Source organism: Globicephala melas, chromosome 1 (genome assembly GCF_963455315.2).
Source record: "Globicephala melas chromosome 1, mGloMel1.2, whole genome shotgun sequence".
In the NCBI taxonomy this organism is placed as follows: Eukaryota; Metazoa; Chordata; class Mammalia; order Artiodactyla; family Delphinidae; genus Globicephala; species Globicephala melas.
In genome coordinates, this window is record NC_083314.1 from 177,630,328 (window position 1) to 177,774,506 (window position 144,179).

Sequence of the window (144,179 nt, forward strand, 5' to 3'; positions counted from 1 at the left end):
CAAAAACTTTTATAGGAATGTTCATGGCAGCATTCTTTTTAATATCCAAAAAGTGGAAAAAAACCAAAAATCCATCAACTGAAGAATGAATAAAATGTGGCATATGCAGTACAATGGGATATTTGGCCGTAAAAAGGAACGAAGTCCCGATACATGCCACAACCTGGATGAACCTTGAAAACATTATGCAAAGTGAGAGAAGCTAGTCACAAAAGACCACATTTTGTATGATTCTGTTTATATGAAATATCCAGAATAGGTCAATCTGCAGGGAGAGAAAGCAGATTTGTGGTTGCCAAGGGCTAAGGGCTTGGGCAGATATAAGAAGTGACTGCTAATGGGTTTGGAGTTTCTTTTGGGGGTGATTGAACATGTTCTAAAATTGACTGCTGCGGTGACGGTTGCACAACTCTGTGAATATACTAAAAACCAATGATTTGTACACTTAAATGGGTAAATGGTACGGTATGTGAATTCCATCTCCAATGAAGCTGTTTAAAGCAAAGAATATGTTTGCAATCACAGGAGGCCTTTCTCGTCTCAGCCAAAGGGCTTAACTCACGGGCTGGCGGGTGAGGGAGGGGATGTGAAGGAAGGGTAAGTAAGCTTGCTCACCGGGTGGGGTACTTCCACAGGGGGCTTCCTGGGAACCTTAGGTTTCCCTCATCGCTGGAATGGAGCCGCCAAGGACCCCCAGCCCGCAGACACAGAAGTCACCAAAACACAAGACACGAAACACAGGAGCCAAAATGATCACTCCCACGCCTGTTCCTCGCAATCGCGCTTTACACTTTTATTGTTAATTTTCTTTACATGTCCTCTTCTGCAATCCAGACCCACGCTCGGAGACCTTCACTGACCAGCAAACACAGCTTTTTTTTAAAACCCCCCCCCCATTTTCATGATTAGAACATTCGTGACAGTTTTCCTCACAGTCTGAGTGCTGGAGGCTGACCAGCACGTTCACACGTGCAAAACATGAATGTTCCCCAGGCCTCACAACGTCTTCCAGAACTCGCCACTGGCTGAAGGTGACTTTCCAAGCTTGGGGTTCGTGGACCTCCCTCGCTGCTGAAAGGAAAAACACCCTCAAGAACTGAGAGGCCGGGGTACGGTTCACGAGTGTCAACACTGAGGGGACAAAAATCGTCTTGTTAGGTGAAGGAACGGCCCCAGATTTTCATGCTTGTGGAGGGTTAGTTTTAGGAGTAGGCCAAAGGATTCCAGTTTGTGAGAATTTAAAACCAACCACGGTTTGTAGCTGGGTGGGAAACAGGAAAACTGTGACGTAGGGCAACGATCAGCGTTTTTCTGCCCGTGTGAGGCTCTCGTGAGACCTTCCTCCTGGACGGTTATCAAATCGCACACTGCAGCCAGTCGACCAATTCATTAAATAACACAAGTTATAAAACTTTAAAAATGGGGCATTTACAGTCAGGGACATAAATACATGCTTTTTAAAAGTGTCTACATACATATTTACAGAATTGCAAGATCAACCATAGTAGCCCTGAAAAAAAGTCCCTTTTTTTTTTTTTTTTTGCACGACCACTCTGAGGAGTTCCCTCCTTCCGCTTTGGGTTTGACGTATCACCATCCAAACTGGGGCTGAGAACACAGCGCCAAAGTGGTCTCAGACATCCTTGTCTGAGAGTCTGCCCCAAAGGCACAAAACCCAAGACCCTCACTGAACTGGGTCCAAACTCCTAGCTCAGCTCACCCGTTTCTCCGAGACATGGACTGTTCCATCAGAGATGGAGCCAGGTCCATCGTTCCCTGGCAGGCGATAGACGGCCTCCGGAAATCTCTTTTTCTCCCCCCTAGGCTTTTTAATCCTCCAGCTTACTTTTCATTTCCCAATTTCTGCTTGTTTGTTTCCCTTTTCAGCCAATTGGAGAAGCTCAGACCCTAAGGGTGTTGATGGTCCCACCAAGGGAGGCAAAGAAGAGCACACACGGGAGAGCTCCCCGCACCGCCCTCACAGCATCCTGTCCCCTGCCTCTCCCACGGGAGGAGCCGATCTATAAACGGAGATGAGGACTTTCTCCTGGACGCACAGGGCCTGACTGATGAGAAAGACAAATCTGGAAACGACTCGAGAGCCAGCGGCTCAGATTGCTCAGGCAAAGAAGGAAGTCTTCCAAGTGCAAGGGCCAAGGGGGATGATCACCAAGGCTCCGAAGTGTCTACACACCACGGATTCTCAGAGACACTGGGGGCGAGGGAAGGCAGGGGCGGGGCTGCCTGGAAGGGGAACTTGGCCTCTTCCTGAAGGCCTTCCCCGGACGGGGCTGGAGCTGACCCCTGGGCCAGACCCAAGTCCCCGCCGTGGCAAAAGACAACTGGAGAAGCAAAAAGCAGGATCAAGGAGCTCTTGGAAAATTGCATAGTAGGAGGGGCCCCAACCCAACAGGAAGGCTGAGCTGCAGAACATGGGCCAGGGGCTGCACCCAGGTGTCATCCACGGCGTGCAATCAGCTGCCTTCCTGCCTCCCTGGGGTTCGGGACCCTCATCTGAAGACCACAGGCGCACGCGCACGCGCGCGCGCGCGCACACACACGCACTCTCTCTCTCTTGCAGGCTCATGGATCTGGAATAGGTCGGTACTCCCTGGAGGCCAGAAGGCCAGTCCCTTTGGCTTCACTGATTCCAGGTCACTTCAGGTGCTGAGGAGAAAAAGAAAAGAAAAATAATAATGACGGCTACATATTCAGGGCCTACCCTGGGCTCTTCAACCATGATCCCTCTACTTCATTTTTCTAGTTAAACTATTTTTGGAAGTATACCACACGTATGGAAGAGTACGGCTTGACGAACTGTTAGTGAACACACCTGTGTAACCAACACCCAGATGGAGAAACAATTCGACCAATTGTCAGCCCCACCCAGGCCCCCTTCTAGGATACCCACCAACCCTCACCGCGCCCCCCCTGCCAGGACAACCACTCTGCCAACCTCTATCACCATAGATTGATTTTACCCATTTTTTGACTTAAATAAATGGAACCAATCAATACATATCCTTTTGTGTTTGGCTTCTTCTGCATAACGTGTTTGTGAGATGCACCCATTTCGAGCACGTGGTTGTACTTCCTTCCCTTTCTCTGTTTAGTGCAGGGTCAGGCCACTTCCATCTGCCTAGTCCCCTGCCCGTGCACAATTGGGTAGTTTCTAGTTTGGGGCCATCATGAGTAATGCCGCTAGAATGTTCTTATGTATGTCTAGAAGACGCATACAGTGCCCACGTGTACGTGTTTATGCCGAGTGGAAGGAAACTCTAGGCAGTAGGGTGTGCGTATATAATATAGGAACATGTGGTGCACACGTGTATGCATTTCTGCTGAGTGTACCCCTGGCACTGTAACTGTTGGGCCCTGGGGAATGCATAGGGGCAGCTTCAGTAGACACTGCCAGACAGTTTTCCAAAGTAATTACACTGTCACTTCATTTCATGCTAATACTCAAAATGACCCTTGTGGCAGGTGACACACATCCCCATTTCAAATGGAAGAGACAGAGGCCCAGAGAGGAGAAGTAACTTTTACAAGGTCAGGCTGATGACCAGCAGTAGAGGTGGGACTTGAACCCAGGTCAAGCCCCCTCCAGAGCCTGTGTGTGCTCTCTGTTCCGAGGGAGCGGCTTAGCTCACATGCTTCCAACAAGGAAACCCCAGTCACGGTAGCTGGCACACAGCCAGGCACATGAGTGACTGTTTCATGACATTTGCTGCACTGGGTTGAGTATGAGCCTGGAATTGCGCTGGGCCAAGTTCAGGGGCTCAGTTCTCTCACCCAGTGGACCTGGTCATCATTACTATTACTATTCTACTACTACTATCTACTATTATTATTACTACAACTACTACTAATATAATCATTCAGTGAGAACAATAATAATAGCAGAGCTGATCTATGGAAGAGTTATTCAATACTACATACCAGGCACTTTCCTATGTGCTTCTCATGTACACTAAGTCCCCTACATACAAACGAGTTCCATTCCAAGAGCGAGTTCGTAAGTCCAATTTGTTCCTAAGTCTGACAAAGTTAGCCTGGGTACCCAACTAACACAATCGGCTATATAGTACTGTACTGTAATGGGTTGATAATACTCTTCACACAAATAATACATAAAAAACAAACACACACAAAAACTAAAACATTTTTCATCTCACAGTACAGTACCTTGGAAAGTACAATAGTACAGTGTAACAGCTGGCATTGCAGGGGCTGGCATCAAGTGAACAGGCAAGAGTTACTGATTGGAGGAGGGAGAAGAGGTGGGAGATGGTAGAGCTGAAGGATGGTCAGCAATAGGGGTACTACTGTACTCTATACAGTCTGTACAGTAAAGTTCACAAAAGCACAGCCACTTGCAGAGGATGCACGCACGTGACAATGTACGCCAGACACGTGAACTAACTTATGTGATTGGACATGCGAACGCACGTTCCCATCTTTGAAAGTTCGAAACTTGAAGGTTCACATGTAGGGGACTTACTGCACTAACCTACGCAATCTTGACAATATTCCCGTGAGAGAGGTACAGTCATCCCTCACTATCCACAGGGGGATTGGTTTCAGGACCCCCATGGATACCAAAATCCACAGATGCTCAAGTCCTTTATATAAAATGGTATAGTGTGATATTATTATTATTAACCCACTTTACAGACGGACGAATTGAAACACAGAGAAGTGAAGTACCTGCCAGGATTACTGGAGCCGGGATTCAACTCTAGAAAGTGTGCTCTTAACCACTACACTATGTCAGTTCCAACTCCCCAAGACCTCTTGATGGGGCTGGAAAGAGCTGCTTGCAGCGGAGCAGGGTGCCTTTGAGAGAAGGAGCCTCATGCCCGGTGGAGGCCTGCATGTGCCCCGCGCATCGAAGCAGAAGCAGCAGCAGGAGAAGGACACAGAGACGGGCCAGCGTGGAGCGCTCTGCATTCCCCTGGTTTGGTGTGGCTAGTATATGTGAGTCCCCTGTGGGTCATGGGGTGAGATCCAAAAAAGAAGCCATCTTGCCAGCCACCCACCTGAGAGGCAGCCCTCCAGGAAGGAGACCCCAGCAGCAGGTGCTGTGGCTGGACCACTGGGACTGGAGCTGAGGGGAGGTCGGCAGAGGCTGAGCCAGAGGGGCGCTCTCCTATCTCGGAGACCCTCCACACACCCCACTCCTGCGACCCTGTGGGAGGGCCAGCACCGGGAAGTCTGCCCCAAGGCCGGCCAGTCTTAGCCAAAGGAACAGTGACAGCCAAGAGGAGGATCATGGCAGCAGCCAGACCAGTGAGAGGTGCCAGTCCCTGCCCTGGACCTCCCCTCCTAGACCCTAGGGCAGAAGTCCGGCTGGCCCCTTAGGATGGGAAAGAGACAGAGGCAAAATAGGATGTGCAATGGGAGTGTCAGGCTGGACGAGGCAACGTGGCACTTTGTTATACCTAAAAGTGAGCAGAGAGCTCTGGGCTTTGCCCGAGACGTCATGAGAGCGCAGAAAAGGGAGGCAGTGGAAGGCAGGTGCTGGAGAAAAGCCAAGCTCCTCTGTGTTGGTCCCCCCCTTGGGTCAGACTGTCCAGTAAGCTGGCCACAGAGCCTCTACCCCGGCAAGGGCAGCAGGATGAACGGCAGTCCTGGGTGCTTTGAGGATGTCATCCTTTCCTCAGAACAAACCCCAGAGCCTGTACAGTGGGCACAGACCACTTAAAATCCATCATCCATCTGGGCATCAGAAAGCTGATCCCAGGGCTGTCACTTGCCCCTCTGTGTCTCAGTTTCCTTCTCTGTAAAGTGAGGGTATCTGCCTACACATCCCTTCCGGTGCTAAAATCCTTTGCCGTGACATCTCAAAACATCATTTTGGAACTGTGTTAAACAGTGCTGTGGACTGAATTGTGTTCCCCACCACAATTGTACTCTAACCCCAAAAATGATAGTGTTTGGAGATGGGGCCTTTGGGAAGTGATTGGGCTTAAATGAGGTCATGTGGGTGGGGCCCTCATGAAGGGATTAGTGCCCTTATAAGAAAAGACACCAGAGCCTCCGCCCTTTGCCATGTGAGGACACAGCTAGAAGGCAGCATCTGCAAGCCAGAGAGCTCTCACCAGAACCCCACAATGCTGGCACCCCAATCTTGGCCTTCCAGCCTCCAGACCATAAGAAGTAAATGTCTGTTGCTTAAACCCCCCAGTCTGTGGTATTTTACTATGGCAGCCCAAGCAGACTAAGACAAATAGTATAAGGTGTTTAAAAAAAAAAAAGTCATTTTTTGAAATAATAAGTAGCACATACTTATTATACATACAAATTTAAAAATTAGGGAAAAAGTTAAATAAGATTTTAAGGAGCAATTTTCAGTCACTTTGAAAGTAAACTGTTGAGTTCTGAACATTCACTGTTGGTGAGTGAACAGAAGCTGTGAGCTGCAGATACAAATGAAATTGGACCTCTATTCATCCGAGCACCCAGCTTGGGAAGCTGCGCACATTTGAAACTAAGGGAAGAGAATTCATCTAGGGTTGAGCACGGGCCCCAGGGGAGGGCCTGAATCTGCAAGGCACGCTTACGGCTGAGACTGCAGTGGCCGACAGAAACACCCGGGTCTGGGCAGGAATCAGTCCAGCTGCACCCGCCTCTCCCTCAGGCTGCAAAGAACACCTGCTCTGAGCTGGAAGCCACACCCTGCCAGCCCATCATCATGAACGTCCACGCAGCTGCCAAAAGGATGATCCCAGGACACGCACGGGACCCAGAGTGGGGAACTGCACATCCTGGCTCTGCCTGCCGCTCTCCAGAAGACTCTAGCTGAGCCTCCTCTCCGGGGCCCAACCCTTCCAGCTGTAAAGTGGGGGGGGGGGGGATGGTCTCCTGGGCCGTCCAGTCCTGAGCACTGCAGCATCCACGCAACGTTGCTCCACTGCGCTCCGGACTTGGGCTCACCTCCCCTTTCAGGAGCTGGTGCCCAGGAGGTGGGCTCAGTGCCAGCTGCGCAGCACAAACTCTCTAGGGAAAGTGGGTTTTATTTCCACTCCCTTCCTGAGTGAACCCCCAGAGAAATAAGGCCAATCCCAGAAACTCCACCTGCTGTGGGAGAGAGGAGTGAGCGAGCTATCAAGGAGAGGAGAGGCGTGAGGGAGGAAGGCACGGCACAAAAGACCCCAGAGCTTCGGAATTCAGCCTATCTTGCCTTAAACAGCCGCGGTCTCATTCCAAGTGACCTTGGCCATGTTAAGCAGGGATCCATCCCCGAATCTGAGTGTGTCCCAGAGCCACGGGGCCACCTGCGAATGCAGATTCTCAGGCCCTGCTCACCAGCATGCTCGTTTAGTGAATTGGAGTGGGATCCTGGGGTCTGTATTTTTAACCGGTGCCCCAATCATGCTTGAGATGCTGGTCTCGGGGACACAACGAAAAAAGACATTCCATGTCACCAGCAGGGAAACCCAAGCCTGCTCAAGGTCACTGGCAAAGCCCGGCCCCCCAAGAGGAAAAGTCCAGCATCCACGAATGAATTCAGGTTTCACCATCAGAAAATCTGGAAGGAGACTTCTAGTCCCACATAAATCCAAGTTTTTATACTTTATGAATTAGTATTACTTCCACTTTCAAATACACTGTGGGAATAGGGACTCCATAGACCTTTTCTGGCCGTAAAGCCGCTGAAGGTCTCAATTAAGTGCTGAGTATTATTGTCATTATTATTATTACAATAACGATCGCTAATACTTAGGCTTACCCGGTGCTTATCTGTGTGAAGCACTGTTCTAAGTGCTTTCATACATTTGACACTTGTAATTCTCACAGTCCTATTAAGTAGATACTACTGTCATCCCCATTTTATAGATGGGAAAACTGAGACTCAGAGAGACAGAGTAACTTGCTGAGGTCCCCCAGCCCGTAAGAGGCAGAGGTGGGATTTGAACCAGATGGTCCAGGGTCTACACTCTCAGCCACTATATACCCTCCCTGCAGGAAGGCCCCCTGCCCCACCTAGCACACCCCCTTCTCTCCTGCACAGCCCACCCCCAAATCCAAGCCCTGCCCCTCGGCCCCCAGAGCCACCGGAAGCTGCTCCACCCTCCGCGTACCTGTCAAGGAGCAGGCGAAGCATCTACTCTTTGAAGAGGGATCCCTGGAACTGGGCTGCAGCTGTGGCCTTGACATTCCTACACTGCCTGGTGATGTACGGGGCAGCTGGCGGAGGACATCGAGATGCCAGGCGGAGACTGTAGCTGTGTGGGGAGAGGAATAACACACAGCATCACCAGGAGCCCAGCCCGGTGGGTACCCAGACAGCACCCGGGAGGTCTCGTGCTGGCACCGCCTCTCCAGGCACCTTGAACAACCGGAGTGAGCGCCACCATGCTCTGCCCACCCCCTTCCCTCCACTCGGAGGCGATGGGCCGGCAGAAGCGTCCACAAGCGGGGTTCTGAGACACTGCACCGGGCAGGCCCGCCCTCAGGACCCCCACTGGATGGGCAGGCGAGCCAGGAATGGACACTGCTGTGCAGAGGGCAGCTTCACCGTTTCCCCGCCTGCCTCCCCGGGCACTATGCTCCCCGCAAAAGCATCTGGGGGGGGGGGTTCTGGTACCAAGTTACCACCGTCACCTACAGAAGGAAGAGGAAGTAGGTCCGGCTCCCCTCCAGGCTGGAACTCTGCACCTGGCACCTGTTCCGGCCTCACTGTGCGGAGAACTTTTGTGTCAGGGATCTCAGAGGGGGTATAAACCTGGATCCCTTGACCTGGTTTGGTCCTATTTGCTACTACAGCCCATTAAACTGGATTTCTTTTTCAGGAAAGCATTAATTTTTTTTTAAAGATAGACAATCCAGACCATTATTCCTCCCCTTCCTGCATCCAGCTAAGTCGTACTCACCTTCCAGATCCTAGCTGGAATATCACCTCCTCCAGGAAGACTTCCTTCTCTAACTCCTGGATGAGGTGTCCCTCCTGTGGGCTCCCACAGCCCCCCATGCTTGCCCATCACAGCCCTTGTCATATTGAATCACAATCACAGAATCGTGCATCTGCGTCCCTCAGGAGCTGTGAGATCTCAAGGTCAGGGCCCTTGTCCTGTTCGCTGCTGCAGCCCCGGCTTAGCATCACAAAAATAAATATTTGTTGAATAAGAACAACACATGTGGTGCCCAGCACTGTGCTAAATATTTTATGTATATCAACTATCTTACTCTTCCTACGAGATGGGTTCTCTGTTAGCCCTAATTTACAGACGGGGAAACAGAGGCACAGAGTGGTCAAGTAACTTGTCCCGGGTCCCAAGTCGGCCTCTCCAGGTAGAAGAATGGAAGTGAGTGGGCGGGAAAGCAGGAAGGGCGACCCCTTCTGGGAACCTCGCCTGCTCCAGGGAGGGAGAAAGAGCTGGGAATGGGGTCCGTCTCAAAGCTGAAACATCAGGGTTTCAATTAGTGGTTCTCAACCAGGGCATGGATTTGGCAATATCTGGAGACATTTGGGGTTGTCACATCTGAGGGGAGGGATGCTGCTACCCGGCATCTGGTGGACAGGGCCAGGGATGCTACCAAACATCTTTAAATGCACACAGGACGCCCCCATGACGATTGATCCGCCCAGATGTTAACGGTGCCACAGCTGACAAGGTAGCTCTCACACATACCTACAAGAATAGACGAATGTATAAACAGAACAACAAGGAAGGTGCCAGAGGGAAGATTTCTGTTCTCTCCACAGATGAGATCCCCTCTGAGGTCCTGGCTCTCAGTCATGGCTCCGGACTGCCCCTGCTTGAATTCCTCCCCGACACTGTGCGATCAGTCCCGAGCGAGATTCAAGGCGGAAAACTGAGACCCAAGGCTCGGTGGCAAGCTTGCGCCCCGGATGGACCAGAAGACCCATGAGGTGTGGCCTGCAGGGGGCACCTCAGGGTGAGCACGACGACGACCCCTCGGCCAGCCCACCCAACGCTGGGAGGGGACAGTCAGCTAGCTGCCAGGCTGCCCGGAAACACGGACGACCTGCACACCTTGTCCGGCTGAGGAATAAGGGACAGTCCTGGCACGTGGCAGGTCCCCCTACACTGTCCCCTCTCTGGGGCAACGTCTCCAGCAGGATGTAGCAGCTTTGGGGACGAACGGGCTGGCACCCTCAATTTCCATTTCATTCGTCTCACCATCATCACACATCTATGAAACATTCAAAAACCTAATCAGTCAAACAAAGACAACACCGTGGACCTCCCAGCCCTCTGCAGCTGCCGGGCATCTCCGCTCCCCTCTGCTCCGTTCCACCCTCCAGCTCCTGTGGCCGCACAGTCATCTCTACTCGGGAGCAGGCTTTCTCCCCAGTCTTAGTCGTCCACCTGGGTAGAGCGCTAATGGTCAGGGGCAAGGCCCCCGAAGGCAGGTGCCTCTCGCCACCCCTCACACACTGCCTGGCCCCATGCTGGACAACACAACAGCCGCTGTGATTCCCAAGTGCTGTGCCTGCTGTTATCTCCGGAGTCTACCAGCAGTCCAGGAGGTAGGAGGAACAAGTGATTTTATACCCATTTCACGGATGAGGAAACGGGGGCTCAGATAGATGGAGACTTTCCTGGGGGAGCAGAGCCCAGGTCTTTCAGCTCTATGGGCCACAATTTTGGAGGAGACCCCAAGTCACCACCTGGGTGTTTCCTTTAGGGACTGGGGTGGTGACGCCCAGCAGGACAGTCTCCTTCCTGATTGTGAAACCCTTTCTGTGGTCGGAGGACTCTGAGAGCCCAGCAGCTGTCTGAGGCTGAGAGGTGAGGTGCTAAGAAACCAGATATTCTCCAATCCTCAGCACAGTTACGCTTAACCCACAAGCACCTTGTGGTTCGTGGTTCCCACTCACTGGCTGTGTGACCTTGGCAAGCCATGGACCCTCTCTGAGCTACAGTTTCACCATCCACAAAACGGGAAGAGCAATTTTATTTCATAGGGTTATTATGACAATCAAGTCCAACATCAACTCGCATGGGGTTTTGACTGTGGCCGCTGTGGGGGTGGGCAGCAGTCATAAGCCCCGAGGAGGCAGCACAGCCGTCGGAGACCTGAGTGCGACCTCCCATCCTCATACTCACTGGCTGTGTGACCCCGGGAAGGGCCTCCCTGCCTCCCGGCCTCCCAACCTCAGCTTCCTCATCTGTAAAATGGAGACAATCCCTGCAGCCTGCTGATGCAGAGCGGGGCTAGGAAGAGCCCCGGGGGACCAGGATACGGGGGCCCTTTGCCTTCTGAGAAGAATTCGGCACAAGGGGGATATTTCTGGAGGTGTGAGGGCAGGGGTCACCAGCACAGGGGATCCACCAGGGCCCTGCCAGCTCTGTCCGCCTTCCTCCCTCTCTTCTGCCACCCGGTCTGGTCTCCAGCAAGGCCCCCTCCCCACCCCCCCGCTGGCTCCCCTCCCATCTGTTCCCCCTCCCTAAGGTACAGCGGGGTGTGACATGTCCCTGCCGAAACTCAACCCCAGGCTCCTGGTGGGGACCGAGCTCTTCCACACACAGCCCGGCCCCGCCGACCTCCCATCCATCTTGCTCCTTCAGCTCCTGTCTCCCCGGCTCCGCAGGGCTTCCTTCGGCACATGCACGCGGAGCCCTCCTCCCCGTGGCCTCACTAGAGGCCCCGGCTACTCACTAGAGTCCGCTGGGGAGGCCTGGGCTGCTGCCGGACCTGTGACGTCAGAACCTCTGGGGTGGCATCGGGCATCAGCATCTTTAAGCTCCGCAGCGGTTCCAGTGTGGGACCAGGGCTGGGAACCAGTGCTCTGCAGATGCTCCCGGGCCCCGCCCCACTGACCTCTCAGCACACACCCCCGCCCCCTCCACGGGCCGTTCCACGTCATCTAAGTGATTGCACGGTGCATGTGAGGCCAAGGAACCGAGCTGGGTCTGCTCGTCACAGCAGCCTTAACACCTCATTTTGAAGGCGTGGACAGCAAACCCCCAAAATATAATGAATGAAGAGGTGATGATCCTAGATTCCAGACATCCCCGCTGCACAGGCTTCTCAGTCACGGAAATCTGAGCCCGTTCAGTGCGGGGGCCAGAACATGGGCTGAGTGGGGCCCCTTGAGCATCCTTCCTCACAGCCCGGTAAAATGGATAACACTCATGATCCTGAATCCAGGGCATCGAGAAAGGGCTGGACAGTCACTTCTTCACTGTCAGAAACCCTCCAGAGTCTGAAGGCACTGAAAGGCAGGGCTGTTCCATTCCTGACCCTCGAGGGTGTCATTTAGGCTTCCTCGGTCCATTCCTGCAGACCCTGCCCTGAAGGCTCCCCAACATAGTCACGCCCCCCCCACCCCCGCTCCAAGTCCTTGCTCAAGGGCCTCCTCCTCAGCAAGTCTCCCTCCCAGCTGCCCTATTTGAAATTGCAAACACCCTACCCTGCAACTCCAGCCTCGAGTCCATTTCTCTGTCTTTCTTGTATTTACTGCACCAACACACTCGGTGTCTACCTGGCTGTTCGTTTTCTGGCTCCACTGGAGGTGTTTTGTCCCACGTCCCCCGCACCTAGACCCGCGGCTGGCACACAGTAGGGAGCCTTTCATTATTTGCTGTATGGATGGCGTGTCCACTACCTGCCAGGTGCTTTGCCAAGGAAGCTTTGGTGAATGACACAGAGGTCGTTACCTTTCACAGTCTGCGTGTGACTCAGCGATGCCTAGAGGGAAAAACTCTCATTTTCAGATGCCGGTGCGAGGCTGAGACTGGGGCCTCTGGGCCTCCAGTTCTTGCTCAGCCCCCAGTGGTTTCTGGTAAAGGAGGCATCCGATACACTGGACTACACACGACAAACAAAACTGAAGCAGCAGGAGGAAAGGCCAGGGTCGGGGAGAAGATGGGGAAAAAGGGGATGTGGGGGAGGTCCCAGTGTGGGGCCCGAGCAGAGAGAGGGATGCAAGGACCTGGCGAGGATCTAACAGGGTTGGTTTGTCTGCGAGGGGTGTCTGCACGAGGTAATGAGTCACAGGGGAAGGAGGTCAGCACCTCAACGGGAGCTCGCCCTCACCGGGCCCTGGGGAGCTGGGGACAAGGTGACGTCACGGATCAGGGCCCACACCTGGCCTCTCATCTCGGGGTCGTCCCGGGGGCAGGGGATGCTGGGGCCAGGGAGATGAAGTAGTGACAACACAAACTAAGGAGTGCCTAAGAAAAATGAGCAAAGGCTGCCGATCACTGAATAGATCATTTAATGACACGAAAAGGCAATTCACAGAGAAACCCAAAGCTGAGGCATATGCAGAGACGCCTGGCCGCCCTGCGACTGTCCAAGAAGAGCAGTTAACACAAGAGGCCGCTTTCACAGGGCAGACGGGGGACAGGTGCCGTATGGGTGTTACCCGCAGGTGAGGGAACGTGAGTGGGATGAGGACACCCCCGGTTCCCCGACACTTGGGCAGGCCGTGCCCACCTGCCCCCACCTCCTGAGAGCATCTTCTCACTTGCCTGGAACGTCAGGGACGTAAGAGTGGGCAGAGGGGAGGGTCGCATCCTTCTGGGCAGCAAGGTGACGTGACCCGATGCGGCCGCTGTGCTGGGCACGGATTGCAGGATAGCAAAGAACGGAAATGGGGAGACCAGTTGGTCAAGCAAGAGATGATGGAGGCGGAGGATGTAGAGGAGTGAGAAGTGGAATCAGGACACATTTTGGAACTGGGTGTCAGGGTCAGGGCAGCACTGAGGCAGTCTAGATGGAGTCCAGGGTGGGATGGTTTGTTTGACCGAGAAGGGGACGATGGCAGGAGAAGACTTTGTGGGGAGAACCGTTTTGAAAAGATTACATTTGAAACGTTCATTACACACCCAAGGGAGAAATCAAGAGGGCGGGTTAAATGAAACTGATGAATTTGGGACGGGTCAGCATTTAGGGGGGCTGGACAGGCTCACCCAGGGGAGGGGAGATGGGGGCGGGTCCAGGGACTGAGGATGGGATGCAGAGGGGCAGGGGGTGATGTGAGAGCGGTGTCCACGGTGACACATATTTCAAGGAAGAGGGAGAATTAACAGTGTCTGACGCTGCCGACACGTTCAGGAAGACAGAGAGAACCAGCCACGGTATTTAGCTGCCTAGAGGCTGCTGGTAACCTTAGTAACAGCAGCTTCCAGGACATGGTGGAGACAAATGCCTGAGAGAAGTGAGTTCAAGAGAGACGGGGAGGAGAGGAACTGCAGCAGGGGCTCAGAGAACCCCACCGAGGAGTTTTTAGGTCAAGGGGAGGGGCTGCCAGCTCCGGGATACACTCTCCAGGGCGCGCGCTCCGGGGTGCCTCCCCACCATGCTCCCTGCCAGGCTGCCTGGGCGCTCTGAGCGGAGACCCTGCCTGCGTCCCCGCCTTCCACCTCTCCCCCTCGTGGAATGAGTCAGGAGGGGCCTCGTGGAATGCAACCCCCAGAGCTGGTTAGGCCACACGGCCGCCGCGGCGTCTTACATAACTCTCCACAAATTCTGAGAGAGCAAATCATTTGAAGTTGGCGTCTGAGGTTCAGCACTTTTGCAGGAGGCAAGGGAGAGGCAAAGGGCCTGTGAGCCGACGTCAAAGGCGAGACAAGCTGAGATGATACTGACGCTCCCTGGAGGTGGGTGAAGCCCCAGGTGGGAGCTCGCGGGAGCCACCTCCTGCTTCCTGGCACCTGCCACTGCCAGGAACGGTCGTCGGCATCCAAGCAGGCTCCACCCTCTGCTCCAGGAAGGCCCCTTGCACTCAAATGGGTCTCCCAGGCTGGGAGTCGGGGGTGGGAGTAGTGACACAGCCCTGGGATGCAGGAGCCCGAACTTCAGCCCTTGAACCACCGATAACGTGCTGTGTGGCCTCTGGAAAATGCCACCACCTCTCTGAGCCAGGGTAGTCTTGCTTGCAAAATGAGGATGTCAAACAAGGAAAAAAAGGTAATAGCGTCATTTACACAGGTGCCTACTGTACACCGGGAGTTACTGCAGGTGCTTCACTCCCGGAAGCAGGACAGTGATGACCTGCATCTCACAGAGGAGGAGACGGAAGCCCAGAGAGGTGAGGAGGCCCACGTCCACACCCTATCAGCCAACAGGGTGCGGCCAAGACCTGAATCCAAGACCACCTGACACCAAAGCCTGGGCCCCCTCCCAGACACAGTCCCTGTAGTGATGGGGATCAAAAAGCTCTTTTCAATATTCCAAAAAGCCTGATGGGGTGGCTGTCTGCCCACAGAAGAGTCACACAAGCCGCCCACGAAGCCAGGAAGCAGTTCTGGGTGGAACTGGGGGTCTGGGGGTCTCACTGGCATCACCTCGAGACATGAGAACAATCCCTGTGCCCGCTCCACTCCTCAGACTTGCCGGTTCTGATTTAGCTGGTTTGGAGTCCAGGCACTGGGAGTTTTAAAAGCCAACTCTGAGAGCAGCCACTGGTCTGGACCCATCTACTCAAAGTGTGGTCCGCGGACCAGCATCGGCAGTCCCTGGGGGCTGGTCAGCAATACACTACTCAGCCCCCACCTGACCTCCCGAGTCACAATCTGCATTTTAACAAGATCCCTGGAGAGGCACCTGTGCACTGAAACCGGGGGAGCGTGGGGCTGGGAGAAACCTTCAGCAGAGTCAGGTGCAGGCGGCGTGCTATAGGTGGTGGCCTGGTTCTGAAGTCTGGGGCAGGACCCCGTCCGTGCCTAGTGAAGTTTTATAGGGAAAGCCTTGGCAGTGTGCGGGCTGAGAAGAGGGAAATGAATGTGGTCCTTGAGGGATGGGGCAGAGGTTCGAAACCACTGGCCTGGGCAGTCGCCGTGGTCCCTCAGCTAACGCATGAAGGGTCGGCATCGCGGGCCCTCGTAGCTTAGGTGGTTTTTCCATTTAATGTTCCCTTAACCACGTGAGATGGCTTATTGTGCCCTCTTATGGCCGAGGGGACAGTTGCACAGGGAGGTGAAGTAACTCCTTTTAGGTCACAGAGAGCCGTGAATAGAAAGGAAAGAGAGAGAGGAAGAAAGGAAGGCAGGATTCACAGGAATCTGACCCCAGAGCTGAAGTTCGCTCCGCAGATAGTCTGCTCCTCTCATCAGCCCTGAGGGAGGCTGCTGGTTGGCCTCCGTGCATCCAAAAAACCAATCACATACCTTCCTCCTGGGGCTTTAACGCCAGGTTCCTAGGTCTTCATGAGTCCCCCAAACCTGTTTGGCTTGAACTCCAAACACCAAGCATGTGACAGCTCGTGACACAAGCCGGTCAACAGGAAGGCTGGCCTGGCCCGCGATGACCTTGGCCAAAGGAAGTTTCCCAGCAGGGAGATCCCAGCCGGGGCTGCTTCCAGCCCTGCCAGGACAAGCAAGGGGCAGGGGACCCCAGAGGCCAAGCAAGCAGCCCTTCACTCTCAGATGAGGCCAACGAACCAGAGCGAGGTGGTCACCTGCTCAAGGTCACACAGCAAGTTGTTCTTGGGAAGGAGTGGGGCGGGGGGGCGGGGGGACATGCCTGGTCGCACTGCTTTTTGGGGGACACTGATGATGGAGAGGAAGGGCAGTGAGGGGCCCCTGTGGACTTGGGCAAAAGCAATCCTGGGAGGCAGTTGCCCTTCTCAGCATGGCCCAGGCGAGGGTACTTCCAGCTCTGTCCCTGCCTCCCACTGGGGACTCGACCCTGGAGAGTACAGGGTGACTCTATTCACTTCTCACCCACCTGCCCACCTGCCACCAGGCCTGGCACCAGGAGGTGCTCAGAGAAGGTTCCCTGAACAATAAGTGGCAAACCAGGAGCCGGGCTCCCAATGAAGCCCAAGCCCAACTGTGCCCGGCTGTGTCTCTCCAAGACCAAATCATCCAAGGCAGCAGCTTCCCGGAAGGTTACTCTCACCACCAAGGCCCCACTCAAACCAGGGTCCCCAACAGACCCTCCCCGCTCCACTTGGTGCAGTGGGTCACGTCTGGAGGACGTCACACCTGCAGGAGAAGTCACACAGCCTGTGAGGTACAAACTGGGGGTGAGGAGTCCTGACTGGAGGGAGGAGTGAGCCCCTCGGGCAGACCCAGCTCTGCCCCTGGCTGTGTCTCTGCCCCTGACTGCCCTTCTCCCCGGGAACCACTTGGTTCTAGCCCAGATGCCGGCCCTTCTCTTTCCCTCCAACTGAGCCGAAACGGTCTGCTTTCTTCAAAAGGAAACTTCTAAGAACGGGGGGGAAGCCAAAAAGAAAACAGAAACAAATACAAGCGTGACAAGACCGATGGATGCAGAGCAAACAGATTCCAACTCGGGACAGAAGGGACTGATGGGTCTCCCACGAAGTCCAGACGGGAAAGCTCTTTTAAATAACAAGATTCTATAAGGACACTAAGATTTAATGATTACGAACACTTCATCTTTTAAAGCTGTCTTAGGCCAAAGAAGTTAAGCTCCAGGGACAAACCCTTGCACGGTTTGGAGCTGCTGGGACTGAGAGTCTCAGAAGCCCTATGAGGCATCTGCCCTGATCACAGGATTTCTAAAACTTGATGTCTGGTGCCCCTCCAAGGATGCCAGCGAGAAGAGGTGGCTGCCTTGATGGAAAGCCTTGTGGGAGCTCAGGGGGCTCTGTGCTACCCAAGGCGTCTAGACCGGTCTGTCCTGGGAGGCCTGGGCATGCTGGCTGGCAGGGCATCCCAGACGCAGGGCTGGCACAGCTACACGGAAGACACACTTGCTACGCGCCTGAACCAGATGTGAGTCAGCGGGTGACAAGGCTGACCAAAGGGCAGGGGCGCCGTGCGCTGTGGGCCTGGAGGCCTCTTCCTCGAGGGTGCAGGGGGTTGGATACAGAGGCTGCCCCTGCACCTTCTCCCCATCCCTGCCCCGAGAACCCCAAAGCCCTCACCCCGAATCCCAGCTGACCTCAAACAGGTTGTCAGGTAGTCATGGCTGGGACAGTTCACCCTTTTATTTTTTACAGAGCGGGAGACAGAGGCAGCCTGTAGATGCTAAATGACTTGGACCCGGGTCGCCTGATTCCACCCTGGGCTGCTCGGGCCTCGCCAGGATCTCGCAGTCCTTTAGGTTTGGAAACCGCTCAGTTGCAGGGGCCTCTCAAACAGGCTCCCTCCCTGCAGGGGACAGACACCGCCCAGCCAGACACTCCTGGGAAACCCACCAACTCACAGCCAGGCGGTGGCAGACGTGGAATGAAACCCCTCCTGATTTTCCTGCCTTGTTACCAGCATTTCCCAAGCCAGGTTTGGTGGAAGGTTTGCCCAGATGTTGCACAGGTCGTCCTCATTACCGTGCGCATCACAGCAGCTAGCGTTTCCGTGCTGCCTACATGTGGAGCACGGTGCCCACCGCCTGACATGGAATAACAAATGGAGTCTCCACGAGACCTCTATGAGATGGGTACTGCTGCAGTTGACACATGAGGAACAAAGGCACAGAGAGGTTCGGCAGCTTGTGCAACAACACACAGCTGGCAAGCAGCAGTGGGAGGACGGAAGCCAGAGCCATTTGTTTACTCCAGAGCACGGGCTCATGCAGTGAGACATGTCTCTGCAGGATTTCTGAGAGTTTCATGTGCCCACAGGCAGTGTAAATTCCCAGGAAGAGGACACAGGCTGTCATTTACCCCATGTATCTGATAACAGTGTATTGACCGACTGCTCTGTGCCAGGTACCGTGGGGTACAGCGGCGTGCCGACAGACGTGATCTCTGAAGGCACAATGACAATTCTGCAAGGGGATGGCGTGGGCTGTGCTGAGCCTCGGGGGGGCCCTTTAAGCACCCAGAAGCTTTTGTTTTTGTAATTTAGTCTTTTTGGACAGAAAAGTTCTAAGATCAGCCATATGAAGCAACGTGTCCTGAATCTGATTTAGCGAGAATGCTCATCAGATTGGGAGCCAGATTTCCAACTCTGTACACATACACGTGGCGTCATGTGCCGACAGGGAGAGGTGTCCTCCGGCCTATTAAGGTGAGTCAGCCTTCCTGTCCACATGCTAAACAAGACCGGGCATTCCCGTGATTATCAGTACACCAAGCACCTGTTATACACCTGACCCCGTGCTAGGCACTGGGGATATAGCAGTGAAGCAAACAGATCTGGTCTCTAGAACACTGGGGCGTGTGTTCTAGAAGGGGAAGGCAGCTACCTGCATAATACATAAATAAATACAAAATTACAAAGTGTGATTAGCAGGAAGGAAGAAAAACAGGCTACCAGAGCTCAGAATAAGGGACTTGACCGCAGAAACACCGTGTAAACAGTGTGTGTGTGTGTGTGTGTGTGTGTGTGTGCGCGCGCGCGTTCGTGTTCTGTGGAACATATGGAACACATTTTGGGATTGGCTTCACTTTACCATGTTGTCCTTTGCTTTACTTATTTGGGGGTGGGAGGGACGGGAAGGAAAAGAAAGCACAGAACGTGTAACTTACTTTACCCCCAGAAAGAAAAGAGACAGGATTTCTAGAAGGGGTCATTTCTGTCTCTGAAGGCCACTCCTCGGGGATGGAGAAGGCATTGTTACCACCTACCCTCACCCCCAAATCTCTCCCGCCCTCTTTGCTGTGCCTGAGTCTCAAGGCAAGTTATACACAAGGGGATTTGGGGAGTTTGCAAGTGGGAACAGGACTGGGGTAAGAGTTCATCGAGTCTCTGCCTCAGGCCTTTATCTGAACCGTGAACAACAGATCTGGTTACACGGGGTCTCTTACTTGTTCCAGGAAGCTGGTCTGAGAGTTTGGGAACAGCTGAGGAACAGCCTTGCATTTTCATGGGGTCTCCTTGGCTTGCCGCAGATGGTTTTTCAGGTGGAAACAGCCCACCACCTGGAGGAGTGGAAGCAAAGTCGGGGATGATTGTGATGTGTCTACCTGGACAAGTCAAGGGGGCCATTTCCAGCAGCGCTACAGACCCCAAAATGGTGAAGAGGAAAGCTACTTAGAACTGCAAAGCACAGAGTGCCTACTCAAGTCCAGGGGAGGAGCCTTCAGCCCACGAAGGTCTCCTCCATCCCATGTCACAGCTGTGCCATTCACACCTCAGCCCAGGACACTGCCAAGGCTCTTCCAAATCTCTCCAGCCTCTCACACTAGAGCTCCCCCAGCCTCAATTCTTGGGCTGCTTCTCTTCAGCTGTACTCACTCCCTTGGGGAGGCCAACCTCATGGTTTTCAGTATCATGTGTACTCTGAGGACTCCCAAATTTACATTTCCCCCTGGGTCCCTTCCTCTGAAACTCAAACCTGTGTATTCAACTACCCTCCCCATGAGTGTCTAATGGCAGCTCAAGCTTAACACGCCCCCAAACTGAATTCAGCACACACGTACCCCACAAACTGGTTCCATCACCTCATCACTGAATGGCAACTCCATCCATCTGGGTGAGGAGGCAGAAACATGTCATCATCCTCGATTTCTCTCTTTCATCCAATCCTCAGCAAATCTTGTGGCTCTGCCCTCAAAACACATCCAGAGTTCCACTGCTGCTCACCAGCCCCACTGCTACACTCCAGTCCAACTACCATCATTTCTCACCTGGTTTACTGTGTTCACCTCCTAGTCTGTATTTCTATTCTTGGGCCCGTTCAGCCTATTCTTAACACATCAGCCAGAGTGATTCTTTTAAAAGGCAAGTCATACCGTATTACTCCGCCCCTCAAAACCCTGCAATGAATCGCACTCACTCAGGATAAAAGCCAAGTCTTCCCAAGGGCTGCAAGTGCCAATATAAATTGGCCCCTCGTTACCTCCCTGACCTCATCTCCTAGTTCTCTCCCCGGCCTGGCTCCCCTGAGCACACCACGGATGTGTCGACCTCAGGACCTTTGCACTTGCCATTCCCTCTAAGTGTTTTCATCCCCTGTGTCCACAGGGTTGCTTCCCCTCTCCCTCCCCCACCACCCCCATTTCTCTCTCTCTCTCTATATATAGCCCCTTTACAGTCAGGCTACATTTACATGGTAGCCCCCATTTTCACGTTCGTAGTCTCTACTCCCCCTTCCCTGTTTTACTTCTCTCCACAGCATTCACCATCTGACATTCGATATAGTTACTTGCTTGTTCATTGTCAGTCTCCCCCCACTAGGATGTGAGGTCCATGAGGGTGGGGAATCGTGTCGGTTTTGCTCACTTGCTACATCCTCCCAGAACAGTGCCTGGCACGTGACGGCAGGCGCTGGTCCCACGTTGAGTGTACGGATGAATAAATGAAGGAAGGAAGGGTCAAGGTCTACAGTCTTTCTTGACTAAATCACACCCAGAATGCATCATCTAGTTATTGTTTTCCACTTATTGTTTCAAGTGGGGCAAGAACTTAAATTTTTAAGAGCGATGTAAATGCAAAATGCTCCTATGTCTTTATGTCAATTTTTCATTCTCACCCCCACCTAACTGGACAGCAGTTTTTAAGTAAATTACTGTAAGCCTTTCTACACATTCAACTTGTTCTTCGTAAACAACTCTGTTCACATTTCATCAGTTTGGATATTTAATGAACTCATACACGTACAATAATAAATACTGGCATATTTGTTATTATGTTTATTATAAACATGGTTACGTTAACATTATTATTCAACGTTATTAAAACAGTGTCATAAACAGGTTTGGGAACAAATACAGCTGACTTTTGGCTGCATTTCACTTTACTACAGGGCACCGAAGGGCACGGGTATTCCCTGTGTCACTGGGGGAGTGAGGGGCATCCATGAACATGGCAGGTTGGTTAAACGAAAATCAACTGAGCCTCGACTGTATTTCATTTTATCCACAGTTGGTATTCTAACAACAGTTCAGAAAGATTTCTGGTACCACCCCACCCTCCCAGGCCCCGTCCTCTGCAAAACGCTCTCACGCCAATTATTCCTTAGGCCATGGTGAACACGCGGACTTGATGGTTGGGTGAATGTGTAAATGGGAGACCTCTGTGTTTCCTTCATCAAATGCTTGCATGTGGCCCTTTGACTCCGTCGGCTGGATCCCATTACGCAGCGGCTCTGACTCATGGGCGCGATGGAGAAACCGCCCAGGTGAGTGAGATGCGCCATGAGTCCAGTTTGGGTAACAGCCTTGTTCGGCACAGCCCAGTCAAGTGCGTGTGGCATCGTGAAATCAATCAGCGTTTAGGCTCTAAGGGGGAGGCGTTCCTCATTTTGAGCAAAAATTAAAAAAACACGGAAGGGAAGCCATCCACGGCCATGTATATGGGAGGCTCTACGAGAGAGGACTCCTTAGTAGATGTCAGGAAGTAAAGCTAGAGACAGAGGATGATCCCTATTTTCAGAGCCAAAAACTGGGGGAAAGGGTTTAAAAATGTGAAGGAGTATCTGGATTGTCCTACCTCACGAAATTCAGGATGCTCGGTTATAATCACAGACAGGCTGTGTGTGCACCGGTGTAGACCGGGCAGGGGGCGGGAGGTGTGGGGATATAATTTCACCAATACCTTTGGTTAACGAGCTGTAGCGCACAATTCCCTTTGACGGGCTTTCACTACACATTCTTAACCTTGAGGACCGTGCCCCCAGGCAGCAACCCTTTAAGACCAATTGTAATTAACTATCCACCAAATAACCGAGTCTTTTCTTTCAACCTGATCTTAATTGATCATTTACTTATCCAAGTGATGCTCTCTATTCAGCTGCTAACAGTTAATTGCTCCCCAAATACACATTTTAAGCCCTAAAGTCATAAGGTGGGATCAGATGAGAGGTCACTGAAGTGGAGTGGTGGCTTTGGCTCCATTATTCCCAGAGGTTTCTTCCTTTCTTTTTATTCCACAGATACTAAGTACCTACTGTGTGCTAGGTGCTGGGGTAGAGTGAACACACACCAACAGGGCACTGTGCGATAACCAGGCTTGTCCTAGTGAATGACCTAAGGTCATATATTCCCCTCAAAAAGATACACAAAGAGCAACAATGCAAGGCAGGGAACCCTCAAGTCCACCTTGGCTCTGACACTCAGAAGTGACCCTAACTCTTGAGCGACCCTGGCTCATCTGTCACAGCATGGTGATATACAAGCGAAGTGTACTGAGAACTGAAAAAATGTTATGAGTATATGAAAGAGACTGTTAATAAGCAAAGGAAAATAATTTAAAATGAAGACTGGAAGCAAATAAAAATGATGGTATGTGGTGACACCATGTCATTTTTTTCCCCCCTTTATAAGAACCATAAGGGAACTCTGAAGTCTGGGTAAGACTCATTGGAGAAGCTAATAAAAATGAAGATTTCAGAGACCCACTCCCAGAGGTGATGGTTTAGTAGGTCTGAAATTCTTAAGAAGGCTCCCAGGTGGTTTTTTGATGTAGGTGGTCCACTAACATCCTGGGGAGATAATCCAAACTAGGGTCCCTTCACACACCTGGGAACACAGACAGGAAATGTACTTCCTTGGCCTGAAATTAACAATACCTACTGGACCCGCAAACTACTCTCCCCTCTAAGCACCTGCCCAACATGATTCAGGACATCACCTTAATACAACACCTGCTGCTGGCTGGCACCAATGGGCTGTATCTGTAATTTTTTAGTTTTAAGGACATAAGAACGTATCGGAGTCTACATGTCAATTATAGTATCTGACACCAATTTATTTAGGTGCATCCAAAGAGGCTCGTGCGTGAAGGCGAAGTTAACACAGACTTCTCACCAGACTCACTCGTAAAATTCATTCAAAGGAGCCTAAACGTGAATGAAGAAGATACGAGGATAAAACACCTATAAGCTATGCGTTGGCTGTCAGAGAAATTCTAAAAAAGTTCTGGAGGAATACTGTGAACGAAAGGGGAAAATCCAATCCACGAGCAGGTCCAGCAGCCTGGGAGGCAAGTACTGGGATGGAACAAACCTCCAGGCACATCCTTACAGATTTAACCACTTTTGAGCACTTAGCACCAAATAAAATATTCATCCCAAATACAGATTACAGGACAGAGGTATCTGGGAAAGCGAAGCAGGCTATTCTATTTCAGAATTAAGGTGCTTCCCCGGGCGACAAACCTTTGCTGAGGAAGTAACTGTGTGTATCATCACCCAAACTTTCCTTTTATTCTCTCCACACGTAGAACATTTGCTTTGGGAGCTTAAAGGCAAGCGAGCAGTCTATACATGTGTGTTACACTGAACTCGCCCCTCTCTGCAGTGCACTTTGCTTACAAGGGAGGTCCCCGGGTGTTCTCAGGCCCTAGCGCTTCTTTACTTATGTATCCCATCAATAGGACCCCTCCCTGGCTTCCTAGCTCACAGACGATTATCAGAAGCCTATCAGAAGGCTGCCAGGGAGTACAGACAGTATCCATAAATAATAGATGAAAAAGGAGATGGTGAGAAGTACATCCTTCTCCAAAAATACTTAAGCCACATCTCAAGCTTCTGGATCCTGTATGCCTGAACTCCGAGGGTGTCGCTTCGCCACAACAAAGTATGAACTGACGGTCACCTTGAGCCTTCCAGGAAAGGTGAAATTATGTCCCGTGTACTTTTTAAAAGCAAGGGAAGTAGCAGATACGTTAGACCTCAGACAGCAAACGCCTGTGCAACAGAGCCATTGCCCTTCCCGCGTCCAAGGCGGACCCCGGCACTCGGCCCGCCCTGTATTCCTGAAGGGGACCCCGCCTGGGAATCCAGCTCACAGCACCCCCAGGCAGCTGCTCCCCTTGCACAAATGGAAACCGACTTGCCAACCATGGCTTGGAAAGACTGCTATGAAAACAGAAAAAAAAAAAGAAAAAAGTTCACACCAGGGAACAAGGTTTAATGCTCTGGATGAGTCAGTACCTGGATCTGCTCCCTTCCTAACAAAGCTGGTACGTGAGCACACCGGCCTGGCTGAAACCATTCCCTGTGGTCTCCCAAGAACTTACAAACTGGACTCGACCAGGAAGGACCAAGACCTGTGTTCACCTCCAGCATGTTTTGATTCCTTCGGATTAGCTGGTGCTTCCCCGGGCAACTACGTACTAACAGGCCACGTCTCCCCGCTCCTTAAAGGTGGTGAACCAGGCATGAACTCACTCCCAGATCTGTGGGTGAGGGGCAGGAGAGACTCCCAATTCAGAAATGGAGCCAGACTGCTGGACTCATTTCCGGGCTCCCCTTTTCCTAGCTATGACCTCAAGCCAATTCCTTAACCTCTGTGCTGCACTTTCCCCATACGTAAAACGGGAGAACATAAAAGTATTTTATTTCATAGGGCTGCTGCAATGATTAAATGGGGCAGTATGTGTAAAGCCCTGAAAACTGTGGCTAGTAAGCGCTTTAAAACATCAGTGACCATTCTTATACGATTATTTCAATGAACCGGGGTCCCTTGTTTAAGTGGTCATGGTTTCATAGAGCTAAGGAAGTGTCTTCTTTTGAACCTAGCTTTGAAAATTTATATCTTGACTCTGAAATTCAAAACCAAGGGAAATAAAGTTATATGGAAAGACGGCAGAATAATCATCATCTCTTTTTCTCGTTGTGATTTGAAAAATGATCTCCTGTTCTATGGCTCATTCTCATCTGATGGGAGAAAGGGAGCGCTACGGTCGGCATATGAACAGCACAGGCCTGGCTGAAACACAGCAAAGGGCCCTGGGGTCACTGGCAGCAACACAGCAAAGGGCCCTGGGGTCACTGGCAGCAGAACCAGGACTTGGGGATGCTTGAGCCCCTCCTCTCTGGGCGGAGGCAAGAGACGATGAAGCAAGGTTCCGGCCACTGTTATCTGTGCGACCACGAAATCTCATACGTGGCAAAAGTCAGCTCTGAGCAGCAGACGTAACTGTCAGTCAGATTCACGCTGCGGCTCAGGAGGACGCCTCTCAATAGTAACAGCAGCACATCCTAGGGCAGGCGTATCTGCAGTCTTCACAACCGTCCTTCCTGGTCAGATAGACTGTTATTGCCATTTACAGAAAGGAAAGCCGTGGCTCGGAAAGGTTAAGTAACTTGCCCAACATTACAAAGCTAATAAGTGGTAGAGCCAGGATTCAAGTATTTTATTCAGCAAGTTATTTACTGAGCGGCTACTACATGGCAGGCACCGTGGGAGATGTTGGAAACGCAGCAGTGAACAAAACAAAGTTCCCGCCCAGGGAGAACTTTCATTCTAGGAGGGGGACATTTAATAAACCTCCGTAACAAGTCGAGAACAGAACGTACGGATGAGTGAAGTCCCTCCAGGAACAGGAGAGCAGAGTGAGGAGATGCAGAGGGACGAACAAGGGCAGTCCTTCCCATCGGATGGTCGGGATAGACAGGTAATCAGCGGCTCCGGGTGTAGGGCCCATCAGTGCCCTTACCTACATCCCAATGCCCGAAATGAAGTCACAGCAAAACCCTGAGGGGTTCCCGGGAGGCCAGGCACCCTCAGGTGCCCCAGGCTCATTCACTTTGCCTGGGCCCAGACGGAGGGCTAAGACCATCCTGGAAGCCTTTGGGAGTGTTTCTAAAATTCTGAAAAAAGCTCTATTCTCCCCAAAGACAGTAACCACCATTCTCTAGAACTAACATAAACCGAGGTTTGTCATTTTCCATGAAGGAACCTTTTTTTTCCTTCTGGGCCTCTGAACACATGAGCAGTTTCTTCTGCAGCCTCTTCCAGAAGTTCCTCAGCGATCACCACCATCCATGCTCTGGCTCTTTCCACCGGGGACGGTTACCACACCCTGTCGGTTTCCTCAGCGGGGCCTCCCCGGCGCTATCACTGTGAGACCCGAGCCCTGGTCACTAGACAGTGGTCACTGATCGTCACCACACCGCCACCACAGGCATCATCTCCTGAGTTCTCACTGGGAATACACGTGCCCTCCTCTAGCCCGACCGCTCACATAACCAGAAGCCTGGGGCCCAGCCAGCAGCGTGCCCCACCCCTCAGTCACAAACGTTCGGAACCCAGGGAATTAAAACTCAGGTGGCTAGGAGTTCAAGGCCAGTGTTTGTTCCCAGTATGCTACCCAACCTCTCTACAGCAGAACCCCGTTGTGGGTGATGACATCAGCACTGATCACCTGGGGGACACGGGAACTACGTCAAACCCAAGGGCACGGTGAATTAGGTTGTTTCACATGGCAGCAAAGAGCATGGCTCTGGAGTCAGATGGCCGGGTTTGGGGTCCCCATTTACAGCTGTGGGACATAATGCAGGTGCCGTGGCCTCTCTCAGACTCGGTCAATTTGTCTGTACATGGGGACAACTGCTCTCCCTCAAGTGGTGGGAGAGCTCCCGAGGAGTTAGTGCCCGACGGGTAGGAACAGCCAGGAGCACCCTCAGCTCCTCCGTGATGGCCAGCTACACCCCAAGGTCCTCTGAACACCCTCGTACACAGGACAGAGTCCATCAGATCTACAGACCAACACCTTCATGATCCAGGCTGATCATTAAAGATGTTTTCTGAATGGCTGACCGACTGAATCACTACAGGAGAATGTCCCTGAATTCACAGGTCCAATAATAGCTTGGAAATAGAAGCCATCTGAAAATGTGCCTCAACTCGAGCTGGGCTGGCAAGGATTGGATGTGATTATAAAAAGCAAGTGAGAAGAGAATGTTACTGCAAGGAAAATCAAATCCATATGAGTTTTAAATAACTTCATTCCAATAGAGAGTATTAAAATGTTGTGTTTTTGGCAAGTATTAAATACTAAAACAAATGCAATTTTAAACTGAAATTCTACTTTAACTTAAAAAATTAAAACTGCCACAATTGTATCCTAAGGCCTAAATCCCCTTCTATTATTAACTTACCTGCGAAACAAATTGTAGGTCTTTTAAAAAATGTTTTCTACTTAAAATTTGTATCTAGATTTCATGGTAAGACTCAGCAGTCATCCAAGCAGAACTCCGTATTATGCAGTAGGCTCCTATCTACACACTGACATGGAAATGTTCTCAGCTTAAATATGTTCTGATTCAGGACCTAAACCAATACTTTAAATTCTGCCTGTAGCTCTCTGTCATGACTGAAGTTAACACCGCACTGAGTAACTCGGGGCGCGCCTATCAAGGAATCTCCAAAACCGTCTGTTGTCTGGCTTCCTGCTGTGGATTATAAGCTGGACACGGGAAGGCACACTTAGGCACAAACTTCTTCCATTAAAGGCTTATGTTCTCTGAACCACCCACCTGAATTTCAGCTCGCTCTCTATAAGAGACAGTGGAAAAGGAATCCAGCTGGTCCAAGTGAGGCAGAAAACAGAAGCTCATACAAATCCTATCACCCCAACGGTTCGGCAAGTTTACTCTAGTAAGTGTATCCAAGCCCCTTTTAATGGCTCATGACTGAATGTAACTTTTGCAACGGCTAATAATTTAACGCAGCGTCACGATGGTTTTTCCAATTCTTATTCTTCATCCAGAAAGTAAATAAAACCTACACGCACCCTCCAGGCTCTAATCCTATACTTTACAAGTAACTTCACTTTTGGCAGAAACCTAACCTTCCATTCTGCACGCAATGGACTATGTGCCAAGGTGGCAGGGCAAGCCCCGACAGACTTCGGTTTTGGCCCAACAGGTCAAGGTTCTTAAGTCACATCTGAGGATACTCCTGGCGACCAACACTTCCAGAATCAAAGCATATTATTATCATGCGCTTGATTTCTATTAAACAGCGTTTTGTTGACTAATCAGACTGGTCTACAAAGCCAGTTGAACCTGAAAGGTCTATGATGGAGGTAGAAGCATGTCCCACAGTTAAAAGAGTGAACTAGACGTGAACGTTCCCAGGCAGCTCCACACTAATCAACAGTCCTGCTGCATCAGGAAGAAGCCTTACAGAGAAGGGATGATTCTACTTGTTCACCAATGCCGGGAAAGCCCTCACTAGAGAAGATATCAAGGCCTGTATCCTACATCGAGAGGAAATGAAGCTTTCAAAAAAGAAACTACAAAAATGATCAATAGGACGGTACAGCTTGGAGGCAGTTCAAATCCCAGCCTTCCACTCGAGAACTGTGTGACCTCTGAACAAAACTCGTTTCCCCCCGGGGTCTGTTTCCCCATCTGTAAATGATACCAGCCTCAGGGGGTTGTCATCAAGTTTGAAAAATGCTTTGCACAGTACCTCGCACACGGAAAGCACCCGAAGGCTATGTCAGGTTCCCCCCAGAGCTTAACAGATAGTTTCAACACCTCTTGGAGAGGAAGCAGCACGAGGGAGGGCAGTGGGAGAACCGAAGGGCCCGGTGTGGCCTGGGCCGGGTGGAGCAGGGGTCCAGGTGGGCCCTTGGGCGGTACCAAACAGGACTCCAGGCATCTGACGGAAGGGATCGGCCAATGAGCAGCTCCACATTTTCCCCACATCACACCCACTCGAACCTCAAGTTTTGTTCCTCTCAACTTTTTTTTTTTTTTTGATATTTTAGTCTGTAAAGAATTTCAGTGGTAATTTGGATGTCACCCTTCTCACCAATCTGGATCTTCTTCTTTCTTTTAATCCTACAGCAGGGCGACTGTAAATGTCGAGGCACTTGAGGCGCAAATGAGAACACTCAAGTCCTTCAGCAATTAAGAGCTACACACATTCGTTATGATTTATCCCACATAAATTCTGAAGTTCTTCCGTGTGCAATGACATTACCTGGGGTGGGTGTGGGGATACTTTAGGTGTCCAAAAAATGACAGAGATGGCAAACCGTTTTCCTTAACCATCGGCCTGGTTTTTGGACTTTATACGTGGCCTTTATATCCGAGTTACCCTTTTCCTCACCCCCCCGTACTTAAAGGATATAAGCCAATCGATTCAAAGTGAGGCCTGATATCAAATCAAAATCGACAAGAAATCAAATATCGAATGCATTGAGATATAATTTTAGAAGAGTCGCTTTAACGTAAGTATTAAACGTCAGCAGTTATCTAGATATCTGCCCTCAAATATTAAGGTAGAAGCACCTTCTTGACCACCCAGACTTGGGAGAACTGTGACAGAGTGAGGGAGGTTTTGGATATGAAGTGTTTAAAAAAAAAAAGGCACCACGCAAATATAAGCTTCACAAAGGCTGGGATTCTGGTCCACTGATGTAACCTAATCACCTCAGTAGGTGCTCGATAAATTAATGTGATTTTGTAAAACATTTTGCTAGAAAGTACCTGTAACATCCAAATTAAAACAGCCAGCCTAGAGACACTGACAGATCTTTCAAAGTGTTAGCTGCAGGGACACAAGGCTTTAGTTACGAGCTTTCTAAATTTTTCAAAATGTTTAACTCTGTGAAGAGTAAAGCAACCAAACTGGGGCAGCTCATTCCTGTCGAGAGGGAGCTGACCACCTGCTTGGGGACTCCTCAACTGAGTATGTGGGTGCTGCCACATCCAGGCCCTGCTGTAAGAACGGGGGTGACACAACAGACCTCACCCTGCTCTTTCAGACCCGAGGAAATGTCAGCGTCCGCAGCCTGGGAAGAAGGCTTCCGGCTAGAAGGAAAACTCGGGACCACCTTGTCCACTCCCCACTTTGGGCAGACCAGGAACTAACAACCTTGAGGCAAAATACCTACCCGAGGCTAAGCCAGCGAGGCAGGGACGGAGGAGGAGCCTGTTAGAGCCCTGGAGGGACAGGTGTCCCTGGTTCCCAGAGCAGCGCCCTTTCCAGTTCACAGCGTCCGGCTCCTCCCCGGGTGCTGTGCGTGCCCAGCGCTCAGTTTCTAGAACATTTACACAGCTAACGCTGAGAGCCGCTCCGTACCTCTGCCTCTTCCTCCCATACACCTGCCCACAACCCTTCTGGGGTTTCCTAAGGTAGGAATCCGTAAGCCACAAGTGTGAACACATCTCGCTGAGGGAGGCTGACCGCACCTTCAGCTTCACCACCGTTCCGAGCAGGAAGGACACAGGCGGAGGAAAAAAATGAGGACAAGTGGTCCCACGTAGGACTTTATGAATAAACTGCTTGTTTCAGCCATTTTTAATCTTTAAAAACACAAACAAACAAACAGCAATTCCATATCAACCTAATACAAATGTTACAACAACTTTGTTTCATTCTTCAGGGGAGCCACAAATATAAAAACCTCCAGACCAGAGCGAACTGGTCACAAGCACAGAGGAAACTGACACCCCATACAGGAAATTATTTCACTCTTACCAAAGTAAGTTCTCCACGCACTTCTTAGCACCACCGTCCAACTGCATGTCTACTCTCTAGGTGGTATGGAAGCGATGTGAATTCACAAATATTCAATCAATGCCAAACAGAAACAAGTGGGAAGAGGTCGGCCGTGGGGCTCGACAACTGCACTTTAGAGATGCAGCCTGTGAGCACCCCTCCCACACGCACCTTCATTTTCCCCCTTAACTGCTCCCAAAGATGTACAAAATACAGTCCTTCCACAGCTTTTAGAAAGTTTTTTATTGGTTACAATGATATAAAATGCATCATTTGAATTCCCCCGTCAGTAAGTGCTTGCTAGCAACAGCATAAGAAAACTTTCTGTACATCTGACAAGCTCAAATGATTTATTTCATGCTGGAAGGGGAAAAATAGCAAACACCACTCTTAACTTGTCTATAATTAACCTCTCTCTCTCTCTCAAGGCTACGTTGGTTAAAATCAACGGACAACCCCTTTTGTATGTCAATTTGTAAATTTTAATGTTTTCATTAGAATAGTCTTTTATATCACTCTGCAACAAGAAACAATAAAATTACTAACAGCAAACTTCAATACAAGAACACTCTCCAGATTAACAACTCAAACAAAATGTAAAATGTAAATCACATATAATACAATTGAAGCGTCCAAAACAATTTAAATAATTTTAAATATTTTATTTTTAAACTGCTACAAATGCTTTATACAATATTTCAACATAAAGTCCCCATAACAGAAATGTAACAAAATGGGAATGATAGTGAAAGGGTTAAAGTGGCACAAATTCACCAAACAAGTATTAAACTACAAATTTTAAGAGGTAGATTACTTTTAAAGTTGAGAACAACAACAACAACAAAAAAAAACAACACGAATAAAACTTAGCCATTGTCCACCAACTCCGTCATTAATTAGAGGGAAGGCATATAATAATGCGTGGAGAAATGACACTTGTATACTCAGAAATAGGCCAATCCGTTGGGCTGTTTAAATCTCTATATTAGAGACTGATGTGTAAAACCTGATAAGTGAATTCATTTACCCTTAGGTGTAGACATACATCTATACAGGCCTGTGATGTATCCTGGGCACTGATAATATTGCTACCATCTCCGATAATACAACAGTTATAAATTAGTGCCAGATAATAATCTGAGAGGATAATGTCCATCTGGATATATAAACATGACACTGGAAGAGGCATAAAAAAGAGTCCATATCCAATCTGGTTTCCTCTCCATTATGCTGGCAATCGGCTTGTGATAAAACAACAACAACAGCAACAACAAAAAGAAACAGGCTAAGAAAGAAGCTAAATGCCTCTGTCTACAATTCATTTAAAGGAAAGGCATCAAGAGCTGGTGTGACCAAAACATTATAAAACGAGTGCATCAGAATCCGTCATCCCTGAAATCTACAACAAACTACTGATAAAACAGAGAACTTGCTTTGCAAGATTAGGTTCAACTCATTCCTTTCTCTGCTCTGTGCCAAAAGCCAGGGCCACGCTCAGGTCTGAGTTACCAGTCCTGTGATGAGGGGCCAGGTCAGCTAGCCTGTCCTATAGCACCCTCCTCTGTGCATCTTAATCGCCTGTGAGCCCAACACGTGTGTTGGGCGCCAGCGAAGAAGCGGATGCCTGACTCTAACCAGGGCAACAAGAAGCCCACTCACTGGCAATCGGCTGTGTGTTAGGGTTTCTGAGTCAGCTTCAACTGGTCTTGCAAGCTTGGTAGATTTCGTACGCTTTGCCGTAGTGCTTATCCTAAGTTGAGCATGCATTATCTTTATTTAGTCAATTAAGATTTGTTTTGTTTGGGGGGCTTTTCTACAGGAAGTTCCTAGAAAATAAGAAAACTGAAGATAAACGACAACATAACACAACCTTGTATGAACTGACCACGGTAAAGAAAAGGTGGGAAGACCATGGGACGAATGTTAAGACAGCAACAGGATGACTCGGAAGGTGTGTGGGAACGTGCGTGTCCCGCGCAAAAGAGACATGCTGAGAGGGACGCAGACAGTCTCCTTGGAGTGATGTGGCGGAGATGGTATGGGAGAAATCAGCACCATTTTGGTTTTTTTAGCCCATTTCACGGTAAATGGAAAAGCTTGGTCTGGAATTTCGTTCTGCTTCTCCATCACTTATTTACGTGTCCTTAACTGGCTGCAATGGGAACACAGTATTAAACAACAACAGCAAGAAAAGCTGCTGGAGAAGCAGCGCTGAAGAATGTAAAAATGCCTTGGGATTTACAAAGAGCAAAGATGGGTAAGAAGGGAGTAGAAAATGTACCTCTTTCCTTATCTTTCTGTCTTACAGTCCGTGGAAGTGAGCCCTCAGCCACCAGCTCTAAATGCAGTCCCACCGACAAGCCACAGGTGGGCTCCAACCCGACCCGCGGAAGGTGAGCCCGACACAGCGTTCGCTGGATTAAGAGCTGTAACAGGAGAATCTAGTCGGTGGTATGTCTCTGCGGCTTTGTCCTAAGAAAAGGATTTGGAGCACACGCCTTTTTCACACCCGGATTGGCACAATGGCTTGTGCTACAGGAAATGACCAAACGGCAAATTCTGCTGAGCTCTCGGTGTAGAATGGAAAACTGACGTCGTTCTCACGGCTGACTGCAAGTGTATACTTGAAAATCTGTGGAATCCTAAACTGGCATTTGAATGTAAAACGTCTGAGTGCCGAGGACTAGCCCTTAATCACAGTTATGATCAAACACACGGGGAAAGGGTGCGCTGCCAGGCCCGGGGTAAGTCCTCGAACATGCAATGGAGCAAGGACAGCGAAATCACTGAAAACCAGAGTGAAAGTGGATATTTCCAAACCTGTGCTACGAAATCACCCCTGAATAAAATTTACAAATAGAAATATACTGAAAAGGGAAGAAGACTAGTTAGAGCAACTCCTTGCCAGTGCAGTACAACAAACGTGGAAAAGGACGAAGCCTCCACTAAGAGCCCTGGGCTGACACCGATGGACCATCACATCCCCAGGCCTGCGCCTAGGATCCCGGCTTTATACCAAATTCACTACAAGGTACTAAGAACTCTCTGAAGAATCGCCCACTCTTCTGCCCAGATGATCCAAATATGATGCCCCTGAACGCTCATTCTGTAATTCCCAAAAATACTTCCCAAGTTTATGGTCACGGAAGCCTGCTGCTACCATCTACAGTCAGAATAATACCCGTGTCTTCTGAACTGTTCGTTCCTTGTTTCCTTTCAGGCCAAATTTCATTCGAGCAACGTTAACTTTCAAACAAAGCAAAATAATTAAAACTAAGTGGAGCAAAGAATAGAGACACAATTTTATTAGGCACTTCAGTCCTTTGCAGTCTTAAGGGTTCTTCAAAAGCCCTGGATGAACTTCACTCAGAGAGTTTTCCTTTATAGTACGTTAATTTTTTCTTATCAACTTTACCCTTGAACTGTATAAATGGGATCCAGTACAAAATAAGTGATTCTTTCAGATTCTATCGGAAACAAAGGAGAATACACATATACATTCTAAAGCATCAACCACCTGGGAAACGTTTTTTAGTACAGTCCATGAAAATGACGGCATGTTCTGGGTGGTTTAACCTTGAAAAGGACAGTCCAAGAATGTCCTGTTGTTCTGGAACTTCCCGAACAGACTGAGCACAAGGAGGTACACAGTGAAACTGCTACAGGCAGGAAGTCTGGACAGCTGATAAACAGGTGTTTACTTTCACCAGGACTAACTAAGCTCCAAGACGCTGTATACACGTATGTCAGTAAGGTCTACCGTAACTGGTTACTTAGTATTTTTATGAAGTAGCTTTAAAAAAAGTCTGATCCTTTATTCCTACAGTCAATCATTCCAATCAACCCTTGGCTAATGATTCTCGTCTCCATCTTCAGCCATGACTTATGGCGCACCAGCACCGAGAACTCTGCCTCATCGAATGCGCAGTGATAAACAGCATCTCTGAGCCCTCGTGACCTTTCCAAACGGCAGTCACCTCCCAGTTAACTCTGATTCTATTTGCTTAAAACACCAAAGAATTCTGAGACACTGGAAGTTATAGCCAAGAGCCTAGAGTCCTGCAGCTCACTCTGAAAGGACAGGATTTTAAAATACTGTGCAGAAATTCTAGCTGATGATGAATACTTTCACCTGAGATGAACCTGTAGGCATCATTCAGGAAACCACAGGATACCAAGAGTGCACTCCACTCACGTTTGAACTAACTCCGGAAGTCTGAGAAGTCAATGGAGCAAACTTAACTCCTGCCCTATGTTTTCACCGGTCGCCAAGAACGGTTCTTAATATAGGAAGAACACAGGATAAACAGTGGGACCACCTCAGAGCTGAGCTAAGACGGGCTCTGGCATCACGCCGGGGAAACAAAGGCACTGACAAGCGGGGTGACCTGCCCTTCGTCCCCACCCGCACCTGAAAGAACCATGCTCTGGCCCTTCGGCAGGCACTCTCTCCTCCTCCCGCCCGTGGGAATCTGGCTGTTTACCACCCTATGCCTGAGAACAGGAGCAAGTGGGAGGACACATGGCATTTTTAAAAGGAATAGAGTGCTGTGTTTTGATTTATTTTAACCAAGAGGCAAGTTTTTAAAATTAAAACACAATAAAAGCAAGCATGAATGGTAAAAAGCAGTCTCAGCTGCTAGAACTGCACTTAAGTCACAGAAATATTACACCAGATTGTACTGTGGTTTTAATGAACTCCATGATCCATCTTAACATAAGAAGTAAGCTATGATCAGAAAATAATACCAGTGACACTGGGATATCACCCAAGATATAAAGGAAGTTTGAGAGAATTTCACCTTTTCATAGTAGGGTGCTCTGGGGAGCTTTTCATGGCTTCAAATCCAATTCATAACTGGCCCTATTAGAGAAACTGTACCACTTTGTGAGTCCTACGCCTGAAGTAAGAGCTGTATGTATCCATCTCTACAACAGCCAAAGCACTGACCCTCCTGCACACCGGCCTACACCTTAAGCAACAGCTATTTCCTTTAAATGCTTATGTCAAAATCGTGCAGGAAAAGGGAAGAGAAGCCATTGGGCAAGGACAGTGTTTTCTTCCAACTGTCCTCCCCCTCGCTCTGGAGCTCTGAATTCCTCCGGCCCTGGAGCCTCGCTTACCTGAAGTCCTTCAGCTCCTGCTTGCCGCTGCCGTCCTCCCTTCTGTTCTCACTCGGGTCGGCGGCAGCTGCCAGCTGCAGGCTTCGGGTGATCGGCCCCCCACTTCGTTCTCTAGATTTTACACTGAACCTGTCTGTCCGCTTCTTACTGGCCAAGGCCGACTTGCTCTGTAAGACAGCTCTGCTTTTCTGTGCCCTCACGTGCAGGCTCCGAGACGTCTTGCCCGAGAGCTGAGCTGCATGATTCCTGGCTGCAGCCTTGGGCTTCTTGCTGTCGCTGTGAGTCATTTTGGCCATTCGTATCGGGCTTAAGTTCCTTAAGGAGGAGCTTGGTTTTTTGGACTTAACCGAAGCTGCAAATTTAACATTCTGCTTGGACCTGAAGGACGAGGAGGGCGGTGGGACCTGTGCAGGGCCCGAGCTGCGAGCTCTGGTCTTGCCCAACGGCGCCTGCATGCTTTGCATTTTGATCTCTGCATCCGCTGTCCGTCTGCGGTGGCTGCTGCCGTTGTTCCTGTCACTACTTGCAGGTGATGGGTGTCCTCCTTTCTTGGATGAATGGGAAGCTTTTCTCTTGGAAGGAGAAAGGGGTTTCTTGGGACAGCTGAAAGCGGCGTGCTTGTTCAGGCTCCCGATGTACGTGAACTCTCTGTTGCAGTACGGGCAGATGTGCGAGGACGACTCAGGAGCATTTTTTAGGTCGGCTTTCTGCTTTGCAGACTTGTTTTTCTGAAGGATGGCTTTCTGGACAAGCTGGTTTTTTTTCTTCAACGCATTTAACTTGAGCTTATTTGAGGACATTTTGCTGAGCTCAACGCTAAAGTTCAGTCTTTTGGGCTGTCCCATTCGTCTGAAGGCATTCTTCCCAGAGCTGTCCAAAACCACCACACCGTTTTTGGGCTGCACAGTCTGTTTCAGCGGGACTGGATTTTTCTTCGGGGTATACCTCTTCTTGTCGCTAGCGGAAGCACATGCCAGGATGTGTTTGTGCAGCTCAGGCATGTTGTCCACACCTTTCCCACACTTGGTGCAGCGAATGGCGGTAGTAAACGTCTGTGGGATATTGTGTGTAGTGAAATTTGTGGCCGTCACACCAATGCCTAGGGGGTTGCGGTGATGGTACTGAAATGGAGGTGGTTTAAAGCTTGGGTAATGCTGATTGAGACCCAATCGAACATCTGGATCTTTCGTCTTTATTCCAGAAGCCATTATCTTTATGGTCGTGTAAAGCTCTTCTGAGGAATCGTTCAGCTCCTCTTCTTCTTTAGACGTTTCTAAAGGATCTTCCGGCAAACTCTGCATATGCTCTGCGTGGGCCTTGCTGGGATCTGTGAAGTTCTGGGGCCTCAGGGTGCCGCTTTCAAACTCACGGTGTGTGCACACCGTGTCGGGGTGGAGGTCTCGCTGGTGCTGCTGCAGGTTGCACAAAAACGCAAATTCTTTTTTACAAACCGAACACACAAAGATATTCCCAACTCCATGAAGCAAAAAGCGATGTTCTGACAAATCAGTTTTAGCCTTAAAGAGCTGCACACAAAATTCACATTTGAAGGGCCATTCCTCAGCGTGAATGGATAAATGTTTGGTTAGATCTTTAATGGAAAGGAAAGGTGATTCACAGACGTTGCAGACAAAATTTTTGTTGAATGTCTCCTGAACAATATCCCGCGCAGTGGCAGACTGGGATTCTTCCCTCGCTTTCGGACCTTCATTCTCTAATTCCTCCTGTTTAAAAGATATCATGGGCAGAGAGGCTTCCAGATTATCCCCAGAGGAAACCACAGACGATACTGCTGAGAGAGGAGGTGGCGAAGGAGAAGAGGAGGAGGACGAAGAAGAGAACGAAGGCGAAGCAGATGAGGAGGAAGACGAAGAGAGCGTCGGAGGCCCCGGTGAGGCAGCAGACGTGAGGGGCTCCACGGAAGGAATGGGAGATGGCGAGGGAGACACCGTTGGGGAAAGAATTGGAAGTGGGGACTGTGCGGTGGCGTTCGAGAGTGGAGAGGGACACGGATGAGGGGATGCCCCGGAAGAGGGGGCTGCAAGAGGTACAGTGGGAAGCAGCGGAGGGGGTGGGGTGGCAACAGTTAACACAGGAGGACAGGGCTGGGGGGAAGAGGGATTGGTTGGGGTCAAGAGAGGCGGCAGCTGCCCGGAAGAAAGGGAAGATGTCTGCAGGGCAGGTGACGAAGGAGGAGACTCGCCAGGAGGGGCAGGTAAGCTAGAGTCGGGACCAAGGTCAGGGTCCGGCTGAGGATCTAGGGGTTTACAAGGACTGGGGCTCCTGGTCACGTCTGGAGCATTTTCTACAGGTAAGTCGACGCCATTGTATTCGTTGAGAAGGACCTTCTGTAGCATGCAGGTGGTTGGCTTCTTTTTCTTTGCAGCGCTGCAGGCTGGCTGCACCGAATGGTTTTCTTTGAATTCCTTGCCTTCAGAGTCACTACTAGGCTTTCTATGCACACTGAGATCTAACACAGATTCCCACTGGACCGGAGCCTTGCCTGTACCCTCAGCCTTCTGTTTTACACCACTGGATAAATCCAGTGGCTGCTGGTTGCATACGTTGCTAAAAGTAGAACTAGCTGCCCACTCTTTAGATACTTTATATTCATCAAAGCCTGGAGGGCTCCCAGTTTCTCTCTCATCTCTCCCAGACAAACTCCATGCTGGTGAGTTGCTATGACTTTCTAATTTGGGCTTTTTGGAACTCAGAACTGCCTCAGTCCACATGGCTTTCCCATCGCCCGGCTTCCCAAAGTCTCGAAGGGCAGGACTGTGCTGTGGAGAGCTGGGGGGAGAGCTGGTCCGCCTCTTAAACCTGCTCGAGGTCACAGGGAGCATCGACGCAGGCGTGGACACACAGACAGGACCTAATTTAGGTATTTCAGTGGCTGAAATCCCTGCAGGAGGAGTCAGTTTCTCCTGCGTTTGAAGCAGTTGTTTGAGCTTCGATGACAAATACACATTTTTCTCTTTGTGGAACGGAACGGCCTCTGTGGTTGATATGCTGAGAGGCAGGCTCAAGGAACACGAAGGTGCTACGGCATCAGACTCGGTCTCGGCTTTAATTCTGGGCAACACAGGAGGACTGGCAGTCCTCCGTTTCTTGGACTCACTGTTCGTGCTGCTGGAAGGCTCTTTCGGAAGATCATCTGTTATAGGGACCTGTGTGGTCTTTATATTTTGAGTTATTTCCACTGTAACCGGAGTGAGCAGACAGTTGATACCATACAAGTCTGCCGAACTGGATTCCATCTCAATAACATCACAGTTACTGGTGCTGCAGCTGGTCTGAATTTTACCATCAATGTAGTAATTTAAATTTTCCGAGATATTGCTAGAAATATCCATGATGTACACGTCGTCTGCCTCCCCTTCCTCCTCTGGCTCTGTGCTGGGTACGTAGACACTCTGGGCAGGCGGGGCCTGCTCTGCCGGGGGCTGCTGCTCTTCGAGGAGACCCCCTTTTCGCCGCACACCTTTAGGAATCAGGTGACGCTCGTGGACCCTGCGCTGATGCCGCCTCATGTTGGTGTGAGTTCCAAAAACCTTTTTACAGTATTGGCACGGATGAAGCTCCTTAACTTCTCCGTTCTCTTCTACAACAGAAGAATTTACCGTGTCTTGGGAAGCCTTCTCTGAATTCAAGGTCAGAGAGTCTTGCGCAAGACTGGGAGGCTGCGCGTCATCCTTCGGAGGAGCGCCGTCCCCGGGCGCCCTGCCATCGGCTGGGGCCTCCGGTGGCCGGAGCGTCAGGCTGGGCTTCCGCTTCAGCCCCGCCTCGTGGCGCCGCTCGTGCCGCCGCCTGTTGATCTGCGTGCCGAACGCCTTCCCGCAGTACTTGCACTTGAAGGCGTGGTTTACCGTGGATATGTGGATGTGCATGTGCCGCTCCAGCCCCTGTTTGGTCGTGAACTTCCTCTCGCAGTGCTGACACGGGAACAGAAACGTTTCAAACACGTCACCATTGGCCTCTTCTTTAGCTTTGGGAATTCTGACGGCAGGTGCTACCTCCGGAGAGTCTTCAAGAGCGCCCAGCGGAACAGTCCGTGGCTCTTCTAACAGATCCTCTGGGCTCTCGTCACACCGCATCTCCAGCTCTCCCGCGGCGCTCCCGCCTGGCACGCCAGCTGCCGCCGCCTCCTCCTCGTCCAGCTCCCCCTCCTCCCCCTCCTCCTCCTCTTCCTCCTCCGCGTCGTTCGCATCGCTACGCGCCGCGTCCAGCTCTGCAGCCGGTCCCACCTGGGGGTCCTGGGCAGGGGGCGGGAGGGCGGGCTCCAGAGGCACATCCTGACTCACCACCTCCTGAAGGGCAGCCGTCTGCTCGGCGGCGGACGCGGAAGGCTTCTCGTCTTCGTCTCTGGGGCCTGGAAAGCACAGGGAGGCAGAAGCATGGAAGTCAGGGCACACACCAGCCACTTGTGATCAGTTTCCATTATTCACGTTATTTCTCTTATCCCCTAAATGTGTAAGGGAGGTCGTAACAACACACAGCTCTGCTTTCTCGGTTATAAAGCTGTACTGCATAAAATTCCATTTCACTCATTCAACAAATGTTTACAGAGCACCTGCTCTGTACCAGGCAGCTCCGTGGGCAGTGAGGATACAATGTGAACAATAAATGCCTGAAGGAGCTTAGGTTCTTTTGTGTTTCATCGCATACATATAAACAACATTTTTGTTTACAGAAACTGTAGTGCTTAAAACTGTGTCGGAGGGCTTCCCTGGTGGCGCAGTGGTTGAGAGTCCGCCTGCCGATGCAGGGGACGCGGGTTCGTGCCCCAGTCCGGGAAGATCCCACATGCCGTAGAGTGGCTGGGCCCGTGAGCCATGGCCGCTGAGCCTGCGCGTCCGGAGCCTGTGCTCCTCAACGGGAGAGGCCACAACAGTGAGAGGCCCGCGCACCACAAAAAAAAAAAAAAAAAACTGTGTTGGAGTAGTTGATACTGAAATTCAAGATACTATGGTCATGAATTCCAATTTTTCATGATTCCGAATGGAAACCAGAAAATTACTAAACATATTACCAGGTTAGATTCTCAGTGGTCTGTCTTGAATGCAATGATTCTCTCTCCCTCCTCCTGACTAAAACTATATATTGAGAGCTGAAACATTTCCCAAAATCATGCAATCATCATTTTTCATGTAAAAGGAACTTCAGAGCTCACTTCTTCCAAGGCTGATTAAATTATGGAGGACTCAGGAGTACCTCAGAGAAGGAAAAAGAAATCTGAAGTCACTTCTGAGTCTCTGTGCCCAGGAGGAATCCAGCCCAGCCCAACCTGAGGTTAATGGTGCACAGGTGGACTCGCTAGCAAGGTGACAGGCGAGCAGACACCTAAAGAAAATGAGTCATGCAAATATCTGGGGGACGGAAGCCCTCTGGACAGAGGAAACAGTAAATGCATAAGCTCTGAGTCAAGAGCATGTTAGATGTAGTCAAGGAACGGCCAAGAAGTCGTAGAGGCCGTAGGGCGAGTGGGGGCGGTCCATACGGGGGGAGAAAGGAGAGCAGGAGATGAGATCAGCTCATGCAGAGACTTGTAGGCTGTTGGCCTTTACTCTGAGTAAAACAGGGAGCTATCGGAAAGTTCTAACAGAGAAATATATGATCCACTGAAATACAAGAGAATCACTCCAGGTGCTACGAGGAAGACAGAAAACTGTAGGTGGACAAGGGTGGAGGCAACCCTACTATATGCTCCAGGAGAAGAGATGAGAGTGGCTTGGGGAGGTGGTAGGAAGTCGTCAGACTCTGGATTATTTTGGAGATGAAGCTGACAAGATGTGCTTGTTGACTGACTACGGTGGGTGGTGGTGGAGGAGGAAGGGTCAAGGAGGATTCCACAGCAACTGCCATTACCCTGCTCACTAAACTGTATTAGACGGAGAGAAAAGCAAGTCTGGTCTGTGTGCGTTTGTGTGTGTTGGGGGGAAACTAGAGTTTACTCTGGATGTACTGAAGTTTGAGGTACCTTACTTACAAATATCCAAGTAAAGATATTAAGTAGTTATATATGACTCACGGTCCAAAAGAGGCTAAGACTAGAAATGGCTAAGTCCTCAGACTAGAAATGGCACTTGGAGCACGGGTCTGGACGAGGTCACTTGGAGAGCGAATGCAGACAGAAGAGGGGGGATGGCTGTGTCCCCCAGATGACTCCAGTACCCAGGGTTCAGAGGAATGGCCAGGGAGGTATCTGGAGAGCCAAGAGAGTGGCGGCCCTTAAACTAAGGAGGGAGTGATCAGCTGTGTCCAGAACTGCTAATGGGCTGGGTAAGATGGGAGTGAGAACTGAACATTCCATTTGCTACGGTGGAGCTGTGGTGATGGTGACAACAACAGTTTTGGCGGAGTAGTGGGGGCAGAGGCCTCAAGGAGTTCAGAAGAGAACAGAAGGAAGGAGAGACAGGGAGACTATAAGCAACTCTCTCAAGTTTAGCTGTAAAGGAAAGCAGAAAAATGGGGGTAGCGGCTAGAAGGAAACACAGGGACAGCAAGGGCCTCTGAGACAGGGGCTGGCACAGAGCGTTTAACGCTGATGGGGATGGCCCACGATGCCGCTTTCTCTACAGGACCACCTAACTCTCTGCTGAACTATACCCCTTTTACTGCAGATACCTCAAGAGTTAAGAATGGGTCTGTAGAAGAAGCAGAGATCCTCTGACTTCTCCTGGTTCTATTAACTGGCTCTCCCCCTATTCACTGGACAAGTATTTACTACACATCAGTACTAGGTGAATAAAGCCACCAAGATCCTTATCCTTATAGAGCTCCACTTTAACAGGAGCGAGGCAAGCAGGCAACATTACTACAATGAATTAATGGTCAAGCTTATGGAAGTACATGGTTAACAAGGTACAGGACAGAAGCACACGGGAGGAACATCCAGCGGCTTGGTTAACTGATCAGGGGAGGCTTCTTAGAGAAAGTACTAAGCAGGCAGAACCTGAAGGACAAGGATAGAAGAGGAAAATCAAGCAGGAGCAGTCAAAACATGCAGCACACTGTAAATCAGTGTGGACTTAGCTGGAGGCAACAGGGAGCCATTAAGATATTTTAAAGCAGAAGAGTGCCATTTGGGAGATTTGGCTGCAGTGTGTATCAAGGGGTTGGGGAGAGGCAGAAAACCAATACTGATGCAGTGGCATCAGAAGGGAGAGGTTGGCTACCTACACTGAGAGATGGAAACGGAAAGAAGCAGAAGAGGCAGAAAAAAAAGCGGTCAGATCATGGAGATACGCTACCAGAGTCCTGTAAACAAACTTGGTGACTGCCTGGATACCGGGGACAAGGAAGGGTTTTAAAAGGCAACCTTTTCACACTCTGCACATGCAAGGTATTAATGCAAGCTCAGTGATTCCGTCCTAGTCCTCCTGCTGTTTCCTAGGAATATCGGTCTTCCTTTTTCCCCATCTACCGCTACCATCCACTAGCAATTAAGGTTTCTGCCTCTAAACGGACACCAGCCTTCTTTCCTCCAGACATATTTCTTAAATTGCATGAGGTTTCCTCAAACTGGGAAACCAGTCATTTGATGGTAGTAATGTATTTCAAATTAGGAGCTAACTCCCTTTCCAAATACATTTTCAACAAAGACCCAGCACACTGCTAAAAAAAATCAAAATGAGACAACAGAAATGAAAATAACATCTCTAAGGCTCAAAAATTTCTTTATACAGTTCATTTTTAGCCAAAATCCATGGCTTCTTTTAATGGAAGTATTTTTTCTATGATTGTTAAACAATCCCAGATTTAAAACTGCCCAAAGTAATATGAACCAAAATGTGCACGGCTCTATGAACCAAAGCGTGGCCACACTCGAGGTCTGGTGAGTTTTAAACATAAACAGTGGTTTGGGAAACACAAGGAAGAGTCTGAACTGTTTGCTCAGTAATAGAGACTACTTTCTGAGGACCAAACAGAACGTGCAGGAGAAGCTGACAACCACAAGGCACGGAACCAATCAAATACTGACCAGCTGCACCACAAGCAGGCAAAATATTAAGTATCTTTTTTTCACAGGACCTGATGTTATATCAGGAAAAAATAACTGTCCTGAATTACTGAATGGGAGAGGGGACTGTTGGATTGTTAATTCTGCCACTAATAGTAGTAAGGTTCTTTAGTATTTTTGTCATTGTTCAAACAAACGTCTTAGCAAACCTGCTGTTAGCAGGCAGAACTTTTTTTTATAGGGCTCTGGGAAATAAATTTGTCTATTCTTGCTTCTTCGTAAGATGCCACAGAAAATTACAATCCTTTACGAATGTCATCCCCACAAACAGTGCTAATAAAATGATTATAAAAGGCATTCACAGTATTTTGCTGGGTTTTTTTTTTTTTTCTGCAAATGTTTTTTGAAAGAGTCACAGCCTGTATTTTGAAAGCTGCCTGTTTGGGTCACTACGAACTCTTGAGCAAGCCCGGTCTGTTGCATGAATTTGCCACATAACAAATTAAGACACACACCGTCCCCCTCACTTCTACTGGCAAGAGTCTCGACATGGTGTCTCAACGGCACCAGGCACAGGGCAATCTGCCTTCCCAAGTAACATTCAATCCCCGTCTCTGGGAATTCTTACATCGTGGAGGGCCTAGAATATGAATTCTCGGAAGGGGCTCTAAAGAAGAAAAATTTGTGGGGAGAAACATGAAGAGATAAAGTAGGAATTTAATTTCTAAGAAAAAAAACAGAAACTTTTCATTCTATATACTTTTCATTCTGATATATAAAATCAAAGGTGCTTGATATGTTTTAGTGAGCTTTTAATTAAAGTAAAAAACGTAAAGAAAAGTATAGCAAGGTGAGATGTCTACAGAGTAAATACACTGATGTGCTCATCCCAACCCAGCGATGGACTAGTATTGGCACCCCAGAGGCCCCTCCTGTCCCTGCCAGTAAATACAATCACACGGTATGTTTCATTTTATTTTAACCAGGGAATAACTTCATTTTTAACAAGGAAGGTCTTCAATGATTTTTTGAAGGGGAGGTGAGACGTGTAAGGTTCAACTTGCCACATTAAATCCAGGCGACCTTTCTGCTGTTTAACCCTTTATGGTTATTGGATGATTCTCAGAGGGCGTTCCAAGGAGATACAAAGTCAAAGTAACTGGTGGCAATGTATACCCGAATCATACGGGTCCAAAACCCAAGCTTACCTTCCACAGAATCTCTCATATTTGCAGAGGTGGAATCTGGCTCACTTGTCTTCAGCTGTATGTCTTCAGTTTTGTTTGCTTTGTTTTTATTTTCTTGGGATTTCTTCTTCCCTGAAACACAATATTTATTTGTTTTGTTCGTTCAGTCTCTCATTATTATCCTGAATTCTTGGGGACAATTACTAATTCAAACACAGCAAACTGTATATTTCTAGGCAATTATCACCCCAGATTCCTGAAGAAAGACAATGAATATGAATACTTTTAAGTTATGTCAAAGACAAGGAACCCAGAAATCCTATATTTTTGAGAATCTCGAGTAACAGTTCCCCTCCTAGCTATAATAGCTATCAAACTAATATGTAAAATACTCTAAAAAAGTTAACAACACTGATGTAACAGGAAAATTAGATAAGAGCACTAATTTCAACGCCACACAAATAATAGGAACTGGCAGAAGTCTAGATATTTGTAAGAAGCACATTAGAGAAAAATAACATGTTATAACTTGGGCCCTTTTAGTTAAGACATTATTCAGACTTGTCAAAGTAAAACAACAGAAGCAGAGACGTTGCTGAATGGCAAGGGATGCTCCCATGCACCACGGCTCAAATATCAAGTGCACAGTAACTCTGGATAATTCACTGTCAGCCCGCATGGCACTCTGAGGGTCCCAGGTCCAGCACAATTCAGCATTTCATTAACAAGTCGCAGAATGAAGTCAGGAAACACTAACTGCATTCCAAGTGACAACACAGTTCAGAAGATAAGACTGAAATGCAACACATATCTGATGAGCTGGAAAAATGAACTAAAGTCACCGAGATATTCAACATGGAAAAACAATTCTCTGTGGAAGTACTAATACTGAAGGCTTGGAAGCTCAGTCTCTTTGGGATTTAGTCAGAATCTGCGACCTTGTTCCACTTTTTCCATTCTACGTTTCTTACTCCTGGTGGCTGTTGGTTTTCCGTTTCAGATTCAGAGTAAGTCCCTTTCCATCTCCCCAAACCTTCCTTCTCTTTCTGCAACGCTCTCCCCAGCCAGGCCCCAAATAGCTCTCAGAGCTGTCCTTTCTCTTTCAGAACAAGCCTCCTGACACCTTTATCGCCGGTCTAGTAAAACGACAAACTAGAAACCACTCAGAGCTTCTGGAAAACGGTATTCTCCTTAACAGAGAATCACTAGAGAGGAGAATAATTAACTAAAATACAGACAACAGATGAAAATGAGGTCAGAGATACAAAATACCACCACTGCAAAGATCGGGATTAGAAACAGAAACATCAATTACAATACAAAGCAAATATTAACCCTAAAAAAATCCCCAGATTTTGATAAATACTTGAGATGCAAACAAGAAAAATAAAGTATAGAGTACTTAATAATCAGCCACTTAATTTGTTAGTCTTAAAAAACAAATTCTAAAATACCATTTTAAATCCCTAACTCTTCAGCCTGTTTAAAAAAAAAAAAAAAAGAAGCTGTTTTTCTGCAATTATATAAAACCTTCACTCGAATTCCTGATAACAACACACCAATCCGTTCACTTCTAAAGGCAGCTGAAGCGGAACCCAGGACACAAGCATATACTTCACTGGAACCACACACTCTGGTGGAAACAGAAGCTGAGAGTCTGCCTGGAGATGGCCCATTTGAGTCTCCAGGTGGAAGGGTTATAAACCAATCCCCTCTGCAAGGGGCAAGGACATGAATACACCTTTTCATATTGTAAGAAGTAACCTCCTCTTTCAAGTCTTTCTCCCTTTGTCAACTTAATAGCACTTAGCCTAAATCTAATGATGACAAAGGCTCTTGAAAACTACAGCTGTGTTTTAAGGGAATTGGATTCAACCAGTTTTCTTATCCTCATGATGATATATGCCCTTCCTTGTCTGTGATGCCCCGCCCACATCAGACTGCTGGTAGCAAACAATGCAAATATAAATGATTACCTAGCTATTAACATAATTGCTCTAGCAAGTGCAGTTCACGTCTGATGAGGTTCACAGAAAGGGCTCCTAGTGCCCACAGACGCCTGATTCAAAAGTTATATTCAGACAGTTTTTTCCCTGGATCAAAACCCCCAAATTTTTATATCAGTACCACCTCATGTACCCCAAACAGGACAAACGAATGTGACCCTTTTCTTTTTTTTAACTAACCTCTTACTTTCTACTTTGTACAGGTATGAACTTTCGAAATAAGTAAAACTGGAGGTGTAAACCCTACCTCTTACGCATAAACCTTAAATACTTTTTTTTTAAAGTCACACTGTAAAATATAATAGAAAAACAGATGTCAATTTGTTGTAATACAATCCCTTGCAAAAGCAATTCAAAAAATTTCCTGAAACCTATCAAGTGCTATATGAACCTGGTAGCAGGTTGTACAAAAAAAATAAACTGGCCTATATGTATAAATAGACTATTAAATAAGTAAAATTTCTAGATTTACATAAAGCAAAGCACAACTTGAACAGTACCTTTCATTAATATGTACTAAGAATGAAATCATATAACTAAAAGGTAAAAGTGCTATTTTTAGTTTTATTCCCTGCATAAAAGAATATTAGAACACCTAGCTGATACTGAATGTCAAATGCCTTATTTTTAGACTCTCCAAACCTAAGCAGTGAGAAGCTGCACCACCCTCAGATCCCCCCACCCCCGTGCCACCCCTGGTATCCTCTTTCAACACCAGGACCAGGAAAGCCTGATCTGCGCCCTGGGAAGACACGCCACTTGCGGGACATGTGCATTCTACTCGGAGGACAAACAAGAGTACCCACCACAGGCTGCTACAAGCGTCCCGACCACAGCACGCCTGACATCTGGGGAGATCACTCGCTGCTGTGGGGCCGTTTGAAGCATCAGAGGACGCTCAGAAGCATCACTGACCTCCACCCACTAGATGCCAATAGCATGCCCCTCCTTCTACCTGTGACGAGCAAGTGTCTCCAGACGTGGCCTAAGTCTCACCCGAAAGGAGGGAGGGGCTGTCTCCCTACGTTGAGAACCACGGGGCTAAACCGATACGGGCTCCACAGTCTACATATTTATAAACATGTTTTAAGTATTCGAGTGACACTAGTACGCCAATTCTAAAAACCAAGAAATGGAACAATCAAATTTACCTCCTGAGTGCCTCTGGTGAACACTGACAGACTTAGTTTACGATGAAAATGAGTCTATCATGAATCTAATCATCACTCATTCATGGAATTGAGATTATGTGATACATAAAGTGATTTTCTCAATCTTTATCAGAATCATCTAATACCTGAGTTACTTCCCATTAGGAGTGTAGACTAGAGATGAAGGGGCTACTGAAATCACCTGTCCTACCTGCTATTTTTTCTGAGAGAAACTGAAGACCAGGGTTCCAAGGGGACTGACCGATCAATCTATGACAGAAGTCTGAACCCGGGTATCCTGACTCACACTTAGGTATGCCGAGTGTCACTCACAAAGCCAAATATTGTAATAACACCCGGTGGCACCTGCTATATTTCCTTAAATCAATACATTTTCCCCCCGATACTTGGTTTTCGTTCTATATGCAATCAAATTAAAAGAAAACAAAACCAAAAACAACTCATAACCAAAAACAACCTGTAAGGACTTTTACAAAGGGAGGGAGATGTGTTAGTTCCTGTCTGTGAGGCAGGAGGTGCCTGGAGAACTGGTCCGGCAGAGCCGCTGGGAGCCTGGTAAGTACACGTGTGCACTTACCCTCAGGTTCCTGAAGGGTCCTACATAGAGGCTCTGCCAGCTGCGTGCTCCAGATGGTCTAAACAAGAAAGATACAGGAATGAAACACAAGGAAAGTGGAATGCAGACAATGACAAAGAACATAATGAAGGACAGGACAAAACTTCATGTATGTAAGGAAAAGAAATACACACATAAAGATGAAGAAAACTGAATGAAACAGAAGGAAAGGAGCAGTTATCCACTGCAGCAAGGTTCTCCCCCCACCACCCTCCCCCAAATAATAATCTTTGGTTCTTAGTTGGGGATCGGATGTGGTATACTTACTCTCAGGCCTATCCCATGCCCATGTTGTAAAACTGATGCCCTTACCACTTAAGTGCCATTCCGCTAGACGGCCCGAAAGTCCCAATCCATGCCTCTCATTTTACAGACCCCAAGGACCACAGACATGAAGTCATCTGCTGGAGGTCACACAACTGAAGTATCTCTGGAGGAGTCAGAATTAAAACCCAACCACGACGATACCGAAAGTGCTCTACTACATAAAATTAGTTCTTCAGAACAATAATGTATAATATAAACATTCTTTACAAAGCACTTTATATCCATTATTTCACTCGTTTTCAACGGCAAATGAAAGTAAAGTGATATAAAGACTTTCATTACATCTAAAGAAAAGGAATGATCAAGTTGGAATGGAGATTTTTTTCCAGTTCAATTTTATCTTATGCCAGAAGCAAGTTATCAGTCAACAGCACGGAACCCCAATCTGAGCAAATATGTTCAATAATATCAATAAAATTGGATTTTCTAGAGAAACAGCTACCATATAGAGAAATCAGACGGCCACAATGACTACATTTTAAAGACAACAAGTGGCATTATGCTGCTGGTGCCTGCAACGCAAGGTGCAAAACCAAAATCGCCTAAAGCATCACATGAATAATTTAAGTTCTGGACTATTTTCTACTCTTCTGATGAGCTAGACAGACACCAGGAAATTCTAAAGAATAATGTTTCAGTTAAAAATGTTCAGGCATCAGAGAGAATGCAAAATTCTAGAAGGCCTGCTCAAGTTACATTAAAAATTCATCACAACAGTGAAGGCTCATGCATTTGGTGATTGAAATGAATTAAATTTAGAACCATATGTAACTCTACGTGCACTGCCTGCCTGCTCACTGGGGAGCTACCCCACTCTGAAGCTTAAAATCAGAATTCAGTATCAGTGCACGGAAGCAGGTCCAGCCCATCTTTGTCTGGGGAGCTTACCGTCTTACTCAGATGCAAAGATGATTCCAAACCAGGCAAGACCCACAATCACACCATGAAAGGTCATCAAGGAAATAGGCTGACCTGAACAGGGACCAACCCTGACCCCCCAGAGGGTGGGTGTGCCTGCTGCCTCCAGTTCCTCACTCACTCAGCCCTTCATCCCTGCAACGGAACTTTCATCCTCTCTTCGCTACCGGAACTCCACTCGGAAGGTTACCTCTGATCTTGTAATCACAAAACCCCTAATTTCTTTATCTGCCCCCAAGTCTCTCTTTGGCATTTGACAGTCTGATCAGTTTGATGGGCTTAACATCTTAAAATCCCTCTCCCGAGCCTTATGACATTACCATCTAGACTGTCCTCCTTCTGTGACCATTCTATGGCAAAAATCTTTCTCTTCTTTCTATCTTGAAATGAGAGGCTCCCACATAGGAAATCTGAAGACTGGAGGCATGCTTTCACACAAGGTTGAAGAAAGGCTTCAACAAAGTATTCAGCTAAGCAGAGGATACAGATCTTAGAGATGACAACAGACATGGAATAATGGAATTAATGGGCTGTATTAAAAGGTAAGAGAGAGAAGAACCCTAAGATTTGAAGTAGAAAGAGCCCTGAAGACGGTTTAACCAAACGTCACAAACACACTTCTCTGAGCTTTCTCTCATTTACAAGAACTGCCCAAAATCTCACAGCAAGTTTGTAGTAAAACTGGGACTTTTATTCCCATCCAACTCACCATTCTATCCACCGTGTTCTAACAGCCTTGTTAGTGACACTTTGTGGGTTCCAATTTCACCCTTGAAAAGAATTAACAGTGCCATATGCATTTCAGGCAAGTCTGAGAAATTCATCATGAACGTACAAAGTCATTATGCATCTTTTTCAATATCTGAAAGGCAAGGGAGTGGTTTTCACGACAGCAAGCCCCAAACAAGATGAAAAGCTTAACTGGGGAAAAAGCATAAAGTTCATGTTAAATGACTTCTTTATAGGATTAAAAAAAAAAACCCACAAACAAACAAGATCTCTAGCAGATCAGGTAGTAAGGAAGGGGAACCAATGGACAACAGCAAAACTGTTAGCTGAAAGAATGGCCAAAATGATGCTGTGTGAGCTCCTTGAGGGTGGTCAGAGTTAGACCTCAGCACTGTTTCACATCTGGCAGTGGTTTAACATTCTGCAGTGGGTGTGATGAGTAGAGGGAAAAGAAGCTGGAAACGGATATACAAAACTAGGTTTTCCACGAAGAGTAACAGGTCATTTCAATAATCTTCATTTTTTTTGTTGTTTTTTTTTTTTGTTTTCGGGCTGTGCCACGCGGCACGTGGGATCTCAGTTCCCCGACCAGGGATCGAACCTGTGCCCCCTGCAGTGGAAGCGCAGAGTCTGAACCACTGGATCACCAGGGGAGTCCTTTCATGCATTCTTTAAAAAAAAAAAGAAAAAGATACTGAGTTTACTACCCTGGAAATCATCAGAAGGAAACCTGTGGCAGCAGGCCACACGTGAGAAACTGCAACCAGAAAGGCTTCCCTGTGTAAAGGTCGACAATGTCACCACACACGCAAGAACGTGTTTATCAGATGATCAGAAGCGGCTGTTACAACTGGCCAAGGTGAGACCAGTGGGTAAACAAACCACTTGTGGCCTTAGCCCCATCAGTTCGCTGTGTTTCAAAGAGAGGAATTTAAAGCAATAAGATGCTGCAACAGTTGGTTTTTACGAAAGTGATACGCTATACATTTTCTACAGGTTTTTTTCACACAGAAAATAACCTTGAAATGTACCTGGTAGTAAAAAATTCTGTTATGCTGCTTGGGCAAAATTTCAAATCTTTTTCTGTAGTTAAACTCCTCACCAAGAGCTGTCTGCAATCCCGGAGGCAAATTATAAAAATAAAACCTCTCTGGTTTTAAGTTGCTCATAGTATTAAAACAGGACTCTAGGCTTTGCTTCAACAGAAACAATGGAACAAAGTTCTGGATTTTTCAGCGCTGCAGATCACAGTATAAATTCCTGGAATGCTTGCAGCCCGAGTGAGGGATTGGGGGGGGGGCGGGGGAGCGGGGCACAGTCTTTGCTGCTGTGGAGGCTCTGGCTCCCTGCCTCTTCCAAATGTCAGGCTGATGGAAGAACAGCGATCACATCTGAAGGGAGCTTTTAATTTCTTTTTTTAAAAAAGGCTTTTAGTGGCTTTGACTGGATAATTCCAAACACTAGAAATGGTTCCCCAAATAAACTTCAGTAAATTCAAATTAAGAAAGCTTCAAATTTCCTTACACTCTTGGGAACCTCAAAAAGTCTTGTGGCATAAACAAAATGTTAGAGACTAATTAAATACCTCTGAAACTTAAACAAGCTGCTAGCCTGTTCTGTTTTACAATCATTTTAATTTCTCAAGTTCTTCTCATGCATTTTCAGTAGCCTTTATTTTACAGGCAAAAAAAATGTATCTAAAGTCTGAAAACCTTACATATAAAAAGTGAATTGGCAACTGCAAAGTAAAGAACTTAATTCAAAGTTCAGGTGTCAGTCCCCTGTGGCCAAACAAACCAGGCCTGGGAGCTGTGCAGGGAAGTTGTCTGTTACAAGTGCCTGCGACCCTAAAACACAGGGGACAGCCACACCCTCGAGAATTGGTCAGTTTCAGCAAAAGGAAAGTCTATTTTCTCCTCCCAAAGCCCATGATAAGTTTTACAATGCTATACCCTGATGAATTAATTATAAAACTTAGTTTAAAAATACTTTCAGGAAGTAAAATCTAGATATAAATCTGAGGCAACACAATTGCAACATGTAAAATTCATCCTTTACATTTGTATACAGAAATGCCCACAGGAACAATGGTCAAGCCATAACACCAATTAATAAAATCAGGCTAAAATTTATCCACAGATGTAAACCAAAAGGATCTGCATTAAGATGTTGGCAGGTGGCTCCTGGAGACAAGATTATTGATGAGGGTAGGATACCTGTTTCTCCATCTGTTTGTATTTTCTAATTTTTCTAGATGAACATTTGGTTACATGCTGCAAAAAATAAATGATTTTTTAAAAAGAAATACCTACAAAAGCAAAATTAATGAGACAAGAGAAAATGTTTCTTTTGGCTGAGATTAACGTATGCAATTTTACATCAGTACAGTGTGGAAAAGGCCTCAACTTTCCACTTTGCCTGCACAGCAAAAAGTACTGAAGTGGGGCATCCCTGGTGGCGCAGTGGTTGAGAGTCCGCCTGCCGATGCAGGGGACGCGGGTTCGTGCCTCGGTCCGGGAAGATCCCACATGCCGCAGAGTGGCTGGGCCCGTGAGCCATGGCCGCTGAGCCTGCGCATCCGGAGCCTGTGCTCCGCAATGGTAGAGGCCATAACAGTGAGAGGCCCGCGTACCGCAAAAAAAAAAAAAAAAAGTATTGAAGTGTTTCTCTTTTCCATCTCCTACCTGTACCCCGCAGCAGTGTCCAGAATGCACTCTCCCCAGGAACACCAAATCCACAACAGAGATACAGTGACATTTGGGGTTTAAAATACATTTGACCCTTGAACAGCCCAGGGGGGTTCAGGACATTGACCCTCTACAAAGCTGAAAATTTCTGTATGACTTGTAGTCAGCCCCCCGTATACGCGGCTCCTCCCTAGCTGGGTTTCTGCATCCTCGGATTCAACCAACCTCAGATCACTGAGTACTGCACTATTCATTACTGAAAACCATCCGCATATAAGGGGAACCCTGTAGTTCAAACCCATGTTGTTCAGGGTCAACTGTATTCATAACAGACATTATTAAATAGCCCTAACTGCTTAAGCATTCACATTACCACTGTGAGCCTTTTGGTATATATCCTTCAATTCTCTTTGCCACGCACCACATTACTTCAAACAAAAAATTGATTTGTCTCCTCCTTTTGAAAAGCCACACACCCCCTATTCTTTTTCTTGTTTCAATGTACTTGGTTACCATACCCATAATTATTTAAGTCAAAAATCTAACTTAAACAATCACCCTGAGTACCTCCCAGGTATAAGCTGAGGGTCAATGTCTTGGCAGTCAACTCTGATCACCATGAGAGTCTTGTTCACTAGCTTTTATTTTGCTTCTCCTAAAATGTAAAAATTTGGCAATGGCATTTGAATATGACACATTTTGGAAGAGGTTTAAGCAATTCATTTATAAACACAAAAGAATTTATAGCTACTACACTACCAAATCACTGGGATCTACCATGAAATGAGACGCTTTTATTCCAGTATAATTTTTAAGATTCTTCATCACTATCGCTAAATGAGCTCATTCCCTTCTGTTCAAGACCTCAACTGTCCTCCAGCCCCTTTCACGCCTGCAGATGCGCCTCTATCAGAGCGTATGAAATGACACATCTCTGCTCCCATCGGAAAAGAGGCTGGAGCTCTCCAGGGCTTAGGCATGTAGCCGGGGTAGCACAAATTCACCCCTCTGACTAACTCAAAACTGCGGAGGTTGTCTTTCAGATTCAAGAAGCAGAGAAGGAACTAAAATGTATTGTATTCTCTTCACAAAGCAATTATTTCTAAAACCACAAGTTACATATAAATTCAATTCCAGATTTTTTCTCTTACAGACCTCCACCTAAAAACAAAATCCTACTAGCCTATTTAACAACTCATCTCATCCTCACATGTATTAGCCTTTATCAGACTACTATGAAAATTTACCCCAAGCTCATTATTCTTGCTAGATAAAAAAATTTTCCGCTACGTACTTTGTGAAGTTTCTGGAATAACAGTGAAGTAGAAGTATTCTGATCATTTTCTTGGGTGCTTATTACCTACAAGGCACTTTGTTAAGAGCTATAAGGGAACACATACATATTACTACAAAGATGTCTGCCCCAAAGATATTTTAAATGGAAATTATATGTCTAACTTTGTGAAAAGCAATCCCCTTTGCAAAAAAGGCCCTACTAATGTCAACAAGAAGCAAATCTTGAGTGGAAAAAATGTTCCAGAAAATGTGTATTTCATTAAAAATATAAAGAAGGGAATGAAGGAGGGAGGAAGCTGGCAGGAAGGATGGGGATGGCAGAGAGAGAGGGAGGAAGGGGGGAGAGTGGGGGGGGAGGGGGGAGAGAGAGAGAGAGAGAGAGAGAGAGAGAGGGAGGGAGAGGGAGAGAGAGAGAGAGGGAGAGGGAGAGAGAGACTGGGGGTGGGGTGACGTAAATAACCATCCAGCCAGGTACAGTGAGGAGGCTCAGGGAATTGCTAGTAACCAAGCTACAAGCTACAGCCCACAGCCACGGGGCTCCAGCTCTGCTAGCAGGCTCCGGCACTGAGATCACAGCCTTTTAGAAACACTAAATCTTACTCGGTGCTCTCCAAGGATTATCCCACAGGGTCCCGAGTTGATGCTGCTTCTCTCTTTTGCCAGTGTAGAGGTAAAATAACGCCCTCAGGCAACAAAGAAGTCCAGGAGGAAGAGCTCGCGAAAGGATGAGGATTTGAAGCACAGCTGCCTCCTAGGCCAGTGTCCACGCCGGGAGAAGGGGTCTCACTCTCAATCCAGTCACTCACTTCACCTGCCCCCAAACGTTCCTGTGTCACCAAGGTCACACATCTTCCCTGCAAAGAGCTGACCCCAACTAAAGTGAGACTCGGACTGGGCTCTCCCCGCTCTCCCTCCCTGGTGTTGGGGTGGCATTCTGAATAAAATAGGTCCCCAAACGACAATAGCCCACAAAACGGAAATTCACAGAACTGAAATTATATTGTGCAGCCATGGGCCAAGACATGATTAAGGAGAAGTAATCTTGTTCAGAGCAGAGGGGAACTAACTATGATACATACTGGTGATAACTACCTGATACTGTCCTAGGGAAGGGAACATGAGATAACGTGCACAAAGAACTAACTTTGCACAGTGGCTGACAGACTCGATAAATGGAATCAATTGTACGGATTACGCACAGTAGATTCTACTAAACAAATTACAGAAATCCCACGCCTACAAGTCTAAATTGTCAGCATATGTTCCTTCTTATGAAGACAATAACATTCTGCTTCCCTAACAAATCCGAATTCATCCGTTTCTTTTACTCATTTGTTCTACATCGATACACAGGATCCCACCCAGATATCATTACAGAAATGTACAAGTCCAATGAGGACAGACGTTTAATTGAGATAAGAGAGAATTATGTCAAACACTCACTAACACCTCTATTAATATATATAAATGCTCTAACAGCGGAAGTTGCGAGTATACGTCAATTTTTAAAGTCTGTAATCCACTGATTTTACAGCTTCTAAAGAACACTCTGTTCTTATTTAAGTTAAGCATACTAGTTCACTTTACTGGTTCCTAATCCTTTCGGGAAGGAATCTTAGACCTCTTTGAAAATCAGATAGCACCTAAGGCTCCTCTCCCCACACAGTCACGAAGAGCCGTAAACACAACATCTGGGGCTCAAGGATACCTGTGTTACTATGAAGTCAAGTTGTGAGTTCATGTAAATATGCATCTTGACAGGAGTACTCCTGTGTGACCCTGAAAAAGAACCCCGACTCCTCAGACTGCTCAATAAAAATACTGCACAGATAATCAGGACATTTAATAAGTACAATACATAATAAATAAAACTGACATTGTCAACTTAAATAGTAACTTCTCCGAAGAGAATGGCTCTTTCACACTTTAGTTTTGCCCTGAATTCATATCCACAAAGATGTAAAATGTCAAGATTTCCTAATCTGTCATAAACAGCACTGAAATAGCTCCCACACAGTTACCTTCAAGGATGTCTGATAGTTTACTATCTAAGAAAATGTATCCAAAATTCATCCAAAATCTCACCTGCATAAAATTTCGTTGTAACAGTAGAGTCACGAGTGATTTGGATCACATAAAGGTAAGACAGAGAAACAGGAAGACAGTAAGCCCTTCATTTGGGCAGCAAGCAAATAGTGAGACGTTTACTTCTGCCTATGCAATAAATCAAATTCCAAGAGTTCTCTAATCCACCAACCTGTGTGATCACAGGTGTCCTAGTTGGGGTAACTAGTGAAACAAGACAGCTTTTAAGATAGAAGCAGATCTCCAGCAACTGAGGAATTCTCTAGTGTCCCAATGTGTATCTAGTTACAGATCCAAAGAGGCTCTTTACTCTCACCTAATTTGTAATCTATACTTAATTCATTCCATGTTGCCAAAGCAAAATATATGGATTTTTTAAAGAAGATATTGAAACTGTTCATTTCTGTTTTTTTTTTTTAAATCCAGAAGTGCCACGATAGGCCAAAGAACAGGCAGAGTTACCACAGAGCTAATTCTGCCGGTGGCCACCAATTACAATGAAGTGGACCAAGGTCGGTGTGCCACACATGCTCCTGTGAGGCTCTCGCTTAATGTTCAAGGCAACCCTACACTGTAGGTGTTACCCTCATCTCACAGACAGGTAAACTGAAGATCAGAACGTGTAGAGTAATCCACCCAAAGTCACATGCTGGTAGCTGGTGGAGCTAGGATTTAGATCTGGCCTTGTAACTCCAAGGCTCTGTTCTAGCATGCCACAATAAATCCACACATCGTACATCTCCCAGCACTCAAAGGTTTAGCTGGCTCAGCAATTTTTCCCTTCTCTCCTCCCCTCAACATACACACATCAGGCTCGTTTAAACAAGGTATCATTTGCAAAGTACTGATCCAGTTGTATTTAATACAGAAGCAACAGTGAAGCCTGAGCAACATACTTAATGTGCTTTAACACAGAAAGAAGTTGGAGGGGAACATAACAGTCATTTACTATGAAAACAAAGTTTACCAATTCCATGTACTTTCTGACAATTGCCCATGAGATTTAGAAGACTCCACCTCTCTAAAACTGAAAGGGGTCAGAAATAGTGTTAGTTAAGGGTCACTTTTTCTTGAGTCAATACTTTCCACGCTCTGATTCAACCATGAATTTAATTTGCTTTAGCATACAGACAGTAATTTATTTTCCAGCCAATTCCTGAATTTATAATTTTGATGGAATCAAAACCACAAATAGATGTTATTAAGCTTAACACTCAAATCTGATCTTGCTATCGAATACTCCTATGATCACACCTAGCAAGGAAGAGATACTTCCTGAATAATATATTTAGCAACTAATAAAACTCCTAAAAGCAAGCAAATCTGCAATCTTAAACCCCTCGTTCAAAAATCCAACCGAGATTGAGACTACTGGTAATTATTCCTTTTTATCTGTCTGGATGACAGTGAGAGGGGAAACTGTAATTTCAACTCCAGTGTTAATCCTACAAAAATTACAATCCATATGTGTAAACCGACAAAGATCAAAACTGCAACTAACGACCACTGTGCTGCCGGCAGCATAAATCTGGTCGAAATGCACATGGGTTTCCACTGATGCCGGCACTAACATCTTCACAGCGAAGGGACCAAGGCAGGAGGTGGAGCGCAGTGACCTCCCATTCCTCACAGGGACCTGAGACTTTCTGCTTTACTTCACAGGAAAACAGGTTCTGAAAACCTCATAGCTTAAAAACAAAAATACACCCAACAGAACTAGAAAGGCATATTCTATACCTCAAACTGGCAAGAGATGGAAAACTGAACCTAAGAAACCAAATGGTAGAAAAATAACAGAAGGCACAGAAATTTCAGTGTTGCCCATTCTAAACTGTCCCTCAACTTCAAACACCACACATAATTCTGTTTGGGGGTTCTAAACACGGGTGAACAAACCAGTTTGCCCTCATTTTTGTGGCATGTGGTGGCTCAGGAAACCTACAAAAGACTGCACCAAGAGGTAGGATTATAAGTACAAGAGGAAAAGATTGTTTATCACTGTAGCTTTACTAGAAATAAGGGGGAAGATGAATTTTAGTCTAAGTATTATTTACTGCTTTTCTTTTTAACCAAAGCAAAGATAATCCTCTGCAGCTCCACATAACGGGTAACATACAGCTCTTTCATTAAGGGTGAGATTAGGTTTTGGTCATTCAGATACTGATTAAACTAATAAGAACATATAAAATTTAAAGTTCTTAAAGTATCAAAATAGCAAGGATTTCAGACGTCATAATCTTATCTTAGAAACTGGTATTTTTATATACACACACATACAATATCATTATTTTATCATTAAAATAAATCTCTTACCTCTGAAGCTATTCAAATATTCTTTGTAATATTAAAGTATATTAAATTTACTATATAACAATTAAAATAACTACACCATCATATAATGAAAACTTCTATCAAAAATATTTTTAAATTTCAGAGTCATGACCACAAAAATGAGAAGAGGAAATAAATAGCTACAATAAGTGCTTCAGAATGCTGAGGATTTTCTAGTCTCTTACCCATAATCCCTCAGGACTTTTTCTCAATATATGTGCCAAGTTTTAACCTTTTAAACAAAGTTACTTCCCCTTAATTTTTAGAGAAAATTTAAACAGAACAGAAAGAAAAATGCTTCAGAAATTTGAAAAATGAAAGCACAGATTACTAAGCAGCAGTTCCGTCCGGCCTACAGTGTGGGTAAGGGTGTTAAGGACTTACTAAACCTTTAAGGAACAACTGAATAAAGAACTCTCAGTAAAAGTTTCAGGTGGAAAAAGCCATATTACATTTTGTTACAAATCCAAGAAGTTTTAAGTTTTATACATGCACGCATATTCTAAAGACTCTATTGTGGGATAAACACAATTAAGAATCACCCCTGCCCCACATGAGGAGAATTCAGGAGTGCACACAAACAGGTTAGGGCAACTCCTTTCTCATTCTTATTTCCTTTCTTGCTTTTCCTCCAGAATGAGCCAAGATGCTAGAATAGGAACAGCTTTATCAGCAAACAAAACCTCTTAAGAAGCTACTGCTTCAAACAGTTCATGAATTCTTAAAGGAAAAGGTAAAAAATAAAAAGCCACGCCCCCATAAACATTTTGACAAAACAAACAAGATCGCTATCTTTTGTTGGTGTCACATCATGAGAGTGAAGGAAATTAATAAGCATGATTTTACTCAATTCTACCACAAACAAATCAGAATTACACTTAAAATCAGTTTCTAGATTTAATTTTTAGAGTGTATGTTAATTAAAACACGTTCATGATCTATAACATTCAGCTTAACAAAACTTTTAAAGTTATATTTTACTCAGTGGAAGAGTCAGTCATTCTCAACAAAAGAACACTAGTGCAGAAGAGGACACTAAACATCAGTGGCTTCTTGAAATCATCAATAAAACAAAATGGAAGAATTCCACAATCCTAGACACAATCCCTCTGCCATCCACACTGCTGAGGGAGTTAGGCCAAGGCAATGTCTCACTCGGTTCCTGTGGTTTCCAAACGGATTTCAAAAATAATACACAACTTAAGAGAAATGAAATATTTATAAGAAGCTCAAACCAACAAATATGTCATTAAAAAAAACCAAAACACTTAATAGACAAGGGCTGGAAAGGGATAAAAATTTAATCTGTTATTTTTTTTAAAAGCTGTTTGAGGTGCTCAAAGGAATACAATAAATCTGTTTAATCCATAAACCCCAAAGCAAAAATAACTCAAGGCATTAGTTTTCACCATAACTTAGCTTTCCAATACCAAAGATTTCACTTAATCACACTGCCTTATTATTTAGGATTAAAGTGGGCAATTCTAAAGTGAGTAGTGAAAATTCATCTTGGCTAATTAGCAAAGCCTTATAAAACACTGCAACTTATTCAGTGTAAGTGTCCTGCTTAGAAACATTATAAACAAAAACTAGATTTAGGCAAGGCGGAGCTGAACAATTTAGTAGCTGGGCGAACCTGGGCAAACCATGGAACCCCTCAAACATCAGTGACCTCATCCACACAGGAGGAAAATGATTCCCTACTTTGCAGGGCTATTGGGAGGATTAGCAATGATGTACACGGAGCACCAAGCACAGCGCTAGGCACAAGACAGACGTGCTAAAGAAACGAGTAACTGCTGTCATTGTCACCATCAACAGAAAGCGGTTCATCACTTGACGACATGATGTGCGTGTAAGTGTCAAATCATGAGATGTGTCCCTATCAAAGTACACTGTAATGAATGAATTCAGCCAAGAACTCTTGTAATGTCTGACACTGGTTTAATCTGAGCAGTAATAAAGAAAAACGGTTGCTTTCCACATTTATCTTCTTCACTTTGAGAAACAACAGTAATGTTTTCAAATAACTCCTGCTTCTCCAAGTCATTCAACTTCCTAAACTATGTCGACCAAGCTATTAACATTAATAAAAGCAACTGTCCTTGGCGGCACGCAGAGTATGAGCAGATAACATGAATGCCAACAGGAGCACCGTGTGAGCCTGTCTGAAGCTGCAACTCCCAGTTCCCCACACAACCTTTAACGGTTAGGAAATGTCTATTAATTTTTAACCAGCTTGAAGGTATCCTTGGGGTATTTATCCAATTCCTCAGTTCTTCAGAGGCAACTTCAAATGTAAAAGTAGATACACTCTCCTCTCTGTAGTTCTACTGTGAACATGGAAGTTCATGTATTGGGTTGGCCAAAAAGTTCCTTCGGTTTTTGAGTAAAAATAAAAGACACATTTTTCATTTTCACCAAGAACTTTATTGAGCAACGTATTCACTGTTCTGTTCCACTACCCTCTGCCATTTTTCAGGCAACTTCATAATTCCAACTTCCCAAAACTTTTTATCTTTTTGAGCAAAGAACTGTTCCAGGTGCCTTTTAGAGTTTTCTAGGGAAAAGAAAATTTTTTCCATTAAGAGAATTTTGTAAAGACCAAAATAAATGGAAATCCGAAGGTGCAATGTCTGGTGAATATGACAGAGAAATCAGAACTTCCCAGCCAAGCTTTTTTCTCTGGTCATCAAAGAAAGACGCATTGCATTATCCTGATGGGAGATTATGCATTTTCTGTTGACTAATTCTGGATGCTTTTTGCCAAGTGCTGCTTTCAGTTGGTCTAACTGGGAGCAGTACTTGCCGGAATTACCCGTTTGGCTTTCCAGAAGGAGCTCATAATACAGAACTCCTTTCCAATCCCACCATATACAAAAACTTCTTTGGATGAAGACTGGCCTTTGGTGCCGTTGGTGGTGGTGCATTTCACTTGCCCCACAATCTCTTCCGTTCCACATTATGGTACAGTATCCACTTTTCACTGCCAGTCACAATTTGTTTTAAAAATGCAACGTTTTCGTTATGTTTTAGTAGGGAATCACATGCAGAAATACAATCAAGAAGGTTTTTTCGCTTAACTTACATGGAACCCAAACATCAAAGTGATTAACATAACCAAGATGGTGCCAATGATTTTCAGCGCTTGATTTGGATATTTTCAGTATGTCGGCTATTTCTCACATGGTATAACATTGATTCTTCTCAATTAATGTTTTGATTTGATCGCTATCAACTTCAACTGGTCTAGTGACCGTGGAGCATCGTCCAACGCGAAATCTCCAGCACAAAACTCCACAAACCACTTTTGACACATCTGATCAGTCACAGCACCTTCTCCATACACTGCACGAATCTTTTGGGTTTTTTTTGCATTTAGGCTGCTTTTTTACCTTTCTTGAAATAATAAAGCATAATACGCCGAAAATGTTGCCGTTTTTCTTCCATCTTCAATATTAAAATGGCTACACAGAAATTCACCAATTTTGGGCTTCCCTGGTGGCGCAGAGGTTGAGAGTCCGCCTGCTGATGCAGGGGACACGGGTTCGTGCCCCGGTCCGGGAAGATCCCACATGCCGCGGAGGGGCTGGGCCCGTGAGCCATGGCCGCTGAGCCTGCGTGTCCGGCGTCCAGAGCCTGTGCTCCGCAATGGGAGAGGCCACAACAGTGAGAGGCCCGCACGTACGGGGGTGGGGGGGGGGGGGAATCACCAATTTTGATAAGATTCGTTTTAAATGCATGCTGATAATGACAGCTGTCACAATGCAATCTAACAAAACCGTTTCAAGTGAAGTTAAAGACAACTAAGCACTTACTAGAGCCATCTTACAGCAAAAACCCAACGAACTTTTTGGCCAACCCAATACTGTAACAGCTCTGTAAACAGAAATGTAAAACTGTCTAAGAAAAGGAAAAACTCGATAAGTTTTAAAAACAATAATGAATTCATAATGTAGAAAAAGAACCCAGTATTTTTATCTAGGCAAAGCACAGCAAATTTTTTTTTTTACTTTCAAATTACAATTGGATTTTTAAAAATCAACAATTTTGAACTCCCTACATTCAAGGTCCTTTTACCTTTTAGGAAACTTAATAATTAACCCTTTTTTTCTGTATGAGGCAAGTCTCACCTTCCAGTTTCCACATGGACAGGAGAACCAGGATAACAACCTTAGAGCACAGCGTATTTCCTAACACACTCCATTATGGTATATATTAAGAATTTTGCCAATTCATCCACTAAAATACAGTTGAAACTCTGCAAAATGCTTTGAAAACCTGTAGTTAATCCATAAATTTCCCTATGAACAAGGTTATATACAGCAAGAATCAAAGGCACAAAAATATCAACCGGGCTTCCCTGGTGGCGCAGTGGTTGAGAGTCCGCCTGCCGATGCAGGGGACACGGGTTCGTGCCCTGGTCCGGGAATATCCCACAGGCCCCAGAGCGGCTGGGCCCGTGAGCCATGGCCGCTGAGCCTGCGTGTCCGGAGCCTGTGCTCCGCAACGGGAGAGGCCACAGCAGTGAGAGGCCCATGTACAGAAAAAAAAAAAAAAAAAATCAACCAACTTATTTACCTAAATTTAGAGCAATTCAGTAGCAGTAGAAGTAGAATTAGAAATCAAAAAAATGCCTAGATTCTTACTGTTGCAAAAACATTAAAGCTGCACTGAGCTTTTAAAAACAGACCAGAAAAACAGCAGGATCAACCAGGCAGGAAACCCTCAGAGACAGGTCACCCAATGTTCAGCAAAGGCATCACTAAACTAGTGGCAGCGAGAGCTCCACTGGGGACCGACTAGGACACTGCTCACTTGGGCCCAAGGCGACAAGCTCACAAGCCATGTAACATCTAACGCTGGGGCCCTATCTCCACAGGATCGTAGCCACCTGCAACTGCCCCAAGCCCTGCTCCAACACTTGCCAACAAGAACTAGGGATGAGCGCCCTGTAAGTGGGCACAGGACCTGCCCACCAGGCACCCAGAAAGCTCAGGGCCCATCTGCAATCATCCTCAGGCACCATGGCTAGGCCTCTGTCATCCAGCCAGGCCTCCACTCTTCAGCTTTGGCCAAGGAACCTCGAAAAGAGCTGTCGGCTACTGGGTAAGGTCAAGACAGCAAACTCCACTGAAGCCCACCTGTTCGCTTTTGTTAAATGTATTCTCTAATGTTAACTTTAAATGGAACCAGTGCTATCACTTCTGCTGTTGTCCACCACAGGCAAAAGTAGACAGAAAGCAGAGTATTATGAAGAAGAAAAGGCATGCAAAACCTGGGCTCAAGCTCTGACTCTTGACACTCATTGGCAGACAGAGCTTGGACAAGTTATCCACCCTTGCTACGTGTCCATTTCCTCATCTGGCTAAATGGGAATGCCCACGAGACTGCTCAGTACCACTCAGCACTACTCAGGGCTCACTGCTCCGTCTGGCTGCAGCGCCACACAGCCCACAAGGCTCCACGTCTCCATCAGAGCCTCTTGCCGCATCTCTGTTTCTACTTGTTGTCCAGCAATGTCCTGTGACCTCTCATGTCCCCGTGAGTTTCCTTCCCCAAATCTTTCTTTCTTCCCCTCCTCAATGTTCTTCACAGGCATCCTCCCCACTGTGCTCTGCTTTTCGACAACAAAGTAGCATCACCTCCTCTCCCAGAGGGCTCCTGCCAACCCCTTCCCTATTCTAGAGCCTGTACACACATCAACTAGAACACCTAGTAAACCTGACCCACACTGAGCTGCAATAAAACAGACGATAAACTCCTCCCCGGATGTTTTACTCATCTCTCTAATCTCCCCTACCAATCCTGCCACTGAGTGCAGTGCTGGTGGGAAAGGGGCCAGTATGTCCATTTGCACAACTGAGTTTCAAACAGAAAGACTCATGTGGGGTTCTAGGTGGCTCTCCCTATACACCACCCCAGCAATAAATAACCAACACTGCTAAAAGAACACCCAATCCGGTCCTTCTTCCTGGAGCTCTCAGCCCCGAGAACTTGACAGGGCCCACCCCTGTGTCAGTCAAGTCACAGCCTCTGAAAGGCTATCCCTGGCTACCCGTCCACAGTCACACCATACGTAACCACCTGCAACACACACACACTTTATTAACATTATAAGATTTGTCTTGTTCATCTGTTGGTTGGTTGTCCCCTCATTCTCCAGAATGTAAATTCCATGAAAGCAGGGACCTGGGTTATGTTAGTTCTCTGCTGTAGCTTCCAGCACCTAACATAGTGTCTGACACAGAATATACTTGTTAAATAACAAGGCGAGGGGATGGGTGGTGGATATCTCCAGGTTTTTTATGTGAACAATTTTAATTATGGAAACATGAACTATTTCCTTTTTAAACTGGTTATAATTTAACTGTTCTGTGGTGACTAAAAGTCACCTTAGATAAATACTAAAAACTAGTTGATCTCAGGGACTATTTACAGCTTTTAGAAAAGATTATGTGAACCTGTTAAGGGATCTCACGGCACTGTGCTCTTTATAGCTCGTTACTGTTTTTGTTACAAACTTTGTCTTCTTAACTGTCTGGCTATTAGCTATAAAACTACTTGCTGCTACAAATAACTCTTCTAATTTCCTCCTTCTAATTTGCTATAGACAGGAAAGTCAACAGGTTAGAAGTAGGCCTAAAGTAAGAGAGAAGCAGCCTACGGTGAGGCCCCGCCACGGGAAGGGAGAGGGAGGACCCACTGCTTCCTTAGCGCTAATACAAGTGCTCCATAAATACTGACTGATTAACTGACTCACAAGCTCAGTAGCTCCTCTGCAAGAATCACATAGGTAGCCAACCATCAGCCACATTCTGTCAGTGGCACTTACAGGTACCACGGACCCACATGCTGCACAGAGATGTTCCTTATTATTATCTCTCCTGCTCCTGACAGCAACCCAGTGAGGTTGGGTATACAGCACAAGGACCATTCCATGTTATGACACCTACTTTTAAGGATATGGAAACTGCACCCCCATTAAAAGTGACATGATTTGCCCAGCCATACACCTGGTAAAAGCCCGAGAGTCCCACGTTTTTCATTCCTTCCACTAAGCCCATGTGCATCAAGACACTGCTGCTGCTTTAGAGTAAAAAGAACTCTGGGTAAGGTTCTTATGTAGCCAAAAGAGAGCAGGGCAACAACATTCTATTATAGTCTATATTTTAAAAGAACATTTGCCAACAGTCATTTACTGCTAACAAACAAATTCAACAGAAATCAAGACGATAAATACTTCTAAATTTGGCCTTTCTATGTTCAGATCACAATCTTCCCGTGGATTAAATACGAATATTTCAGTGAAATATTGAAAACCCGACACTGAAAACCCTCCCTTCCTCTCCACCTGGAAAGTTTAATCTGTCCCATCCAAGGAACTTCTCACGCTCAATCTCATTACAGGGGCTGCTCAGACATGTAAGAAGTTAGGCTGAATTACAAAGGTGAGAATCCAGAATTCTAGTTCAAAATGCCTAACATATGAACACCTTTGGCCACTGGCAAAACCGCATGCTCCCTGGTCAGAGACAATATGAACTGTGTTCTCACAGCACTGTGTTCTCTTCCTTCATTGCAGGTTTGCATGAGTCTTTGTTTGCCAATCAACAAATTATTTATTGAGGGCCTGTTCCATGCCAACCATCTAGGCCCCGATCAGTAACTTCCTGATTTAATGTTTGTCTCCCCCACTAGACTACAGGCGCCAGGAGAAAAGTTACTGCTGCTTTTTTGCTCACCATTGTCCTGTACGACCTAGCAGAGCGCCTGGCACATGGCAGGGGCTTAACAAACATTAGTTCAATGAATGACTGAGAGACAGACAGAGGCAGAGAGACAGAGACAGAGAGGGAGAGAGAAGAGGAGGGGCCACATTGTATGCAAAGGAATCAGGGCTTTCCACTGCCCAGAACACGCCGCATGATCCACCAGCGATCTGATGAATTCTGAAAGGCACCACATGCAATGCACAGCTGTAGGCACAGCAGCTGTCATGCAAAGGATCAGAGGCCCAGAACTATGAAGAATTCAGCCCTTTGTTTCTCTCTGCCTGCCTCCTAACCAAAATGAAGTTAGGTCCACTGTCAATCTACCTGTCAGCTGCATGTCTTCAACATCTGGCTTTCAGAAATACTAAGTTAATATTGCTACTGAATGAAATTTATGTTGATTTATTCTCTGACATCACTGCCTGAAAAGGTATTTAAATGTCTGAGGTCACACATAAGACCTAAATAGAACCAAGTTAACATAAAAAGTTCTCCATTTCAGGTCTTTGTAAGCTATAAATTAGCTTTCACAGAGTAATTTAAAAACAAAAAAGGTTTGACTATTTAAACTTTAGATCATAAAGAGCAAACACAGCTCCTTACCAGTAAGCTATTCAAAACAGACTGTTAAGTTCCGAGAGGCAGCCTCACATAAGTATTTTAACTAAAACTTAAGATTCAGTCGGTTATACACAGCTCGGAGTAGTTATAAATAACAGGATAATAAGAAATATGAACTACTTAACTCAATGCAAAAACCCAGCAATATGGGCAGGTATAAAAATGAAGATGTGTAAGTTCATGTACCACTAATAAAACTTATTTTCAGTTTTTCCCCCACATTCAAATAAAAAAACAAAATTAAGGAATAAATAAAAATCTATGAAATGTTCTAAACATGCACAGCAAAGTACGCTGAACAGAGAAAAGCATTAGGATGAAGTTGCTATTAACCTATTAACCTATGACTATATTTAAATTTACATGAGTTAGTTATGCTTAGTAACAGAGTAAAGATTCGCTGCCCTCCAAACTCCGGCCCCTGCAAATCACAGCTTACCTAGAAAGGCTGGTGACATTAGTTATACACAAAGTGAACACTAAATAAAGGAACAATTTGAATTATGTGAAGAGTTTGCAAACAATTATGCGCTAAGCCTAACAGCAACAAAAATCTCAAACCTCAAAACAGTAAACAACAACAAAAGCAAACAAACAAAAAACACCTGGCAATTTTCTAGACCCTGATCATCTGATTCATGATCAAAGCATTTAATGACCTAAAACTGACGAAATCGAGTTAGATAAACAGCGAACATGTATTCAGTAAAAGGCCTAACAAACTCCCTTGGATGGGTTATTGATTATACCGTAAAATACAAAGAATATGTAATGGAAAAGTCAGAATAGACTTTTTTAACTTCTCGCCTACATTTTTAAATGTTACTTTTACATTTTTCCAAAGTCAAGTTTACATTATGATTTTATTTACAGTATGACTGCCACAATTCACTTTGCAGTGTTCTAAGTAAAGGCTGGACTCAAGTTCAGATGGCTACAAACATTTATTTAAGACTTAGGGCGGGCAAAAAAAAAAAAAAAAAAAGGAGATTTATATTAGTAAGAAACTACCATACCCCTCGCCTTGGCATATATTCAAACAGGGCTCTACGAAAGATTCACTGATTAATATTGAAATTCTTCATTAAAAGAAAAAAAACAAAACAAACAAACAACGTGGAGAATGTCAGCTGGAAATATGATATATCCAACCAAACTATCTTCCTCCCAGAAATTATCCCCTGCCTTCTGTAAGTGTGACTACACTTCACCTTTTGTTTGAAAACATTATTAAACAAAATAAAACTGTTGGAGTTGAGTCAAAAGTAACAGCACACCGTTCAACTTCCATTTTGTTAATGGCCTAATTTCAAAAAGGTCTGCGCTGAAACCTTCGCCAGCCGCGAGTGTTGCAATCGTGTGCAGCGCAGTCTTGAGTGGCGTGGAGTGGCCCAGGGCCCGGCCCGGGGAGGAGTGGGGCGGCCGGATGGCAGGGCCCGGCCCGGGCGTAGCGGCAGTGTACGGCCCGGCCGGCTCTCCCTGCCCCGGGAGGCCAGTGCATCGGCCGCAGCGCGTCCGGCCCTCCCGCACAGTCCGGGCGGATGGACACGAGGCCGCCGAATCTGTGGAGCTGGAAATGTCACTCTCGGAACACATTTTATGACGCGTTGCTGGCGAACAGCACAAAAAACTAAGAATATACCGGGCGTGCAGTGTACGGCTCTGGAGAGACCGACCGCCGCTCCCACCCGCAAGTCCAGAGACCTGCGCTGTGGACAAGGTAAGTGACAACTGGCCTCGGGCCCCTCGCGGTGCGCGTCCACTCACTTTTCCGCGCCCGGCTCCTCCACCCCAAGTTAGAAAAGAGCTCGAGCGCGGCGTCCGGCGCCGTGATTCAGCAGCGCCGGGGGGGAGGGGGGGAACTGCACCGGGGGGGGGGGGGGGGCGCGGGGGAGGCTTGGCACCGGGTCCGGAAAAGGTCACTGTGAGCTGCGGGTGCTGCCCGAGCCCCGATTCGGCCCGGGCCGGGCAGCCGCGGGGAGCAGGGGCGGCAGCGGGCTCCTACCTTTCCTGCTTTTCGGGGAGCTCCGCTTGCTCCGGGCGCTGGCTCGCTCTTCCTCAATCGCAGCTGCTATCTCGGGGTTGTCTTCCCCATTGTACCAGACCAGGAGCTCCTCGCCCGGCGCGATTGGCTGCGGGGAGAGAAGAGACAGGCGCCGAGCCAATCAGAGCGAAGGTTGTTGGCGGGGCGGGGCGGGGCAGGCGGGCGGCGCTCCCAGCCGGGCCGCCCGAGGCCAGCCCGGCAGGAAGAGCTCCTCCGCCTCGGCGGCCGCGGGCCGGACGACGCGGGAAGGGACCCTCTGCTGGAGGGAGGACCTCACTTCCCGGCCGCCTCCTCCCCGGAGTCCGTCCGGTGGATGTCGGGATCTGATAGGATCGCTTTAAACTTAAAACTGCCATATGTTCCGTAATCTTACTGTTGGAAGCCTCACAACTAACCACGCAGAAGGAAAAATATGCCACGGAACCACAATGTCCACGAAACCTAAGCTGATGAGAAAATTAAAGCATAATTTAAAACACCCTGGCAGTTTGGAAGACGTGATGAAAGCTAATTATCAGCGCAGGTTTCAGAGTCCAAGAGCAAGTTAAGCACGATAAGACCTACATGCCAGTGCACATTTATAATGCACCGCTAATTATATCACGGAAATGCTAAAAGAAGAGGCGGTGCTGAGGACCCGAGCGTCCTGGCAGTGTATTGTCTCTGCGCTGCTGCCAACCTGCTCCGGTCCTTGGAGAATTCACTGCCTTGCCCTCTGTACTACACCTCGAGTCTACAAGACAACTTTTAAATTTAGAAAGAAATGCCTAAAAATACCTCACGTGTCATGCTCCTAAAACATGAATTCTTAACAGTCATGTACACCACCACCATGCTGATTATACCTAGAGAACAAGATCGTGAAGAAAAAATATACTGAGTGGAAAGATTACACTCCTAAGTAACACTGAAGGAAATGGCTTATTGGTTTCTCTCACAATGACTCATCTGTTCAAAAAGTTCCAAGACTATGAACACAAGTAAAATTCCACCTAAAACCCAGTGAATAAAATAAAAATCCATGAGTCCATACTGATATGAATGAATGAAGAAATGAATGAATGAACGGACAGGTAAATAAATAAGGAGAGCTCTTCCTATAGTAGATCCCAACTAATCAATGAAAAAGAAATAATGGAATTAGAAAAATCACAACTAGACAATCATCACAGATTAATAATTGATTCAGGCAAGAATCACCAATGGATGCTAAAACTAGTAGATTAAAGTTTGAGGAATAACAAAATATTTGCATGGTCTCGAAATATCTCCCCATAAAACATTTATTAATGACAAAGAGAAAAACAGGACCTTTATAAGACAAGTCAACATCATATGCCTCCTGATATGATGCACAGAAAAGAACACAGCATCACTTCTGGAGATGAAGTGAAGCATCACTTCTGCTGAAAATGCATAAATGTAATTCAATCAAGATAAAACTTAAGAGAAGGCCAAACTGTGGGACATTCTACAAAAATTACTGATCAATTCTCTCAAAACTGAAATGTTATAAAAGACAAAGACTGAGGTGCTATACAAACTAAGGAGACTGATGGGACATCACAACTGAATTCAATGGAGTTTTCTTTGCCTAAAAGGACATGATTGGAACTGACAAAATTTGAATAAAGTATAGATTAGCTTATAAAACACTGTGCCAGTGTGAGCTTCTTGATTTTGATCACTGCACTATAGTTATGGAAGAGGATACCCTTGTTTTAGGGGCAGGAGGAATTCCATCTAAGATGTCCATTTAGAAACAACATAGTCACTTCAACATACCTTCTAGTCTAGATAAAGTCTTTGAAAGTAAATATTATTTTGTTTCATTCTCTGCAGAACTCAATGTTTATATAGTCCAAATTTTAAAATATTCTAAATTCTTTAAGATAAAAGAACAAGCCACTGTTTCCTTTGTTCCTCCAAGGATGGCTAAAACCTGCCATTTTTTAAATCTTTAAACCAATGTATTATTTCCCTTCTTGAATCAGTTACACCTAAAACAAAAAAACTTAATCTAATGTATAAAATCTTAATGAGTTAAAATAGCCATTACAGATGCCTTTTGGCACTCTTATGAGCTAACCTGTTTTTGTTGAAGGAATGAGCTTCTTTATTTAAGTAAACTATTTCTAGCTCCAAATGTATATATAGTATGCTTCTTCTCTATGTTTTTGTTACAAGTCACATATTTATGAAATGGTGTTATCATATAATACTTGAAATGATTAGGGTCCGCAGAGATATGTAAAGTCTTAAATAAAACAAAAGTAAAAAAGAACATGAAAAGGAGTGAGGGAAAATATATTCCCCATTTCTTCCTAAACCAAACAGCATAACCAAAACACTGGCTAGAAGAACCTACTGGACATCTTCGAGATTGATCCCCGACTCAGCCTAAGCATCTACATTCATGCCACTCCAACCTTGTGCAGAGGACTAACTGTACCAGCAACTGGGTGAAGTTAAATATCAGCACAGACTCTCTACTTAGGAGGGTCCGATTTTGTTCTTGCAAAAACCACAAAACACCCCAGTATCTGTTTTTACCTCAAATCTAATATACAATTTCTAAATGGTTGTTAATGAACTGAATAGCTAGATTAAGAGCAACCTGATTTGTTAGCTACTGAACAACCTTCAAAATTGTTAGCAACTGAGATGATCATGACATTATTGAGCTATGTACTTCCCAACTTTCTATTAAAACAGCTACACAAATAACAGGGCTTTATGAAGAAGAGGAAAATAATACATCTTTTAAAATGAACGATTGCTTGCTTCTTCTGTACTGTAGTTTTTTCTTCTGCACTGCTTAGCGCATTTAAGATTTTGTAAGTCAAATTTCAGAAGAAAAGAAAATTTATGTCCTTAAACACAGGAAATACAAACCCACATTTAAAAAAATAAAGTCAAAAGTCCAAACAACCTTTTTTTAAATATATTTTGATATTTAACAAAAAACAACAACAGGAAGACTTTAAACTCTTCCTTTGGGTTCTGACAGGCTTATAGAATGAAGCACACTCTCTTCTCTAAATATCAGTAAATATAAACCTGAAATTTTACCAGACCAATTAGGTACAGGCAAGGGTTGCCACAAATATTCCTGACACTAGGTCAAATTAAGAGGAATACTCCAGAATTATGAGAACACACAAAGCACTCCACGCTTACCCACCTACCATCTATCCCCCAGCATGATCTTTTAAAAGTCACGGGTCAGACAGCTTCAATTCTCAAATGGGTGAACTGAAGACTAAAACTCATATGTTTCCCTACAGGCCAGTAGGCCCCCCGATCTGGCCCCTGCCCACCTTACCAGCCCCATTCACCGCCTCTCCTCGCTCTACCCAAACCAGCCTTTGTTCTATTCCTTTAAAAAAAAAAAAGAAACAAACAAAAAACCCCCAAAAATCTAGCTTATTCCCACTTCAATACCTTTGCTTCCTGAACTGCTCTTCCAGCAGAGATCTTCGAGTGGCTGGCTCCTTCCCATGCCAGTGGGGGAAGGGAAGAGGTGTCCCCATGTCTTGTCTTCCCTGACCTACCAGAGCTACAGCAGCCCTCCCCCTACCTAGACAATCTATCACATTTTATTGTCTTCAGTGCACTTATCACTATCTGAAATTATTTTGTTTACTTGTTCACTTGTTTTTTATCTGCCACCTCCCCCATAAAATGGAAGCTCCATGAGACCAGAGACCTTGTCTGTTCTGTTCACTACTACAGGAGAATACCTGGTACACAGTAGACACTCACTATTTGCTGAACTAATAAATAGATGAATGAATGGAGAGCAAGCTAACAATTAACCTTCAGGAATTTAAAACAGTTTTTAATCATATTACAAACAAAACCAGGTGATTACCTAGATTACAGGTGAGAAGGTGATACAGAACATCACATGTAATTTATTTACAAAACCTAACCCACAGAAAGCTTAATCGAGAAGAATATAATCACAAGTAAGGAATCTGAAAGGCCTTATGCATACTTGAGCAAACATCAAAGGTCAGGATTGGGGGAGGTCTGCAAAGATCAGAGCTATGTTACTTCCAACAAAGAAAGGTAAAAATAACAGTAGTAGTATAGCTAGTTAACACTTTGAGTACTTAGGTTAGACTAGGAACTCTTCACAGAATCTTACACATATTGGTTTGTTTAATTTTCACAACTGTATTATTAATTTTTACTATTACCTCCATTTTTACAGATGAGAAAACTAAGACAGAGGGTGTAAGTAACTTCTCATGGTCACACATCTCGAAGCCAAAATTTGCTCACAAGGCAGTCTGCTCCAGAGTCCCCAATCCTAACCATGACACTACACTGCCTTGTCAAAAATAACAGCTATCATTTATGTAGCACTTATTAGGTGCTAGAAATCTACCCACAATCACCCATGATAACCATATGAGGTCGACACTATAATTATCTGTATCTTACAAATAAGGAAACTGAGGCACAGGAAAGTGACTTGCCTAAATTTACACAGCTAGTAAAATCACAATGACTTGCCTTGGGTCACACAGCAAGCCAGGATTTAATCCAGGGGTCTGGCTCCAGAGTTCACTCCCAAACACTATTCTCTCTTGCTTCTCAATGGTTCTCGGCTTTGCTATCAGAGATGAACACATCATAACTTGAGGTCTGATGAAAGAACTGCCAAGTGCCCCAGTATCTCCCTGGGCTTCCTCTGCCCTGGAACCTCATTCCTACTCCCTCAGTTGTCTCATATGCATCCCCTCGCTGGTACTTCATCTCCACCAGAATTCTGCCTCACTGATTCAACCAGATGTAACTCTCACTTTAAATTAATTTGAGAACAGAATGAATTATTGAATCAAATTTTGAATCCAATTTCAAACTCCAGTGTAACAAAATTGTACAGTAATGCCTACCAGAAAATCATGCTATTACAATCCAGCAGGAAGAAGGTTATAGAAGTTTTAAATGAAGAAGTACCACAAAAAAAAATATTTCCTACAGGAATTGAAAGCAAGGACGTGGGTTTATATGAGGTAAAGGGCAATCCAACTGCCTAAAGATGACAGGGAAAAATACAAAGGGAAGTTAAACAGCTGTAAGCTAACTTCCAAAAGTCCTAGTGCTACACACAGGCAAAACTCAGCATGCTACAAAGCTGACCATCATCTTAAATGTTTGTTCATCAAGAGTTTTCACCTACATGGAGATAATTTTTTTCATGGACTGTCCCCCAGTCTTTGACATTTTTAATGGAAGTAAGTGAATAAGGAAAAATCTGCCTTACAGCAACTTTGGCAAACATACCTATTCCAAAAAGCAAAAAGCAACAATCATCTATCTTTAGAGCCTCAAGACTCTGCCTGAGAGAACATTTCCCTGCAGGATGAGTGCAGATTTGCCTTCCAGGAGAACATGAAAACGAGGGAGACAGATGTGGGCTTGCTTGTTGCAGGTATAACAACGCTTCCTAATTCTAACTTCCCTGAATGTACTCAGTGACCTCTGACCTCACCACAAACTCTAAAACATGATTTTCCTCTTCTTTACATTACTTGTTGATTTTCCTCAACAATTAATGTCTCCAAATAAAAATCTGGCAGAAGTAAGAAACATGTTCTGTGTAATTTCCATTCTGAATAAAATTTAGGGAAAAGAAAAGCTAATCCAAAGCTACACTATACTGAAGACTAAGAATGTGTTTTCAGTTAACACAGAACCACCAGAGCTATTGAGAGTTTCTTACAGTTAGATAAACTGGCCAGTCAGACAGTGCCCAATGCATCTGTATCTTAAGAGGAGGGAAGCAGCTGCCACATGCTTAACTCATCAGTACCTATAAAGACGCCGTACGTAATTACTCAACACGATCGTCCTGCTTTAGTGCCCTTCCTCACACGAAGCAGTGGCAACTGCATATTTAAAACATAGACCTTTCACTGTTTTGATGAACCACTTTCAAATAGAACCCTTTCAAGGTCTTCAAATTCACTCCCGACGGTCACGACTGAGGACAGCGTTTGCAGAAACGCATGCCGAGTAACTACCGGCAGGCTAATTCTAACACTCTTACCTTTAAAGTTTTATAGTAAATGGCCCTGTTGATTTCCAGTGGAAATAAATTTTGCTCTTCTCCCGAGCAAGCCCAATTCACATAGCGCAGCCAGTTCCCCTTCTCTGGATCGGTGGCATCAATGCACATCCACCCCAAATTTGGGTAATAGACCTTGGGAGGGGGAAAAACACATTTTGTTAAAATAAAATACCGTTTAAAGGTTTCCATTTTCAAATTCTAAGACAGTTCTTGCTCATTATACGCAAATACTCTATAAAAGCATTTCACGGAAACAAAATAAATAAGCAACAGAAAAAAGGAAAATAAAGATGAAAACTGAGATCCAAAATTGTATAATCCTCATTAGTTATTTTTCTATTTGGGTGTAATTTTTTTCTCCTAAACTTCAAGTGCTATAAGGAAATGCACTTGATGATCTCCAAATGCTTCGCAAATACGTACACAAAGACAAGTGACAGCTCTACTCCCTTCAGGGTAACAGAGGAAGAGTGAGCCCGCAGCGGTGCTCCACAGCACCCGGATGCCCTGAGCTTTCTGGGCTGCTCTGCAAGTCAGAGTGTGGAGGCCCAGTCCTGCTGGGGCTCACAGCTCAGCAGGTGCCTTTACTGCCTTTACTGCAGGGCTGACAGAAACTTCAGTAAGTGAACATGCGGTGTGAACCTCCACGTGGGTGACAGGGTATGATGCTTTTGCAAACTCCGCTGACCTTAAAACCTTCTCTATCCAGAGCAGGGAATATCGGTGTCCTTCCGAAACAAGACCAAAAACCCGACCCCTCTTTGAGGAGTCAGATCAACTCTACTCTTGCAAGAAGCTTCCCCTGATCATCCTCTCTCAGTGAATTCCTCCTGCCAGATGCTTCCAGCATTCAGTCCTTCATCTTAAAGACAATCTACTGAGCAGCTATTGTTAACTTTCTTTGTATATACATACATCCATTTATCTAGATTTTACTTCCCCAAAATTAGACTGTAAAACACTTGATTAGGCACTGAAATAGAACTGCAGAATCAATTGGTGACAGTCCTGTCAAAAACAAAGCAAAAGGAATGAGTCTTTTACTTTCGCTTTTGGAAGAAAGGAGAGAATCTTGATGCTTCTGTGTTTTCCCTACACATACACAGCCAAGACTCCCGCCACTCATTTCTTCTTTTCTCTCCTGCCCACATTAAACACTGTTGTTTGCGGCAGCTTTCCTGCAGGAACAAAGCCCCCACTCTCGGCTCCTCTGGGCAGGCCTGTGTCTCCCAGCCTGTGACTGCCAGGGCAGTGCCCACCTTCCTAGCCACGAACAACACTTTCTTCCTGCTGCGAGTTAGATATCTGACATACCGCTACATGCTTTCTGTATTATCTCATTTAACCTTATGCATCAGGTTCATTATTATCCCTTTTTGTAACGTGGAAATTAAGGATCAAAGATTAAATACCTTTCCCAAAGTCACTCACTTAATCAGTAGTAAAGATGGGCTTAATCCCAGCTCTGCTTGACCTCTACGTAACAGTGCCTTCCTCGACCACCCTAGCTAAAGCTGTGAATCCTTCGCTTCCCATCAGCACCTCCAGTCATCTCCCCGATTTATTTTTCTTCATGGTACTTGTGCTCTTTTAAAGTGTGGGATCATCTACTTACTTACTTATTTAGTGACTATCTCCCCACACCAGAGTATTAGCTCCATGAGAAGACATTTCAGTCTTTTCATTCACTGCAGTATCTCCAACACCCTGACCAGTAGAGAGTAGGCTCTCAATAAATAACTATGAAATTAATGAAATGATATACAAACGTATAACTGTCATCATTTAATGAGCACCTACTATGTGACAGGTGCCATGCTAGAAAGTGCTTTGTGGTTACTCTATTTAGTCACCACGAAGTGTCAATATTTTCACTAGCCCGTAAGTACCCACAGTGAGTTTATTCAAAAACTGGTTGTTTACTAAAACACCTAACTGCACCATTCTAATAAGAGGTTATCCATGTTACACTTCACTCCTTTTCAAACTCACTGTCACACTCACCCTCAGCCTGTACACATGCGAGCATGCCTGACACGCTCCTCTCCCTTTAAAACAAAGAGAAAGTGCAGCCCCACGTGGTATGTTAGGAAGACACAGAATCACAATACAAAATTTAAACTTTACACACCAAAATAACTTAAGCTACTTTACATTAAAATGTTTAAGAGATATTTTTGCCCTGTTTGCCAGCATGATAAAATAAGGAAAATGGAGTAGTCAGTTGGTCTTTTAACAGTCCATATTAGTTACTTTTTATTAACTTAGGAATAAGAAGTCTTGTTTGGATTTATTACCATAGACAGCAGAGTCCCACTCACTCCCCACGCATATATTGACACAGCTACAGACAAACGCAGAGATGGTGCTGGAAAATCCCACACAGTTAAAGGCAGCTGGAGAGAGGCATCAAGAGTCTATAGGCCAACTGGAGAATAATAATAAGGCTGTGCCGACATTTCCTGGCTCCCAGGTCAATGAAGACCTTTGCAAAGAGCAAGGTGTTCCACTTGAGTGAAGTATTTATGTACAGCTCGTTTTGTTACAAAAGAGACTAAGGCATCTACTAAGTCATGCTTAAACTAAAATACTTAGTTTTATATAAAAAGATGAACAATTCAATCTTTTTACAACGTGCAAACAAGTAATTCACAAAGGAATACGCATGGCCAAAACCTCACAGAAAAAAAATTAAATTTACCTAATAATCAAAAATAACTCCAAATTAAGTAATGTTTTTACCTGTCAAACTGGTAAAAATTGTTTTTTAAAGGGAAAAAAACCCCCCAAAAAACAGCATTAGAAAGCAGACATTCCCCCAAAACGCTAATCAGAGAATAAACTGGTTTAATTTTTTCTGGATGGAATTAAGAAATACTGACCAAAGAACTTTAAAATGTACACACACTTTAACCAGCATATACACTTGTAGGAATTTATTCTCATGAGATGACTGGGCAATCACACCATGATGTATGTACGAAGATGTTCACAGCAGCGTGGTTTACTACAGACTGTTTCTAATTCATTGCTAAATGGAGACCACCACAGATTAGTTCAGTATGACAATCCAGGCATACAGTGGAATACTAAGCAGACCTTAACAAATACTGTGTGTGAATGACTGACTCACGTGGAAACCTGTATCTTCTGTTATCTTTGTATTCCTTAAGAATTTTTTCAGTAAATACACATTATCTCTATAATTAGGAGAAAACAAAGATAACCAGAAGTTGTGGAAATATCAGTATAAAAGTCATAATACACTGATGACTGAATAAAGCCATTTATATAAAGTATGGCTTAGATGATACCATTTTTGTTTTAAACAAATTAATATATGAAGAGAAAAATAATCTGAAACTTAAATACGTGACTATGCTAATAATGGTTTTCTCGGAGAAGTGGGATTTATTCATAATTTTTATTTTCTTCTGCTCACGTGAATTTTCTACCTTTCCTCCACTGATTTAGTATAATCTCTAAGTAAAAAAGGGGAAGAGGGTGGGGAGAATGAATGAAAACCCAAGTCTGAAGGAAGGCAGCTGAATGCCTGCTGAATGCTAGGCTCACACCCCCCATCCTCTTCCCATCATCATCATCACACATACAAAGTTTTTAAAAAATATGTAGCTTTGGGCTTCCCCGGTGGCACAGTGGTTGAGAGTCTGCCTGCCGATGCAGGGGACACGGGTTCGAGCCATGGTCTGGGAAGATCCCACATGCCGCGGAGCAACTGGGCCCATGAGCCACAACTACTGAGCCTGCACGTCTGGAGCCTGTGCTCCCCAACAAGAGAGGCCGTGACAGTGAGAGGCCCGCACATCGCAATGAAGAGTGGCCCCCGCTTGCCACAACTAGAGAAAGCCCTCGTACAGAAACGAAGACCCAATACAGCCAAACATAAATATATAAATAAACAAATTTATTTTTAAAAATACATATGTAGCTTTCTCACTTTTATTGAGAGTCAAACCTTGTAATTAGGAACTGGGATGAAAATGTGTTTTCATACAGTTCCTACCTCAGTTGGTCAAACTTTGGTTTCCAATCAGAATTAACTTCAGTGACTGACACAAAGAACCTATCTTTTAAAATGTGACAGAATTTTGCTTAATGTAAGTACAAAGTACTAGACTGCACATGTACCATAACACCACGAGGCTCGGGTAGTGGAAAGACAGGGAGAATTAGAATCCCTTCCTTTCGGGCAGAGACAATGCAAAGGCAGGTAAAACTCCCAGCCCAGCTCAAACTCAACAATGATACATAACAAGTCTATTTCCAAATCTTGATAATGACTAAGAAATACTCAGCTGACTTGATCCCAAGGAGAAACACTTCCATATAATCAATAATTTTTCCTCTATAAACAGTCCCTTTTAACAAAGCAAGGGTACCTGATTATGTACTATTATAAAAAAATTTTTACAAGTTAACTTTCAAATGGAAATTCCCTATTTGGAGAGAAAGAATTGAAGGAAGGGAAGCACCTCTATGCCAAGCACTGGGCTAGATGCTCTACGTGTTATTTTATTTAACCTTTACAAGATCCCTATGAAATATTATTAAGTCCCTTTTACACATGAGGACACTAGGGAAAGATGATAATTTTACTAGAACTCTGAAGTCACTGAGAGTCACAGCCAGGATTCAAACCTGGTTCCCGCATTTACTGCTCCATTTCTATTTTTCTCTCTTTCCAACCCCCTCCTCCCATCCTTAACCTCCCCTGGGTCATCCAGGCCTAACCTCCTTTCCGCCCCTACCACTAAACAAAGACTAGGTATTAACTCACTGTCAAACAGAATGTAATTTTCACACCACCCAATTTCAATTCAATTTAATCCAATCATTTCAAAAGCCCTAAAAATAATCTAAATTCACATTTTAGCACACACTCCAATTTAAAAGCACATTCAAAATTATACCCTCATGACAGACAGAGAAAGGTCTGTAAAGAACCAAACTGTTAAACATAGTTATTATTACCTCATGGGTTGGGGGTGAGGGTTTTAACTGATCATTTACTTGTTATAATATACATGCATTAATTCAAATTTGCAAATTAAAAAAAAATCCTCATTCAATTAACATGAATGTATCATCATTCCAACCCTCAACTGTTTGCCTGAGGTCCTTACCCATTCTCAACTTGCAGTAACCAACCTTCTTTGACAGAAATCACTCCCAGGAATTAAGGCAGAGCACCTCCTCACTCTGAGGTAAGTGTTTTACTCATCCAAACCGGTCCCGCCACAGTTAGAGTCTACAGAAATAAAGCCTTCCGCTGGCTGTTCTCTGGACTTGCCCCTCCACCTGTATGTAGCCTAGAGCTCTAACACACTGTTGATGGACACAGAAACCTCTCCTGGAGGTCCAAGCTCCATTCCAGTGGCTCTGGTTTGTCATATTGTCTGAGGTCCCTTTTCATCTCTTTTCTCTGGGGATCTAGCTTGTTGAATTTCCAACATTATGATCATTTTCCACTTTCCCTGTCTGTCCCTGGAAGACAGACAACATCTAATTATATTTCCATGTGTTTAGACTGACAAAAGGAGTAAAGGGGAGACAGGAGGTTCACATCTCCACTAGCCCAACTTGCATGGCATTTACCTCCCAATGCATTTCCATAAGTAAATAACTCAGTGTGCATTCAGAAGTCAATTCCAGGACTTCCCCCCACACAGTACTCTAACTTCTTGGTTCAAATTACAGCCCATACTCTAACATTAGAAGAGAATGAAATTCTAAGCAAAAAATAAAGATCAGTAATCTTTAAATATGCAACCATTTTTTTTAAAAAAGTGTCTTTATCCTCTACATGATCATTCAAGAGTTTCTCTTTGATGTTCAGGTTCAACTAATATTTACTTAGCCAGAGTCATCCATGTCAAGTATTTTCATATATATGATCTCATTTGTAGCCAAACAAATCTATGAGGAGCTTGTTATCCTCATTTAAAAGTAAGGACAAAGGAAAAAAAAAAAAAAGGATAACCTTTTGGAATAAGCATTTCAAGGAAAACATTTAATAAAAATTATGTCTTTATAAGTTATAAAGAATTGTATTAACACTGCTACCTAGGAAACACTACACCTTCTTGGTCTGTTCACATTCCATTTGTTTTTGAGCTCCAGAATTAGACGCCCAGAGGGCTTGTTAAGGACCATAAGACACCACCCTACAGAAGTAACTTTCCAAGGGCTATAGACAAAAATGGATCTTTGGTATCAACCACTTCACTCTTCAGATTGCTTTAGAAAACCAGGGCTTCTTTTAAGAGCTATTCAAAGGCATCACTGTATCTGAAATATTCTGAAGATTCTAGAATAAGGGAAATAAAAAATCTAATAGGTGGTAGCACATTTTACTACCATAAGCCAACCTATAGGTGATTCTAAAATACAAATTTGAAAACTAAACAGCTGGGCCTCTCAAACCTGCAAAGCCCAGTCCCAGAGCCATCATTACCAAAACCCCACACTGCCTGACCCTTGACCCTCATTTGAAACTACTCTGAGTAAGTTTCATACCTACGACCACACAAATATTTCTGGAAACCCGCACAACAACAGATGCTCAATAAATGTTGACAGGTTCAAAGTAGGCCCCCAATCAACCTCCACAGGATGAATGAAATAACTCATTGTTAAATTAGAAATTCTAACTCTGGATGACGGATGTTTAAAAATTCCATATAACCCTAGAAATCACATAAAAAATGTTGTGTATATATGTGCATTTGTATATTTTCCGGGGAGATTTTCAAAAGGGTCCACAACACAAAAAAGAGTAATAATCTCTAGGCTCTGTTGGTGGGAAGAGCACTGAATAGGCAACCGAGAAATCTGGGCTCTAGACCTAACTCCAAAACCGACCGTTTCAGACATTAGCAGGTCACCTGCACTCATCTCAGATTTCTCATCTGTGGAAAGATTTAGGGTGTTTCTAGTATTCTTTTATTCCACAAACAAAAATCCCCATGGGGCATTGTCAGTAGTCTATACAATACCACAAATGTTATATGCCAAGCTCAGCGCTCCAGAATTGAGGAAAGTGCCCAGCACGTGGTAAGAGCTTATTCACAAAGAGGGGTTAAATAAGTAAATAAACTCTCAAAGACAATTTTTTTCTTGCACCATACCAAGCTGCCAATCTAAGCACAAGTTAACTCATTCAAAAAGGTCGCTTAATTCTCTGCACTTCAACGTCCTCACCCTCCTGAAGTTCCTGAAAGAATATGATTGGTATAGCAGTTTCTATGACAATGAAATCTATGGCTAGCCCACTTTTAAGTACCAAGTTCCAAATCTTTGCACTCCTATTAACCACACAGCTTCACAGTAAACCTAAGACCCCAGACATGACCTCACTCCCACTGCTTCTCTTTTTCACACACAGAGACCAGGGCTCAGCAAACTTTCTGTAAAGGGCCAGAAAATATTTTCAGTTTTACAAGCCATATGGTCTCTGTCACAACTGCTCAACTTGGCCACTGCAGGGCAAAAGCAGCCACAGGTAATATGTAAACAAATGAATGTTGAGTTCCAACAAAACTTTATTAATGAACTGAAGTTTAAGTTTCATATAATTTTCATATGTCACAAAACATTTGATCTTTGTTTGAAATTACTTAAAAACGTAAAATCCATTCTTAGCTCTCGGACTGTAAAAAAACAGGTGGCAGGTTGGATTTCCCTAGTGATCTAGGTCTTTTGCTAGCATACTAGGCATGGTTTAGAGGCTGGAAAGGAGCAGTAAGAGCTGAGTGGTACTTTCTGAAAAAAGGTTCTGTAGAATCAGCTGGTTGACTTCTCTAGTCTCATATCTTCTTGCCTCCATTTTTAAATTAGAAATAATTTGAAATTAGAAGAGTTGAGATAGCAAAGATTATGAAATGTACTTGTTAATATCTGATCATAACAGTGTGAATGATAAAAAGTTTGTTTTCACTTCTGAAAAAATTAAAGTCTTCTCATTATAGAGAAATAATTTCTCTATCAATTTTAGCTGAAATGCAATTCTACTTCTTCCCTCCATCCACCCGACTCAAAATTTGTTGCCTAAATGAATAACATGCAAATGGAAGCAGTGAACTATCAGTTTTCATCTATAAGAATGGGGGGAAGAAACTATTAAAAACATTAACAGTACTGGTTTTAAAGAGCTAGGAAGGGACTTCCCCGGGAGTCCAGTGGTTAGGACTCCACGCTTCCACTGAAGGGGGCACAGGTTCAATCCCTGGTCGGGGAACTAAAATCCCACATGCCGTCTGGCACGGCCAAAAAACAAAAAAAGAATAGGAAGGAATATTTACTCTTGGTAGCTATGTAAATTAGTACAATCCGTTTGCAGGCCTGTTAGGAAAATTTACCAAAAGTTAAAATGTACATAACTTTTGACTTAGCAATTACACTTCTAGGAATTTATCTTAAGAAGATAACCAGACAAGTGAACAAAAATGTATATACAGTGAGTTTCATACTTTGAAGAATTGTTTGTTTTTTTTAATTTTATTGAAGTATAGTTGATTTACAATGCTGTGTTTTCTGCTGTACAGCAAAGTGATTCAGTTATACGTATCTATGTATTCTTTTTCATATTCTTTTCTCTTATGGTTTATCACAGGATATTGAATATAGTTCCCTGTGCTTTACAGTAGGACCTTGTTGTTTATCCATCCTATACTAGCATCTGCTAATCCCAAACTCCCAATCCTTCCCTCCCGAAGAATTGTTAATATCATGAAAAGATTAAAGCTACTTAAATGTCCACTGGTTAAACAGTAGAAGGATACAATGGAATTCTAGGTACTATGTAAGAAATAATGATGTAGATAAGCATTTGACATGGACACATCCATAACATATTAAGAGAAAAAAGCACGTTACAAAATTGCATACATATACTGTTTGATCTCAACTGTATGAAATGTCTATATATGGTGTTTGTATACGTACCAGTGTGTGTGAGAGGAAAAAAAAACAGGACAGAGAAGCAGAACTAAAAGAATGCACACCATGATGTTCACTGGTGATTTTTACTTTCTTGTTTATAGTTTTCTGTATTGTTTATATTATTTTACAGTTGAGCATGTATTACCTTTATAATTTAAAAAGGACTTATTAGACACCAAAAGTGGACCATAACATAAACCATGGACTCTGGGTGATAATGGTGTGTCGATTGTAACAAATGTCCCCCTCTGGTAGAAATGTGGATAGTGAGGAAGTTGTGTGTATAGGGCTCATGGGGGAGATTTCAAAACTCTTTGTACTTTCTGCTCAATTTTCCTATGAACCTTAAACTCTCTAAAAAATAAAGACTAATTTTTTTTAAAAAGGACTTATTAAAACATGCAAACAATTCAAAAGTTCTGTTCATCAGAAGCACTTTTAGCCCCACGGAAGTGAGTGTGAAAGGCTTTTACCAGAAGTGGCTTTAGAATACTGCACACTGCTCACTGCGTGTGTGCGCGTTTTGGTTTTTTTGGTTTTTTTCGGGGGGAGGGGGGTAGTTGAGAGAAGTATTACATGAAGTCCAGCCTTTAGCCTGCCAGCAATTCCCCACCAGGAACTGACCAAAGAGTGCTCTCCTCTTTCCAGAACCTGACTGTTTTGTGCATTCACCCTGAGGATACTCTACTGTTTCTCTCGTTATTTCTGATTTAATAGAATGCTTTCAGAGAAAACTTAGAGGACTTGAGACTGCGTTAGATAATAAAGGGCTCAAGAAAAGCAATTTAACACTTTCTCTCCGATTAGCTTTAAAATGGAGTTTTAGCTGAGGCAAAAGACCAGGCTGCTAAAAGATAAACTGGCCTTAAGGGGCTTTAATGGGAAGAACAAATGCCAAGATGAGATTTTAATGATAAGCCGTTTCTGTTACATTAATTGGGGGCGTTCTGTTGCAACTCTGAAGATAAGACCAAGGTTGGAATAAGTTAATGGGGAAACACTAAATTTTACCTGGATTTTTATTTTCTTCTTTATAAGAAATATGTACATTATAATTTACACTTCCTATACTTTGCCAAATACATACCTCCACATGTGTATGTCATATATATCTACTTTTATTTTAACACAGCAAAAGCCTTAAAGGTTTCTGCACGGACTATATACCTCAGAGTTGAAACTATCTGAATGACAGCCAGTTTTTTTTTTTTTTTAATTGCAGGGAGGAAAAGCCAGCCTTGATAAGAACTAAATGTTTAAACCTGACTAACAAGAATTGGCAACGTCATAAGGATTCCCAAACTGTGGCAGTATATAAGTAGAAGCATCTTAAATTAACAGTGGGATGCTAACAAGTTTATAGGAAAAATCGAATCTCTAATACATAATGGTTCCACATTATAATTTTCACCAAGCTACTATGAATTCATACTCTGTATGAATTTCAATACAAATGAAGCTTAATTTACAAAAGGCACTGTTAATAATGTATACAATATGCCCAACAATATCAAATTGTTATGTCGAGTAAAACAGGTACCATAAACTTAGGTTTACTATTACTGACACTTGTTCAACCTTAGATACACACAGAACTAGAGTAAGCATTTCCTGGTTCCCTGACATATCCTAACTAGGATTAATGCTAACCTGGTAGAGCATATTTGTTGGTTTCACTTGGGAAACTTCTAAAATTACAAATGCTGTTTATTTTGGAAGATAATTTTGTGGTCAAGACAATTTTAAGTGTTCGGGCATTATCTTGAGTAATTTTTTTTTTTGGTTGGGCAGTTTTTCTACAAATACAGCACTCTTTTCACTCAAAAGTTGTGAAATAACACAAAGTAATCACTCCCTTGGTAAATGGTCATTTCCTAAGTCCCCTTGGGTTAACTGTCACTAGATTTATTATAAGGGATTCAAAGAAGCTCTCAAAATTACTTAGAGAAACCGTCAGAATTTTCAAGGCAAGAAACACTGTTCGTAGCACTGAGAAAAATAGCAACACACCTCCAACGGACAAATGCCACCGAACTTCTTGATGGAAAGTGTCCGGACATTTCCTAGGCGTATCTTATTTTTAGACTTTTATATGTTTACATATGAAACAGATGTGATTCAATCTAAGACAATCTGAAAGAAATGCTTTTCCTTACCATCAAAAAATTTCACTTGCTTTAAAAAGGAGTCACACCATTGAGTTCTACAAGAACATGAGGAGCTTCCCGTGGGCACCTGATCTGAATTAAGTTCAACAGAAATGCTGAATTCACATGCAACTCTCCGGGAAACAATAACAAGATATTTTATCTTTACAGCTTTCTTAATGAGATTATTTTTTATTCTCCCCACTTTTAAATTGAGGGTTTTAGGGCCCGGAGGTTAAGTGCCCTGCCCAAAGTTACAAAGGCGGGATGTGAACCCAGGCAAGCCAATGAAACATTTTTAACTGCCACACTGCCAGGCAGGAGATGTGGGTTCTGGTTCTGCACTGACAACACTCGCAACACGTGGGCCCCACAAGGAGAAGTTGCTCCCTCTGCTCTGGATGGCTTCCCTGAGTACGGAGTGTGCGAACACTCCCTCTCTTCTAGGACTGTTGTGAGAACGTGAAATGAACAGAATGAAAGCCTTTCTAAAAGTCCAAAGCACTATATAAATATACCATGTGCTAAATATGTCCAACTCTGAATGTTCCAGCAACACAGAGATTAGCTTCTAAAATATGGAGAAGACCCTAACAACGCTGTATTTGCGGCCACCTTGGAGTGTCTTTTATGGTATCTGTCTGCAAGCCTGTAAAGTGGCAGACCAAAGTCCTGGCTGCAAAGTCCTGAACAAGGCAAATAAAAAGTAGATCTGACATTTATTGTTGAGGACAGCCAAGCACTTTCAAAATACAAACGTAAAATCAGTCTGTATCTAAGGAAACACATTTTCTCTCTAACAAAAATATTCTTGATTTTAAAGAACATATTAAGATGATTATTTTAATTTCAGAATGTCAAATTCTAAGAGAATAGAATGATATCTTAAAAAATGTACAGAACTCTGATAAACAAAGGACCAGAATTATTTCTTACCTCCCACATGTATACATTATTCTTAACCTGAGATCTTTTTTTCTTATCACCAACAAATGGCCCAAACTTTTTGCCTTTTAAAATTGGCTTAGTGGCCCAGACACCTAGAAAATAAAACCAATATTTTCATAATGTATTGTGGTTATTTTGAAGACTAAAGCATTAAAAGCAATTCGGTTTCACAAAATACTTAAAAGGCTAGACAGCCTAAAAGCAAGACAATGTTAAATTAATCGAGATCACGCAAGATCAAATTAAATCAAGTATTCAATGGGGATATTTATTTTTCTTCTTTATGTTCTTCCGTATTTTCCTAATAGCCTGCAAAGAACCTATACTGTTTTATAAGTAGGACAGATTATTTTATATTCGCTTGTTTTTAATTTTTACATGTAAAACTACCCAGACAGCATAATCACAAACACTTGGAGAAGAGCAAAATCACAACAATTAAAAGAGAAAAAAATATTGGAATGTAGCAAAACTACAAATAAATTTTAAGTTCTTCTTTCTGCTTTTCTACAGATTTCAAGTTGTCCCCAATGAACATAAGTTGCTTTTATAAAGGGTTAGAAACATAGTTTCGAATAAATATTTTTGAAGTTTGTTTGCTCAAAGTGGAAAACGCTCTCCTCTCTGTTTCCTGAAAACTTGAACAACTCACTTTTCAGAGTTTCAGGCAACTCAGATTTATGCTGCTGTGTGGTATTCTCAGGGATACTTCTATTTTCTCCACACTGACCATAAGGCAAACAAACAAGATGCAGAAGCAGTAGGGAAAATGGCAGGAGATGCCCTGGAGTCAAGGGAATCAGCGCCAGGGTGACTCGTACTGTGAACAGGTTCCGTCACCTTCTGGCCTCAGGTACCTCACCTACAGACAGAGGCTGTGGTCTCAGCCAGTCCTGCCCAGCTACGATGAACTAATTCCACTGCCTGTAAGTCTGCTATGAACCCCATTTGTTATCCCAGCTAATAAGTAATTAGTGGAGATATAAAATCAACTACTTTCATGAATAATACAATATAAATGCTCAAATTACTCACTGAATACTTTTCAATGAGAATTAGGAAAAGCATTTATTAAAAATTTATTCATACACATACACACATAAACTGGAATATCAGAAGTACATTTTTAAAAACAGAAAACAGGACAGAAACATGATACATTCCAAGACTGTACTTTGACTAATTTTTATAACTTATTTCCTTAGCCTTCTGTCTAAAGATTAGGACACAAAAACAAGACTAAATACAAAAAAGCTTGGCTGTATTCAACAAGAAATTCCAGCCAGAAGCACTGGAATACACTCATGTCATCATTCACTAAAATATCTACTGAGCGTCAGGTACTGGAGACATAAGCTAAATAAGAAATGAAGGCACTCACAATCAGTGAAAGGCACAGATGTGAAAACAAATACAAAATAATGAAATAAATATAACAGCATAATCACACTCAAATCACAGTGAAATCAGAGGAGGGAGCAATACATCCTATGGGAAGAAGAGCCCCGGGGAGACACGGAGGAAGGGGGCTGCTCAGGCTGAATCACCGAGGATGGTGGATGGGTGAAGGCGTGCTTCTGGTTTAATTTTATAATCTATGTCCACCCTGGACTCTTAACTGGAAAACATAATCTTCTGAGTCAGAGTACAGATGTGTTGCTTTTAGAGTGAGCTCCCTACCTGAGAAGCCCCAGAGGAAGCCTCGCCACAGCCTGCCCTCCCTTCCCTCTCCTTCTCTGACCCCAGTGCTCACCAACCCGAGTCTTGTCAACAGCAGATGGGAAAAGCCTCACTTCCTCTGGAAGGCCCCGAAGCACATGTTCAGGTACCTCGGCCAGGGTCTCGGCGGCTGCCACAGGCTCAGCGTTCTGCAAGTGAAGAAGCAGAAGGATAACAGCAGAAGGAAGAAAACCCAGCTCCTTTTTGATTTTTTTCTGGCCCAATAAGCAAATAAGCAAAAATGTAACTGAAACCCGAAGCTGGCAAGCCAGACCAAGATGATGATGTCAAGCGTTTGAGAAGTGGCTTTGATGGTTGTCTGTGAGTCTCCAAAAGAAACCACTGTAACCTTCAAGCATGTCTGTGTTAATCTATTTTGTTCCAGCCACCTGTGGCCATTTTAAAAACATGTAAATCTCTGGCACCATATTGTTTTAAACTCCCACAGAATCTGGCAGCAAAATACAGCTCAAGCTTACTTTTAAGTCATAGGCTACCATCAGCATTTAAGGACATTAAAAAAATAAAAACCAGCACTCCCTACTTAAACGAACACTGTTGGCACATGCTGTAAAGGCCATGCCAGCCAATCGGACCCCCATCCCATCCATGCTTTCATCCCTCCAGCAACAACCCCTTGACGGGCTTGAGGATTCCCAGCAAGAACACTACAATTTATTCTGGGCCCTCCATGGAAGTGAGATCTTTCCAGGAAACGGTATACTATATGACTGTATACCAAGTAACTAAACAGCAAAGTCCCCACAATATCACAAAGTCTCTAAGAAAGAGAGAATTTAGAAATTACTAAGTATATGCCAAAATTCTTAAGAAATAAGATTACTATTAGATAGATGTATGTCAGGTAACGGAAAGGGGAGATTTGAGCCAACTCATAGAACATGACTGTTAGTCTAAAGATAACTTTCAAATTAAAGGAAAATCAAGTGGCCATTAACTGGCACCACATATACCCTGAAGAACTGATGTGCAGATCGTGACCCCGCCAAGAAGGATGGGTTTTGTAGTCTGAATGTTTTTTATTTCACTGCAGAGGGAAACATTTCTCAAGGACTTTCAAAGAAACCAACATAGGGAAAAAGCAAACTCCAAGCTAAAAAGATTAATTTTCCCAGAACAATGAAGATCTTGTAGTTTTTAAGAATGTTTTGTGCCAAGAAAAGAATATCATCCAAATTTCTGTACTCCTAGCATTTCAGTTTTTAAAAAAACATATCAATAGGCTGCTTCGAGAGAAATAAATCCCGCCGCAACAAGCATGTCACTAGGAGGGTCTACTGTGCTATTCTGAGTTGAAATGTGCAAAAGTGGGCATCGAGGCGCCAGGGTTCATTCCCTGGACAGGGCAAAGGTGACGGTGCATACACTCCAGAAGCACAAATACTTCCATCCTGCTTGATTTATGCCTTGGTCCTGACAGTATCACCAAGCACAAGTTCAATGCCTTCCCAGACATGGGAATATCAAAACTGGCCCAGAAAATGGTCTTATGGTATTTTTCATTAGCTAAAGTGTGAATAAATTTAGCACACAAATTTCTCACTTCTAAATACAGTGCCCTCATTCTAAAAATTTTCACGTATAAACTGGAATTTCGGAAACGTGAATAAATTTTTCCAAAGAGGGAAAAGGTGTTAAATTGGTAGTTGCTATCCTAGGCTACATAATAATTATTTTTAACTTGGATAAATTACACAATATTAACAAGTACTAGCCGCAGTGATGAGTCCTATTAGCACATGGCCAGTTAGCACAGTCAGTGGGAATTTTCTTCCCCTTTCTCAGATGGGACCCAGGCGAAGATTTTAAAGGTTTTGACACCACTTAGCCTCCCCAGAAGCTCTGAAAAGACAGTGCGTCAGCCAACTCAAACTGATACTTCCAGGCAGTATTACAATAATATTAATGACTTAATGTGTACCGGGAACTTCCTCAGGCCTCAGTGCAAGGCACTGTGCTAACCCTCTTGTGTGCAAGCTTACTCCAAACAGCCCAAGAGGCAGGCACTGTCAATGCCCCCTCCCAGCTCCCCTCTCCCTCACCACACACACAGAGGAGGAAACAGGCTTAGGGAAGTGGTCCAGGCTGCTCAAGGACAGGATTTGAGACTCCGTCTGTCTCTCCCCAGAGCCCGAGCCCATAACTACTGTGGTATCTGGGTATGTTAAAATTCTGCTGGATCGGGTATGAGGCCCTAATATAAAACATGGTGACTATGGTTGACAGCATGTATTACAGAACTGAAACTTGCTAAGACAGTAGAACTTAAATGTTCTCACCAAAAAAAAGATAAATATGCAAGGTGATGGGTATGTGAATTAACTAGATGGTAGGAATTCTTTCACAACGTATAGGTATCTCAAACCACCATGATGTACACACACTTTAGACATCTTACAATTTTATTTGTCAATTATACCTCAATAAAGCAAAGATTTCAAAAAAGAAAAGATTCTGCTGGAATATAATCTGAGAATCTCTGTCCTAAAACCTCCAAACTTCCCCAGAAATGTCAACAGGAGATGGCACCTAAGGCAGGACTGGTCATTCCCACAGGAAATTTGTAACTTGAGGATAAGTTGAAGATCATGGATATTAAAATTTCTGAGACACCTGTGAATATAAAGGACCTCAGCAGAGGTGCCACAGGAAAAAGAAATAAGGAAAGTCCCCACACATGTATTTACTTGCTTTCAGCAAAACCATTATTTTTAATTTGGGCTCCTTTAGTTAGTAGAGGAAAGCTTTTTTTCCTGTTTATTTCCGTACCCTTGACACTCCAAAGGGACTCAACTGAAACCGGAGGACCTCAGTCCAGACACTGGCCAGCTCCAGGGCCTTCCTCTCACCTCTCCGGCTGTCCCAGAATAAAGGCACATTCCCATTTCAAGGGTTTCTGACACTGACCACTGTGATAAGCACGGGCGAAGCTACGAGGGCTTCTCTACTTTCCCGTTATATAATAGAAAACGTAAGAACTCTTTAATTCCCTACTTAATGAAACAAGTATCAGTGAACTGATCTGGATTGGTATGTATTAAATTTAACGTATTAAATTTAACATAGTAAGTTTAAGTTAGTAAGTTAGTTATTAACTGTTAATTGACCTCCTTAATTCCATGTCTCCAACTTCCTACCTCAAAGTTAAAGAAAGTCAATATCCCCTCTCTCCCCCAACTAATGGCCACAAGTTGTCCATCATTCAATCACCAACAAACACTTCCCAAGTGCCTGCTCCGGGCTAGCATGTGCGGGTGGTGAAGATACTACGGTTAATACAGCTGACCCAGGCCCCCTTCTCAGGAGGCTCACCAGCAGAGGAACTCGTATTCTGCTTCCTAACACAAGAAACCTTACAGGTATTTGGAATCTCCAGTTTTGACCTTGCTGTGGAGCCTCTTAAAGGTCCTTCTACGCTTTCCTGCAATACTCTTCCTCTGGCCGAGAATGACCTTCCCATGCTGGACAATGGGGAGCTCAGGGAACATGACTCTCACACCTTCCTCTGGGCCAAGCTCTGTGCTAACAAGCACTTTCTGCACATCACCTCACCGAATCCTCACCATAATCAGAGCTAACGCTGATGGAGTATTCAGGATACTAATCAGACACTATTCCAAGCTCTTTCTACAGCACCTCATTTAATCTTTACACTATCATGCTAGTTGTGGGTTCTTTTATAACCCCATTTTACAGAGGAAGCTGAAACCTGCCTATACTCACAGCTAGTAAGTGGCAGAGGTAGGATTCAAACCCAGACAGTCATGCTTCAGGAGCAGGAATCCCAAATACCAAGTCTTAGAGTAGCCCTGTCGAGTAACTTTCCCAAATTACATAAAATAGTGGAGCCCAGGTAAATTCCAGACAGGAATTTAACAGACAGGAGTCCACCTTTTAACTACTAAACCAGTGGGGTCGCGAACTATAATCCGGTGGTGCCTGGGAAGTCCCTTTCGAGGGTCCACAAGGTCAGAGCCATTTTTATAATAATAATAAGACGTTATCTGCCTTTTTCACTCTCAGATGTGTACAGGGGAGTTTTCTGGAGGCTCTGACATGTGCTGATGTCATCATGCCACTGGCTAATGGAATGTGTGATTGTTTAACCTTGTGCTTTAACTTTTCTGAGTCATGAATAAGGGCTGTAGTCTGACTAACATCACTGTACCAAGTGGATTCCATGGTACTGATATCATACTAGATGTTACCATCCCGGGAAGGTGAGCGCAGAGGACCGTACAGGACTCTACTACTTTTGCAATTTCCTGTGTATCTATAATTATTCCACCCCCAAAGTTTTAAAATTTGTTTCAATTTCATGGTAAATATCCAAACACATAATCCACGTAAACAAAAAGCTTGAGAATGGCTGGACTGAGGAAGACCACCCCTGACCTTCCGGTACCTCCCATCTCAGGACTGAGAGGCAGAGAACAGGAGAGTGTGGTGATGCGAGGAGCGACGGAAGAGGCTGGACCCACATATTTGTGCCCCCCTGCTTCCCCCCATGCCAAGCTTCCTGAGCGCAACTGGAGGGGGTGCTCCCCTATAGGCACAAGGGTTTGTTCGGTTTTTTTAAGGTTTCATTGCTAATCACCAAAGGAGAACAAGTAAAACAGACTAGAACAAACTGAGTTAAGTGGCTTCAAAATATTAAAGGCAACAACTTATTGTCGATGCCCGTCAGGGGTCCTGCAAGGATGGACAAGGAGAACAGAGTTTCTACCCTTTGCTTTAAGCCCCAGATGGTGGGACTGCGACCCCATCAAGGCCTGAGGACTCCTAAGGGAGCCAGCGTGTGTCGGTGCTCCAGGCCCCTGCCCTACCCAGAGGAAGCCTGTCTCCACTGTCCTACCGGACAAGGGTCCCCATCAGGCCAGCTTCCCATGCTCTCGCCTCTCACTGCATGCTGCACCCTGACGCACTGATGGGTTGGCCTGTTTGATGGCCTCTCCACCAGAGGCAAAGCCGAGGTCCCAGACACACAGGGCAGGTCTGTTTCACCCACCCTGCCCCCGGAGCCCAGCACAGGATGCGTAGCTCAGAGCAGTGGCTGCAGTGAACAGTCAAATAAACGAGTGTCTGGCAATCAATGTCAAGAGGTCCAGGCGCACAGACGGCTGTAAGTGGATACGGCTCGACTGGTAACGGAGTCCAGGGGAGTGGATGAGATTGGAGAGCAAGAGAAGAGTGAGGACGAGCCCTCAGGACACCACTATCTCAGAGTGAAAGCAGCAGAGGAGGCCTAGAAGAAGACAGCCCAGAGGCAGTGAGGTACCAGAAAGGCCAGGAAAAGGTTCAAGGAAGGGAGAGAGGTCAACAGTCACACGCTGCTGGTGAGGCTTCAAACTCTGCTGTACCTGATCCCTTCCGTCCAGGGCCCACCGCCGCCCTCCTTTAAAGCTGGAACAGCCCAGCAATCCCACCCATCCAACAAACGCCCAGTCTCTGTCCCACGTGCCACCACAGCGCTACCCTAGGAACCCAGGAAAGCAACAAGGAGGGCAGGGCCCACAGCCTAACGTGGGAGACCGGCGGTGTGTTCCCTCGGGGACCACTGAAAGAAAGGGTGTGACAGAGCTAAGGAGGGGACTCTGCTTTAGTTAGGGTAGCTGGGGGTGGAGCAAGAGCATCCCAGAGAATGACACAGAGAATGACACTGAGACTTGGACTTGAAAGATGAGAATGAGCCATGTGTGAAGGCCTGAGCCTTCCAAAGAAACATCGGGAGGAGACCAAAGGGCTTGGCAAGTTCAGGAACAAAAAGAGGCGACTGTGGCCAGGTCAGAGTGAGCCAGGGAGAAAGCAGAGGCAGCAGCCACCAGATCCTGCAGAACCTTCACGACCAAGGTACAGAGACCAGACGGCCTTTGGAGAGCGGTGGGGCGCTGCAGGGTTTGGGGCAGGGGAGTGACGAGATGTGACGAAGTCTTCTGGCTCCTAGTCTATTCCATATTCAACTTCTCCAAACGCTCTGCCTTCTCTATTAGTCAACCTATAAAGCATCTGGTTCAAAACTCTTCTAAAAACATTCTAAATAAAGTCCTGTAGTTCCTCTATTGGTTTTAGAAACTTTCACAGTTCAAGGGAAGCAAAGAAAATGAGGTACCTGAGAGCTTTCTCACCCTGACATACCCGTGCCCCTTGTCCAGAAGGTTCTGATGCAGGGTGGGAATGGAGTGGGGGCTGAGCAGGAAAAGGAGCTTTCTGTGAGTCTGTTACTGGCAAGACTGAGTTGCAACTTCTCAAACCACCTTCATCCAAAGCAGCACACTGTGGACCTACAGCCTTTCAAGTCAGATAGTTTGTTTGCTATACCCACAGATTTAAAAAAAAAAATTCTATTGGAAGAAAACTCCCCATTTTACTCTTCAAAGTTCCTTCCTGGCCCCTACAGACACAACCCTCTGGCTCTTCCTGCCCTCACCAGCCTAGGTCCTCTTACTCCTCTGGGGCTCTCACAACCTACAATGACCCAGACCACTGGTGCTTCTGACCCTCAATTCCTCTGACCAGTCAATATCCTCTACATCCTTCCAGGTCAAGTTCACATCCCAGTTCCTCCATGAAGACATTCCAAACAATGCAGGATTGTCCACTTTTCTGGCTTCCTGTACGGTCAGCTTTATGCTCTATACATATAGTACTTCAAGGCACGTGGAGAACGATACCATGAGGAGAGACAGACTGTTGGTGAGATGATGAACTAGGAGGTTTAGTAAACAAGGAATGTCTCGGTCTGTACTCAAGCAGTAACAGTGATTAGAAGGTATTTACGGGGCAGAATCGCGACTTGGTTACTGGCTGAAGATGGTAATAACGATACTCACAGTGTTCCCTACGTGCCGGGCACTAGTCTTAGCGCTTTACATTTATTACTCATTTACTCTTGCCCACAATCGCATGGAATGGGCACCGCTATTATCCCTATTTAACAGGTGAGAAACAAATACCAAGAAGGCAAGTGACTTGCCCAAGTTTACACAGCTGGAGGGGAATGTGAGTCACAAGACACCAAAGGTGAGGCAGAGCTAAACAACCCTCGAACCTTCTCTACCAAAGCATTAATATCAGAACAACAAAAAATGTAAGACTTCTGCCACAGTTCCTTCCACAGTTATGTAAGGAAATGCTATTCAAGTTACTAATTTCTTTTTTCAAATTTCAGAAATAATCTAATATTTTCATTCGGAAAGACAATGTCCTGGATTTTATAAAAATTGCTAATTTACCTAGTAAAATACATGATTCAAAATGAGATTTAAGGGCCATCATTATTCAATGCATTAGTTTCCTAAACTATACATTCACTAGTTGAGGTTTAAGTAATAACAACAGATTGGAATCACCTTAATTGGAAGGCTTTTTTAAAAATGTCTTTAGTGTCAAATCTGTATTTATAGTTACCTACAAAAATATAATTCTATATTAATAATATGCTACAACAGCAAAAGTGCTTTTGATTTTTTACACCATATATATTTTTAGGATTAGAAAAAAAGCAGGGGAGATACCTAAAACGAAAGATAGCCATCCCACAGTTTCACCAAATCTTTAGAAATATGATTATGAACAGGTTTATCTAGATGGTCAGATGGTCTCCTATAAAATATTTCCTGTAAAAGGAATAAACCACTAATATGCACAACAAATGGATGACTCTCAAAAACATACGCTGACCAAAAGGAGATAAACACAAAGGAGCACATACTATATGATTCCATTTACCTGAAATTCTAGAATGGGAAAAACCAAACCATAGGGACAGAGAGCAGATCAGTGGTTGCCTGGGGTAGGGGCTCGGGGGAGTAACTGCAGAACAGCAAGAAGGAACTTTTGAGGGTGATGGAAATGTCCTATATCTTGACAGTGATGGTAGTTACATGAGTGTAGACATTTGTCAAAACTCAACACTTCGAATGACTGTATTTCATTACACATAAATTATACCTCAAAGTTGATGTTTAAAGTAAAATAAGTAAATGAATCCTATACCCTCCTCTTTAAATCGTGCTAAAATGAGATGTTAATGCTCTGAGAAAATAAAGAACAAAAATACCAATGCCATAGAAAAAAATTTTTTTCAAGATTTTTCTTTAACCCAAGTCAAGCATTGCTTTGCTCAAAAGCCTCCAAAGGTGTCCCAGCTCCCTGAGCAAAGTCCACTCTGGTCCTCACAATGACCACAGGTCTGACCCCATCCGCTCTGCTCCAGGCACGTGTGTTCTGGACCCAGCCTGCTCCACTTCCTCCCTACACCCCTCTCTTCACACTCTCAAATAAACAGTCACTGCATTTAATATGCATCAGAACACTGGCACTGGCTGCTATTACATAAGGCTGCATGTACCATCTTACACAGGCAACACATACTAATGTCTTTATTTTTATTTTTTTTAAAGATGCTAAATAGAGTCCCTCTTTTTTTTTTTTAATTATTTTATTTCATTTATTTTTGGCTGCGTTGGGTCTTTGTTGCTGTGCGTGGGCTTCCTCTAGTTGTGGCGAGCAGGGACTACTCTTCATTGCGGTGCGCGGGCTTCTCATTACAGTGGCTTCTCTTGTTGCGGAGCACAGGCTCTAGGCGCGCAGGCTTCAGTAGTTATGGCACGTGGGCTCAGTAATTGTGGCACACGGGCTTAGATGCTCCGCGGCATGTGGGATCTTCCTGGACCAGGGCTTGAACCCATGTCCCCTGCATTGGCAGGCGGATTCTTAACCACTGCGCCACCAGGGAAGTCCCTAATATCTTTATTTTTTTTAATATGAGAATAAGCAAGCTTCACTGGTATTTCATTTAAATTTATATCAGTAACTCCTTTTATACACTTCATCCAAAGACTGATCATAAATTACTACATCAGTTTTAACCTACTTAATTAAAGCTCCTCGTTTCTTAAATATCGATTTGATCAAAACCAACACTGGGGAGCAACAGCAGTGGGTGACAGGAGAGATCAGATTCAACATCCCTTAATATTAAGAACACAACATTGTATATTCACACTAAGATACATATCCCTGCTACAACAGACTAATACTAATCACCATAGCAATTGTTGTCACCAGCAAAAGACATCCAAGAATCAGAGAGTATTAAAACACTCAAATTCTTCTTTGTTTAGACTGGCAAACAATACTCTTAGTTACTATTCTGGGGGCAAACAATGGAGGAAAAAAATCAAACAAGCTTCAGTTTCCTAAAATAGCATTAAATTGTATTTGGTTAAGGAATGAGTACAACTGCAACTAACAACAAGCAGATGGGGACACAGAACAAGAAAATCTTATACAGCATCTCCACAAAAGAACAGCAGTCAAATAGTTCTGAAAACACTTTCAAAAGTACCCTCCTTCAAAAAGCTGGCAGGGGGCTTCCCTGGTGGCGCAGTGGTTGAGAGTCCGCCTGCCGATGCAGGGGGCGTGGGTTCGTGCCCCGGTCCAGGAAGATCCCACATGCCACGAAGCGGCTGCGCCCGTGAGCCATGGCCGCTGAGCCTGCGCGTCCGGAGCCTGTGCTCCGCAACGGGAGAGGCCACAACAGTGAGAGGCCCGCGTACCGCAAAGAAAAAAAAAAAAAAAAAAAGCTGGCAGGTCTATTAAGCTTCCAACTAAAGAAACTGTCCTCAAATATGGTGTTAATAGTGAACAAACATAGTACTTACTACATTCTTGCCCCTAACAATCCAGTCCCTGCAGCACCGGAAGAACGATATTCTAACAAGTGGAAATTAGATGATGTCTCTGTCCAGTGGCTTCCCATTGCATTTAGAAGAATAAAAGATAAACTTCTTGGGCTTCCCTGGTGGCACAGTGGTTGGGAGCCCGCCTGCTGGTGCAGGGCACACGGGTTCGTGCCCCGGTCCGGGAGGATCTCACATGCCACGGAGCGGCTGGGCCCGTGAGCCATGGCTGCTGGGCCTGCAAGTCCGGAGCCTGTGCTCCGCGGCGGGAGATGCCACAGCAGTGAGACGCCCGCATACCTCAAAAAAAAAAAAAAGATAAACTTCTTCTCATGGTCCTAAAGGCCCTATAAATCTGGCCCTCATCCCTCATACCAACTTCATCCTGTCCAGAGTCCCTGATGCTCGTCACGCTCCAGCCCCTGGCCTGCACTCCGTTCCTTGAACCAGCAAGCTCATTCTCACCTCAGAGCCTTTGCACTCACTGTTTGTTCACTCTGCCTAGAATTTCTTTCCCCAGATCTTCATATATCTGGTTCTTAGTTATGTCTTGAGTCTCTGTTCTGTTATTAATCACTTCTTCAGAACAGCCTTCCCTGACCATGTAATCCAGAGAACCTCTCCACCCATCATTCTTTATCACATTACCTTATTTCACTGTCTTCACAGCACTTTTCACTGTCTGAAATTATCTTGCTTGTCATCCTGCTTTTTAACTGTCTCCCTCTAAAACTCTGTGTTACAAAGCTGAGCCCTTGCCTACCTAGTTCCCTGCAGGCAGAACACACTGGGATGCAGTCTATGCAGGATGCATGAGCGGATGAGAGAACATTCAGAACAGCTACAGTAATGGAATATGGATCTTTCCATTATTCTGAGGGCTTATCACAATTCTCAGGGCTGGATCTGCAGCATCAGTGATTAAAAGCTTCTTCTGTTGTTTTAGTAAGTAAAACTTTAAAACAAGTTTGGAACACTAAATTGCTTTGCTACTGATTACTGGCAATACCACAGACCAGTGGTCCCCAACCTTTTTGGCACTAGGGACCAGTTTTGTGGAAGACAATTTTTTCCACGGGGGCGGTGGGGAGAGTGGTTCAGGCGGGAACGTGAGCGATGGGGAGCAGTGGGGAGCAATGGGGAGCGGTGGGGAGCGGTGGGGAGCGGTGGGGAGCAGTGGGGAGCGATGCAGAGCGGTGGGGAGAGGTGGGGAGTGATGGGGAGAGGTGGGGAGCGATGCGGAGCGGTGGGGAGTGGTGGGGAGCAGTGGGGAGACGCAGATGAAGCTTCGCTCACTTGCCCACCACTCACCTCCTGCCGTGCGGCCCAATTCCGGTCTGCCGCCCAGGGGCTGGGGACCCTTGCCATAGATGACTGATCAGTATACAGACATGCTGCAATCATAAAACTACTATACTGATAGAAAGTTTCATATATTAGTAACAATTTGAGTTATATAAAGATTCTTTAAAAGTTAGTAATCAAGACAGCAGTATTAAACCATTAGGGCTTAAACTTACACAATGCTATATGTCAATTATATCTCAATAAAGCAGGAAAAAAAAAATCACTGGGGCTGTACCTAAATATTACAGTTCTCTTCTCCTCCCAAGCACCTGATGGGTTTGCACTGCTTTCCCCACTTGAGTTTTAAGTTCAATGCAACCATGGGAGTAACTCTAGCCAGTTACGCAGAAGAAGAAGAAACAAGTACTGAGACAAAGCCTCCATCATCCTTGGTTCTTAAGCAACTAAAATAGCAGATCCACACTGGATGTGCAGCAAGAACAAGAAATAAATGGTTGCTGTGTAAGACCCTGAGATTTTGGAGCTGCCCGCCTGTAAGTGCAGCATAGCACAGCTTATCCTGCCCGCTACAGCAGTATAGCATGGTGACCAAGAACTCCTGGGCTTTGGAATCTGACTGGCCTGAATCAGAATCAGATTCAGATTGAGTCTGAGTGAATCAGAGCTCTATCACTTACTGTTTGAGTGATCACAGGCCTCTGGCCTTAATGTCTTCATCCATAAAATAGTTATGATACCTACTCTCCATAGAGTGGTTGCAAAAGACTGAATTGAAAGAATATATCTGTAATACGCATCGCGGTGCCTGGCGTGTTGGTTAAGCGCTCACTAGGCAGCAAGTGGCATTAAACCCCAGAACACCTACTTTAAGGGACTGTGAGCTTATGTGCATTACGGAACTTTGCTCACCTTGGATGCTCTATAAAGTAAAGCATTCTAAACTCTCTGTCCATGAGACAGCCATTTATAAAGTTCTGGATTCTCCTAGATAAATCTAGGAAAAGATAAGAAGAATAGTGGAACAACTCCAAGTTAACAGGGACGGGTGTGGAATGACAATGAAGCAAGTAAAGGATATCTGTGATTTGCAAGTGGAAAGAAAAGAAAATGGAGAGTGAGGGGAGGAGATACAGTGGCTGCAAAGGCTGGATTCTAAATTAGAAAGAGAAGAGATAGTAAGAAGGGGCTAAGTGCTGCGAACAGACAGAAAGAGAATGAAGGACAAAAAGCATGTGGGTCTGGAGCTCTGTGGAGCCCAGGGCTGAGAGTGGAGGGAGAGCCCGGCTAGCCATACCAGGAACGACTTGAAACATATTGATAAGACAGCAGTTCAAACTGCTGCTTCAACAGTCAGTGTTTAAAATGCCAGGAGGCTTTGGACTCTGCTGTTTCTCCTAAAGGACTCACTTGTAAACAATATGGTATGCTCACTCCTGGGATCCTTTGGTCCCTAAAACTCAACTGTCAGGCATGTATGAATGAAAGATTCTGTGCTATTGCCTTAGAAACTACACCAATCATAAGAGACAGATCTGACAGCTACAATTCACCAAAGCAATGCTGATCAAGTCCCTAGAGAGAAAAATCTAACCCTAAACTCACCATCAAGATTTTAATTAAAAATCAATCTGGTTCAAGTTAAAACTTTTTTAATATCTGAATTTTTGTGTAGTTGTTTTGAAGCTTTTCAAGCACTTACTGCTCAATTTCACTGGCTGAAAATAAGAATAAATACAAGAGGGAAAAACATGAAGTGTCCTGAAACAATTCTTAATTTTTAAAAATCACTGGGACAATTACTGAAAAACACTAATAGATTGTATGTCATGCTATAGTAATCAGGTCTCAATATCATGGGACTAATACTCCTCAAATAATAAAAATATAACTAATGATGCTGAAAATTTTACTCATAAAAAGCGGACAATTTTTATAATCCAAATAAAAGTTTCACTGCTACCAGAGCATTTAAATGACACCCAAATCAGAAAATGTGCTAGCCACTAGAAACATAAGAGGACACTTCCCCACTGATATTTGGCATTTGGTATCAAAGGCAGTCCTCTGTAGATCTGATATTAAAACTTGTCAAGAGCAAAACCAAATTGTAAGAGAGACAAAAAAAGAAACGGTTATTACCACGACTCTTCTGAATGGCATGTGGACTTTCTTCAAACACAAGTCCTTTTGATACAAATGGAATATTAAAGCGAAAGTGTGAGGCGTCAAACAGGTCTAAATACATTCGAAATGAAATGTTATTAGCTTAGCACAGTTAGCCACCTGAAGTAAGTGGCTGTTGAAGAGTGATGTAACCTAAGTGATGTCAGTATTTAGATTCCACTTTGGAAGCATTCACCATCATTCCATTCCAGAATCGAGACTCTTCTAGCAACAGCTCCGAGGCAGGAGGAAAGCAAGTTCCATGGGGAGACCAGGTCAGCATTAAGACTCAATCTTAAAAAAGGAAAATAAATGAACTCTACAACATATATCCGCACATAACTTTGAAGGACAGTGACTATGAAAAATCCATTCTGTTCTCTTTTCCCTCCCCCATCTCACCATTTCAAAAATAATTTGCCTTCAAAAGCATGTCAGTAAATCTGCAAGCTTTAAAATAATAGCAACCATGTGCCCCATGTGTTTGCCAGATTCGTTTTTTATGATTTATAGTCCTCTGCATTAAAATCAATGCATTTTTGATAAAGAAAGTAATGAAAAGAAATCAAAAGAATCCATTCCAAAAACTTCACACCTCTCAACCCCAACACAGGACTGAATTTATTAAACTTGGTCACTTAATGAAATTGGAGTTGTGAGCTCCAGTTAGACGCACCTGTAAATGGTAAAAAAAGGTGTCCGAAGTTTCAGTTGATTGAGAGTACAAAATGTTTTCAAGCCTGATAGTTTTAAGCTAAACACCAAAAATTACAGACTACCCACTTTTAAGTTCTGTCCTTCATATTTTTAAAAAAAGAGTTTTATAAAGATTTCAAAAGAGAATGTTTCTGACATCCATACATTTCTAGAACTGCAAGTGAAACGACATTAAGACCAGAAAATAAGAACCCTACTTTAGAGCATATGAAATCTATATAACTGGTTCTACTTATCAGAACACCCTTGAGGCTACAGAAATACAGAATTGTTTAATCTCCAGGTAACCCCACACCCTCCTGTAAGGAGAAATACATCTTACATTTCAATATCTGCCCTCGTTTTTATTCTAAACGGGTTTTTGTTTTGTTTTTTGGGGGGTTTTTTTTTTGCGGTATGCGGGCCTCTCACTGTTGTGGCCTCTCCCGTTGCGGAGCACAGGCTCCAGACGCGCAGGCTCAGCAGCCATGGCTCACGGGCCCAGCCGCTCCGCAGCATGTGGGATCTTCCCGGACCGGGGCACGAACCCGTGTCCCCTGCATCGGCAGGCGGACTCTCAACCACTGTGCCACCAGGGAAGCCCTCTAAACGGGTTTTTCAAGGACAGAAAGCTTAAAGTTTCCCATTCAGTTTTGGTCTCTAAAAATAACTTCCAATTTTCCCTGTGCAACCAATGGGTTATTACAAAATAAAAAGTACTAAAAATGAAAGCTTCAAAACAAAAAAATAACACTAGAGTGTGGCAGGGAAGGTAAAAAAAGAAAGTCTGAACTAAGGTCCCTAAGAATGAGTCCTCTACTCAGGGTTCCACAGAAAAGCCAACTCATGCCAAAACAATGCACACTCCACGAACAAACACACACTATGAAAATGATGAACTAATGAATGATATTAAGAAACAGAAAGGAAAATCTGGGAGGAATGAAGGTGTGTGTTACTATCTTTTAAAAATCAAGAACTGGTCTAACATCTAGGTAATGTATTTGTATAAATTCTTATTTTTAAACTCACCTGATTCATTTTCAATTCCTGTTGTGTTCTGAAAAGATACACACAACAAAGAAACTTCTTTGATTACATGAGCCCTAAAAAGAAAAACAGACAATTGTGATATGTACCTGCCTACAAATTGACAGTGATTTAAAACTACACACAGAACTGCAGAGTTTGCTCACAGGGCTATTCATAAAGCAACTCCGTGCCAGATCAACTTCAATATATGCTGAGAACTTACTTTGCAGATTTATTATCTACAATAAAATAGATGTCTTACTATTCTTTACTGAGGCTTCACTGTACTCTACAATTGAAAGCAGACTCATTAGAATGACATCAAATTTTTGCTTTGGAACGGAATCATCCCTAAGAAGAAATAAATTAGCTTTGTTAACAGAAACACAAAGCAGTGCTGAGTAACTTATTATGCAATGTAAATGTTCTTCTTTCACTTATATCAATACTGTGTTGAATACAAACACAATTAGAAAAACACAATAACGTATAGTTATTGTGTTTTTCAAGTTCCTGAAGTAGAAAGGTGGATTTACTAACATTTCCATGGAGAGTTCTCTTTGAGGAAAAGAATGAAAACTTTGAAGTAAAATGCAAATGTTTTAATAAAAGCTGTTTGGAAAGACCTACACTTATTCCTTTAAAATTTTTCTTCAATTTATTCAGAGTATAGTAACAAGACGACAAAATCATTTCTTGGAAATGCAAATGACATACCTGTCTCTAGATAACAACCTATGAAGATGGTCCTTTCTGCAACGTTCTCTCTTAGGAGTCATTTGATGTCATTCATAATATATGAAAATCATGAGAGTAGCACTTCCACTGTAATATTCTTGTTTTCAGCATGTATACATACACATCATTAAGCATAATTCTATTTCTTCACGAATTTACCTATATTTATGTTTTCTTCCTAGACCCACAAGACTCTGCTCACATTGTAACTTCATGTTCTAACTGCTAATAAACCAAAGAAAGTGTAATTCAGGGACATTATTCGCCCGAGAACATACCTGCCACTGGGCAGATAGCCTGCCCACTATCCTAAAGAATAGTGCTTTGACATTTCACCCCATTTCATTAATATGGATCGTTTTGGGTTTTTTTTTTCTTGAGCTCTTTAACCACACTCACCTGGATCACCTTTAACAAAGGAACTATATTTAAGCTAGGGCCTGGTCACCTGAACTAGTTTTTATTCATAACTGGCACAGGGAATGTATTTGATAACTTGGAATTTGTTAGAGAGCTCAGTGCTATACAAATATAAACTTTTATGAAGTAAATACTCAGTGAATACAATTTTAGAAAACTGGTGGTTAACCCATGAAGTCCATTCCTTTAAATTTTAACATTAAGCATCTTTCTCACATATTTTTAACATGTCCTTCCTTAGTATATACATCCTTTATTGAATATAATCCATCCTTTTCTATGAGACTTGAAATCATTATAAAGTTTAAAATGTGTATTTGTCAAACAGTGATGAGATTAGTGGCCCCTGAGGCGTGCACGCCCGACCCTCTCTACCAAATGCCTACTGACAGCCATACAGTTCCACCAGGAGGACCTTGTGTGACACCTTAGGGCTCCAGAAGTGAATGAAATGGCAGGGGTTTCATCTGCCCTCTCACTAAACTTTCAGAGGTGGATTTACTAACGATGGCCACGAAGAGTTCGCTTTGAGAAAAAACCTTCAGTAAAATGCAAATGTTTTAATGAAAAAGATCTTTGGAAAGATGCTTTATCATTTCCCTTGGTTTGCCTTTTCCTTCTCACAAGAATCATCAGTATCATTTATGAAGCTTCTTCTAAGACCAGCAGGCACTGTGCTACCGTCAAATAAATCAGCTCTGTTAATTTTCACAAGGTTAGTCTCTCAACTAACGACACAAACTCAAGGAAGTTAAGATAACTCCGCCACAGTATCAGAATGTTGGTTTCTGCTAAGGTTTCTTAACCATGTTTCACCAGCTTTTTACTCTTGCCTCACCTTGCACCTACTATGTGCCAAGCTCTGCTTTTGAACAGTGAGCACACGGATCCCTGCCCTCTCAGGAAGGAGACCACAGTAAACAAATAAGCAAGTAAAATGTGTAGTGAGTCAGACAATGAAAGTGCTTCAGAGAAAAACAGAGGCACATGGAGACGAAGGAAAGGGAGACAGGGATTTTAAACTGTCTCTATCTCACTGCCTGTGAATCCATCAGTATGGTCAGAGAAGGCCTCACTGAGAAGGGACATCTGCTAAAAGCTGGAAGGAGAAGAGCTGAGAGTCAGGAAGGGATGGGGGAGGAGCATCATAAGGGAGTAAGACTGCACACAGTAGAGGAGAGGCCTAGTGCAGGAGGTGATGGTACGGAGTGGAGAGGGGTACAGGGGAGGCAGATTTAAGACAGGCTTCGCAAGGTAAGCGCTGTTCACCAGAATGGCTATAGCTTTTCCAACCAGAGATGGAAAGCCACTGGGAGGCTTAAGGTGGCAGAAGTGACCTAGTGTGACTTAGATTTAAAAAGAGACCGTAAGGAGGTAGGGTGACCTCTTAGGAGGCTAATGCCCCAATATAGGCAAGAGATGATAGTGCCTTGGCCCAGGTAGCAGAGGAGATATGAGAAGTCATTGGATCCTGGATCTATTTTTAAAATAGAGTCCCCAGGATTTGCTGCCAGATTCGATACTATGTATGAAACAAAGAGAGGAAGTGAAGGATGACACCAGGGTTTTTATCCTAAGGACATGGAAGAATGGAGCTGCCATTTTCTGAGATGCTGCCTCCTTCTTTCCATCTGCTTGTCATCTGTTTTCCCTCTTTATTTAAAACATCTTCCCTTCCTTTTCCTCCCGTTTTGTAGTTGCTGGCTCACAGGCACAAACCAAACCACTTAGATACTGTGACATCTAAAACTGAATAACTAAAATATGAAAGTACTGGAAACATCTTAGTCTTCATTTATCTCAATGAATCTTTTTCTTAGTAAAAAAGTTACAATACAATTCAGATATTAATAATCTTCTCTCTGACTTTCTACACTGTCTGTTCCTTCTCGGTCCAAATAGGAATGCACCTATCATTTCTTTCCAGAGACTAGAGGATCGTAACATCTTTGTTTAAGGGTTCACAATTACCCTGTATGCTTAGATCCTCCTATCACTTCTAATCCTAATTGCTAAAAACCACACCCTCATTTTTTTTCTTTCTCCCTCTTTTTTTTTTTTTTACATTTTTATTTATTTATTTATTTATTATTATTATTTTTGCGGTATGCGGGCCTTGCACTGACGCGGCCTCTCCCGTTGCGGATCACAGGCTCCTGACGCGCGGCCATGGCTCACGGGCCTGGCCGCTCCGCGGGATGTGGGATCTTCCCGGACCGGGGCACGAACCCGTGTCCTCTGCATCGGCAGATGGACTCTCAATCACTGTGCCACCAGAGAAGACCCTCTTTCTCCCTCTTGACTCACAACACTGTCATATTATATATCTAAAATATTTTACAATAATCAAAAACATTGCAAATCTGACACTGACTTCTCAAATGATATTTTAAATTAGATTTATTAAACTATACTAAAAACAAGGGATGTTACAAGAAAAGAACTGAGATTTTAGCAGTCTCTCTCAACAGAGGACCACTGCATTTTGAGCTGGAGAACTCTTGCGCAGGACTGTCCCTTCCATTAAGGCCACGCAGCACTGCCCTGCGTAATCAATGCCAGCAGTCCCTCCGAGCATTTTGACAACCAAAAATACCTACACACGTCCCCAGATACCCTCCCAGTGGAGAACCTCTGAACTGTAGTAATCATGTCCTAGCTACAATATGATAATATATTTTAGAGCAACTACAGGTTCTAAACATTGTCATTGGAATAACTTCCTTAAGATTCCTCCAGGATTGCAAAACCCCTGTGGAAGTGCCTGGCAATTCTACGTACCTTTCACATTCAGTGTTGACTTCAATAGCATTGATTTATATACCCCCTTATCTAACTCAGATATCTCAAGGTCTAAGTTTTATCAAATGTGAGAACTTGAAGTATCAATCCTATCAGTGTAGAAGCAAAGAGAAATCTTTCCACACCTATCACCGAAACTTAATAATTCCATCAAACCTTAAAAAATGCTTAATAATTAAGTGTCTTCAGTTTTCCAATGGTAAATAATGAAAATCTTAAAATCCCCAGGACTTCTCTGACCCTGGATTCTGTCTTAGTTTCTTTTTTGGATTTCTATGCCTGACCAAATCTTCTTTAGTATGTCTACATTTCCCTTCTATTCTACCTGTTGACGCTTTTCAGATAAAGTATATTAGACAGATATACAGATTTAGAGCATGTGAATTTCTATCACCAACTATACTTTACTAACAGCATAAAGTCCTACAAAACTAAGAGCTTAACCTTGATTTTACAGATCCAAGGTTTTAATAATATACACGTACTTAACTTTTCAAGATACTGCTTTCAAATTCTAGGGCAAATCTTCATTACAAATATTTAGCTTAATAATACCATAAAGATGATTTGATTATACATGATCAGTATGAATACAGCAACAATAAAATAATTAGGGTCTTTATTCAAATGTCAGTCCCTTAGAAAGTCAAGACAACCTCAGCAACTGTTAAGCTGCTGTCATCTGACATGGAGGCCAGAGACTAGAAAATCTAGAAATATGCAGGAAACCCCATAGAAATATGCAGTCCCAGGGTCAGACCGGCTCTGCAGCCCCAGCCATACCTCTATCACGCATCCTCTGAGATAAGGCAGATTAAAAAAAAAAGATAGACAACAAATTAACATTAATGCAATACGTCTAACACGTCCATCTGTCGTACCTGTCCTTTGTAGACTTGTGAAACCTACAAAACTATATGAAAAGCCTTTAAAGAAAAAGCAATAGCAGATTCTTTAAGATTAGTTTAAGTCTGGGAGGAAAGGGAAAGAATGAGGAAAATAATCATTTGATTCGCATATTCACCTATAAGTTACTGATCATTACTTTACAATTATTCTTTTGAATCAGTTTAGATCTTTTGGGCTATTTGGAAAATAATCAAATTTGCGACATTCACTTAGGGGTCACTAATATTATAATTATTCTCTTAGATTACAAAAAAATCCCACATTGTAACATCAAGACTCAGAAGAAACTAACTTTTAAGATTCAGGAAGCAACACACAGCTTATGGACAAAGAGTAAAACAGAAATAAGAGAACTAGCATGACTGTATCAAAATGTTTAAAATCATAAATACACTGGAAAATGGACTAGATGCCAAAAAAAAAGTTTTAAAAATATCACTTTGTAAAAGGAGTCTTGGAAAGTTTATGACCTACATAAAAAAAATTATTCTAAAACTCATCACTACATACAGTGGAGCTCTCATGGTAAATGAATAGCATTGTAGCAAGCACAGAGGTGACTGAGCTTTCTGCGGAGGGGATTTACAGTGCTTAACACTCAGCTTTCTCAACCAAAAGATTCTTGCAATCCAGAAACTTCTAGAAAAATAATCAAAATATCTAAATTATGCCAACTTCTCAAATGCAGTTTTTATCAACAAACACAGCTGATGTACTCACTATAAAAAGCTACCATTCGTAATTCCTACCAGAAGAACGGAATCACCAAGTTACAATCTATAAACTCTAGCTATCAATATGAAAACTTTTAGCATCTATTCGTTGGATTAAGCAAAAGCACATAATTCATAAATATTGAACCTGCCTAGCAGTTTGCTAAATGAAAAATCATTCATTTTCCTTTTCTGAAATAATATATAAATTTCACAGGAATAATCATCCAGAACATCCGGTTTCACACTGAAGAATATGTACCCCCAACCTTCCTCGTAAAAAGCAGACGATATCACCAAATTAAATACGCTAAGGTGGAAAACATCACAACTGGTACGTTTATCATTTTCAGCATAAGGAGTCTGTGTGTTGGGGGGTGTGTGTGTGTGTGCGTGTAAAGAGACTGAGAATACAGCAAGGATTTGGTAATTCTTTGGTAAATCAGAGAATATGAACTCTTACTGCTTTAAACTGCTCATGTTTCTTACCCTCTAGAATGATTTCCACCCAAGGCAAAAGGCAATGGTATAACAAACCATATCACACAGAGGAATTTCCCCACCTAAAGTGTATATTAAGAGATACAAAGAGAACAGACCGCTCACAAATAAACCAGTGATTTCTCCCATTTCAATAAACTGGTTTCCTCAATGGGCCCAGAATACCACAGGCAAATATCCCTGAGCCTGATTCCCCAAATTCATAGAGCAGCGTCCTGACACCAACCTAAATAAGGAAGCAGAGATTAGAGAATTTACTCCAGGTGAGATAATTCGATATTGACAACAGTTTCCACAGAACTGAGGGGAAAACCAGAAGGTCCGCTGTTTTGAATGGCTTCAGAGCCACAGAGCTCCGGTGAGACGAGGTTGATTAGAGTTTTTGTTTGAAACATCTAAGTTAAACAACACCACAGTAGAATGTTAAATAAGAGACCAGCAGATAAACTAGGAGAGTACTACAAATACAAAGTTAGATTACGGCACTTTAGGGTTCTTTTCTTCCCTTAGAATATCTCTCCACTTGAAAAAAAAAATTAAAAGGAAAATTTTCAAAAAACGCTGCTCCAAGCATCCACTAATAAAGAGCTAGTTTAGCAATAAATGTATAGCAATTGCTGATTATTCATCATTTACCTGCTGCTGTTATAGATGGCTACTATTATACGCTCTCCCTATTCTTTTGACTAAATGTGTACATCTGTGTCATTATATTACGCTGAACGTTTAATTTATTACATCAAAAATTTCAGGGTTTGTTTAGGGTTTCTAAAATAATTCTACAAATGCTTTCCATTTCTCCATCTTTCCAGCGAGTCCCCGCTGTCTGATGAGAACTGTGCACAGATTCAAGATCATTATTACAACTCCCATCTCTCCCCAGAAAAGGACAGCTGAACCAACTGCTGACTGTATATTCTACAAAACAGCATTAAACTCAAAGAAGTTCCTATGAAATGATACTTCTCTAACATTTCCCCTATGTTAGATGTGTAAAAACTTCCAATTATTATAAAAGGAAAATTAAGTCGATTCTTTCCTAACACTCAAATGCCAAGCTTCCAAATCAAACACAAATTTTCTAAAAGCAAAAGATGCCCCGTGACAGTTCACTTCACAATTCCCAAAATAAAATGAGTTCTCAACTGAGCCCTTTGAGTTATTGTTCTTCCACTGGAGCTGCCAATGCAGATGTTACTTATGTGATTAAACATGTAAAATTGAGAGATTTTCAAGAACGCCCAAAATACTTCTGAATCTCCTTTAAAAGGGAAGAAGGCGTCAGTAACGTGAGGCTCTCGTCCCGGCTCTCAAGTATGCACTTTCTCACTTTCTGAGCATTAATACGGTCACCTTACACGTGGCTGCTCGGAGCTTTTTTGGTTTTTCCTACACAATAAAATACATAGGAAAACTCAGCCTCCACAAACTACACATAAATGACAAGGAGGCTTCTGAAATTCATAAGCGAATAACAGGGCAAAATCACAAGTTACACCACATAAAGTGACAACTGAAACTAGATTTCACTAAGATGGCGGGCTCACAATCACCACGAGATCCTAGAGGTCTTCTCCCAAGAGTTTATTATTATTCTGGTAGGGAGTGACTCTTCTACTTTAAATAAAACTGAGGTTTGGAGCCTATCCTCTAAATATGTAACTATTTCTGTTCTCAAGAGCATTTTAAAATAACAGCAACACCTACTGTTTGCAGAGTAATGTCTGTGTACTGCTCTACAGTTTAAGAAGCTCTGTACACACATGGATTTTTATTGTTTAAAGGGAAGTATGTTTCCTCAAAATAAATTATTTGTGATTCTTGTTTCAAGGTAAAGAGGAATGCCCGCCCCCCATGTATGATACAGAGGATGAAAGACAACCCCTTGGTACCATCGGCTATAGTAAGCCAGCCAGTGCCACTCAAGTGAGGGTCTGTGCAGAGCAGTGATAGGCTAGATGGGATAGTTCTAGGGGCGTTTAAGTTCCAGGTTAAAAGTAAACTTGGCCTGTGTGTAACGTTCGTTCCCCAGGTAGTGAGGGAGGAGTTATTATCCACCCAGCCTCCCTCCTGACCCACTCCACAGGCCCTGAGGGTCTTCAGAGAAAGACGGAAGAGGGATTACTTAAAAGCAGAGCCGCCAGTGAACGTATGCAGGCAGGAGGCCAGGGAAAGAGCCTGCTTTCAGGACTGCCCATCAGCAAGGCAGCTTCGGCCACCTGGGGTGGGCAACTTGCCCCAGAGGAGTTTCCGACGGAGAACTGCCACAAACAAAGCAATGCCTAACAGTTTAGGAAGGTTAAATTGACAGGAAAGAGTGAGGAGGCAGGAGAGGAAAGGGCAGCCAGAAAGACTGGGGCCAGGCAAGCCGGTTAAGAATCTGGATGATAAGCGATAAAGGTTTGAAACACAGATGACAGCTGAAAAGAAACAAAAAATATGACTAGCACTGCAGAGGAAGAATGAACAGAATGTGTTTTCTAACTGAACAGGAGGTAAAAAGAGATGGTGAAGATGAGTTCAAAATCTGGAATGTGACTGACAAGAAGAATGTGTACATTTTAAAGACAGGGCAGCCAGGAGTAGGGATGGCATTTAAGTGGAAGGTGGTGAGTTCCATGTTAGAGGCTCTGAGGAGAGGCCAGACATTCAGGGGAAGCTGCTTCCATCAAACGGGAAAAAAAGGTCCCACCACAGACTGCCTTCAAGGTGGGGGGACAGAGATTTAAAAGTCTTCAGCCACAAGGGGGTGCCTAGGGACAGAGGAAACTGCCAAGAGAAAAATTATCCAGAGAGAAGAGTAGAAGGTGAAGGACTGGACTTTGTGCAAAAGGCGTGGAAAAAACTAGGAGAAAAAGTCGCCCCCTCCACCATGTTCAGTAGGGGGAGGATGGGACAGGCCAAAAACCTTTAGGACTGAGAGATAACTTGGAAGTGTTTCTCTTGAAAATAACTGCCGCGTTATCCCTCAATACCTATTACATTAAACAGGTGTCTAAGAAAAACGCTATTAATGTTTCTGAAAAACCTAAAGTATCTCAAATTGCTCCCATATTCACCTATTCTTCTTAAAACATCCCAGGAAAAGACAGAAGTAATCACTGTCCACACTTTTCAAACAGGAAGAAGAGAGAGAAGATAACTGTCCTACCCCTACCACGCCCAGAAATAACGAAGTCCCTGCGCTTGATCTGTGAGATAGTTTATTCTGTATATCGAGGTAGCGCTCAAATAAATTACCAGGGAATTGCACTGATACAATATTTATCACCAGAACAAGTGACCTGACCTGCTCAACAACCTCTAACAGAGGTAACAGAGCTTCACAATGAAGAATCTAAATTTATCCCAAGAGTCCTTCTTTTTAAAATTCCTACTTTCAGATGTACTTCAAAATTAGGCCTCTCAGAATTACGGCAAAGTCCCTAAAATAAGACTCACGGAATGGGAAACATTTAGAATCTCATTTTTATACTGATACTCCAATTTATGCCTAACTTACACTGCCTTAGTAAGGTCTTATGAAATGTGCAGAATTCATACTGATATATAAGGTTTGGTGAATCTCACAATTCTCTTCAAATATTGATGGCATCATTTAAATTATTTCAAAATGCCACAGAATTTTCCCACCAGAGTTTAATGAAGTCTTAGTGGAACTACTTATGTGCACATGTAAAATCTGTAAGTTTCGCCAATTTCCAGACAGGCTGCCCACCGTAATCAAACTAACAGTTGCACTTAGCTTTCCATATTTCAGGCAAACTGTGCCAAGAAGTAATTTAGCTCTTCCAAAGCAAAGCCTATCATATGATTTATTGCAAGAGCTACAAAATACGTTTTTCACCAAAATGGCTGGCCAATATATAAGTATTCAGTGAAACCTCCTTTACTGCAGGCTCCAAAGGACTAATAAATGAAAACAGAGTAGATGACGTGAACCAAGACCCTAAGAATAAGGATTATATAGTACTGAGAAAAATATTGTAAGTATAATTCACTCCAAATGAACCAGATTTATTACATACAATAACTCTAATACATGCTTCAGGGAAGTCAGGGTGGGGGATGAAAGGCATTCTCTTTAAGAAAGAATATCTAAATGACACATGCATTCATCCCAGTGCATGAATGTGATTCTGTACATTCAGATACCCTGTAATTCAGAAAACCAGCCCATTACCAAATGTGGTCCAAGAGCACGTCTCTTCTTTTCCGCTTTATTTATCTGTTAAGTGCTAAATTACTCATTATTATTATTATTACTATTACTACTGATTAAAGATTACTTATTCCTCGATAAAATTTCAATCTATACTGTTCTTTTAAATAATTCAAATAAAGATTTGACAACTTATACTTTTTTCCCCCAGGGGAAGTTGCATGTTTGCCATAAAAATCAATAACCTATCTCTAAATTATAAAGTAATAGTTAGTAAGCACTTCAACAGTAAACTTTATTTCTTCAGGACAAATTTATCACTTTCAGTGCATAACCCTGAACCGGTGGTTTAAAAAAAAAAAAAGATTTTAGAAAAACTAGACTTTTATCATCAGTTTTTAAGGGGTTGCTTCACTAAGTCTCATTTTCTAGGAAAGACCATTGTTTCCGTGTTATTCAGTATAACAGACCACAAGCTTAAATTATTCACCAGGTATCAACTCTATGCAAATTTATTTAAAATTCCTAATAATTTAACCTACACACTGGGAACACTGATCCTATGTCATGAAAACTCCTCCGTAGTTTCCAGGTTACCTCACATTGCTTTACCTCTTGCCATGAAAGGGACGCCAAAGCAAAATTTCTGAAAGTGACCATTCAACGAAGTCATAAAACCAAACTCAGGAAAGAACTTCCACAGTAGGTCCATTCCCTGGCTTCAGTGGGGACCTGAGGTTAACCATGCGTTGAATAGTATATTCTTCCAGTTCTGTGACTACAGTGATTCCATAAACCGCTTCAATGATTCAACCACCCAGTCTGATGGACTTTCCTTTAATGCAGTGGCTGCGAACTGGGGCGATTTTGCCCCCACAAGGGACGGACATCTGGTAATGCCTGGAGACTCTGTCGACTGTCACACCTGGCGGAGGTGCCACTGGCATCTGGGGCGTAGAGGTTAGGGGTGCTGCCAAACATCCTACAAGGTACAGGTCAGCCCACACAAATTACCCAACCCCAAAGTCAACCATGTTGAGGCCAAGAAACCCTGCTTTAGTGGAACCTAAGTACTGCCTTCAGATGATCTTATCGGCTCTAACTATAAACAACTAACTTCAAAAGTAAAGAGCCAGAACAGGACCCCAGACCTCTCACCAACTGCCGGGAGGAGTGACAGCATAACTGAGGAGCTCCAGGCAAACGGCACAGCCCTGGACACACGTCAGCAGTATCAGTAGTAGTCTCTGTCGGGTAACATCCCCATCATTTGGAAACTCCCTGGATCTACACGTTGCCACGCAAGCTTGACAATTTTCCCCCACTGTCCACCTACTCCCTTTTCAGTCCCCACTGTGGAGTTTTCTAGTGCAGCCCACAGGCTTTTTTTCTTCTGCATGGGGATTAAAAATAGCATGAAAATCAAGTCAGAAGACATGAAACTAGTAAATAACCTAAGGTGCTTTCCATCCCAGAAAGTCTATGATTTAACAGGACTTAAAAGGTTTGTAAATCAGATCTGGAACTTGAAAAGAGATGGGCAGCTTAAAGAAACAGCCCCATGAATAAATAAACATGTAACGTAAAATAATCATCAAAAGAATATTCGTGCAGATATATGTATGTAACTGCACAGACCCGGCTGAAGGAGGAGAATAAAAGGGAGCTGAGGGCTTCTCTGGTGGCGCAGTGGTTGAGAGTCCACCTGCCGATGCAGGGGACACGGGTTCGTGCCCCGGTCCGGGAAGATCCCACATGCCGCAGAGCAGCTGGGCCCGTGAGCCATGGCCACTGAGCCTGCGTGTCCAGAGCCTGTGCTCCGCAACGGGAGAGGCCACAACAGAGAGAGGCCCACGTACCGCAAAAAAAAAAAAAAGGGAGCTGAAATGGAGTGCTATTTCTTAAAACTGCATTGGCAGGAAGAATGAGTGTTTAGAGGCTAAAAAACAGAATTTACATTCTCACGTATCTTAAAAGATGACAGAACTTTAAAATTCACAATAGAAAAACCTTTTAAACAAATCTTAACGAAAAGAAAATCTCAGGCTATAGAAACCTTACTGATCAATACGGAATTGATAAATAAATTATGGCCAGTGCATATATGACATAGCCATTAAAAATCATATTGAATAAGATTTAGTGGCTTGGATATATGCTCACAATATCGTAAGGGAAGACAAACAGTATATATGATATCAATACTGTAGCAAATGTAAATACATAGAAGTGAATAAATATATACAAGGAAAGAAATACTCTTGCACACCAAGAGAGACAGGGAGGAGAATGAGGTCTGCCAAAATGTTCACAGTGGTTATCTGAGGAGTGGGAAGGGAATGGCTGATTTCTATTCCTTCTTTGTGCTTTTCTCCATTCTCAAATTGTCCTACAGTGAGAATCTTTTGTTACGTTTTGTACTTACAAAACGAATATCAATACATTATTACAAATTTATACCAAATTGTTTCAGGAACTGGCCACAAAATGAGAAAAAACAAATGTGAATATGCCAACTTTTCAATGAAAGAAACCACCTTCAGAATCAACAAAAGCGAACCTCTATTGAGTGTTATGACTACGTGCCTGGCACTTTTCTAACCACTACAAATGTATTAACTTATTTAAACCAAACCAAAAAAGATGTGTAAAAAGAGCCCTGGAACACCAGAACCTGTGAACAAATGTTAGTCCTGCTATGAATTTCCATCTCAGTTTCCATCGCTTGAAATGAGGGAGTTGGACGATCTTTAAAGGTCCTCTCAAGCCTACACTGAGATTCTACATGTAAAAGAATGTGGGCAAATGAGTGTAAGTTAGCTTCTGGAGAATGAAGGGGCAGCTGCATGCCATCTCAAAAGCAAGACCCTACTAAAAAGGAACATACGATATGTCTCTCAGTTCCTCCTCCTTAATATTTGTACAGCACATTTCATAACATGTTAAAAAAAAAAAATCAACCAACGTTTAAAGGCCTACATTTCCCCAATACTTGCACACAACTGATCAAACGGAGATGAAGTCTGGCATCTTAAGAGAATCACTGAAAGGTTCCATTTGTTAAACACTGTGGTTGCTTTTCTGTAGTAAACAAAAACTTTAAGTAACACTTTATTCGCCTTCTGGGTAGGACCATTTTAGAGTCTGATTAGAGGGATTTAAAGACTTAACTGGGATTCACCAAAGGGCGTTCCACCTCTGAAATAGAACCAAAACCCCAAAGCAACGCTGAACGGAAGATGAGGGGCCAGCATGCGTGTCCTCTCTGGGGAAATCACAGCTGCGTAGTTGAGGGAACGTGGGCTTCCCAGGTCGATGTGGGGTTATTCCCGGTTCAGTGGTCCACGTGTGGGTCGGGAGCAACCACGGAGGTGTGGGAAAGACGCTGACCTGTTTGGTCTACTTCGTGTCTCACTTGCCACCATGAAAAAACAGGTTCGTGGGTATCTTTGGTAACAAAATGAGTAAGAGAGAACTGCACGTCTGTTAAAAACAAAAACACCGGTGGGTCTATGATGGGATTACCGAGGGAGAACACTCCCAGGCTTAAACCACACTTTGTGGATTGAGGAAACACAAAGACGCGAGACACAAAAATTCAGAACTCAAGTGTGAGAGACACGTTCGGCTGCAACACAAAAAAGAGAAGCAAGACGACTTGAAATTGGAACGGCCCTGGGACCCGCGGGCGCCCGGGGTCCCGCTGGGGTCGCAGCCGCCCGCCCGGCGCCGCCGCCCCGCAGCCCACACGCGTCCTCCCCGCGGGGCGCGCGGCAAACCAACAGCGACAAAGCGGACCCTACTACTTCCCGGCGCCGGGCCCCAAGGCCGGGCCGAGGTGCTCGTCGCGGGACGAACTGACCCCGGACCGCCACCGGGCTGCCGGCGGGCCGCGCCTCGTTCCGAGGCTCCCGCGGGCGCAGGACACAGGAACCTCGGAAGGGGCGCGCCCGCCGGCCCGCCCGGCCCTGCACGCCCGGGTCCCCGGCGTGTCGCCCCTGCCGCCTCGCTCCTCGCGGGCAGGAACGAGAGTCCCGGCGCCGAGCCCGCCGCCGTCCCGGAAGCCACCCGCCCCGGCCGCCTCTTACCTGCGCCCGCCGCGCCCCGCGCCTCAGAGCGCCGAGTGCCGCCGCCCGAGCCGCCGCCGCCCCTCCGCCGGCCCAGGAGCCCGCGGCCGCGCCTCCGCCATCTTGGCTCCGGTCGGAAGTGACGTCGGTTGGCGCCGGCCGCACGGCCTCCGGGACCCGCGCTGCCCGCGCGGTAGCCTGGGGCCGCGACCCCCGGCTGAGCAGACCCCGACGCGCCGCTGCCGGAGGGCCCAGACCCGGGCTGCACACACCCCGAGGGCCCGGACCCGGGCCGCCCTGGTTCAGAGGCGTGTTCGCCCCGGGGCCCCGACCTCTGTTCTCGCGGGCTCGACGACCTGGGCCGCACGCGCCGCGACGCGCGCCATCCTCACGGGGACCCCGCGGACCCCAGCGCTCAGCGCCGGGGCTCGCCGCCACCAGTCTGTCCGCGCCAAAGGCTTGGGATTCTGCGCGATCGAAAGTTACTGCAAGAACCCACAGCCTTTAATAAAAGGCAGAGGGTGAAGGAAAATGGGTTCATCACTATGTCCCTGTCAAATGAGTAAACACAGACCCCATTTTTCCCTGTTCCCTAAAGGACCAGTCTAGCCTCCCCCCAAAAAGACCCAGCTCCAAGAGGGTGGATGCAGCTGGGTTTATTTGCGCATTCATTACAAACAAGTGTTTCTTGCCTGCCCGCCATGTGTCTAGCACTGTGCTACGTGCTGGGGCTACAGCACAGAACATGACATTGGAACCTTGACCTTGTGGAACTTGTGATTTACAAACGAGGAAGCCAACAGACAGCCTGGGTGACAACGAATGACTGCTCTCATGGAGATGAACGGGGTTGAGTTGGAGATGTCTGTTTCGACATCCAAGGAGCGATGTGTATCAGACATCTAGCAGGCAGTCGGCAAGGAGTCTGAAGTGGGGGAGAGAGGTGCAGGCTGGAGATGAGATAGAAAGTTGGGGGTCTATCGCGTATGGATGGTATTTAAAGACATGATCACTTCAAGATAAAGCCTTGAGAATGAAAGCAGGAAGAATCTAAATGAAATGGGTGACCTTAGACTCCGTGGAAAAGCCCCATCCTAAGGAGGAGACATACTAAAGCGCAGTTACTCTTTGGAAACTTCTGAAGGAGCACACAAATCCGTTTATGTAACTAGGGTTTAATTTTAAGAAAACATGATGAGTCAACATGTATTATCATCTTATTGTGGAGGGATGATGCTAACGACCTAGTCAGGTATACTGAACAAATGAAGATAATCTCATCAGATAAATTTTTATCAAGGTCTTAAAAAGTGACAGGGTCAGCGCAGAGCCTAAGAAAAAAATAAAATCAGACCTCAAGCGTTTACTTATTTCTTCCACTGATATTCAAGGGAAAGAGACCCTAGATTTAAGAGATACTTGCATGCATGTCACTAAAAGTGTGTACTCTGCTGTGGATCAGAGCAGACATCAGACTCTTCCATCCCTTACCTAAATCAGTGCCTCCCAACGTGATCCCTGCATCGAAATTACTTGGAGTATCTGAAAAAAAAAAAAAAAAAAAACGTGAGGGAGACTCGACCGTTCCATCCACAGTCAAAACACCAATGTACAAATCAAAAACCTTTTTTAAAAAGCTATGTGCCATGTGGCATTCAATAGAATGCAAAGGAAAATAAAGGAACATTAAGCTAGAAGTGACACAGTGAACCAGAACATGTACAAGATAGCATCATGCCAAGAGATGGTTGACAGAGTAGTCAGTGGTTGTCCTCCCTGTCACTAATCTAAAATGACTGGGTGTTTTAGTTTTCTGTAGATCTTGGAGCAAATTACCGCAAACTGGGTGACTTAAAACACCAGAAATATTGGGTTGGCCAAAAGGATCGTTCGGGTTTTTCCATAGCATCTTACGTAAAAACCCAAATGAATTTTTTGGCCAACTCAATATATTCTCTCACAGTTCTAGAGGCCAAAAGTCAGAAATCAGTGTCACTGGGCCAAAAATCAAGGCATCAGCAGGACCACACTCCCTCTGGAGGCTCTAGGGGAGAATCTTTACTTGCCTCGTCCAGCTGCTAGTTGGTGCCAGTGTCCCTAGGCTTGTGGCTGCATCAGTCTTCAAGGCCAGCATCTTTAACTCTCTGCTCCATCTTCACATCACCTTCTCCTCTGTGTGTGGTTGGATTTCCCTCTACCCTCCTCTTCTAGAGAAACATGTAATTGCATTTGGGACCCACCCAGGTAATCCAAGATCATCCCCTCATCTCAAGATCCTTCACTTAATCACATCTGCAAAAACCTCTTTCCATAGGGGATTAGGACATGAACATATCTTTAGGGACCATTATTTAGCCTGCTACACTGAGTATATCTTCAGCACTCCTAAATTCCCCCCTTCATCAGCCATCGTTTATTTTTCATCTGCATATGTTTCTTGAACATTTTATATTTTTCAACTTGTGCCACTGCTCAGGATAAATAATTATATGTATTTTGTCGACTTAATCCAAAAAAGGTACGAACTATTGATAATACAATGTGATTTCATGAATGTTTATTATCTGATATGCTAAATATTACTCTTTTGTCTCTTTGAAAAGGTGAAAGATATCGCTAAAGGATGAGGGAAGGATTTTGAGACATTTCGTCACATCTCATGGGCCATTTCTGTATTAGGGGTATGGAAATATAAAATGCACTCTTTGTCTGGAGCTACAATGGGAATGAAACTCCACTTTACACAGATACATCTAGCACAGGTCCCGGCCAGTTTTGTACCTTGGCATGACATACCATTACAGAGGACAGTCATCACCATTCGTCATCCCGGTACCCAGAAGAGTGTCTGGCATGTAACAAACGCTACATAGATATTTTTAGTGGGAAAAAAGTCTTCTCCCTCCCTCTTCTGATGTGGCTGGATTTGAGCAAGTATGTGTTGACCAAAGGCTATGTGATAAGCACTATCCTCATTGACAGATGAGGAAATGGAGGCCAGGAAAGCTTAGTTAGTAACAGAACCAGGTTTTGAACCTAGACAGTTTAGCTCCCTCGTTAGCTGCGGGCTTAACAAGTAAACTCTACTCCTCACGCCACAACCCCCAACAAGAAAAAGCTTGAGAACTGCTACAGGCAACTCTGCTACTACATGCTCTCAACTAGTTATTCCTCAACCAAGATAACTGGGGTAGGAATTGGGAAGTATTTTTTTTTAATATCTGCATAAAGAGACCATTCTAAATACTCTCCCTGGACTGTCAAGCAAGAACACCAGGGGGAGAGGGATTAAGTGTCTAAGAGCAACTGCATCAGATGAACTCATATCTTGTTCAAATAATACATCACTTACTTTTTAAAAAATACTGAGCCCCCTTTCCTCCTGAATGCAAGTTGTTTTCAACGAGATCCAGAGTCTCTTCTTCCAGTGTCTCCACCTCACCCTTGCCACTCACCATCCCTCTGCCAAGTCCTTTACCCAAGCAAGGAATGACATCTGAGCAAGCACACCAGCAGCTGGAAGATTCGATACTTGGATTCTGGGTTCAGATTAAAGACGAATGAATGAAGTTCAAAGATAGAAACTCTGGGGACTAAAGATACAGCTTATTGCACGATGGACTCTTCTGGCTGCACAGTTTCAGTACAAAAACTGCAGCCTCCAAATGTGTAGACGAATCTTAGCCGTGGTGAGATTTAAAGGTAAGAAGGGGAAAGGAGGGAACCTTTATTGCGTGCCAGTCTGCGCGGGTGCTTTCTACTACATTCTCACTTAAGGCTCATGACAATGACAACAGTGGCTGCTGTTTCATAGGTGAAGACGCTGAAGCGCAGACTGTGGGGGACACAGCTGGTGGAGAGGCAGGGTTCAAGGACTCGTCCAGGGTCAAAGTCCACGATCTGTCTACTGGCCATGCTGCTTCCCAGGCATCAAGGTGCTCTTAGCACTACACTCTCTAGGCACTAGGGAGAACACAGAAGGACAAAAACGCCACCCTGCATCCCAAGAACTTAGGGTCTAGTGGAGCAGCCTGGACTTGCTCACAAAAGCACAGCAGGGCTCAGTGTAAGACTAGAATGGCGTCCTTATGCTCCCCATGTGTTCCGTGAGGGTTTGCACCCCACACCTTTTTTTTTTTTCCAATATTACTTCAAGGCAACCTACTGAATGGGAGAAAATACATCTGATAAAGAGTAAATATATAAAGAACTCATATAACTCAATAGCAAAAAAAAAAAAAAAAAAAAAAACCTTATTAAAAAATGGGCAGGGCTTCCCTGGTGGCGCAGTGGTTACGAGTCCGCCTGCCGATGCAGGAGACACAGGTTCGTGCCCCGGTCTGTGAAGATCCCATATGCCGCGGAGCGGCTGCGCCCGTGAGCCATGGCCGCTGAGCCTGCGCGTCCGGAGCCTGTGCTCCGCAACGGGAGAGGCCACAACAGTGAGAGGCCTGCATACCGCAAAAGAAAAAAAAAAAAAAATGGGCAGAGGATCTGAATAGACATTTTTCTAAAGACATACAGATGGCCAATAGGCACACGAAAAGATGCTCAACATCATTAATCATAAGGTAAATGCAAATCAAAACCACAATGAGACATCACCTCATACCTGTTAGAATGGCTACTATCAAAAAGACAAGAAATAGGGGCTTCCCTGGTGGCGCAGTGGTTGAGAATCCGCCTGCCGATGCAGGGGACACGGGTTCGTGCCCCGGTGCATGGTGGGAGAAGATCCCACATGCCGCGGAGCGGCTGCGCCCGTGAGCCGTGGCCGCTGAGCCTGCGCATCCAGAGCCTGTGCTCCGCAACGGGAGAGGCCACAACAGTGAGAGGCCCGCGTTCCGCAAAAAAAAAAAAAGAAAAAAAGACAAGAAATAATAAATATTGGCAAGGATGTGGAGGAAAGGGAACTCTTGTGCACTGTTGGTGGGAATGTAAATTGGTGCAGCCACTACGGAGAACCACATGGAGATTTCTAAGAAAAATTAAAAATAGAACTACCATATGATCCAGCAATTCCACTTCTGGATATTTATCTGAGAAAATGAAAACACTAACTCAAAAAGATATATTCACCCCCATGTTCATTGCAGCATTATTTACAATAGCCAAGGTAAGAAAGCAACCCAAGTGCCCATCAGTAGATGAATGGATACAGAAGATGCACTGTGTATATATATATATATATATATATATACACATATATATATGTACATACATATACATTGTGTGTGTATATATATATATATTTTATATTTTTATATATACACACAATGGAATACTCCTCAGCCATAAAAAAGAATGAAATCTTGCCATTTATGACAGCATGGATGGGCCTTGAGGGCGTTCAGTTCAGTGAAGTAAGTCAGAGAGAGAAAGACAAATACCGTATGATCTCATTTATATGTGGAATCTAAAAAAAGAAAACAACAACAACAAATACAACATGCTCATAGATACAGAGAACAGAGGTGAGGGGTGGGTAAAATGGGTGAAGGGAGTCAAAGGTACAAACTCCCAGTTATAAAATAAGTCATGGGGATGGAATGTCCAGCACGGCAACTATAGTTATAATCCCTTGGTGCATATTTGAAAGGTGCTAAGAGAGTAGATCTTAAAAGTTCTCATCACAAGAAAAAACTTTCTGTAACTATGTATGGTGATGGATGTTAACTAGCCTTACTGAAGTGGTCATTTCGTAATACATGCTCATATCAAATCATCTTTTTAGAAGGGAGGGATGTTGGGGAGGGGTGGACAAAAGTGAATGAATAGTATTTTGTACAGTAGTGGTTTGTCTAGTATTCTTTGCTGGATTGGAACAGCAACAAATAAAGAATCATGTAGAAAGAAGGAAAAGAAGAGAAAGAACCAACTCCAAGATGCTAACATTTCTAACCAATTCAAATTCATGACCCCTAAAATAACTGTAATCCATACTCTAAAAATAATTCAGAGCACTGTATCAAGATTTTTCATCACACCTCTTATACCACATATTTAGAACTAAACACATTAATAAATCTGTTAAAAAGTTCGGAATTTCCCGCACAGATGTCCCTAAGTAGCGGCATTCACTCCTATTTCAGAACCACGAGTGTAACAAGGTCAGAGGCCAGTGTAGTTTTGTTCTAGAGGATACAAAGGGAAGTTTATTAAAGGCTTCATCTTCCTTGAAGGCAGAATTAATTCACTGATACACCACCATGAGAGCATGAATAAAACATATAGGTTGGCAACAAAGACACAAAGTGAAAATATTTTTCAGCAGGAAATAGCAAACAGCCTGAGAAGGAATAGAAGATAAATCAGGTAGAGAAATACGCAGACAGCACTGAGGTGGTAAAGCCCCAGCCTGCATTTGTTTCCCCAGATTGGAAGCTCCTGTGTGTCTCTTTCCAGGACATCTATGGACAGGACCGCCTGTCCTACCTACCCAGACAGAGCTCATTCATCATTGACATGAGTCCCCACGTCTCACCACCCACACCTGTGTTCTGGAAACGCTTTGCTCCCTGTTTTTCTTCACCTTGATTTTCATCTAGAATTCACTCATCACCCCTTCTCTCCTCAGCATTTTGATGAAATCTTCCCTTAGGACTTATATTAGATTCCAAGGGCTGCGTCAACAAAGTACCACAAACTGGATGGTTTAAGACAACAGAAATTTATTCTCATAATTCTGGAGGCTAGAAATCTGAAATCAAAGCGTTAGCAGAGTTGGTTCCTCCAGGAGTCTCTAAGGGAGAATCTGTTCCATGCCTCTCTCCTAGATTCTGGTGGTTGCCTTGGCATTCCTTGCCTTGAGGACACATCCTTCCCAATCTTTCATCTTCACATGGTCATTTTCCCTCTGTCTTTCTGTGTCTTCGTGTGGCCTTCTAGTGAGAATTCTATTCATTGGATTTAAGACCCACCCTAGTCCAGTATGACCTCTTCTTAACTAATTACATCTTCAAAGACAATATTTCCAAATAAGGTCACATTCTGGGGTTCTGGGTGGACATGAATTTTGGGGGGGACACTGTTCAACCCAGTACAGGAGTCGAGCCCACAATGATGGCTTCATCTTTATATGAATCCCTGCGTAATAGCCATCAGCAATTAATCAAATACTCTCTCCCATTGTGGTGGGGCTGCATATATATTTTTTAAGTCCCAAACATATTCTACACCCCTTAGAGTGAAAACAGGGTTGTACATGCCTGCATTATCCTAACAGTGGTAGACAACTGCAGATTGATAAACACCTGTGCACTGTTTTGTAATTTAAATGTGACCTGTGTAATAGAAACATGTTAGCCTTATTAGCAGGAACTTATTAGCAAGAACATATTAGCGAGAACTCTAGGCCTGCGCTGTGAATTCGCTTCTCTTCCAGTTTAATTGGACTGTTTGCCTCCTCCACGCCTCCCAAACATTTAAACTTCATTGTCATCACCAGATTCTTTGGCTAACAATAGAAATAATGATACCTTTCCAAAGCTTCCCAAACAGGTTCAGAAGGCATGGCATTCCTTTGTCACAGAGATCACCATTTAATATAAGGCAGCCTTACACGTGTCGCAGCCAAGACAGCACCTGCCAATACCTGGCAGGGCTGAGACACCTGAGCCCCTACTCAAAACCTACCCATTGTCCAAGTTATGATGAACTTGAACTAATTTTGAAGCAGTGGTTTTGCCCCCAAATGGATGCTTCACAATGTCTGGAGACAAATTGGGTTGTCATAGGTGGACAGGAGATGCTAGTGGCCTCTAGTGGTGGAGGCCAGATAGGCTGCTAAACATTCTACCATACACAGGACAGCCCCTTCCATGACAAAGAACCATTTTGGTCCAAAACGTCAAAATGTTGAGAAACCCTACTGTAGATTATTCTGCATTTTCCAGTCTCACCATTAGACATGTGTCTGCTCAACTGGAATATGGAGCAGGAACTCATTAAGGAAACGGAGTATTTCTCAACTTGTTCTTCCTTACCTCCCCCATCCCAGAAGCCCTTTTAGACATTTTTTTCCTAATGACCCTCCCTTACCATGAAATTTTAATATCATAGATACACTGCATATCTGTTTGTGTACTCTATGTATAACTGTTGTTTTTACACCCTGGTGAAATAGTATGGCTGTAGTTACTTAAGAGCAAACAAATATTTTAGCAGGGAATAAATTAATCTTTTATGTAAGATTATAAACAGCTTTTAAAAAAAATTGTGGTAAAACATACATAACAAAATTTACCCTCTAAACCATTTTTAAGTGTGCAGTTCAGTGGTGTTAAATACATTCACATTGTTGTACAACCATCACCCCCATCCATCTCCAGAACTCTTTTCGTCTCATGAAACTAAAACTCCGATTAAAATATAACTCCCCATTCCTCCCCCAAACCCAGCCCCTGGCAACCCCCATTCTACTTTCTGTTTCTATGAATTTGGCTACTCTAGGGACCTCATATAAGTGGGATCACACAGTATTTGTCTTTTTGTGACCGGCTTCTTTCACTTAGCATAATGTCCTCAAGGTTCACCCACATTGTAGCAAGTGAGAGAATTTCCTTCCTTTTAAAGGCCAAATAATATTCCAGTGTATGTTTAGGCCACATTTTGTTTATCCATTCATCTGTCAATAAATGCTTGAGTTGCTTCTACCTTTTAGTGGAATGTTGCTATGAACACAGGTGTACAAATATCTCTCTAAGATCCTGCTTTGGATTCTTTTGGGTGTATACCCAGAAGTGTGATTGCTGAATCATTTGGTAATTCTATTTTTAATTTTTTGAGAATCTGCCAGACTGTTTTCCATAGTGGCTATACCATTTTACATTCCCGTCAATAGTGCAGAAGGGTTCCAGTTTCTCCACACCCTCATCAATACATTATTTTCTGTCTCTTTGTTAGTAGCCATCCTAATGGGTGGGAGGTGGTATCTCACTGTGGTTTTGATTTGGATTTCCTTAATGACTGTTGATGTTGAGCATCCTTTCATGTGCTTATTGGCCATTTATATATCTATTCAAGTTCGTTGCTCATTTTTCAATCATGGTTGTTTTTTGTTGTTGAATTGTAAGAGTTTTTTAATACATTGTAGATATAAACCCCTTATCAGATATATGATTTGCAAATATTTTTTCCTATTCTCGGGTTGCCTTTTGAGAATGTGGATTGTGTCCTTTGATGCACAAAAGTTTTTAATTTTGATGTACTGCGATTTATCTATTTTTGCTTTTGTTGCCTGTGCTTTTGGTGACATATCCAAGAAATCTTTGCCAAATTCAATGTCGTGGAGCTTTCCCCCTAAGTTTTCTTCTATAGTTTTAGCTCTTATGTTTAGGTCTTTGTTCCATTTTCAGTTAATTTTTATATATGATGTAAGTTAAAGATTCAATTTCATTCTTTTGCATGCGTTTATCCAGTTTTCCCAGCAAAGAATATTCTTTTGTTTGTTGAAAAGATTATCTTTTCGCTATTGAATGATCTTGGCACCCTTGCTGAAAATCATTTGACTTTATATGCAAGGGTTTATTTCTGGGCTTATAAATGGTTTTTAAATATAAATTTAGCTCAGATATTTCTTCTAAAAATATTTGTTGCAGCCTTTGAAAAATTTTTGGTGTTTTGTTTTTAGAATTTTCTTTTCTTTTTCTTTTCTTTTTTTTTTTTTTTTGCGGTACGCGGGCCTCTCACTGTTGCGGCCTCTCCCGTTGCGGAGCACAGGCTCCGGACGCGCAGGCTCAGCGGCCATGGCTCTCGGGCCCAGCCGCTCCGCGGCACGTGGGATCCTCCCGGACCGGGGCACGAACCCGTGTCCCCTGCATCAGCAGGCGGACTCTCAACCACTGCGCCACCAGGGAAGCCCTCTTTTTAGAATTTATGCTAAGAATATTTAAATGTTTGTGGCTTAGATTTTTGTGTCCCCCAAGAAACTGATTTTTGCCCCTGTTGAGAATGCATGAACTCTAATCAACATCATTCTGATTGAGGGAGAAAAAATTGATGAGTACAAAGGTTGAATCTTGAGCAAAATAGTGTTGTTGTATCCATAATATATCATTCCCCCAATTATTTTTAATAATGAATGTTGTTCCTGCCAAATGTCTTTCTATTATAAGATCAGGACTACACTTAGCAGAGCCAAAGGGGCAGCTTGCCCAAAATCAACTAGAACCCTCTAACAACAAGAAAAAACTGAACATTCGATTCTTCACACTGTGGTTACTTGAGCTAAAGATATCGACAAACTCAGACTCCATTTGGACTAAAGAGGGACCTTGACTCTTTCTAGACGTATTTCATGGTGCAGTACATAAAGATGGCAATATGGAAAGTTTAATATTAACAATACCTGAGAACAAATGTCAAAAAAAATTACTAGCAAGACTGAAGCCTCTTAATATCCTTTAATGCCAGTCAGGGTTATATCTACTTGCAGAGAGAGAGACCAACGCATGAGAAACCCACACGCCCTGGGTAATGTTTTTGGAACGTTTTCTTCTTCTGATATGATTAAAGGTAGCAATAATCATGCGTATGAATTGCTTCTTATTTACCCAGGTGGCATCACAAATTACAATACCCCAACCACTTTTTATAGCTGACTGTGATGTAATATTACGACTACAGTTACAACGGAGCAAACATATATTTTAGCAGGGAGTAAACCAATCTTTTATGTAGGATTATAAATGGTGCTTCAATGTAAAACTGGCTCCTGTGTTTCTTTTTAAAATGTTTGTTTCAGACTTTGGAAACTATTTTAGTGTTTTGTTTTTAAGAATTTGTGGTTAAGAATTTTTTAAGAATGTGTATGACCTTCATTACAGTGCCTAATATCTCTGGGCCTGATTTTTACATCTGTAAAATTAAGGAGCTAGACCAAACCCCTAAGAACCCTTCTAGTTCTAAAATCTATTATTCTGATTGTGTTTATATAAATTACTACAGGATAGTTTCATAAGTGAAAGTTTCATAACTGACAAGAGGAGGTATTTGGGGTTAAAAATAGAGTAATTGGGGTATCCCTTACTTTATGAGAAAAACTCTAAAAATTCATTTTATAAACATTTGTTTTTTTAAATTTTTGGCATATTTCAACAATAACAACTATTTAAGTGAAAAATAATATGCACTTCACCTTTTATTACAAGTGACATATGGGTGGAAATGCAAAACAAAGAAAGCCATAATGTTATATAACTTAAGACTTCATGTTGTAGCCTCTTTAAATGTCGCTATGGAACTTGGACATTTGCAGTCAAATAGGGACATTCAGTAACAAAAAACCAAACTCAATACTTTATAACATATATATAGGAATATGTAAAAAAAATTATTATATAAACATACAAATATATGTAATATAAAATTTTTAATATAAAATGGGCAAATATATTTATATAACAGAATGTATAATATATTATGCATATATAAAAGTTACTATTTTGAATCAGAGAAAAAACGACTATCAGTTGTAATCTTTTTTTTACAATAATCACGTTTATTATTTTTTATTGAGCTTAATTGACACGTAAATTTGTACTAGTTTTAGATGTACAACATAACATAATATCTTGTTTAATTTAAAACATTTATTATATATTCTCTCCTTGAATTGGAAGATTACAGAATTAATAGAACAAAAGTTGACTTGAAAATAGCAAGAAAGATTTTTCTCTAAGTCTGTAATGTATATTTTAACAAGTAGTTACAATTCTAAAAGCAGAAGTGTAATTATAAGAATGGTATGTACAAGAGTAATAAATATTGTAATAGTGTTTTAATCCTTTCTGGCTTCGCTGTTTTTTCTGGTAAGATGTCTGAGCAAAACATATAAAGGAAAAATCATTAATGTATTCATTTGTTTATTCTACTCCACCTCATTCTTAGAATAGTATGGGTGGCTGACATACATGCATACATAAAAATATGTAAAGAAAAAAAGGGGAAGAAAAAAAAAACAAGAGGTTAGTACAACAAATGTTTCTGTACAAGTACCTCAACAACCTCCCTGTGGCCCAAATATACTGAGTGTCCTACGCCTGATTCTTATAACATCGCCAAGCTGGGGCATAACAACAAAGTGTAGCTGAGAGAAAGCAATTCTGCAAAGGGCTAAGATTAAAATAACATATATATATATATATGTGTGTATATATATATATATATATATCTGTAGTGTGTAGTCCAGATGAAGTCTGAAGGCAGTCTGCTGAAGAATTCCTTCTTGCTCATGGAAGCATATCTTTCTGGTCTCTTCATGCCTTCAACTGATTGGATGAGGCCCACCCACATTATGGAGGGCAATCTGTTTTACTCAAATTTTATTGATTTAAATGTTAATGTCATCTAAAACCACCCTCCAAATTGATACATACAATTACTCATCACAAAGATATAGTAATAATGTAAAATGGCATCTGATCATGCCTAATATAATGGAAATCAGCACTGGTATATTTTATTACCAAATACATTTTATTTGTTTATTTTATAATAATATTAGATAACAGTACAGTCAGAATTCTTTTTGTTTATTTTTCTGTCAGTGATTTCTGTATTGGAGGCCATGATTGCAGATAAACTTGGTTTTTCACAGATCTACAATATTTTCCCTTAAAGCGTAGCACTAAATACTCGCTGCTGAATCTTTTGCACTTGGTTGCACTTTGTTCTTTTTCTGTGCATGTGAACTTCTAAGGGAAGATTATTCCTATGGAAAGGAAAAAAATGTATTAAATCAAAGAAAAGACAAGCTTCATCATGTTTACAGCTCTTTTAGCATTTTCACATGTTTAGCTGCAGATTAACATGTGGGATTCAGACAAGTCTTGATGTGAGGTCTGGGAGAATTGTTACTGCTTCATACTATACATTATTTATTTTTAATATAAACATCTTTAAAGAACATTATCAACCAGTAGAAAGAAATGTATTTCCCCTAAAGCACTTACAAATTCCTAGAGGAAAATTCATTTTTTTTCCCTCATGCATGCACACACACACAGCATTTATTAGGAAAAATATTATATGAGATTACCTCTAATAGCAAAAATAAGAAAACAGATAAATAGAGCATTAAGTGTAAAATTATTTTTTCTCTTAACCGTTTTCTCTGGAAATTCTATAAGAACAGAACCTGATGTACTTTACCCTCAAATTTTTCCTTTCATTTTGCCTTCTTTACCTGTTTTCACCCCACTGTTCGCATTTAGATTAATTGAGCCAGAATTGTGACAAAGTTGCTAACTATATCACTAAGTTGACTAGGTGTGGAGGTGAGGTTTAGTTAGTCCAGATTCATCCATTCACTCAGAGTAGATTCAGTGAGAGCAAGACAGACCCTGGTCCTGTCCCCATGGCATTGGGATTCACAGTCTGTCCTGTCTGAAAGAGGATCACTAACTAACCTTGCAGCTTCATTCCCTCTGACTCACCTCTGCCCCCCAACCCCCAGACTGGTTTTCTTCCCAACTCCTCCTCTCCCAGGAAACCCTTCTCCTGTGTGTCCACATGTTCACCTCCTATTCAGTCTTCACCTGCCTCTTTGTGAGCCATTCCCTGGTCCTTTCTCATCCCACGGTGGAGAGGAATCCCGCCCCTCCCACACCCATCTCTAAACTCTCTGTACTTCCTAGGCCTCATGGTCTTCTTTTATCGTATTTAGACCTTTCTCCCTCGTAATCCTCATTAGTTGCATACACGTCATATCTCTCCCACTAGACTATTAATTATCTCAGGACAGGGTCCAAGGCTACGTTTATACCTGCCCCAACACCTGTCACAGTGTCCTGCATACAATAGATGCTGCGGATGGGATGAATAAATTACCCTCATTTAGTCTGGTCTGAAAAGTGAATTTGGGTGCAAACACCTGTTTTAAATCCTTAAATTAGATACTTAAGGATCTAATTAACCATATCTCAATCACATATGGAAGTCTGGATCCATAACCTTGAGCTGAAAGGGTGCAGAACAAGTTTTTCTGGTCCCTGATCCCTGCCTTCTCCAGACCCAACTGACCTTCACGAAGGCAGTAATGAAGAGGTTGTCAGCCCCAACGATTGTCTTCCTTGTGTGCAGAAATATAGCCCTCTCAACCCCTCCCTCACATCTCAAACTGTCCCCTCCTCTGAGGCTGTGTCTGGCTCCATGCTCTCCCGCCGATCTGCTCCCACCTCCCTGTCCAGCCTTAGCTCCCCCCACACCCAGACATAGTGCGTGAGAATTCGCACGTTTCCTCAAGCCCCTCACGTTCTTGCATTACTACGTTGACACTACTGCTCTTCAGAATGTCCTTCCCTCGCTCACTGCTTTGTAGTGTCTCCAGCCAAGACAAGATTCAACTTACTGCCTTCCTCTTCTCCTTCTTCTCCCTCCTTTTCCTCTTCTTCCTTCCCTTCCCCTCCTTCCCCTTCTTCTTCTTTTTTAAAAATAACTTTATTTATTTATTTATTTTTGGCTGTGTTTGGTCTTTGTTGCTGTGCGCGGGCTTTCTCTAGTTGCGGTGAGCAGGGGCTACTCTTCATTGCGGTGTGCGGGCTTCTCATTGCAGTGGCTTTTCTTGTTGTGGAGCACGGGCTCTAGGCATGTGGGCTTCAGTAGTTGTGGCACACGGGCTCAGTAGTTGTGGCTCGCGGGCTCTAGAGCTCAGGCTCAGTAGTCGTGGCACACAGGCTTAGCTGCTCCGTGGCATGTGGGATCTTCCCGGACCAGGGCTCAAACCCGTGTGCCCTGCATTGGCAGGTGGATTCTTAACCACTGCGGCCACCAGGGAAGCCCCTTCTCCTTCTCCTCCTTCTCCTTCTTCTTCTCCTTCTTCTTCATCCTCTTCTTCTTCCTCTTCTTCTTCCTCTTCTCCTCCTCTTCCTCCTCCTCCTTCTTCTTCTTCTTCCTCTTCCTCTTCTTCTTCTTCTTCCTTCTCCTTCTGCTTCTGCTTCTCCTTCTTCTTCTTCTTCCTGCCTTCTTATTGCTTTTCCTGACCTCTAGGTGGAATCCCTCTTTGAGTCCCCTGGAATGTGTATCTCTTTTAAACTACCCTCATGTTAGCATGCTTCCTCCAGTTACTTGGTATATGTCAGTCTGTCCGCAGGAGGCCATTAGATGCAGGAGGGTAGGGACTGTGACTTACTCACCTCTGTAAAATTGAGAGTTGACTCTGCTACTTGGGGCTGTTTTGGACTCTGCACTTAGCTAGTCCTGAGTTTGACTCCTACCTCTACCACTTACTAGCTGGATGACCTTGGACAGCTGCTAAACTTTTCTAGGCCTCAGTGAATAACAATAATAATGCCAAAGATATAATAATAATAAAAAAACTTACCTCAGCGGCGGGGATGGGGGTCATCATAAAGATGAAGAGAATGCACATGAAGCATTTCTCATGGCATCTGTCACATAGTAGCAAGGTGCTCATTAAACTGAGATACCATTTCTTTCTCCTCTGTATCTGTCACTGTGCCTTACCTGTAGCAGGTACTGAAGCATGTTTGTAGAATGAATAAATGCAAGATGAGATGATGAGTTTAGTGTATTGTGAAAACGACATCTTTGAATATGAACCTGAAGAACGTCCCTCACTCTGGAGCAGAGCAAGAAACCAGACGAGGATGAAGCTGACGTGGATCTCGTCAAGGTACTAAAAATAGGTGAAAGTGTTTATTTTAATTCTCTCAGCATTTCAGAGAGAAAACTATTTTAAGGTGAAATTCTTTTTTTAAAAAGTTTTAAGAATCAAAATCTAATTGCTCATTTATTCTCCTTCATATGATTACTTTCTTTTCCATTTAGAAACCAGGCAGGATAATCTCAGGCAACATTAGCAATTTCTGAATACTGATTCAAATAGAACAGAAAGTGTGGTTTTGTTTTTCCAAGGATCAAGTTACATCCAAGACTTCTCATTACAGAAGCTGGTACAGCCCAAGAGGGGAGGGGTAGGCCATGGGCACTTCTAGCAAACCTCTGGGAAGGATGCAGGAAAAAGAGGCTGATGCCGTCCCTGGCAGAGAAACTGACTTTGGCAGAAACTCTTTTCTTAATTAGAGGAAATTGAGGTGAATCCTATCCCCAATTTGGCACTAACGTTGAGAAGAAAGCAGTCACAGTAACATGGATATAGGGTAGAAAGGTGGTCAGTTTGCAGAGAAACCCATGTCACATGATGGTCCTGTGACCTAGAGATGGAGGCGCTGGTTGGGATGCGAGACTCTGTGCCTATAACCTTAGAAAGGTCTAGAAAGCAAGTTGTCCCCACCTTTCACCATGGAACCAGGCACTCTGAACTTACAGCCCAATGACTTAACTTTGAAACCACAGATCCAAAGAGAAACACCAAATAGATTACCACGTGCCACTTAAAACTCATTCCTAGTGTCTTGATTCTAGTTTCTTGTCTGCATTAGGCATTAAATTCCATGATGATCATTGTAGGAAATCTTAAAAATAAGTCAGGATTTTCAGGATCTACGGCACTGTTTATACCAGTTTGGGTTTTTCTTAAAGAAGGATATCACTGCACATGTGGGTCATATTCACATTTTTAATGATCTTTTGTTATTTATCAAATTTATAAATAACTAGTATTTTTCAGGTTCATCCAGGTATTCATTTTTATTGTATGATATTCATGTTTATTATATTCATAAGTTAATATTTTTAATCTTTGCAGTAGATGCATGAAAATATTAGTCTAAGGTTTTAATTTTAGTTTAAAAATCAGTTTTAGCCTGTTTAAATGGCTTTAGTAATTCAGTTTATATTGTGACACATGACTTTTAAAAACTACTTAAATGATCATCCAATTAAAGGGCTGTGCTGATAACTTCAAAATATTCAGAGATCTGTTAGCCATAGTCCCTGCCTTCAAGAAGTTTACTATCTTAAGTGTATATTTAGAATAATAAAAGTAATAATTATAAAGATACATATGTAAAAATAGCAGTGATATTGTTAGGGAATCTTGACCGAAACCTCCCACCTTGGACAAGCACGATAACAGCTTGCCTGAGCTGTCTCACAACAGGAGGTCCAGATAGGGAACATGGTGCTGCCTCTGAACCCCCGGGAGGATTTGGGAGGGGCCAAAAAAGGAGGAGGTGACCAACCTCGCAGACTCCTTCACGCTGGAATCCATCTTGGCAGAGAAATGCAAAGCCGCACCACCAGGGAGGACGCTGGGTCAGACTATGGGCCGAGAAAGATGACTGGCCAGCGACAACCCAGAAACTAACCCCATTACCATGAAACCTGAGACTGCGAGCCACGTGGCAGAGCAGTTCCCCTGGGGTCCCTGACCGTGCTGCTCTCCCCCCGGGTGCCCCTTCCCCATAAAGTCTCTTGCTTTGTCACCGCGTGTTTCTCCTCAGACAGTTCATTTCTGAGTGTTAGACAAAAGCCTTCTCTCGGGCCATGGAAGGGGTGCCCCTTCCTGCAACAATATCTGCAGTGACAGCAGCAAGAAGAGTAATAACTTGTAGCGTTTTTTGAGCATTTATTATGTGTTGTGTATAAACATTATCTTATTTAACCCTCATGGCTGAGAATGGGGGAGGGATACATTCCCCAAAGGAAGATCAGGTTAGTCTGGGGGGATTCAAGATGGGGAGAGATGCCAAAGAAGCAAACCACAAAAAGTACATAGAATAGTTCCTGCTTATAATAGATTTTATTATTTAAAGCTCATTGCAGTTATTCATTCAGATAGCTCTGACATGATGGTTATTTTTGTTTTGTGGATGAAGAAAACTCAAGTATACACAGTGCACTGTTGGAAGGGATGCTCTGGTTCAGAAGACTTATGTCCTGGCTTCACTATTGGCAGTTTTTTTTTTTTTTTGCGGTACGCTGGCCTCTCACTGTTGTGGCCTCTCCCGTTGCAGAGCACAGGCTCCGGAGGCGCAGGCTCAGCAGCCATGGCTCATGGGCCCAGTCGCTCCGCGGCATGTGGGATCTTCCCTGACCGGGGCACGAACCCCTGTCCCCTGCATCGGCAGGCGGACTCTCAACCACTGCGCCACCAGGGAAGCCCAAGTCTCTTCTTTCTTTCCCCTTTCCTCTTCCTCTCTCTTGCTAGACATGAACAAAAAACCATGTCACCTGAATATTACCTGGCAGTTACTGTGACTATGAGTGAAAACAGCTTGGCCATAATGTTTACATACAAAAGAGAGAAGGACCAAGAGAATGACGAAAGAGGCTGTGTCTGACCTTGCATGTCGGGAACCTGCCCTAACTCGTATCAGCACTGTTCGATAAAAGTATAATGCACGCTACACATATAATTTAAAATTTCTAATAGCTCCTTAAAAAAGAGTAAAAAGAAACATATCGTAACTAGTGCTGACTGCATGAAATATTCAAATAAACACATAAAAATCTTAAAAAGGAAGAACAAAATTAGGTTCCTCTGTCTCAGCTTCAAAACTTGCTACAAAGCTACAACAATCAAGAGTGTGGTACTGGCATAAGGACAGATACGTATCCGTAGACTAGAACTGAGAGCCCAGAAATAAACCCATATATTTATAGTTAATTGATTTTTGACAAGGGTGCCAGACAAGTCAATAGGGAAAGAATAGTCTTTTCAACAAATGGTGTTGGAACAACTGAATAGTCACAGACAAAAGAGGGAAGTCGAACCCCTACCTCTCTCACCACACACAAAAATCAGCTCAAAACGGATCGGATACCAAATGCAAGAGCTAAAACTGTAAAGGTCTTAGAAGAAAACATAGGAGTAAATCTTCAGGAACCTTGAGTAGATGGTTTCTTAGACGTGACAACAAAAGCAACTAAAGAAACAAAAAAAGATAACTTGGACTAGATCAAATTTTGAAACTTTTGTCCATCAAGACAAAAGACATTGTCAAGAATGTGTAAGGCATCTCAGACGACAAGAGAAAATATTTGCAAATCATATCTGGTAAGTGTCTAGTATCCAGAATATATACTCTTGCAACTCAACAATAAAAAGAAAAATAGCCCAATTTTTCAAAAAGGCAAGAGATTTGATTTTCTCCAAACAAAGCATACAAATGGCCAATAAGTCCTGAAAGGGTGTTCTACCTAATTCATCATAGGGAAATGCAAATCAAAACCACAGTGAGATACCGCTCATACTCACCAGGATGGCTATCATCAAAAAGGCAGACAAGGGTCATTTGTAGAGATGTGGATGGACCTAGAGAGTGTCATACAGAGCGAAGTAAGTCGGAAAGAGGAAAACAAATATCGTATTTTTTAAAAATTAAAAAATAAATTTATTTTATTTATTTTTGGGGGCTGCATTGGGTCTTTGTTGCTGCGCGGGCTTTCTCTAGTTGCGAAAAGCGAGGGCTACTCTTCGTTGTGGCGCGCGGGCTTCTCATTGCAGTGGCTTCTCTTGTTGCGGAGCACGGGCTCTAGATGCTCGGGTTTCAGTAGTTGCAGCACGTGGGCTCAGTAGTTGTGGTGCACGGGCTTAGCTGCTCCGTGGCATGTGGGATCTTCCCAGGCCAGGGATTGAACCCATGTCCTCTGCATTGGCAGGCGGATTCTTAACCACTGCGCCACCAGGGAAGTCTCCAAATATCGTATATTAATGCATATATGTGGAATCTAGAAAAATGGTATAGATGATCTTATTTGCAAAGCAGAAACAGAGACACAGACATAGAGAACAAATGTATGGATGCCAAGGGGGAAAGGGCAGGGGCGGGAGGAATTGGGAGATTGGGATTGACACATATACACTATTGATACTATGTATAAAATAGACAACTAATGAGAACATACTGTGTAGCACAGGGAACTCTACTTAATGCACTGTGGTGACCTAAATGGGAAGGAAATCCAAAAAAGAGGGGATATATGTATATGTATAGCTGACTCATTTTGCTGTACAGTAGAAACTAACACAATATAGTAAAGCAACTATACTCCAATAAGAATTAATTTTAAAAAAAGAGTTAAGAAAAAAAAAGGCAGGCAATAATAAGTGTTGGCAAGGAGTGATTAGAACAATTGAAACCCTCATATATTGCTTGTGGGACTATAGGATAGCTTTGGAAAACCGTTCGGCAGCTCCTCAAAAAGTCAAACCCAGAGTTACCATAGGAGCTGGCAACTCCACTCTTAGATATATATCCAAGAGAATTGAAAACGTATGTCCACGCAACAATTTGTATGCAAATATTCAATACAGCATTATGTATAATATCCCAAAGTGCAAACAACCCATCAACTGATGAACGAATAAATAAAATGTGCTATGTTCATACAATGGAATACTGTTGAGTCATAAAACAGAATAAAGCACTGATAGATGCTTCAACAAGAATGAATCTTGAAAACAGCATGCTAGGTGAAAGAAGCCAGACACGGAAGACCACATATGTGTGCTTTCATGTCTAATAAATATCCAGAAGAAGTGAATCAAATCCATAACACAGAAAGCAGATTAGTGTTTGCCAGGGCTGGAGGGAGAGAGGAATGGGGAGTGATTGTAAATAAGCATAAGGTTTCTTTTTGGGGTGATGAAAAATTTCTGGAATTCGATAGTGATGATGGTTGTACGACTCTGTAAATATGCTAAAAATCACTGATTGTATACTTTAAAATAGTATGGTATATGGATCATACCTCAACTGTTTCCGTTGCAAAGACAATCAGATCTCTGTCGTTGACTTGCATACTTTCAGCATGGTGTGCAATAAAACGAGCAGGAAGTACTCTGAAATATCCCAGCAGCACACGTTTCCCAGACAACTCAGAAAAGAAAGCTAAGTGGATACATGTCTTTGATCTGAAGACTGTCTTCCGATCTCTGTCAAAATGGCAAGACAATCTAGGTTGCTGTTTCTTTCCTCCCAAAACCAACCTTGGAGAAACTATGAAACACACACACATACACACACACACTCACACACATGGATGTGGCTTCTATAAACTAAGAATAGAAAACAATAACAAACATTTGGAAACTCTAGCCTAAACCTGTCTTGATGTGGCTGTGGGAATATTAGTGATTCTGGCCTGCGTGATGGTAGCTGCAGGGGCACGAAGAGATCAGGATGGAGGAAAGATCTCAAGTTCCGCTCCTGGTTCTTCCCCAAAATGCTCTGAAACAATTATGATCTCCCCCTTCACCACAGAAATCCTAGGTCACTGGTGTCTGAGAGCACCACAAGTCCCTGCTGGGCTGAGGTGTTGATGTATATTATATGTATGCATGAGCAAGATATGTACGCATACACATGTAATATATACAGATATTTATACATCTTGAATTTATTAATTGCACTTTTCAGATTTTTGCTAGGTATAACACGTAGTGAGAGAGAAGAAACCAAAAAACAGAACACGCCATCTTTTTCTGCACATTTTTACATACATATGGAAAAAATATTGAAAACGTAGACCATGAATTAGGCCATAAAAGAACCCTCAATAAATTCCAAAGGAATCAGAATCACATACACCATATTGACCATGTTTTTCAGCCATAATGCAATAAAACGAGAATTTAAGAATGCAGGATGACCACAGAAATGCCATATGTCTGGAAAACTATATATTTTCCAACCTCTATAGGTTGTAGAGGAAATGAAAAAGGGAAATTAAGAAATTCTTAGAACTGAATGGTAATGAAAACATTTCTCCATAACCTCGATAATCCAATAAAAACCACTTCTGTTGTGACTGGTTCTGTACTTAAGTTGCACAAGCTGGAACCTCTTACCTGAGGATGAGATTGCACGGTCTTTAACATTGAGTCCATGAGGGATTTGGACTTTTCTTTTTTTTGGCCATACCACGTGGCATGAGGCATGCGGGATCTTTAGTTCCCTGACCAGGGATCGAACCCATGCCCCCTGCAGTGCAAGCGCGAAATTTTAATCACTGGACCACCAGGAAAGTCCTGGGATTTGGATTTTTAAGGAGACTAAACTCTGGTGCACGTGGTTCAGCCATTAAGAGTTTGCTTTTTTTTTCCCTGAAAAATCAATGCTTTTCTACACTCGAAGAAGAAATAACTCAATGATGTGTTTTTGGAAATAATCTTAATATCACATCCAAATGCTTAACACAAGAAGAGATGCTTTCCATGCCAGCAGCAGCCAAAGAGGAGACAGGAATACTCGGCTCCTTGCCAAGCGGAAATGGAATCTTTCAGAACGAGTGTGACACACGCTGGTTGGGGTAACCTGGTAACGAGCCCTGGAAAGAGACTTTCCTGGGAGACCTGCCCATGATTTCTTGTCCTTGTTCTGGCTTGTTCATTACTATCTGAGAGAGCCACCAAATATTCACTGCCATTCTCAATGACACAAACTGTTAGTGAGGAATTTCTAATTTAGTGTACCAAGTGGACCAGTACTGTTTCTCCCTGCCAGACATTATGCCCCACTTTTGATAACAGCATCCTAAATTTTATATGGAAAATGGCCCTTCCTTGCTCCCAGTCTGGGTCATTCATGCGGCTGTCATTCTAAGTTTGAAGGATCGGGACGAATCCAGGCCTGTCCAGTGGGTCCGGCATTTCCTGGGACAGTGATTGGTTTAGATTTAGGAGGATGGATCTGTAATCAATCCGCCCTTCGGGAGACTTTTGCAAGATTTTTGTTGAAAGAGACACTCTCTGTCCTTTTGGAAACATAGGCAATAAGTCATGTAAGTCTGGAGTAGCTTGGGGTCATCTTTGCTGCCACAGGGACAGAGGGCCTAGAATTAAGGCAACTCAGGAAAAACAAAACCAAAACCAAAAATGGAGCTAAACGCTAAAAAGGGACTTGTTCTTGACTTCTTTTGGGCACCTAGATCCAGCCATGCCTGAAACTGGAGGTGCCTCTGAACTTTCTGATTATGCAAGTCAATAAATTCTGTTTTAATTTTTAATTATTTTTGGCTGCATTGGGTCTTCGTTGCTGCACATGGGCTTTCTCTAGTTGCGGTGAGGGGGGCTACTCTTCGTTGCGGTGTGCGGGCTTCTCATTGCGGTGGCTTCTCTCGTTGCAGAGCACGGGCTCTAGGCACGCGGTCTTCAGTAATTGTGGCACGCTGGCTTCAGTAGTTGTGGCGTGCAGGCTCAGTAGTTGTGACACACAGGCTTAATTGCTCCGCAGCATGTGGGATCTTCCTAGACCAGGGATCAAACCCGTGTCCCCTGCATTGGCAGGCAGATTCTCAACCACTGAGCCACCAGGGAAGTCCAATAAATTCTGTTTTCAGATTAAGCTAATTTGAGATTTATCACTGGCAAGAGAGAGCACCGGCCAATAATGCAACTAATGAAAAATAAGAAACAAAACCAGTTGGATTTGTAGCCAGACTTTTGGCTCAACCTATACATCATTAACAAACTATGGATACCTTCTTAAAAGAAGGGACAACACTAGCCTGTTCACTGATATAAACAACTGCTATTCCTAATTTTAAAATGTGTTTTATTTTGTTTACCAAGCAGAGAACTATAATAACTTTTAAAATATATTGAATTTTAAAATAAATTTGGAGAGCTGTCTATTCACCAAAAAGCCATTAAACATCCTACAGATGCTGCTAGTTTGAGAAACCTAGGCTGAGGTTTTCCCGCTGTGTCCCCATCCCTCCTTCCACAGTGGATTTACAACATTCCAGTTCTGTTTGGAAGTATGTCTTTTCAACCCCTTTCAAGACGCCTGTTGAAAACAAATTTTAACCAGGAAATGAAGAGACTTTCATTTACGGAAACACATTGGCCCTTTTGTTGGTTTATGGGCTAATTTATTGGTTGTTCTTCAGTGCTGCCATCTTGAAATTGGCCATAAATCACATTTTCTGCTCCTCTGAGAAGGGTGTTATAAAGAAAAGACTACGGGACTTAGGAAAGGGCTGGAGAACATGTGTACTAAAATCTGAGCATCTTCGTATGCATGAGTGATTTTTGACAGTGCAAAACCAGATTACATATCAATAGTTACAAGAAGAGAGCAGAAGTACTTAATGAGAATTTTAAACCTCTTCTTGCTGTCATTCTTATTTGCACTTGAAAAGAGCTGTCAGTCAGGATATTTTCTCTTTCCTTTGGTTACTGGAGAGATGACTTTCTTGAAAAGATCTATATCTCTTTTTTAGGCTACAACATGCTTCACAACTTAAAAGCGCTCATCTTCTTGAAATCATGTGGGCTTCATTTTCCAAGCCTTGAATTAGAGGGTTATTGCCCTGGATAAAAATGTATCCACAGGGAAAGGATTATTTGCAATTCAGAAATGTTAGCCTCGTTCATCTGGTGGCAGCCAAGTAAGTTGGGACCGATATGGTAATCTAATTTATAGTTTTAAAACCATAATTGTTTTGGTTAAAGTAATGTGAAGATGAGTCCTTTTCCTGACAGCTCAGCGGGTCTCCCAAGCTGTGATTGTCAAAATGGTAGAGACTGACAAAAAAAAAAAAAAATCAATTCTATTGCACAGTGAAACCTATTGCTGAGGTTTCTCATTAAAAAGGAAAGAGGAAAGAACAAGTGAAATCCAGGACTCCTGAACACATCCATAAGGTGTGAAAAGCAGCAAAGAATCTAAATCAAACTGAATTTAAAGATTTCTCTTCTAAGAGAAGCCCACACCCAACCTCCCTACCAACCCAGGGTTCAGACATTTAATTGTTGATTAGTAAAACTGCCAAGCTCTTCCTTTGTCTTTGCTTTAACCATGGCCATCAGATGCTTTTTTTCCTATGGGTATTCTCGGTATTTCAATTCTGAATTTAGTTTGCCTTGGCTTTGCCAGCTCCTTTTGGCAGGCGGCAGTTACAGGTGGCTGGGCGCCTGGAGCTCCGTGCTGTCCCTCCTGGCCTTCCTGCCTGGTTTACAGTAAGACTCCCTGGTTAGTTCTCATACTGAATAGCCCTGAACTCTCTGCCTACGTCACATGTGCTTTGCTCTCTGAGCTCCCTAACATGGCACAGCACTGACAACCTCTGCTCTCAGCCGTCTTGGGAAAGGAAAGTGACAGGACCTGGGGATCCCTGCCTCCCCATCACTCGGGCCAGGAGTGCTCGCATTTCCCACCCAGCCTCCTGTTGGTGTGCACGTTGCAAAGTGATGCCCGACACCTTCAGTCCTGCTCTCCATAGTGGGCATGGAGCAAGGTTCCCTTCAGGCATCATCCACATCGCCTGCCCTCACCCACCCCCTAGTCTTAAGCTAAGGGAACAGTTTGTAACTCTCTCATTTCATGGCTCTTTGA

The 144,179-nt window shown here is 43.9% G+C and overlaps 1 protein-coding gene across 10 annotated transcripts; it reads right to left on the bottom strand.

Annotated features, from left to right (window-relative positions):
- Positions 1-1,513: 1,513 nt before the first annotated feature.
- PRDM2 (PR/SET domain 2) lies at positions 1,514-119,075 on the bottom strand. 10 transcript variants are annotated; one of them, XM_060310920.1, is made up of 10 exons: positions 118,993-119,069; positions 104,660-104,733; positions 89,791-89,905; positions 88,026-88,129; positions 75,961-76,113; positions 69,858-69,984; positions 45,311-45,421; positions 36,143-40,511; positions 8,085-8,228; positions 1,514-2,667 (listed from the first exon to the last, which is right to left on the bottom strand). In XM_060310920.1, exons 2-9 carry the CDS (start codon positions 104,666-104,668, stop codon positions 8,108-8,110), a joined length of 5,109 nt encoding a protein of 1,702 aa, XP_060166903.1. In that variant the 5' UTR covers positions 104,669-104,733; positions 118,993-119,069; the 3' UTR covers positions 1,514-2,667; positions 8,085-8,107. The 10 variants fall into 10 exon arrangements, with proteins under 10 accessions (XP_060166903.1, XP_030733782.2, XP_060166912.1 ...); XM_030877922.2 differs by lacking the exon at positions 104,660-104,733 and having other exon boundaries at positions 118,993-119,075; XM_060310929.1 differs by lacking the exon at positions 88,026-88,129 and having other exon boundaries at positions 89,795-89,905.
- Positions 119,076-144,179: the final 25,104 nt, after the last annotated feature.

Bases quoted from the DNA above. Each gene is read 5' to 3' on its own strand.
- PRDM2 (XM_060310920.1), bottom strand. The intron at 69,985-75,960 runs GTAAGAGTGTTA...CTCTCCCCGCAG, and splicing joins TTTACTATAAAACTTTAAAG to CCAATCGCGCCGGGCGAGGA. The intron at 8,229-36,142 runs GTAAGCGAGGCT...CTCCCCACACAG, and splicing joins CAGGAGCTGAAGGACTTCAG to CTACAGTCTCCGCCTGGCAT.